General features: G+C 36.8%; 1 protein-coding gene across 3 annotated transcripts; it reads right to left on the bottom strand.

Annotated features, from left to right (window-relative positions):
• Positions 1–39,748: 39,748 nt before the first annotated feature.
• CHL1 (cell adhesion molecule L1 like) lies at positions 39,749–120,501 on the bottom strand. 3 transcript variants are annotated; one of them, XM_039217392.1, is made up of 26 exons: positions 120,411–120,501; positions 113,638–113,743; positions 109,398–109,585; positions 97,851–97,973; positions 96,588–96,758; positions 95,593–95,640; positions 93,074–93,194; positions 88,137–88,321; positions 82,641–82,772; positions 76,940–77,080; positions 76,497–76,608; positions 74,155–74,321; positions 71,278–71,443; positions 67,909–68,033; positions 63,278–63,379; positions 62,638–62,835; positions 60,864–60,934; positions 57,381–57,603; positions 56,035–56,150; positions 55,698–55,902; positions 55,366–55,488; positions 52,594–52,773; positions 49,741–49,902; positions 48,954–49,085; positions 47,220–47,292; positions 39,749–43,963 (listed from the first exon to the last, which is right to left on the bottom strand). In XM_039217392.1, the coding sequence occupies exons 1-26, from the start codon at positions 120,499–120,501 to the stop codon at positions 43,747–43,749; spliced, it is 3,678 nt and encodes a 1,225-aa protein (XP_039073323.1). In that variant the 3' UTR covers positions 39,749–43,746. The 3 variants fall into 3 exon arrangements, with proteins under 3 accessions (XP_039073323.1, XP_039073325.1, XP_039073324.1); XM_039217394.1 differs by lacking the exon at positions 49,741–49,902; XM_039217393.1 differs by lacking the exon at positions 95,593–95,640.
• Between the last annotated feature and the right edge of the window lie 23,678 nt (positions 120,502–144,179).

The following is a 144,179-nucleotide window of genomic DNA, read 5'->3' as shown; positions in this document are numbered from 1 at the left end:
GAATCCTGCCAAGAGGAGAAATAGCCCAGTTCTAGTGTCCCCTCTGAGCTTAGTCCTTGGATGGGAACCAACTGCCCAGAGAAAGCATGGCCTGGTGTGAACACTGGGACAAATTCCAAAGCTGTCAACCATCAATGCGCCCTGAAACTGGTTCTTTTGAAGGACAGTCTGAACAATGCACTTCCAGAACTGCCAAAAAGTAGAACAACGTTAACCTTGTAGGAATGATGTATTAAATACATAACATGTAAAAAGTCTGCCATATTGTCTGGAACATAAAAGACACTACATAATGATACTTTCATTCCAAGTGCTGAAAGCATACATGGCCTCACATTTCAGTCCTCTTACCTAAAAGTCAAGCTCAATGTTGAATGCAAACTAGGAGTTTAATATAATGTTACCCAACCCTCACCAGTCATAGTGAGCATGTATTATATTGATTATCAAGTACAACATCATGTTCAGATACAGTTCCCACTCTAGTTTCTGTGACTAAATTCCTCAAATTATGTCAGTACAACCAAAACAGCCAGGTTTATGTTCTACATCTCTACCATATTGAGTACAGTCTGTTGACTTGGAGTAGCTAACTAACCCAAGATAACCTCATGAAATGTCTTCCCTTAGAGTTGCAAGATGGAAAGAGTCAATCCAACTGCTCTCCAGGTAGTTGGACCAGTAACAAGAAAACTCAGGATATCATAGAAGCTACATTTCCAACATGTGGCCTGGGAAAGAGAGAATGCCAGTATGCTACCAGGAAGAAAAATTAGGTAGATTTAAGAAAAGGAGGAGGTACAAAAACAGAATGCATGTCCTTTCAGTACTTGAATCCTTTATTTCAGTTCATTTCTACATTTCCAATGCATTCCTGTCATTATATGTGTTTATGTGATCCATAAAATGAATACCAAATTTCCCTAATTTTCTTCACACTGGCTCAAGCAAGTTTTGTTATATATAGCTAAAAGTGTCCCCACCAATATACCAACATATGTATGTGTATAGTCTGGTTGGAACTAAGCATCAGATAGTTTCTTTGTTTAATATGTTATTTGGAAGTTACAGTGAAAATAACTAAGATATAATAAACATGGAAAGAGGCCATTTCTGTAGCAAACCTACTTTTGAACAAATGGAAAATTCCTAAACATGAGTCCTTGGTGGCATCAAATTTAGAATGATGATATTAAAAATACAAATTGAAAGCACAATGAAAACTATATTTAAACTATAAGAAAACAAATTGCTTGAAGAAGCTTACCAGCATGTGATTATGAAAGTGAATATAGAGATTTTAAATATTGGGGATTACTAAATACAGAAAAACAGTTCACTGGACTGTTTGTTAGAGCTAAGAATTCTTCAATATTAAAAGATATTCATGGGGTGCTAGTAAAAATTGTTTAAACGCAAGTATTTAAATACACGTTGACTGATGTTTCTCTTGTGGTTATATAAAATGGATCCTACTCTGTAGTGGAGAGTAAATTGGATTACCACTAAATCCATAAATTGTCTGATTCCAAAAGACTGCTAAAAACAATACAATATATGGGACATGAAAAAAAAACTGAACAGATTTCAATAAACGCATAAGATGTTCAGCCTCATTAGAATCACAGAAAAGAACACAAAAGCATTAATGAGAAGAATATTAAATAATCATATAGCATTAAATGTTGACAAGAATAGGAATAGAACTCTTGAAGAAGAGGATAAGGAACTCTTATTCTCTACTGGTGGAAGATAAGTCGTATCAATTTTCTTATGTTAAGAAATAAGGTTGTAAGAAAATTGATGATGTATATATACTCTGATCGGATCATTTCAATTCTAAGTTTATAAACTAAGAATTACTCCTGCACATAGGCACAACATGACATGTACACAGTGTGCACTGAAATACATTTTATAATAGCAAGAAGAAAGGCAACACTTTAACTGTCAGTAAGAGAAGAGATAAATAAGATGCAATACATTCTTAAGACTGAGCCATACAGATCAGTTTAAAGTAATGAACAAGATCTATATAAAAATGCTGGAGAGCAAAAACTAAATCATGTAAGCTAAGGCAGGACTCACATGGTAGGAAATCATCTCCATTAACCTTGGTTCTCTAAGAAGCAGTCAAAAGGGGAAACGGAACACTTAAGGAAGTATGCTGGGAAAGACTGGGATAGCCATCGGACTGTGAGTGAAGTCTGACAGTGAGTGAAGGGCAGAGAGAGAAATGTGGGTGAAAAACACCTACACTGCCTGGCTGTTTGGCAAAGGTTCAGAAAAGCCAATAAGGAGACCTTGAACCAAAATTAGCAGACATGTGCCTCAGACCAGATGAGCCTTATGTCGGCTCAGGACTCAGGCTTTGGTGGGGAGCAGCCTATGAAAGATGTGGCCTTGGCACAAACACTACAATAGACTTCAAAGCATAGCAGTTGGGATTCTCCTGGGAGAGGGAGGTCTGTGAGACACATTCTCACAACTGCTGCACAATGATCAAAACAATCAAATACCACCTATACCAAATACTGCTGATGGGGAAATATATGTGTATGAGACATTTTTTAGTGGAATGCTTTTTAAATGAAGAGGAAGGATACACACCAAAGTCAAAACAGTAGATTCCTTCCAAAAACAGGGAAAATGGGATTGGTAATGAGGCACAAAGAAGGATCCATCTATAACCACAGCATTTCATTATTTTTAGTTAAAAACAAAACAACAAAATAGAACAAACTTTTATCACTTGTCAGTTATGATCAGTACATATAATGATGTTTTATTATTTTCTATTTATAAAAAATTTAATATATTTTTAATATATTAATTTCATAGAAATTAATTTAAGTTAATATATTTCTCTTGTTGATTGAGAATAAATACCTATAAAACAATTAAGCCAATTCAAAACATCTACTATTTTACACTATTTCATAATGTGACTGGGATGATAGCATTAAACTAGAACCTGAAAGATTAGATTTCTCATCTTAGTGAAGCATGTATTTCCTTCTGACATAAAGGTAATACAAATACACTAGCCTAGATAGGTTTTGTCCCAGGAAACCCAAGCTATAGTATATAGTATGTAATGTATTTTTCCTTTATGGGAAAATTTATATTTCCCCATCTTATTGAGGCTCTACCTATAACCCTGCCTTTTCCATCCCGTAGAAATATTTACCATTCAAATGTATACATCTTTGTTTTGTGACCATGGATAGTGAAACTGCTGAAGAGAGTCTTCAAAAGTCAATAAATGATGGCAATTCTGGGGAATGAGAAAGTTGATTCCTTAACTATTTACTTAATAGGACAGTTCTTTTTTATGTTTGTTTATTTTTGAAGGAGAGAGAGACAGAGTACAAGAGGAGAAAGGGCAGGAAGAGAGGGAGACACAGAATCTGAAGCAGGCTCCATGCTCTGAGCGGCTAGGGCTGGCACAGAGCCCCACGTGGGGCTAGAACTCACTAACTGCAAAATTGTGAACGGAGCTGAAGTTGGATGCTTAACCAACTGAGCCACCCAGGCACCCCAAGAAGACAGTTTTTAAAGAATCCCGAAAGTCTTAAATAGGCTAATTTAACGCAACCAGTTTTTCTCATGTACCAATACGATCTTGAGAAACTAGTTTATCTCTTGCTATTAGGATCTTGAGGACTGGGGTCTACTGTAACCCAATTGCTTACATTTCCCTGATACTTCAAAAAGAAAAGGATATTGAAAAGCCTACAATCAAATCATTGCAAGAATGCTGAAGACTTATATCGCATTTCTCTTGGAAAGATCAGTATTGGTCCATGCAAACCCAGGTTGTGAAGATATATTATACAATAGTACATCAGACACTGTTATTTCCACCTTAAAAGTTCAATCTGCCCAGTATTTCCTCCCTGAAATGATTACATTCTTTTCTTTTTTTCTTTTTTTTTTTTTTTGCATTTTCACTCTCTTTCTGTATATCCCCTTTCTCCCTGTGAGTATGGCAATATCTTAAGGTCAAGGATCACTCCTGAATTGTTTAATTAATTTACAACAAAAATCCAGGAATATACAATGGAGAAAGAAGAGCCTCTTCAATAAATAGTGCTGGAAGAGCTGGATGGTCAGATGGAAAAGAAATAAACTAAACCACTATCTTATATTATACATAAAATTTAACTCAAAATGGATTCAAGACCTATATGTAAGACCTGAAACTATAAAATATTAGAGGAAAATATAGAGAGTAACCTCCTTGATATCAATTTTAGCAATAGTTTTGTGCATCTAATTCCAAAGGCAAGGGAAACAAAAGCAAAAATAAATAAATGGAACTACATCAAAATAAAAAGCTACTATACATTGTAAGAAGCCACCACCAAAAATGGCCACCTACTAAATGAGATAAGATTCTTACAAATCATATATCCACAAAGAATTAATATCCAACATAATAAAGAGCTCATAAAGCTCAACAACAACAACAACAAAACAGCCCAAATAAAAAACAGGCAGAGGTGTTGAAAAGACATATTTCCAAAGAAGACATACAGATGGCCAAGAGGCACATGAAAAAGATGTTTCACAATAGTAATTATTAAGAGAATGCAAACCCAAATGACAAATAAACATCATTTATACCAATTAAAATAGCTGTTATTAAAAAGACAAGAAATAACAAGTGTTGGAGAGGATGTAGAAGAAAGGGAACATTCCTATACTGTTAATGGGGTGTAGCCACTGTGGAAAACTGTACGGAGACTCTAAAAATTAAAAATAGAACTACCATAAAATCCAGGTATTTCACTTTGGGCTATTTATCCAAAGGAGATGAAAACACTGATTCAAAAAAATATATTGATCCCCATGTTCAGTGCAGCATTATTTATAATAGCCGAGACATGGAAACAACCTAAGTGTCCATAAATAAATGAATGGATAAAGAAGATGTGGTATATATGCAATGGAATATTACTCATCCATAAAGGAGAATGAAATGTCATTTGCAGCAATATGGATGGATCTTGAAGTTATTATGCTAAGTGAGTACTTCAGATGTAGAAAGACAAATACCATATGGTTTCACTCATACATCTAAATCTAAACAATAAGACAAACAAGACAAAACAGAAACAAGCTTTTATATACAAAGAACAGATTGGTGGTTACATGAAGGGAAGGGGCTACTTGCATGGTGATAGATAATAACTAGACTTAATGGTGATTATTTTGCAGTTCATACAGTTGACTACAACATAGTTCATTTGGATGTATAATGTTGTACACCTGAAACTTATATAATGTTAAACAACAAGTTTACTCCAGTAAAAAAGTAAATAGGGAGGCTTGAGTGGCTCAATTGGTTAAGCATCTGTTCAGGTTGTGATCTTGCGGTCCTGAGATGGAGTCCCATATAGGGCTCCACACTGAGTGGGAGGATGCTTGGGCTTCTCTGCCTCTCCCTCCCTCTGCCCCTTCCCTGCTTGAACGTGCGTACTCTCTCTCTTGCTCTCTCTCTCTCTCTCTCAAAATAAATAAATAAGCTTTTAAAAAAAATAAGGATGCCTGGGTGGCTCAGTAGGTTAAGCATCACACTTCAGCTCGTGTAATGATTTTACGTTTGTTGGGTTCAAGCCCAGTGTTGGGCTCTGTGCTGGGGGACATCTCAGAGCCTAGAACCTACTTCAGATTCTGTGTCTTTCTCTCTCTCTGCCCCTTCCCGGCTCATGCTCTCTCTCTCTCTCTCTCTCTCTCTCTCTCTCAAAAAATGAACATTAAAAAAGTAATAAATAAATAAATAAAATAAAAGGAGGGGGGTGGTTGCAAGAGAGGGACACAAATGCTGGGAAAGGTCAGTTGTGTTTTGCTCCAATGAAGAGTTGTTCGTGGCAGGAGTCTGTCAAGACAAATTAATCCAAACACTTGTTGATGTCTCTTGAGCAAAGTGGCTCTCCCACAAGCCACTTCCTCTGGGAACTACTGATGCATAAATCAACATCCCAATTCCAATTCCAGCATGTTCATCAATCTAACAGACCACATGCTCAGTGTTCCCCTGGCAAAGCGTTTGATTTTATGTTACTTTAATGCACAATGCAGCTCTGCTCTTGGGTAGAAATTACTATTCCTGGCCTTTCAGTGAAGAACATTTCTTCAGTGAAGTTTCCTTAAAAGGGGAGATACTGAATTTAAGTGATTTATTCTCTTCAGTGATATTAATTAGATGAACATAACTGAATAAAATTTGTCAAATTGAGTAGCCAGTCAATATAAGGACAAAATGATTTTTTAAAAAAATCCAATGCATAATCTTACATTAATCGTATTCACAGTGTATAATCGGTTTAGACATTAATATCTAATCTTTGCATTCATCAGAATTATTGTCTGACTCCCAACTAAATAGTGTCGACAACATTTAATTTTCTGATTTACATAGAAAAGGGTTTTCCTAAGTCCTAAAGGTCACTTTATACCAGCCTTTCCCAACACTCAAATAGTATCTGGGGTTGTTCTTTAATACAATTAAAATCAATTAAGACTGAAATCTCATATTTCTTAAAAATTGGGAGAAGACAAGACTAAAATGTATTGTGAAATGTATTTCACCATTAATATATAAGATATTTTAATTAAGTTAAAAGCAGACATTTTAAATGGCCTCCAAAACACTTATAACATAGTAGCAGTAAAATAGTTCAAACAATGCTTTCATTATGTTCTGCTTGAACTTATTTTCATTTTTGAACATTATTAAATATCGATAGGTTATTTCTATCTTAAAACTTTCAGTCCATTGTACCTGTACTTCATGAAAGATGCTGATATAAATTAGGATGTGCAGTGGGATATAAAAAGATTTGATTTCCAAGTTCCACTGATAAAATTGCCAGGCTAGTGAGGGTTCTAGTTCCCAGAACCCCAGGGAAGGCTGACCTGACAGACTCATAATTTAATAGTAACATGATTTGAGTAACTTCTTAAATCCAAGCAGCTCTGCAGTGATCATTATATTTGGAAAGTGATCGCTGGCTGATCTGTCTTCGTGTTTGCATTATTTTGCATATTTCTGTCTCAGCATAAGCTCATTTTGTGAACATTGGTGGGAATATGGATATTTACATAGGATTTGTATGCCATTCCTCACAAAAATTAGTTTATACCCTGATGGCAAGCCATTTGCCCTCTGATTTTTCTTCACACACTCATGAATGAGGTTATAACTAAACTAAGCCAAAAATAATTATCTAAAGATGTGGAAAATAATTTATTATATAGCTAGCATCTTGTGTGAGGACATGTATTTCCCTCATAATTTCTCTTTCAGTCAAACTAAGAGGAAATCTCCCAAGCTAACAATAAAACATTCTGATAATTTACCTTTATGATCTCCTCATTTATTTTTGGAGAAGTCATATAAGTCAGCTCTATATTTGAATAAGCACTGGAGTAGTAGATATAGATCTGTGCTGATCAATATGATAGCCATAAGCCACATTTATATTAATTTATATTTATATTATTTATAAATTTTATTAATTTAATTTAAATGAAAACTTCAGGTCTTCAGTTGTATTAGCCATATTTAAAATGTCCCCATAGTCCCATGCAATTAATGACTGCAAATTGGACCATATAGCCACAGACTACATACAGTATCATATAAATCAGTAAGAATCAAGTAACGCAACAGAAAAAAATGGCCTCTAAGTAACATTTCCATCATCACAGAATATCCTATTCAACATCCCTAATGTAGACAGATCACACCTTACATTTTTAAATATTTTCCAAAGAAATCTAGCCACATCTTCTTTGGTGTGTAGTGATGATGATTATTTTTTTTTATAAGAGGTTCATTTTATATTTCATTCCCACTACAAAATATTTCCATTCTTTTCTGTAAACCAGTGGACATGGGGATCATTGGCAAGGGGATATCCCAGGAACATAATGATGAAGAAAAAGTCCAAACAGTGTATCAAATGGTACCAACATTAATAGAAATAAAAGCACAAAGCAGCCATTGATAGGCCCTTTTGTTCCAACCTCCTGTGTTTAATGAACATTGCAGATAAGCCACCGCCTGACTACCCTTGAGCAAACTGGTACGCTCCTCTTCCCCCAGTTCAGTTATGTGCCTACTAAGGGTTGGCTGCATTTGTTTCCCAAACCATGTATTTTGGTTTCATGTTATGCATTAAGTTTTATTTAAATAGTTAGATACTGAAGTAACATGTATGTTCAATTAAATAAGTCAAAAAGGGATCTTGCTCAAAAATTATTGTAAAATTAGGTATAATATTTGAAATAATTAGTGAACGTAATCATGAAAACAAAGGACCTCCCTCTATAAGGAAACTACAGATGGAAGTCTTAGGTGATGCACCATGAGAGTGTTTTTAATGAATGAAAGGCCAGTGAGGAACTTATCAGTGGACCCATACTCAGTAAACACAAAGCCTTGACTGTGCACCAAATGATTGATAAATAAAAGAACACTGATATTTCTATACTACAAATATTCATGTGTGTATCTACTGTATGATCCCCCATGCTAGATGGTGAATCTAGCTATCTAAACTCTAGATCCCCCATGCTATCTTTATGAGTGATAGATATAAATGCCAATTATGTCAGATTGGGTTTCTACTCTCTACTTCACCAAGTAAATGCTAAGAACATTTTTAATACCAAAAAAGTACTTGTTGAATTATTCTTTTAAGTTTATTTATTTATTTCGAGAGAAAGAGAATGCATGTACAGGGAAGGGGCAGAGAAAGAAGAAGAAAGAGAATCCCAAGCAGGCTCCATGCTGTGCTGTCAGCATGGAGCCTGACATGAGGCTCGATCCCACAAATTATGAGACCATAACCATGAGCCTAAATCAAGAGTCAGACGCTCAACGACTGAATCACCCAGGTGCCCCAGTACTTATAATCTTTCACACCCAGCACAGAGCCCAATGCAGGACGTGAACTCACAACCCTGAGATCAAGATCTGAGCTGAGATTGAGAGCTGGACACTTAACTGACTGAGCCACCCAGGCACTATTCTTTATCAAGAAAGAAAACATTCAGACTGTTGTCATTGTCCCATGTAAAATGTTCAAACCCTGATTCTCGAATTTTCCTTCTGTGTCCCTGAACCTCAGCTTCCTCATTTGCAAGGTAGATGTAAGAGTACCAACTTCTGGAATGTGTTGAGAGAATTAAATGAGATGATGTTAAGAAGCATTAACCCTGGGTTTGGGACTTAAGAATATAATACATTTCATAAGATCTACTTCCACAGTACTTTTCAGAATTTAGCAACAAGACTCAAAATTTACAGTCCCCAGGTCACCACTGGGAACAGTAATGTTCAGCCCAGAAATTGGATGGGAAAAGGAGAACAGCTGGGCCAGTGGCCAGCCATCTGGTTTCAGGGTGCAGCCAGACCTGTTTTTTGTTTGTTTGTTTGTTTGTTTGTTTTTTGTTTTTTTGAGGCTGGCACAGCTCCCTGTCTGAGGTGCTCAGCTGCTATCATCATGATGCTTGGCCCCCCTGGCCCACATCCATAGGGCGCCTCAGCAGGGGACATGGACAGTGTGGCTACTGTCAAACTGTCTGGCACACCTGGGCATGGGAAGCACAGCCAGCCCACCTACTGCTGGCAACCCAGGCTAAGGGTTGGGGACAGGGGGGTGGGGGGAGTGACGCTGCACTGTCACCATTAAGTCCATGCACAGTATTATAAAATGCATATCTTTGTAATTCATTCTTCTCTTCCATGTGGAGTTTTGCTGTAACTCCTAAGCCAAGAATAGCTGCTCACAAAATGTTAGTTAAATATTTACTTTGATTGTTATGTGTCCTTTCTTGATCTAAAAGACTAGAACCCTATGGTGTAGTAAATGAATTCTATCCACAAAGATAGATGTCTGGCAGCAGGAGATACACTCAAAATTATATGCCCCAAAACAATGGAATTGGCAATGCTATAGTATAAATAATGGGAAAAATACATAAGTGAGAGCAAACATTCAGTGAGTGCTTATAATGTGCCAGGAAACTTTCATGCATTATTTCATTAGCCTTCACAATAACTTTGTGAATTAAATACTATGATTTCCATCTTATTGGGGAGTTTATGAGAAAACTAGCCTAAAATCATAGAACTTGGATTCAGTTTCACATCTATCTTATTTCAGACAATGGGCCTCCTTAACAGTTAAATGAATACCTTCTTAGAGACAGTAAGAATGGAGTAGAAGGTGGCCAGCTGAAAGATGAAAGAACACAGGTCATGCAGCTCTTTTAAACCATGGCTGCAAAAATGTTAATATTCCTCCCATGAGAAGTGGGGTCTGTGCCCCTCCCCTTGAACATAGGCAGTCTGTGACTGTTTTAAATGGGTATAATATGTCAGGACGGGCTCTATGTATCTTCCTTTTTTTGACAAAATTAGCATAGTTTATTTCTTTAAAAAGGCTTTTGATTATTACAAAATGCATGTTGTTAAAAATAGAAAGTCCTATAAAATGTAATCGAAAAATATCACTTGTAATCCCATCAATGTTGTAACATTTTGGTAGAGTCTTCAATGTTTCTTTTTGCTGATGACCATCTTTTAAGATTGTCTTGTACATACATCTATGTATCTTCCAATGCTGTCCTAAAAGGCTGGGCAGCCCTGTTCTGTTCACTGGAACACACTCCCTGAACCACCATGTAAGAATTCACACTAGCATGGGGCGGCTGGGTGGCTTAGTCCGTTAAGCGTCCGGCTTTCGCTTAGGTCATGATCTTGCAGTTCGTGGGTTGGAGCCCCGCGTCGGGCTCTGTGCTGACTGCCAGCTCAGAGCCTGGAGCCTATTTCAGAGTCTGTGTCTCCCTCTCTCTCTGACCCTCCCCTGCTCACGCTGTCTCTCTCTCTCTCTCTTTCTCTCCTAGAAATAAATAAAAATATTAAAAACAAAAAAAGAATTCACACTATCAGAGGCCATCAGTCTGAATAGGTGCTCTGGTGGACAGACCAGACACCCCTTGAGGGTTTCTACACAAGGCACCAGATACGTGTACAAAGCTATCTTAGACAGTTGAGATCGAGCCATCCACCTGCCAAATTCCACAACAGCCATGAAAATGCACAGCTCGGCTGTTCAAGGTAACTGCTATGAGGGGGTATATATGACTGACGGCCAATCCTCCTGAAGCCCACCACACTTGTTCCTAGGCCACCTGGACTCCTCCCATCCAATGACTGAGTACTGTGAGGCAGCTAGTAGGAGTCCATTCCTGTAGGGCATACAGTTCTTCTAACAGGTAATTGGTAGCCTGCCCGAACCTTTCTTAGACTAACACTGGAGTGTGAGAGTCTTCCCACCCAATCCTCACTCCTCCTCCCTCTCTTTTATACGTGTCAGACTATGGAGATTCCTACTCTCTCCATTTATCCTTCATAGACATTTTCTCCAGTAATCCCATGCATATCTAAACCCTATTTGACATCAGCTTGGAGGGTTCTTCTAAACCTTTTTGCATGTGCTTCTTAAAAGGCTTGAACTGACCCAAGTTGGAAGAGGATAATCACCCATGGGAGCCCTATCCAACTCATGACCCACACAAATTATGAGACAATATAAAATCTTTACAGTTTGAAGCTACAAAGTTTTGGGCTACTTTGTAATGGAGGAATAGACAACTGGATCAGCGATGCTTTAACACAAGCAGTATGAAAATTGAAAAGGTTGTATGTGAAAGGGTGATGTGTTTCTGAAGCAAATACTCTTTTTTTTTTTTTTTTTTTTCATTGTTAAGACTTTCTTTTGGTCTAACTTTATTTTATTTTATTTTTTTTTTTACAAATAGTTTATTGTCAAATTAGTTTCCACATAACACTCAGTGCTCATCCCCACAAGTGTCCTCCTCCATGCCCATCCCCCCCTCCCCCCACATCCATCAGTCCTCAGTTTTTCTCAGCATTCAAGAGTCTCTCATGGTTTGCCTCTCTCCCTTTCCCCCACCATTTCCGCCCTTCTTCTCCCCCTTGTTCCTCCGTCAAGTTCCTCCTAATCCTCCTATACGTGCAAACATATGGTATTTGTCCTTCTCTGCCTGACTTATTTCGCTCAGCATAACACCCTCAAGGTCCATCCATGTTGCTACACATGGCCAGATTTCATTGTTTCTCATTGCCATGTAGTATTCCATGGTATAGATAAACCACATCTTCTTGATCCATTCGTCCGCTGATGGACACTTAGGCTCTTTCCATGTTTTAGCTATTGTGGAGAGTGCTGCTATGAACATTGGGGTCCATGTGCTCCTATGCATCAGCATGTCTGTATCCCTTGGGTAAATTCCTAGCAGTGCTTGAAGCAAATACTCTTCTAACAACATGACTTTACAAGAAATGACCAGCTCGGAAAATGAAGCCTGAACTAGAGGGACCACTTCAACCAGGTTTTCCCAGGACTTTCTGATTTTAACACTTAAAGTTCAATGTCCCAGGAAATCCCTCACTCGAGTAAACAGTGGCAGTTGGTCACCCTACCTGGAGCTCTTCAAGTGTGCAAACGAAGCAGGACAAGTTTTCCCTCTGATTAGAAAAGGGTTTCTCATCCTCAGGGAACCCCATTATCTTAATCAAGAGACTTACCACTTAATGTAATTGCTTAGTTAAGAACTCAAGGTCATTCCTATTAAATTAGAATGTGAAGATGAGTTACTCTTACTACTGTCTCCTCTCAGTAAATTCCTCTGATACAAAGTCCCAAAAGCATTCAACCTAGCTTTTATAGGAAGCTTAGAAACTATACAGCACAGGCCAGCAACCACTTCAGTGCAGGCTAATGTTTCCCAGAGCAGGTTACTACTCTCATTTTTTGAGGCAAAAACAAAGAAAAAAATGTCTCATGGTTAGTTTGGGAAACATTGCATATTGCATTCCCTTCCAGAGAATCTCAATGTACATTACATGTTAAGTATCTGAGTAGACTTGCAGAAGTATAATCTTTCTGGATAATCACCAGGAGATCTATTTCATTCATCAGATTGGTAAAACCAAAAATGATTTGTAATATCCACTTTTGGCAAAAGAATTGAGAAACAGTTTCTAGAATAAACTGTGAATGAAAACATGAAATGGTAGAGATTTTTTTGGAAGGCAATTTAGCAGCTGTATTTAATAAATGCACATAGTCTTCTTTCCAGCAATCTTACCTCTTGGTATCCCTTTTACAACAAATACTCATCAGTGCATGAATCTGTGTATATAGGTGTTTCTCTTTCCACAGCTTTGTAACAGCAAAAACTTTAAATCAGCCTAAGTGGCCATCCTAATCTTTTCTTTTACAAATGTTTATTGAGTGTCTGTTACACTATTCTAGTCACAATAGAGAGACCAGTGAAAAATGGAGATAAGATACTGAGTGTCCATCATGAAGTTTTTACAGATGGAGTTTATGTAACAGGCAGGGAGGATAGAGAGCGCCCATAAGCAAAATAACAAATAACAAAATCTAGTAAATATATACCACTGAGATTTAGGTTTGGCTTGGTATAATAGAGACCCCAAATAACAGTGGCTTAAACAAGGGAGTTTGTTTCTTTCTTATGTCAAAGTCTAGATAGGTGGTGCAGGGCAGGTTTGCTGACTATAGTCACATGAGGCTCAGGGAATTCCAGCTGTCTGCTCTCCCATCCCCTGGAGTAACCTCATGCTTAGGGGCCAACATGGAACTGGTGCCATCACATCCACATTCAGGAAAGCAGCAAATGGTGGGAAGAAACATATGTGTTGGAATTTGTACATACAATGTTCACTTAATCTCACGAGCCAGAACCTAATCATACGGCCATGATCAGCTGCAAGGAAAGCTGGAAATTAGTGCTTTTCTTTTCTTCCTGCCATTCACATGACCAGAACTTCTAGTAATGAGGAAGCAAGAAAGAAGAAATACTTGGTGACAACTGGAAGTTTTGCCTTAAGATAGCAGTAAAATATAAAGAAAGCAAACTGAGTGATTTATTACTGAGGGTTGAGCAGTAATTTTAGATTGGGTTGTCTAGGACAGCATTTTTGATGATTTATAATTATGTTAATACCTATATGAGAAGAATAAACCAATTGTATTAGTTATCCATTCTGAGTAATAAATTATCCTCAAACTTAGTGGCTTAAAATAGCACATATTTATTATATCATAGTTTCTGTGGATCAAAAACTTATGCATGACCTAGGTCGGTCTTCTGCTTCTCCGTCTATGATAAAAGGCTAGAGTCAAGGTGTTGGACAGGGCTACAGTCTCATCTCAAAGGCTCAACTGGGGAAGGATCCACTTGCAAGCTCAAGGGATGTTAGCAGAATTCAGTTTATTACACGTTATTGGACCAAAAGCCTGACTTCCTCACTGGCAGTCAGCCGGAGGCTATGGTCAAGTATAGCTCCAACATGACAGCTAGCTTCATTAAAGCATAAAGGCCAGGAGGGGTGCCTGGGTGGCTCAGTCGGTTAAGTGTCTGACTTTGGCTCAGGTCATGATCTCATGGTTCATGGGTTTGAGCCCCACGTAGTGCTCTGTGCTGACAGCCAGCTCAGAGCCTGGAGCCTGTTTCAGATTCTGTGTCTCCCTCTCTCTCTGACCCTCCCCTGCTCATCCTGTTTCTCTCTAAGAAATAAATAAAAAAATATTAAAAAAAAAAAAAAGCATAAAGGCCAGGAAGGCAACAAAGAAAGTCTGCTATCAGAATGGAAGTCACAGGCATTTGCAACCTAATCTCAGAGTATCTTCCCATCACATTTCACTGTCTTCTATTTATTAGCAGCAAGTCACTAATTCCAACCTATATCCAATCTTTGCATATCTTTATGTCTCCATAAAGACATGCACAAAGCAGGAAGTGGAGCCTTCTTAAAGGCAGCATGCCACATCACCTATGAAAATATATGCAGTAAAATCATTTAAAGCAAAGAAATCAGCTAATTCAAAGACCCTAATTATCTTACAACCTCAGCATGCTCATGAAAAGAATAAAGGTATAGTTGTATATAGTTGGTGTATAGGGGAGAAAAGTCACATGAAACGGGGGCACAGCAGCAGTTAGAGGGCAATCATATAGGGTTCTTTTTGTTTTGTTTTCTTTTGTTTTGTTTTGCCAAATAAATTGTCTGGATGTTAATGTGCTATGGAATCTTAGAACTAATTTGAGCAGGAAAGTGGTATTGTCTAGTTAATGTTTTAAAAAGTTCACTTTGGGTCATTGTACAGGAGAAGCCAAGGACACTAACATGGCATGGCCAGTGGCATCCTTGAAGGCAAGAAAAGATAGTAATTTTCACGGTGGTGAATATTCCAGAGAAGCCAAGCAAGGGACAGAGAACAGACCAATGGATTTGGAAACATGGAAGGCATTAGTGATACTGGAAGTGATTTTGGAGCAGGGGTGGGTAATGGAGGATGACCAGACTGGGAAAATGATGAAGTAACAAAAAACGCAGACAGATATATTAAGAAGTATCACTGTGAGGGTGAGTGAGGTTGAAAACAGGACGGAAGCATGATTTGGTGCATGGTATCGGTTAAGTTTGGTATCATTTGTGACACTGAGGTGACAAACAACCCCGATACTCAGTAGTTAAGCACAACAAACATTTCTGTTTCTCCCATGCTACAAATCTGATTAAGGTTTTCAAGGGACTTTGCTTATCACTCTGACTCAGGGACCCAGGCTGATGGAGACTCCGTGGAACATTTGCTTTCAGGACCGCCTGGCATGAGGCGGAGAACAGAAGGAGTCTGTTCCTTTTAAAGCTTCCTCAGGAAGCGACTGACCAAAGCAAGTTCCGTGTCCAAGGCTAACTAACTTAGAAACACATGTGTTTGCAAGGAGAAGGAAACCCTTGAAAACATACGGAAGATTAAAACCATTTTTAAGAACTTCTAAAACTAGATATATTTCAAAAACACCACAAGGTGACTTCCACAAGCCAGGAGAAAGAGAAATTGATGATACAGAATAATGGAGAACTGTGAAGGTGAATGATTTTCCACATTCAGGTTGAGGAAATATTCTTAATTTAATATTTAATCTATTGTACCTATTGTAACAAAAGGGAATGCGGAAAGTTTTAAAAGATTGGTATAGCATTTGAAGAGAAGAATATTTAAATAATGCCAGAACTGTGAGTTGTTTACATAAACGAGCTATCAGCACACAGGTCTGTGCATGCACACACATGCTTTTCCTACATGGTACTATGCTGGTACAGGGAAAAGAAATCTGATGTTTACACATTAAGTTAGTAACAAACCTTATTACTTTGGGAGAGTAGAGTGGAGCTGGGATTGGAGACAGAGGAAGAGAAGTTTTGCTCGACTGTTATCTCTTGTTTTTATAACACAATACTCATGTATTATTTATATAATTATTTAAAACACAGAGGGGTGCCTGAATGTCTCGATAGGTAACTGTCTGACTCTTGACTTTGGCTCAGGTCATGATCTCATAGTTTGTGCGTTCAAGCCCCATGCTCTGCACTGACAGCACAAAGCTTTCCTGGGATTCTCTCTCTCTCTCTCTCTCTCTCTCTCAAAATAAATAAATAAACTTTAAAAATTAAAAATAAAACACTAAGTAACTTTGTTTAACCTGGCATTTCATAAATAAATATCCCCTTAAAAATATATATAGAACTTATTAAAATCCCAAGGAACAAACTGAGGAAGCATATCTGACTTTTCTGTAAGTGCTCACCAGGGCCTCGATGGGAAGATGAAGACAAACTAACTATCCACTTCCGTATCTCTCCCAAGATTTATCTTGTCTGTCCCTCTTCAGTAAAACTGGAAAACTGGACAATGTTTTTTTTCTTCTTCTTTTTCATTCACATCCTTATAAATAAATGTATCTTTTTTCTTTCTAAAATATATATCCATGGTCTTCAATTTTGTCTGTAAAGTGTCTGGTTAAATAAAATCACTTTCCTTTCCCTAAAAAATGTTAGAAACACATACACAAATCAGTGATGTAATTTCAGTTAAATTTTTTTTGTGAAAGTATGAGCAAGGACACCCAGGTGGAGCCACACAAAGGTGGCTCATTCCTAAGGAGAATTCCTGCACCCACAGAGCCAAGCTTCTAGGTACATGGATACTTGGGACAAGACTTATCATTAAGAAGGCCACTGACTTCACTTTGCAACGCTCTCTGATCCAGTTACCGAAGCATGTGACTTCCTTTAAAAACACAAAGCAGAAACAGACCTATATAAATACAGAGAACAGAATGATGGTTGCCAGAGGGGAGGACATTGGGAGATGGGCATATTAAGTGAAGGGGAATGGAAGATATAGGTTTCTAGTTATAGAATGAAGAAGTCACCAAAATGAAAGGTACAGCATAGGGAATATAATCAATGGTATTATAATAGCATGTATCATAAGAGATGGTGGCTACCCTTGTGGTGGCTACATACAGAGTTGTAGAATTACATATTGTACATCTAAAACAAATGTATCATGTGTCAACTATAGTTCAATTTAAAAGAAATAATAAATTAATTAATAATAAATTAATTAATAAACATAGAAATAAAATAATACTTTATGTGTTATTTTGAAGTGAGACTTAAAAGTCACTAGCATCCTGGGTGGCTCAGTTGGTTACGCGTCCCACCTTGTCTCGGGTCATGATCTCACAGTTTGTGAGTTCGAGCCCCCCATCAGGCTCTGTGCTGACAGCTCAGAGCCTGGAGCCTGCTTCGGAATCTGTGTCTCCTCCTTCTGCCCCTCCCCCACTCACATCTGTCTCTCTCAATAATAAATAAATGTAATTTTTTAAAAAAAATCACTGGTATCTTCATTACTACTATGTATTTCAGAAATACCAATCCAAACATTTATCATCAACTAATTGAATTTATTACAATTCGATGCAGAGATCTATGCATTGACAAAACAGATATTATTCTGTAAAAGAGATGATTATGTGCAAAAGGTATATTTTTGGCTAGAAAGAGAAAATTATTATGAAATTTAACCTAAAAAAATAGGGAGTTGTTTTCTCACATGACAGGAAAGTTACAAGACAGCATTTGCTGAGCTGGTTCAGCAGCTCCCAAAGTGACCATAACTGGCAAGTCTGTGAAGATTTCTTACTTTCTCTTGTTTATCACAAGATGGCTGCTGCATCTCTGAACATAACAGTTTCCATCTCACTTAAAGGCCTGAGGTGAGAGATGGTTCTGGGCAGAGCATTTCTCCTTAAGCTCCCCTCCTGAATAAGAGAAGGAATCCTCCTGCCATATTTCATCTGATTTCTATGCCCTTACATACCATTGTATAAAACTAGGCAACATTCTCAATACTAGAAAAGGAGTTTGCCTTACCCTTACTCAAAACCACCAACAATGTTCCCCCTGGCCGCTCCCCCCAATACAGAAAAGAGGCCCAGTGACTTTGGGAAAAATAATGACCAGAGTCTGCATCACTGACCTTCAGAGTAAGTCCTAGTAGTAATAATCACTTACATGTGGCCAGGCATCTTAGAGAGTCTTTTAGAAATACTAACCAAATTACTCCTTAAAATAGCCATATGAGATAGGTGCTATAATTGTTCCCACCTCACTGATGCGGGTATTGAGGAATGGATAAAGTAAAGAAGCACACAGTGAATAAGTGTTCTGAGCCAGGATTTGAACCCTGGTTGAGAGTTGAGCTCTTAACCATTATGCTAGCTACTCCATCGCAGGGTACGATGCCTAAGAATAACGCACATGGAAGGTTCTCCTACACTCTTGAATGGTCTGCTGTGTAAACCTGGGAGGGATATGTTGCACAGATCTTACAAACCTCACCCACAAAGGCATCACTCAGTATAAAGAAAAACTGAAATACAAGGGAATATAAATACAAAGAATTAAGCAAGGTTATGTGAATTCATAAAAACTTTAAAAATGATGCTCAAAATGGCAAAAGGGGTAAGTAAGTGGGCAAGAACTAACTTAAAAGAAAATCAAGAAACCAGCAAGTAAGAATGAACTGGTGTCATCTAGGGACCCAGTGACTCCAGGTTGGAGTAACTTTATTTTCCTCCTCATGGGACCATAGATAGAAAGGCAAGCTTGAGATAGAGACTCATCAGAGTGAAGGATCAGGGAGCCGGGAGAAAATGACTCACATTCTTTCTCCTTTAGTATCTGCCAAGGAAGGCATTGTGATTCTGTCCTTATGTGGAGAAATCAAATGTAATATCCCAATCAAATTCCCCCTCTGAGGACTCTGACCGGAGTTAACTAATAGAAGGGGCCATTAGACCATAAATGATGTCTTACCAGATATCTCATCATTTTAAAGACCACCTCCAACCTTCTGGCCCAGGTCACAAATAAGAAAAGCTGAATTTTATAAAAAGCAACATTAAACCAGATCTTCTAGCCTGAGTTAAGTAAAGAAAATTTAACACATTGACTGGATAATGTAGACTGAAAACTGGTTTTAAAAATTTCATTACCATACAAACTAACTTTTCACTTCTCAGAATCACTTTAAAATCATGATTTAAATTTAGATAATTGTTCAAGGTTATGGGCTAATTTTTATCCATTTACAGGAATAGACAAAAAAAAAAATGTTACTCCTTTCTCATCAACTCACAGCCAAATATGTGAGTGCTTAAAAAGCAGCAAATTCTTCATGCACGTTACATACTGCACACACAGTACTACTAGACAAAAATATTTGTTTTGGCTTTAAAAACCATAACCTTTTTGGTTACTTATCATTTTTTCCTGCAATAATGGTCTTTAATTTCCATCAATGTGCTGGTTGTTTTTATACTGTGACAATTTTTCTTTCACTGTAGACTAATTTTTATTTCCTCTTGGGGGTCATTCTGGCATTTCAGAACTACAAAAAGCTGATGGTATTTTATTGATGTTTGTAATATAGAACTGAGATCAGCAGACTTTTTCTGTAAAGGGTCAGACAGTAAATATTTGGGACTTTATGGGCCATGTCCTCTGTCATAACAACTCAACTTTGTGGTTGTAATGTGAAAATAATCAAAGGCAATGTGGAAATGGGTATAGCTGCGTTCCAGTAAAACTCTGCAAAATAGGAGGGGACTGAGTAGTCCCAGGAACAGAGGTTTGCTGACCTCTGATAGGGAACTCCAGATCTTAAATGACTGACAGATTTAAATATGCATCTTTGTCAATGCTATTCCATAGCAGGTTTAACTAGAGTAATAACATTTATAGTAATAAGTATGATGGAATGTCAGCTGATGTTCTGTAATGTGTATATTTTGTAACTTAATTTTTTTAATGTTTTTTTATTTTTGAGAGAGAGAGAGGAAAAAAAAAGAGAGAGAGAGAGAGAGAGAGAAACAGTGTGAGCTGGGGAGGGGCAGAAAGAGAGGGAGTCACTGAATCCAAATCCAGGCTTTGAGCTGTCAGCAGAGGGCCCAATGTAGGGCTCAAACTCATGAACTGTGAGATCATGACCCAAGCTGCAGTTGGAGGCTTAACAAACTGAGACACCCAGGCATCCCTATCTGTTGTCATTTTAAACTCGGTTATTAATTTGCCTTTTTTCGGCAAATTGTTGTTGACTAATGGGAAATATGGAGAAACTAATAACTGAATGTTTTAGCTAGGAAATTATGCTTTGATACATTGAAACAACAGTGGAAGTCAAAATCCTTATAGCATTGCAGTAAAAATTGTATGTTTTATACTACCTCCCCTTCTTACTCATTCCTTCATCAACTGTAACCAGCACCCTTACCTGAGCGGAATTGGCCATGCAATATTATAGAATAGATCTGACTGTCATGATTACAGATGCTTTGTGTGTGAGATTACAATGCCCATAAAAGTTGAATGACTTGCCCAAGATTCACAAACCTATGTAGTAGCAAAGCTGGAACTAGAACTCAAAAGCCCTGACTTTGTCCAGTGCCATTTCTGCCACATCACTCTGCCCTTTTGGTAGAAATAATTCCTCATAGGTTCTGCAGAGTGAGGCACCAGAATTTCCAGGAAAATATCCATATGTGGGACAGTGAGAGAGATGAGGCTTCAGATAGTCAGCTAATGCTGACCAGTGCTGAGTGGTATAAGGATTTCAGGTGGTGGCCTCAGTCCTCAGGAGAAGCATTCCATGTCTTGGTGGTTAACAGGTGGAATTTGATCTCCAAATATTTGTTAGGCATTTGCCCAGGATTTCAGCAAATAACCCAATATTTATACATTAGGTTAAGGTCTACTTAATACTCAAGTCAGGGATGCTCAATATGTGGTATGAGTCATGAATTAAAATGATGTATGTACATGGAACACCCATCCACACTGTGGTCAACACTGCTTACCAATCACAGAAGACTTAACATCAATGCAACCTATGAATCTTGAAGAGACCACCCTACACAGACTTCATTTGTCAATCTAAATTTTCACAACTGAAATCTATTTGTCTTCATAACCCTAAATAACCGTATTATTAGCTGTAGCTCAGATCTGAGACAGACACTGGTTTCAGTCTCCCACAGGGGTATAGGGATTTTTCGATAAGCACCACTTTGGGCCCAAGACTTAGTTGACTGGCAATGTTTTAGGTGGGAACAAGATCGTTAGTGCATTCAGGGACGTGACTTCTTATAGCGATAATTCTGGATCTCAGAAAGGTGCAGAAGTTTAGGAAGGTATTCATGTCTTGAGAATAAAATTGTAGAAAAATATAGAGAAAAATAAGAAAAGTGAAATGAAGAGAAAGGGAAAAGAAGATGCAACCATCATTCACGATTGCAAATCGAAGCTTCCGGAGAATGGTGGAAACAAAAGATTTTCTGCTATTCCTACTGAAGTTTGTTGGACTTATTTTTGGAATAAAAAACACTCTTCAATGTTGCACTGGTAAGTCAGTTGTCTTTCATTCTCTGAATAATCACTGGTGTTCAGTGAGTTTTGTACAATTCATTCTCCATCTTTCCCTTAAGCTTGTTTATATATCTATGACATGTAGTGGCTTCCTGCAACATTTTATATAACATAATTATAAAATTGTGTGTTTGTATTTTATACACATGTGATTTATCTACATTTCAAATAGTGTGGTATAAACCATAAAAACTCTTAATTTGTATACCTTTCTCACCCCAAAAATTATGTTCAAATTTAATTTGATTTCATGGGTACCTATGTAAATTGTAAACTATGTTCACTTTTGTTAATTGGCATCACCTTCTTTAGTTGATAAATATAAAACCCAGTTTATAAGGATCAGTATTGAATTACCCAAGTTTTGAATTCTATCAGGCCTTTAAGAATACCTTCTGGTGTAAAGTGGAGCCCCCCGAAAATCAGAGTGTATTAGATGGTGTTTCAGAATGAGAGTAACTAAAGATAGGGGAACTATCTCAGAAAGTATGAAAAACTATTAACTCTATAAAACTCCTAAGTCCAGAGGAACTCAGATAATTGTAACATAGGCTGCATAGCAATGAGCAACCTTGTCCCTTACCTAACTACCTGGGAAAACTAAAATATCACGGAAGGGAAGAAACTATGCTTTGTTGTTAATTGAACCAATAACCACATTTGTGTCTGTAGTTCTAGAACTGTGTACTCAGTTAAAATACACTTGACAGCTGATACAGCATAATCGTGGGCAATTACTAACAGCAAAGACTCAATAATTCTGGCAAAACTTAATCTGTATTTTCCATTTCGGAGAAATTTATCAAACAATTTTACTGGCTATTATCTTGATAATGAGAACAAAAGAAATCAGCGCAGTCTTGTCAAACTGTCCAGAATGTGCAAAGAGAGATTGTGGGTGGAGAAGAGATAGATATGATGAACATGAGTTACTCCTTTGTCTGATTAAGGATTTTACAGTCAACTCCAATTTATATTCTGTGATTATTTTATTCAGACTAACGCTAAATTTTGTCTCCCTCTCACCTGTTTATTTCACAGTGTTTGGATACTGCTTTGGCTTTGAATTCCCTTCTCTATCCTTATGAGTTTGGATTCCTTTGTCTATTCTTTCTAGTTTTGTTTTTTTAAGTTTATTTATTTACTTTTTGAGAGACAGCATGAGTGGGGGAGGGGCAAAGAGAATGTGGAAGAGAGAAGATTCAAAGTAGGCTCTGCTTTCTCAGCTCACAGCCTGACTCAGAGCTTGATTTCAGGAACCTGAGATCATGACCTGAGCCAAAATCAAGAGCTGGACGCTCCACCAACTAAGCTACCTAGGCACCCTCCCATTTCTTTCTTTCTTGAGGTGGGGACTTCCCTTTAGCCAAACACTGTACAACAAATGATTGTCTTGTTATTTTATTATTATTTTTTTAATGAGCTGTCTTCGTGTTTGGAATCTTGCTTCTTAGCTTGGAGACCTATGCCTCAGCAGGATCAATTAAATTATACAGAGACATAGAAATTTTTAAAGTAGAAAGCCAAAATGGGGACTCGTGGGTGGCTTAGTCGGTTGAGCAGCTCTTTTTCAGCTCAGGCCATGATGTTGGTGAGTTCAAACCCTGCATTGGGATGACTTTGTCAGTGCAGAGGCCACTTTGGATCCTCTGTCTCCCTCTCTCTCTCTCCCCCTCCCCTGCTCATGTTCTTTCTCTCTCAAAAACAAATACTAATAAAAACAAGAAAGCCAAAATGAGTGTTAGGTCATTATTCATTAGGTCAATATTCATCACTTTCTACAAATTTTCATCAAATATGAGTACAACTTTTTTATTTTCTAGGAAGGTATATAAAGTGAAAATATTGGTAAAAGGCACAGATATATGATGTTGAGATGGTGTGTTAGATTGTTGGCTTTGGGTGGGCTAACTTTGTGCGTGCTAGGATATGAAATGAGAAAGGATTGCATAATGCATGCTAGCGGGTAATGTTATTCAAAGACATTTTGTGGATGTAATGATTAAAATTTTGTATTGAGAGACAGAGTCTCTAAGAAGGAAAACAAGAAGTGAAGTCATAACAGCAGGGCCCTGATTCTATAACATTAGTGTTTTTAAAAAGAGAGACATCAAAGAGCTTGCTGTTTCTCTTTCTCCACCATGTGTGGACAGAGCTAGAAGGAAGCTATCTGTAAGCCAGGAAGGCACTTCTCACCAGGAGCCAAATCAGGTAGCGCCCTGACTATGGACTTCCCAACCTCCAGAACCATGAGAAACACAGATGTGTTGTTTAAGTCACTCGCTCTGCTGTATTTTTGTTGGAGCAGCCCACGCCAACTGAGACATACCCATTGTCAAAAACTTGACACAGTGCTATTTCCTAGGCCAGAGGATCCGAGGGACAAAGGCCTGACACTCTCCCTCAGGACTAGGGATCCTAGGGACTTAGCCCTGGGATACAAAACTGGCTGCAGGGCTCCTGGGGCGCTCTGTAGGTTAACCATCCAACTTTGCTCAGGTCAGGATCTCGTACTTCTCGGGCTTGAGCTCCTCATCAGGCTCTGTGCTGACAGCCCAGACCCTATAGTCTCCTTCAGATTCTGCATCTCCCTCTCTCTCTGTGCCCCTCCCCCACTCATGCTCCGCCTCCTGAAAATAAATAAAATGTTAAAAAATTTTTAATAAACCAAAATTGGTTTATTTAATAAATTTAATAAAACAAAATTGGCTGTGAGACCTTGGGCTTCTCCAAGTGTAATTTTCCGTATTGGAAAATAGTTCTTATAAAAGTAACCGAAACTTAGTGAGCCTGTGAAGACTAAAGAAGATAAACAGAGTTTCGCATGAAGAAATCAGTAAATGAAAACTATTATTAGTATTGTATCCATTAATACTCAGAAAGGATGAGTAAACCACTTAATATAGGTGAGGCCCCACGTTAGTACCGTTGAAAATGTAGCATTAAATAAAACCGATAACGCGATGGTTTTTGAAAATTATTCTTAGATGTTTTCTAAAGTAAAATAGTTCTTGATTCTGTAATGCAGGTGGGCGCTTAATGACACACAGACATTTAAGGGACGTGCTGGACTGTACCTGAGCCCTGTGTCAGGAAAGCAGCCAGGAATGAGACACCCTCTCACCCTTTTTATGTTCTGAGAAAAGGCTTAGAGCAAAGAAACTCCTCTCCCCATGCAACTGAAGTAAGACGCAGGCACCGCCTGGCCCACCTGTGCCAAGGCTGGACACCGCCCCCGCAGCCCATTCTTTACCTCCTTAATGCTTTGTCTCCACCAACCCTGTGAGGAAATATTTCTTGACCACACTCGTCAATCTCCCTTCCTTCCTGAGGCCACTGAATTGAGACCCGCCCCCGGATGGGGCCAGTACTCAGCGGGCCTCAATGAGGCGTCTCGTTAGTGCAAATCTTTCTCCTGGTTGCACCCTAGGTGCTCCCAGCCGGGTTCACTCCTCCTCCTCAAAGGAAAAAGAAAAACCACTTTTCCCTCAGCTTTGGAACTCTTGCTCGTCTACATCCAGAAAAATCTCTCCCTCTCGCAGTGGTCTAATTCACCACTTTTAATGATCTTTCAGAATAGTCTCTTTTCACCTAAGTCCAGGTTTATTTTTAATTTGACGAAGGAAATCTGAATGAACTAAACATTTGTCAAGATCGTCTGAGAGTCTTGGATTAATTGGCTCCTCAGACTGTTCTCGCCTCTTTCCTACGGATTGCCACTGTTGTGGTTTCTGCTACTGAAGTTGCAAATTGATGGATGGGTACGGTAATGTATGATCAAGCGAGGGAGTTTTGGCTTCCATTTAGAAAGATCGCCATCTGAGTTTTTACTATCTAACCCAATTCCAAGTATGTCAATAAAGCTTCCTGTTATTCAGCGTCGTGTATAGAGCTGAAAACTGAGCTATTTTACCAAATCGGTTTTGGGGTGATTCAATAAGATACATGAAACGATTTAAACCATGTTTACTCTAAAGAGCAGTGGATGCGATCAAATAGTCCCATTGTGCTCTGATGGAAGGTTTGCATATTAAAATGGTTGGGATTCTCTCTAGAGCAGTATGTTCTACTTGGAAATAAGCTGGGCTTGTGTTTGTCATGACCTGGGGAGAACTGTGGTTTACAGTCATGTTGGTTTGTCCCCCAATTTCAGTTTTGCTATTTCTTAGCCACTGAGTGTTTTAGGGACTTGTCTGTGTCAAAAGAGCATCACTTACCTCTCATGGTTTGGGGAGCATCGAGTGTGGACAAATCACTTAGCACAGAGCCTCAAACAGGCTTAATAAATAAATACTATTATTATTAACAAGTAACTTTATTCAGTTTTCTTCTGTCCTTTTACTCATTGGAAGAAGGTTTCTCCCTGTCTTTGGGGGAAAAGGCAAGCAGTTCTAGGACTTTTCTAGTCAATTTAAACAATTTCAAAGTGCTTTGTCAGTTTAAGTTACAAAACCCATCCTCGGTTTGGAAACTAGAATGTCTAGATTCAGATAATATTGATTTTAAAATAAGCAATGTAGGGGCCAAGGGCAGGCCGCCGAAAAATGTGCCACTTTGGCAAATTGATTATTTTGAATTAAAAGTTACTCAAGAAAGCAACCAGTGAAAAAAGAACACTCTGACCCCCCTCTTTTGTCTTCAGAAAGCAGGAAATTAATCTCTGACGTGAAAGGTATAGTCCCTGTACCAGGAATGAAAGAGACATTCTAATCATCAGATATAAGGGATTGTATGCTGGAAAGGCTGCATAAAATAACTTTGTTTTCATTAATATACTACTCCAGGTCAGATTCTGGTTAGAATTTCTTACTAATTGAACCTCCCAAACATAAGTTTGCTTTGTCCTGTCAACTTCTCACAGATACAGTTTCTTTGTGTGAAATGTGTAAAAGCAAGACACCTTGGTCATCTCTTTAGACCTTAGCTTCATTATGGGGTCTCCATGTGCACTTAATTTCATTTTTTCCCATGAATCTGTCTCAAGTCAGTTTAATTCTTATACCAGCTAGAATACTTTTGAAGGGTAGAGTAAGATTATTCCTCCCCGACACCAACATATGGGATCTGGATGGCGTGTGGGAGTGTGTGTGGAAAACCTTGATCATCCGTTTCTTCATCTCTAAGTCTGGCAGGTGTTGCGGATTCTTCCTCTCCTGGAGGGTTTTATCAGTTCTTGGGAGACCAGCTGCCTTTGATTGCTGAGCAACTCTCCCCACCAGCTGCATTGACTATAGCAAATAGATTTCACTTCTGATCACTTATTCCTGCGTAGTTCCTTTAGAACCCAGCAGTCCACTGCCGGCTTTTAACTGCTGGTGTTATTTCTCCTCCAGGAGAGTGTTCTTGGGCAAGGTTTGACCATTAGCGACCTTCCATCCCATGCTGCTTCTCCTCCCTCATGCATCTCATGAAGACCTCAGTGAACATTTGCCCATCTTGTGGCCTCAACAGAGTGGGAGAGGAACGAGATTCCAAAACAGATTGCTTTCAGCTTATCTGCCCTAAATTATTCATCTCTCACTTTTTAGATTTTTCAGATAGAAGCTAGGCTCTTGTGTTTTTCCAAACTAAAGTGACCTTTTCAAGGTCTCTTTAAGGTTCTGTTGAAGATATTGAAGTTATTTCCTCTAGAAGCAAATGGTGAAGCACTTCCAGCCCTTCCTCTTGAGGAAGAATAGTTGAGGTAGGACTCTGGGCATACAAGATGCTCCACAATTCTTACCCTCAGTGTTGGTGAACTGCTTCAGACACATCTAACTGGTTCTTTTTTTTTTTTTTATGTTTATTTTTGAGAGAGGTGGGGAGCAGAGATAGGGAGACACAGAATCTGAAGCAGGCTCCAGGCTCTGAGCTATCAGCACAAAGCCCAATGCAAGGCTGGAAGTCACAAACTGTGAGATCACGACCAGAGCCAAAGTCGGATGCTTAAGTGACTGAGCCACCCAGGCACCCCCAACCCTTAACTTTAGGTAGTTCCTGACCACCTAAAGCTTGCAAGTTCTATCACGAAGGCTCTTTTACAATACTTTTAAATGTTAGCATCAGATAACTGAGAGATTTGAGTTTATTTAATATTCTTTTCCATTATTATTGGTTTATTAAAGTTATTAAATAAAAAGCCCACTTTATAGTAATACATAGGTTTTTGCACAGTTAACATTAGCTCAGCATCAGGAAGGATTCTGTCAGGGAATGCAGGAAACTCCCAAAAGGACCAGAAGAGAAAGGAAATAAATGAAAAAGAAAGCATAAGGATGAGTTTTAATGCTCAGCATAAATTTCAGATGAACATCAGCAGCATGGCCATCAGTCAAGTGGGTGGTACAAGCATTACAGTGGACGTTTTTTTTTTTTACTTCTGATTTTAGAGAGAGAGCAAGAGAGACAGATCATGAGGAGAGAGAGAGAGAGAGAGAGACTGAGAGAGGGAGAGAGACATTGAGAGAGAGAAGCTTAAGCAGTCTCCATGCCTAACGAGGAGCCTGACACAGGGCTCAATCCCACCACACTGGAACCATGACCTGAGCCGAAATTAAGAGTCAGCCGCTCACCTTACTGAGCCACCCAGGTGCTCCTACAGTGGACATTTTAGCTTCCTTCTCAATGTATATCCTTCCTGATAGAATAAAAATAGTAGCAGCTATTAGAATACGATTTATTAGCAAGCATTGTGCTAAACACTTTTAAATTCATTACCTCATTTAATCCTGTGTTGTTCAGAATGCCAAAAAGAATTTAATAATCTGTCTAAGAATACATGATTAACAAACAGAAGTACTGAATTGATAAACGGTCTATCTGGATCTATAGCCTGAGCTCTTAAACACTGTGCTGGTTAATGTTATTCTGGACCCTTCCTTAGGTTTTGTAGTCAACTTGTTCAGGGTCTGGTGTCTTTTTCGCACCATCGATGTACTCAGAGTGTGAGGAGACAAACATGTCCTGAGACTTTATTCATATTTTTTTAGTTTGGCTGGAGAAGTATGAAGTCATTTACCAGTTTATGGATCAAAATTCTCTTTTAAGTTTTCCACATGGTCCACCAGGGATACAACCAAAATCAAAATCAGTGATTTGGTAACATATTCAAAAGGTATATGTTGTAAATATAAACAATAGAAAATAATTTTTTACTTCTTTGGAGAGAAGCAGATAACCTCCTGTTAACTAGAGTATTAGAGATTATGCAGTATATGGTTTATAAATGCCAAAATAATTAGATCTAAATTTATGGAGGGAAAGCAAGCAAGGAGTACACTGAAGAGCTGGAGAGGAAATGACTGATTTCTACAATGTCCTGCATGATATTAATAGAGAGTCTATGAAAAATAACTGTAAGAACAAAAAAGTCTGGGTCTCCTGGGTGGCTCAGTCAGTTAAGCATCTGACTCCTAAACTCTGTTCAGGCTATGATCTCATGGTGGTTTGTGGGTTCAAGCCCGGCATCAGGCTCTGCACTGATGGGATTCTCTCTCCCCCTCTCTCTTTGCCTCTATCTGCCTTTCTCTCCCTCTGTCTCTCACCCTCTCAAGATAAATAAATAAACTTAAAAAAAAATCAAGTCTGTGATACACTGGATTAAAGGACTTCCATGCTATTACTTCCTCATTCTTTAACATTCATTTTGATTCTCAAAGAAGGGATAAAGTTTATAGTGGATTCACGCTCCTTTGATCACAGGCTTTTGTTCTCCCCATCCATCCACCACTCAGAAGGAACACGTGTTACAGAGTGAGCTGCCAGTGCTCTAGGGAAGTGTCTTTGAAAAACAGTAATCTAGGTGGTCATGGGAAGGAAGCCACCGTGCTAGTAAATCAATGTGAAGGGTGATTTTTGGGAAAGGATTAGAATCAGACTTGCACAGGTCTTTTTGTCTAAAGAAAAGTCAAAACGGTTTTCTGGTGAGAAGGAAAGTGTCCAAGTCAGATGTTTCACCAGTAGGAACACTGCATAATGAGCTTTCACATTCAACCTAACCATCTGATGTGTGTGCCCTGAGACGGATGGCAAGACTCTGGCTTCTCTTTGAAATTTTAAGTGATAAATGCTTATTTTTGGCACCAAAAGTCACGGTCTTTTTTAGATACTGATTTCCCAGCTGAAATAACTCATCATAATGATATGCACAGACTGTACACTACAGATAAACTTCCTTCTGCCATCTGTAAATGGAGCATAAACAGTAGGAGGGCACCGTGGCTACAATATGCAGCTTCTTTCAGTAAAACCCAGAGAAGAGCAGATGTTAGCAAGGAGAATGTTACAGTGCTTTCTCATTTATTTATTATTTTGCATCCTGAAGTGTTAAAGGAGTGATATTAATCTCATTTTGCATTAAAGGAACAGAAGATAAGCTCTTCTGGTGGGAGGAAGCTACCCATGTTACTGCGGAAAATGGTGCAGTTATGATCCCTTTCACAGAAGCAGACTTTCCTGGATTCTCAGACTCACTTTACTCTTAGACACTCCTTCAACATGACTGAACCCAACAAAACTGTCACCCATCTAAGGCTCAGGCTGACAGCTCAGAGACCAAACAACCTTATGCTACGACCCTTATAAGCTAATTCTGAAGTCACTTGGCCATTCCAGCTCTTTGGTGATGACCCCACAATTGCCACGAACACTGCAACCATCAACTTTCAAATTTGTTCTTAATTCTACATGGAAATAGTTGCCGAGATCTCTTGAGAACATGAGTTGTTTCCCACTGAATCTAAGTGATTTCAAACCAAAGAATTAACTCCTGAAGAAGTTCCCTTTTAATAAGTAATAAAATAATCTTCAACAAATGTGGCAAGCGGTTAATATGAGTAATCTCAGATAGTGTATAAATGGGTGTGTAGTATTTGCACACTCTGAAATGTTTAATGACATCAGAACTCTTTACTTTTATATACATATAGTACTTTTTAAGTTACAAATTACCTTTGCTTACTTGGATGACAAGTAAATCTTAAGAGAAGTTGCCAGGGAAGGGAGGGTAGGTATTTGAAACCCAGCCACGTGAATAGCCCAAGAGCAGTGGCTGAATGAAATGACAGAGTCTGTGTTCCTCTTAAGGCCACATGTTTCAAAGGCCACCACGCCTTCCACTGTGCCACAACATCTCCTGCTAAGGTTACACTTTTAGGTATTTATTTTTGGATCTAATTGAAAGAGATGACTTTGGCAGGTAACGATGATAAGGGATTGCTAAGAATTCTTCATGTCTCCACTGACTAGTTAATTCTTCCATGTGTGATGAGCCCGAGTGACTATCCTTTCTTTATAATATTCTTGGTAGCAGTACTAACAGTACTCCCTCACTTTACTGAATATTCACCTGTGTGCCAGCGCCACTTTACAGGCATTCAATAATCATAGCCATAAAGACAGAGAATGAGAGAGAGAGAGTTTTCTCAATTACTGTTGATGAAACTGAGTGCTAGAGTTCTGAGAGATCAGAACTCCCTTAAGGTCATTTGGTTATTTAGCTAGTAAGTGGTGAGGCCAGGAATTGGATCCAGGAATCTCTGACTCTTAAAACCTATGGTTAGTAACCACAAACCTGGGAAAGGCACATATACTGCATACCTGCTGCCACTCCCTATTCCTATTTCCACAGCAGATGTTGCTAATCGTGGCACTGTTTGTTGGCCTACCTCAGTGTTCTTTCCCTTCCGGACAGCCATGACTATGTGATTGGAGATGGTGTGTTAAATGAGTTCCATTGTTTTACGAAGTATACAGATGTCACAGTTCACATTCTAAGCCATTAAGACATACTTTGAGGGAAAAAAAACCACAGCTAATGTTTTATCAGTGATTATTACCACCCTGTCACTATCAATATCATGTAATGCCATTTATATATATTTTTTAGTTGTTGACAAGTAGGAAATGAAGTGAATGATCCCTAATTTGGTACTGAAGCCCATGTGGCATGAGAGTGATGATCACATACTTTGTTTGCTATAGAGTCTGCATTTTTAATTATTTAGGCAAGTGTCGTCACTATAACTAGTTCCAAAGTATAAATAACATTTTAGGTACCATGTGTCTAACCATCTGCAGTATTCCAGCATAATATGTCTCCCAATGAACTTGACTGTACAGTAGGGAGTTGTACAAGCAATTAGTTGCATTCTATGTGTCCTCTGATCTCACCACAGCTGGCAAAGAAAGAAACGATTTTGTAGGGAAAAATATAAAGAAAAATCTATACCTTTAATGGGTGGGATCATAAATGTTGTGACGATGTGCCCACAGTCCCAAAGAAAGTATAAAGGTCTTGAAGTCCTTGAAGAAGTGGAGATCTCCTGTGTTTCATTAGTCTCTGAAAATCCTCACTTAAACTGTAAAGATGGAGAACTACTCACTCAAGGGGAAGCCCAGAAGTGGGCTACTAGAAGAAGCCCATCCTCTATCACTTCTTTCTGTTAAAATGACTTCCAGAGAGTTGTCTGAGAAAGGCTGCAGGTAATGATCATTTTTGACATAAAGATTTCAAATGGAGTACAATCCCCCGTGGTTTTGCTCTTCCAGGTTTGTTACTGTCAATCAACTGCGGGCCCGAAGCAGATGATCCTCCTCCCAAGGGATCATCCAAAGGTCAGGAGCAGCCTCATGCTTTGTCACAATGCCTACAGTCATTCACCTCGCTTCATCTCGCCATGTAGGTGTTTTATCAGATCACATTATTACAACAAGAAGAAAGGTAAGTACAGTATTAATAAGGTGTTGGGGGGGAGGGAGAGAGAGAGACCACATAACTCTCATTGCAGTATAATGTTCCAATTCTATTTTGTTATTAGTTATTGTTGTTAATCTCTTAGTGAGCCTAATTTATAAATTAAACTTTATCATAGGTGTATATAGAAAAAAAGCACAGTACAGTAGGGTTGGGTACTGTCTGTAGTTTCAAGCACCCACTTGATGGTGTGGGAACATACCCCCTGTGGATAAGGAGGGGCTGTACGGGGGAGGGCTATCAGAGAAGACTTAGCAGTGGAGTAGAAAGATGTGTGACTTCTGGTGGGGTTAAAGACAATAGTTCCCACCGAAAAACTGTTTTCCTGTGACTCATGGCACTTACAGTGGTTAAGATGTTAAGATGTTTTATAAATAACCATAACATAAACTATGAGGGATTTATATTTTTATAACTAGTTGTGGAAAGCTCCGTTTTAACTATCACAGTCATTATCTTAGGTGCTTTCACACATGACGATCATTATATTTTACAAGTGTTTATATTTGTTTTACAGTGTCCATGAACCGTTCGGTAAGAGACTGTTTTGTATCTTGTTATTTTAGTTCTGATTTTCTCATTCATCCCTTCCCACAAATCTGAAAGTTAGCTATTATTACAGATAAGAAAACTGCATTTTGAGAAGCTTGCTAGGTCAGACAACGAGAAAGTGGGGCAGCCAGCCTTTGAAACATGAAACATTCGATGCACACGTACCTAAAAAAGCAGAAGCTACCTTTTGGCTTTCATCACCACAGATAAGTAATCTGACCTTTGCTACATCCATTTTACTAGGCTCATTCTATAAAATAATATTAAGCTAGATATCCTATTTTTTTCTATGAAGGGATTTGAATTCAAACAGTGACAGCACAAACATAAAATGTGTTACAGAGGTTTTTAATATAGAGAGATATACAGATATATGGCTATCAAGATAAAATAGGGAACTCCAGTGTGCACCTTACCATGCAGTGTAACTAGAGCAGGGCCGTTGAGAAACTTGCTTTTTTAGGTATCAGTTTCCTCTTTTAGTAAATGTGGGATCAACTAGATCACCAAGCTAAGGATGGTGAATCAATGGGGCTTCACAGAATTTCCCAGACCCCTCTTTTAAATGCCAAACTGTGCATATGAGCAGCTTTGGGAATCTGATTAAAGTTCTTATGGATTTTCCCAGAAAATATACATATGCACATGGAGGTACCATTTCTATATTCACCAGGGTACTGACTCCCTGATTATGAACTCTGGAGGTTTCCATTATGACATTCTGTCACTATAAAATGCTATTTTTATAACAGGTTTTATTTCAAAATGACCGTTTTTCAAATTCGCATTATATTGATATTTTTCCCCTTAGAATTTAATATACATTGTAGGAAAATGCAGTATTCATAATTATATTCCTAGAATATATTTGGGGGCTTCCTATACATTTTAATACATATTGCCAAATTACTATATTTTATTTTTTTACCAGTTGGTGTTACCAGTTGGAAGTTTACCACTCCCTCTGCCAACCCTAAACATTCTGATCATTCTTGATCTGTGTCAAAATCGTGTTCTAATAGTGTTCTGTTTCTTTAAATTTTAGTTTTACTACTTTATGATTGTACTGGGTTGAGATGTTTCAAGTTTGAACTTGCCACAGCTACAAGTTAGGTTGTATGTTTTTCTAACATCACGGAAAACTCAGAGAATGGTGAATATTACCTCTCCAATAAGCTAGAATTTCAGGCAGAAATATGATGTAGATGCTTTCTCTCTGGAGAACATAGTTCTGTAGTGGTACCTCATTCTGCATAGTAATCTGCATGTTTCCTTTCTCTTACCATGCACTAGGTGTCTCCATTAACACAAAAACATCTTAAAGATTTGTGAGACAGAGAAGCTTGGAAAATCCTGGGAAGTAGGATAATTTAGAAGGAGTTTACATTAATCTCTTATAAGCATGCACTTTAAGAGCTGCTGGAAAGTAATAGATGGAGTGGGGTAGGAACTGAGTAGGGGTATTGCAGGATTTAAGAAAGTTCTAAGATGCTTATCTAAGTGCAGAAGGACTTTCTGCTCAGATTGGGAGAGAACCATGAGCAAATGTGAGATTGCTCTGCCACAGAACAAAAATGGATGCTGAAGCAATTTCCCAACCATTGTAAAACTTCTCATAGTCCATCAATATAAGTGGTTTTATTCACTTAATTAAAAAAAATCTAATACAATGGGAGTTAAACAATTTTTCCTAGACCATCATTTCTTGGGGTAAAAAAAATAAAACACCTATCAGATACTACAAAACATTGAATATAGATACTACTTGTGGATTTTAGCCCATAAATCATGAAGGGAATGTGCTATTACTTTTCATTCTGAAAGTCAGCTTGCTATGTCTATGAAAATATCCAGAAAGCTGATGGAACATGATTTCATTCTCTTTGAACTCTTCTCAAGTTTAGCAGATTCTTTTTTTGTTTGTTTGTTTAGTTTATTTTTCGGAGGGTGGGGGCAGAGAGAGAGGGAGAGAGAAATAATCCTAAGCAGGCTCAAAATGGTTAGTGCAGAGCCCAACATGGGGTTCAATCCCAAGGACCATGAGATCATGATTTGAGCCCAAAGCAATAGTCGGGCACTTAACAGAAGGAGCCACCCAGGCACCTGTACCTGACCGTTTTCAAATCTATGCATTGTTGTAGGTCAGTGGTTCTCAATGTGTTATCTGAACCAGCAAGGGTAATGGCTCATGGGAACTCTGGGCCCCACTTTGGGCCCCATCCCAAATCTACAGAACCACAAACTTTGGGGATGAACTAGAGCACTCAGGTTTTAACAAGCCCTTAGGGTGATGCCTCTTGAAGTTTGGGACTATTAATTTGAAAGATGCCAGTTATGTACGGTAACATACAGTTCTATAAAAGTATTTAATTATTACATCATAATGTGTAATTAGCACTTTTCACAGAGCTGAGTTACTTGCATATTTGAACTCATTTTTATCTTTACAACAGTCCCATGATATGGCTACTACTATTACTATTTAGCTACACATATAGTCATCAGAAATTACTTTATCATTCATTGTACTTGAGTTATTCATATATTAAAGAACTGTGAAACATGAAATTTGTTTTAAAAAATAATAGAAATTAGTGATCACTTTTATCTGTTTCTACCAGAAAGAAAAAGGTTAAACTAGGAAACTAATTTTTTAATGTCCTAAGTATTATAATTGATCACACTTCAAGATTTGAAAAATGCCAATCCCTCCAAAATTAGAAAAGACCTATGTAATTCACAAAACTTGAATTAATGAAGGCCAATAATAATTATAATGAGACCACAAGTTAGAAGTAAAAGATGGAGTGTAAAATCCCTAAGTAATCGACACATAATACATGCTTAATCTTGAAAACTGCCAAGATAAAAAACCACCTTGATGAAAGAGTGCTTTCTGTGTCTTATATTACTTTGAAACACTTCCACCTAGTGGTTGAGTCTTTTAATTACATATTTTATTAGAGCAGTGCAATTATTGTAAGATGTTTTCCACTGTTTAACTTCATCAAAAAACCACGTGTGGATTTTTAAAAATTCATTTTAAAACATAGCTAACTTTCGTACTCTACATAGGAATTTATGGCTCATAATATAATATTTTCTCTGCGGAATTACAAACATACATTATAGACATTTTAATTATCATAATTACTCTAATATTTATTGTACTGCAGTTAACTACTTTGTATGTACCTTATTGAAATTTACCCAAAAGGAAATTTGTACCGATTCTTATGAGTGGAAGTACTGAGTTAATTACTGAGTTACATAATTGTTTTTACAAAACATTAAAAACTTCTTTTCCTGAAAGCAGAAGAAAAAATTTTTTTCTTCTGTGATCAGACCTGCTGTGCACAATTTTGTGTTTTTGAACCTATCTCTATGTCTATCTGTATATCTATCTATATTAGATGTAATGGACATAATATTCTATTAGTTTCAGGTGTACAACATAATGAGTTGATATTTCTATATACTTCAAGATCATTAGTCTAATAACTCTAGTGTATTCTAAATATATGTTTTTAAAATGTAAAACTCAGGCCACTATGTTTTGGTAAGCAGATTAATTATTTTCTCTTCTTAATATTTGTTGCATTGTTTCCTGTTTGGTGCTTTAGCTCACTCAGTCACCGAACAAATATTTATTTAGGATCTATTACAGGCTGGGGCTGATTCCAGTTATCAGAGCACTGAACAAGACCAGAGAAGTTGCTGTTCTCATGGAGCTTACATCGTAGTGGGAACAGGAATGGGTGAAAAATCACATAAGAATATAAATTAATACAGTAATGATTGATATAAAGGAATAACATAAACAGCACCTGACTACTTTACAGCTGATAATCACAGACATCTTCCCTGAACAAGTGACATTTAAATAGAATGGAAACTGGTTTATCCGAAATTCAGGAAAACATTCCAGACAGAATAGCAACTGCAAATGTCATTAGGCACATAAAAGAATTTTAGTGGGCTCTAGAAACACAGAGATGGGCAGAATGACCAAAGCATAACTTTGGAGGAAACGCTGTATGAGATAAGGCTGGTAAGGTAGCAAGGTCATAGGGTTAGGAATTAGGGATTTTGGCTACATTTATTGAATAACCATTAGTACAATCTGGTTTATATGTTACAAAGCTCCCTGTGATTGTTTCATACATTGGAGAAGAGAGCAAAAAAGGAGAACATAAATACATTTAAATATATATTTTGGAGTTAGACCTAATAGGAGGTGATGTAGAACAGTAAGGGAAAGAATGTATCCAAAAATGATTCTAAGTGCTTTGGCTGGAGTAACTAAGTGGATAGTGGGTCATTTATTAAGATAAAGCCCTGGGTAAGAATTGCTTTGGGGTACAAATGGAGACCTCTTTCAGTATCTACACTCGAATTTTTCTCAAATGCATTCATTATTTGGAATTATTTGTGACTCTCATTCTTTAACAAATATTTAATAAATATTCAGTGGAAGCCAGACACTATGCTAGATGACTGGTTTTTCCAGTAAAAATGACCATGTATCTATTGTGCCTATAGAACTTTTTACACTAATAGAAGAAATAAAGGCAGAAATCAAAAAAGCCATACAAAAAAGTAAAATTGCAACTGTGTAGCACAAAAAATGAGAGGTACCTAAAATGATGCTACACTAAGATACAGTGATTGGACATAGTTACGGAAGACTTAGAATTTTCCCCTAAGGAAACCTTAAACTTGATAGTAAATCAGCGATTCTGTGAAGAAGAAGTAATAAACTTAAGGGACTCATCACAGGAAGGAATTTGCCAAGTGCCTGGAGCTGATAAAGAGTCAGCCTGGATTCCTTACCAAAAGAACCTGTAGCAATCAATATATGGGCTACTAATTTAGTAGGGAGTACAATCCTAATAGGTTAGGATTAGGCATGAAGAAAAGAGAGTAAAGCAAAGAAGAACCAAAAGAAGGTACATTATTGGATTGGCCACTGGTAAATTGCAAATAATTGCTCTAATCCATGGGACCATCCAGTATAAGAGAGTGGGGAGGGGCCATGAAAGAAGGTTGGAATTTACCCACGCTCCCTTATCTCACTGAATACACATTTGCTCCATAGGTTATGAATTCCTCCATGTTTCCACACTGAGTATGAATAGGCATCAGGCAGGGTCTCCTAGCCCCTCATGCCATAGTGTTCAAGGGACAAGCCTCCCAGCAAGAGGCACATCATGAGCATTTCTGTTAATCTCCTTCTGCAGTTAGTCTGTTGTAGTCCACACGGAGGGGCTCATGCTACAGTGGCTAGTACCATACAGATTAGGTCTGGGGAACCTGAGGTATTTGATACAATCATAATGTCAGGAATGAAGAGAGGAAGGATAGAATGGTGCATGGTGGGAGTGGGGTTTAGTAGGGGTCCGACCATGCAGATTGCTAAAGACTTACTAAAGATTTTTGTCATTATCTTAGGAACAATGGAAAGCCATAAGGAAACAGCATGAAGAGGCATGTACTTCAAACATTACGCTGTCTGTATTCTGGTCACAAGGTTGGAGTGGAAGCCAATGGACACAGACCAGTTAGCATGAAAGTGGCGCAGCCAAATGACCACAGTACAGAGCAGTGAGTAGATCCAGGAAATACCTAGGCCATAGTTATCAACAGAATTTTGTCATGGATTGAGAATGGTGAAAGGGAGAAAGCTTGGTAAGGATAGGTTTATGGCTTGAGAGTACTTGGATGGATACTATTGCTTAAAAGCACTTAATTGTAGGGGTGCCTGGGTGGCTTAGTCGGTTAAGCATCCGACTTTCGCTTAGGTCATGATCTCGCGGTTTGTGGGTTCGAGCCCCGTGTTGGGCTCTGTGCTGACTGCCAGCTCAGAGCCAGGAGCCTATTTCAGAGTCTGTATCTCCCTCTCTCTCTGACCCTCCCCTGCTCATGCTGTCTCTCTCTCTCTCTCCCCTAGAAATAAATAAAAATATTTTTAAAAAATCACTTAATTGTATGTACAGTTGAGAGATGTTGGATAGGTTTGGAAGGGGAAAGTTATTCATTCACTTTTGACATGCTGAGTTTGAAATATTCTACAACCATTAGGAAAAGAGATGTCAAGCAGGAAGTCATAAATAAAAAGCCTCAAATATATGGAGAATCCTAGGCTAAAAATACCCTGAAGTCATGTGTCTGCACATGACAATCAAAGCCTGAAGGGTAAGACATCTGTTAGGAAAATAACAGAAACCTAACGCTGAGTCTTCAAAGAACTCCAGAGTCCGACAAGTTTGGATGCCATATTTTCCTCTTGGAAGAGTTGTCAGGCAGCCAATATATCAATTTATTTCAATTACTGCTTTTTCGGTTTCAAACGTTCAATTGTATATATATATATATAAAATATTGTTTTCCCCATTGTACGTTTTGATCACAAATCTTAAACTGAGAAGTTTCTAAACATGATCACTAGGTTAACATTAAACTCAAACTTAGCTTTCTTTATCATTTCTAAGATAAAGTGATGGAGTGAGAGATAAAAGGATACATACTGGAATAATGATTCTGAGCCTGGGTTTTAGAGTCAAACCGCACTGGGTTTAATTTCCACCTCGAGCCCATGCTGGTTACATTTACCACATTTTTTAATCATGTTGTGCCTTAATTCTACAAACAGAATATTGTTTTAGAGGTTAAATGTGATAATGTATATAACATGCTTAGTACACGTAAAACACTTTTCAAAAATTATAATTTTTAGTAGATTGGGTGTCCCAATTACTCGCTAACCTTATTTGAAAGTATAGAATATTGAACATTTTCTTGAAAACTGACAGGTCTACATTGTTCTAAAAATAATCAAATGAATATATATATTCGTCTTAATTTTACATTTATCATTAAGTACAGAATTTATTGGCTTATTACATTTTGCAGATGTTGTTATTATATGGTCTATTTGTATGTATAGTCATTCGGATCAAAATACTTTTACTTATATGTCACTTGTGCTTTATTAATTTATACTTCATTTATTGACATTCCAGGATCAGAGGCACCTGAAGGTAAGGTGGATATAGAAATTCTGATTCTTCTTATCTAGACAGAAAAGAATACAAACATTTTTAGAGTACATGAAGTTGAACTTTTATTTGGAAAGTTGAATTTCTTGTATAATGAAAATATTTTTAAACCATACATATTCATAAGCATAATACAAACACCACCTACGATACAAACACATTTTAATAAAGTTCTACTATGAATATTAATCTAAGCCAAAAAAAGTAATCAGGTAAACCAGTTCTACATACCTTTCATCGCTTTTGAAGATGTAATCAAACAATTTAAGACACAAAACAAAGTAAGCTTTGGCTCAACCCTATTTATTTTACTATGGGAACACTAGGATATATACTACCACAAATTACAAACCCAACCCCGTTATAATCAATTTAAAATTGTTACAAGAATCATATCTTAATGGCATGTAAACATATTTAGGGCTTCGATTGGCAACTATGTTTTAAATGCTTAGAAAAACACACCAACATTTCTCATTATTGTTCTCTCTCTATCTCATCTCTTCCATGAATATAAAATAGGAAAAAATATTATTTGAGACTTCCAGCATAATTTCATTGTGCTTTACACCTTTATAAACATGGGTACATCTAAAATATCAGATGCCTTTACACCGATAGAATAATCCACCAAATTCACATTTTCTTATAAATACACATGCAAAATTAGTGAAAAACACTTTTGTATAGCAAAGACCCTGCTTACTTGTTTTCTGATTAATAATTTTTGATGGCATGTGCAAATCATACTGCTCACTGAACAGCAGATTTTATTTCCTGTAGATTTGTCTTTCTATAAAAATATATTTATGTGCTCACAGGAAAAAAGTTGAGTTGGTATGTGTGGGGTGACTTTTGATACATCGTTGGATTAACGGTTTATGAAGTTACAAGGCATCTTAGCTTTGATCATTTTCAGATTTTTCTTCATAAAAAAGAACACCCTGTGACAAAGATAAGGTAACTGAGATCATCATTAGCACTTCATAGTTGAGACAGTACGAAGCAAAGGGGTCAAGCAACGTGCCTAAGGTTTATGTACAAGATCAGCGCTGGAACCAGGAAGAGAACTTGGATTTTTCCAACCTTTGGACAGTTCTCTAGGAACTCATCCCCACCAACAATCCTTGAGATTATATACAATCTATTACATTAAAATAATATTGACAGTTAACAGAGAAAGTTAGTTCTGAACCAATTCTTCTGCACTGAAGATTCTTAGTAGAAGCCAAATGGTATTAAGAAAACGTATAGAGAATAACAGCAAGAGGCAGTCATAACATAACCTCATGCTTCATGTCTGTAAGTAAGTTTTGGTCTTTGAGAAAATAGGAAAAGGAACATCCCTGTTACTCAGACTGCTAAAGGGAAACACTGAGGTCTAGGAAAATCAAACACTGCAGTAGTCGTGTTAAGTTCTAATTTAAAGATTATTAAATTCAAAATAAATCTACTTCTAATGCTTTCTGGATAGTGTTTCCAACCTGCATGATTCTCTTAAAACCGTCTTGGCTGATGACAAAGAAAAGGAACTAGACTAATAGCAGAACTGTACTCGGAAGTGCCAGCCTTGGCCTCATCGGTGGCTGAGGGCCAGAAATTCTTCCCGGGTATGTCAAAACATGAGAATTCTTCCTCCAGAAAATGCTTTAGAAATCTGACGGGGATGAAACTCAAGGTGCACTGATGGAAGTGTGGCCCCTTGTACACAAGGAGGACCAAGATGCCCTTCCTTTTGGAAACTCTGATTTCTGGGAGTTTGGTCAAATCCTGAGCCCATGACGTATTGTTTTAAATAAGACATTCTTTTGCTGCCCATGCATTTTGGAGGACGCACTAGGTAAAAAATGACCATTAGATGCTCCATGTGGATTACTGCACTGACCATTACAAACATCCCTAATTTCGGTCCACAAGAAATACGGTGGGCTGCATAAATCAAAGTCAGGGTTTAACAATGTATAGCCATAGCTACAGTTCAAAAACTAAAGGAAAATCTGTGATTTCACTTTCACTTAAACATAATCAAGAATTTCATGGTAGGGTTAAAAAATCTTTCCATAAAGTGAGAAGTTGAACACTGGATTTTACTGGCATGCATGCACAGTCCTTCATAATATTTTTAAACCATTTTCATGTACAATTTTAGAAGGACTAGTAGCCCACATGCCAGAAAATGAATTCCCTGAATTTGTGCTGACTTTGACAAAAGAACAGAGATCCCACCGTGAAGATGTTTAAAATGTGAAAGGCAAACCCTTTATAGAAATGTCTACTGTAAACAGTTTTTCTTTTGGGGGCTGGGGTAGGAATATACTCACAATGAAACCTTATTTTGAAAAATATGAAAACATTTCCCTCAATATTTATATGATATTTTATTTTGAGACTGTTGGAAAAAGCAATATAAGAACAAAATCCAAACGCTTTATACAAAGTCTTCAGTTTTGGAACCTCGTGTTGTTGGCTGTAGCTCTGGAATGATGAAAAATGTTATCTTACTATATACTTTAGCTGTACAAACATGCCTGTTCATGTTCTTTTTCTCACTTCAAAATAAAACACATCTGTATTTTAAATTGTGTAAATATTAACATAATATGTACAATGCATTCATGAAATATATGCAAGCATACCATTATATAAACATAGAAAAAAAGGTAAAAGTGGTCAATTTAGAAATGAAGATATTAAATAGATGTAGCTAGGAGACTCCAGCATCCCGGATCCCTTGGCCTGTTCTTTCATCAGATAACTGCATCCTTTGCAGCTGAATTTAGTCCAATAAAAGAACAAAAACCAAAGATGGTTCTAGATGTCATAAGTGATATAACCAAAAGATTCATGTTAAAACTGAAAAAGTCAGAATTCTGTTTAAACATGACCATCTCTGGGCAAACAGTTAGGCGCTCAATAAATACGAGTTGATAGTTTACCTAGGACTCCTGCTACAAAAAAAATTAAATAATAGATTTAGACTGTATATATTCAATGAACTGTTTTAATAAGACATTCAAATTCCTCTTTACATTTTAAATAACCAGTTTGCCTCCCATCTTTTTACCTGTCGTGAAGCAAAGTCACTAAGACAGTTCTCAGAGACTGAATACAAATGTGCACACAGAGGAAAAACCACAAGGTAGCAACAACAATGCGAACACAGTGAACAGTAAAACCAGGCAAAAATGGAGTACACTGAAGGGATACTTTGGATTCAGTTGAGGTGAATCTAAATACAGGATCTGTTTTATGTTCTGAATTTTCAGCACCTGAAAAACAAAACAAAACAAAACAAACAATATAGGCCTGTAGTGCTTGGTATTTTATTTTTTCAAGGCAGTGCTATTCTCTCAACATAATTACAAGATGTTCAAATTCTGGATGAAATCTTATGCCAACACGTTTCTATTCCTATGTGAAAGTTCTTGCTCCCTCGAACAGATAAATATGGAAGGTTGGTGTGAAACCACTGATGTTTACATGTGATACATTTACGCTCGGAGTGGAAATGTTGCTGTAGAACTGCCATTGCTTTCAACAGATCCTTTCTCCTTAGATCCAGCGTACGCGCCGATAAAGGATCCATCTTCGCTGAACAGACCGTGGTCGCCTTCTCCGTACTGGACTAAGCTGTCAGCACTTTCTGTGGCCTGCATATCCCTGTTAAGGGATCGAAGGCTTCCTTTGAGAGGTTTCTCATCACTGTCACTACAAAATAAAGAACAATTCAACAAAATCTAATATGAGATATTCACATAAAGCAAAACTCATGCGTATGTTCTAATAGGTCTTAAGTTTTAAGACATTCACATCAGCATTGCAGACGCATAAACTATAAATTACTCCTTCGCAAATAAATGTTTACAAAATCATAACCTATTTGTGTCCTTCTGAGTAACTGAGAAACTATTTGCTATTATACACAACACTTCTGCTTCCCTTTAAAAATGGGAGTTTTGAGACAGGCAGACATTTAATCTGTTGATATATAGAGACGATGATGTTATTCCCTTTGATTTCATGAACTTTTCGAACTTCCAGTCATCAAATCTTGATCTCTTGTGTTTATCTTTTATCCTGTACATACCCCTACATCCTCCCAAAATTTGCTCTTTTGATTAGGTTAATCAATCAAAGTCTGTTTCTGGTAAACAAAGAACTTTCTTTAATACAGTTGATAAACTCAGGTTGGTAGATTTTTTTTTTTCACATGGCTGGCATTTTTAGAACATAAATATTTATAGTATCCTAAATTTATTATTTAGGTTTTATTCTTCAATAAAAATTACTGAGTTACTAAAGTGTCTATAAAATGATACGTATTCTAAGTTTCTGGATCAAGATCTTGTTTAAGTACTAACTACTATCACACTGTAAAGCTGTATGCTAAGTTAAATATTTTATAACATTTTAAAAAAGGAATTATATATTTGGAAAAATATATAATTGGAATATGATTAGCACTTTATAATTTTTGATAATCAGTGTTGTTCATCAAATAGGTCCATCTGTCAGCTGTATTGGAGCCAGGCAGGGTGATATTTCCCTGACGTTTCTGAGCTATACATTTCCAGGGGACTTGAGCTGGCCCAAGAAAAGTGAGCAAAGTTGGCCTGTGTCACTTCAGAGCCAGTGCTCAATTTGCTATGTTCTATTTCCACCGCTGTGGTGATCCTGGATTCTCATCTACCAGGCACCACTCCTAAGTGGTCAAGATGACCAGAGCCAACTGTATTGGACACATAACTTGAGAAAGAAGATTTTGGAGTTGCCTTTGACAGCAGCATTGCCCAAGCTATCCTGACTCAGGCAGTAACTGGCTGCAGAATCAAGATGCTTACAGTTAGAAAAACAAAAATACAAAAAACAAAAACAAAAATGTGGCATTAGCTTAGGGACCAGGTAACAAGTAGTGAAGAAACTATTACCAGAAACCGGAAGAATGACAACTCCTGTCATGAGCAAGAACAGCATCCAGTAAAACTGTCTCCTGGGGTAACTTGGAGACTAGGTAATTTTCCAGATGAACATGTAGTTTTGGGAAAAGATGATGGAAAACATTAAGAGATTAAATAGATTTAAATTAAAATATTAATAAATACTTTTGTTAATGGGATGCCAGGTTAAACAGTGGATGGCTTTATCAGGCAGCAGAGTAAGCAGGAATGAGTCTTTGAACAAGGCATTATCATAGCTTTTCTCTTCCCTATAAAACTAAATGAGTAATATCTGTATTTAAAATATCTGTGTTTAAAATTTTAAACAATAGGCCCCTAATGATTCCTGCCACATGGAATCTGAGCCACAATTTGTAAATCTGTAAAGTTTCAAGTTTCCCTTTCTCTCTCGGTCTCCCTCCTTCCCTCCATCCCTCTCTACTTTCCTCTCTTCCCTCTTTCCTTCCTTCTTCTCCCTTTAATGATCCTTATTCTGGAAAGAACTTAAAATGATTAATCAAGAAATGTAAAACTATAAAAAAGAGCTTTTAATAGGTGCAAAAAAGAAAAATTAGTATAGAGCAAAGTAGAGCCTATAATGAGGTTCAAATGTACATCGGTTAACCCAGGACAGCTAGTCAGAATGCTCCATTTCACCGAAATGGATCCAGGGATGGGCCAGTTAGAGTCAAGTCTAACTGGGCCAGTTCAAGTCTCTTTTCCATATGAATTCTGGCCTCCTGTGTAATAAAGACTGTATAAGCCTGGGCCCCCTTGGCTGCAATATACAGAGGACGTGATGGCAAACAATGCCATCTCAAACACAAATGGCGAAGAAACGGGGAGGGTGGTACAAAGAGGAAGATGGTGACCCACAATAGTAGAATGAGAAGTCTAACACATCCTCCATTAAGATACCCTACAATTCTCACGTTGGGGCACACTGGTTTTGGTTTTGTTTTTGTTTTTAGAGAGAGAGAGAGAGAGAGAGAACACAAGAAGGAGAGAGGGACAGAGGGAAAAAGAATCTTAAGCAGGCTCTATGTTCAGCAGGGAGTCAGGGGTAGGGTAGATCTGACAACCCTGGGATCGTGACCTGAGCTGAATCAGATGTTGAACTCAACCAACTGAGTTACAGAGGCGCCCCATATGCTTTTTTTCTCTTGTTTGGCCATGCTCTGACCAGTACTTAACAGTAGCAGAGCCCATTTCATCTTTCAAAACTATCTTCTCTCTTCTGGATGATAGTTTGCTTTATCAGCATCCCTCCAGGGCTGAAAGAGCTTGTTCTTTGTGCTCTCTTATTTTCTTTACTTAATTATAGTGATTTGCGTATAGGTAAGTCTTTTCCTCTGCAGACTGGGTTCATCATGAGGACAGGATTTGAAACTCACTCACCTTTGTAAGTATACAAAGGCATACAGAATACATGTTAATGGACACAAACTGAATAAAACCTGGGTTCATAATGGCCACGCTGGAGACTTCAAGATGTTTTAGAAAATCCAATCAGATATTCACTCTAAATGAAAACAGTATCCTTTGTATTGCACACAGAGCTTAAAAAAAAAAAAAAAAAAAAAAGTCTCCTAGCACACACATTTACCTGGATCTCAGTAACATCCACCCCTACACCCAGAAGGTTGGTTACTATCACTCAAGTAGATCCTATTTTTACAAACCATTCTTTATTTTTTTAAGTGTTTATTTATTTTGAGAGAGAGAGAACACGTGTATGCAGGGAAGTCAGAGAGAGAGAGAACCCCAAGCAGACTCCACACTGTCAGCACAGAGCCCAACACAGGGCTTGATTTCACAAACTGTGAAATAATGACTTGAGCGGAAATCAAGAGATGGATGCTTAACTAACTGAGCCACCTAGGTGCCCCTACAAACCACTCTTTAAAAAGGTATTACAATATAGTAGTATAAACTTTAAGAAGAAATACTTGTTTGTTTTTGTATTTTTAAGCTTATAACCTGATGAGTGTATGTTTTAACACATTTTGAGACAGAACACTGTTTACCTGTATTCACCAAAAGTTTCATCTTTTACTGACTGAACTTCTGGATCTGGATGCAGATCTTCTTTTTCTTTCACTAACAAACAAATAGAGGGGGAAGTAATACAAGTAATTTTTAAAGACATATTAATAGTGTGGCTAAAGATGGATAATCAGTAAGAAGCACAGCTCCAGTTCTTAGATACGAGTGAGTCAAGTGGCTTTTTGTGGTTGTATCTCTAACCTATCAGTTACCTCTTTGTTAAAGCCAAAAAAAAAAAAAAAAAAAAAAAGGAAAAGGAGCTCCTAGATTCTCCTGATTTGTCATCAGAATTAGAGCCTGTTGGAGATGCTCATGTGGCTAATCAATATCATGTGGGCAATGAGTCTTACTGGAAGAGTCAAGCTTAGTTATGGTTTCTCGCTGAAGACCAAATTACTGGATACTCATTTTACTATCCAAAACTTTTTGAAGACACCATAGGATCCTACCAGATCTATGTCACTAAAGTGAGTTAATAGTCAACCATTTGTTTGACTGTTCTGTTCTCATTCGTATTCATAATCGCCTCAATAACCAGAATATTCAGGTCTATAGTGACATTTTAAATTTGATTTATTCTAAGTAGTGGGACACAGGACAACTAGAAAAACACAAACAAAAATCCTTCATGGCATCTTTTACTATTACTTGCAGAGACCGAAGAGATTCTTTTACCTGTCCTACAATGTGAAATGTTCACCTTTTTTTTTCTTTTCCATCATTCTTTAAAATTTGGATAGGGCCACACTTCACAAGTGACTATTTGTTGGGGATACTCAGAAAAGAATGCTATATCTCTTTAAATTTTCCAATTAATTAACTAGAACAGTCATCCATTATTGAAAATCTACTTCATAATAATTCAGGGTTCACAGGGAAAAAATGAGATGTATAATTGCATAAATTTCCATGCATACATTTTATAAAAATTTAGAAATTATGCTTTTGTTTGTTTGAATGTTAAATATACATATAGATTCCCAATAAATATTTGCTAGATGAATCATAAGCCAATAAAAGAACTTCTCACTAATCTGAACACCACCAAACTAATCTTTCTCCTTATGTATAAGCATCTTGAACACTAATAATAGCAACAACACAATATGTATATCTGAAAAAGATCAAATAAATTTGGAAGTTGAACTAAAGCCAATCATTTTATTAATTATGATGGTTTTTAATTTATGTACATTAATTCAGGAGGCAGTGTATCCAGTATATGTCACAGTCATAAGAAATGCATTCCCAACAATGACTAACACTAACAATGCTGGCTAATGGAGCCACTGCTGTTAGAATAGGCTAGTGCCTACATTCTTTGCATCATAAATACGGGGCAAGGCATGCTATAAAATGGTCCCTTCTTCTGAAGACATTCAACTATATGTGTGTGGCTTAGTCATGAGTGTTGTCAACATCTCCGATACTTTATAGACAGAAAGTAGAAGTTTGGAAATATGATAAGCCTTCTTAGAGACTACTTAAGTACCAGAAAGTAAAAAACAAGTAACAATCTGAAATTAATATTCCAGACCATACCTTCTTTGGTTACTTAATTTAGGATTTTTTCCCCTCTTAGTGTACTGCGTGTCTAACGTGCTAACATAAATTTGACCTAAATGCGTAATTCAAAAAATAAAAGATGTCTCTGAAGAATGCCTCCTAGAAAATACTATTGCATACATTCAAAGTGTGTTAAGAAACAGCTTTACCTGAGTACTTTCCACCTCTGTTCCTCTTCACAAAGCAGACAGTTAATAGGATTAGTGTGAGAAGAGCAATCGCACACATCAATCCAATAAACCAGCCTTGAGTGGAGATGTCATCATACAAACCAGCATATTCTGTTGTACAAAGAGAAGTCACACATTGGATACTAGAAACAGTGTTTGGAATTAAGCCCTTTGTGGGAAAATGAAACGTATTTTTTTAAGCATACAAAATAGCATCCATTTTATTTTTCCCTTCAGTGACCCTCGAGGGAATGTGACTTAAAGGACATTTCATTGGAAGAATACTGATAAATCATTCAGCCTCTATTTAGAAGGAAACCTCTCAAGCTGCACTGGACTCTGAGGATGAAAACCGAAAAGAGATAGTGGAGGCAGAGGGAGTGAAATGCACAGCAGCACAAGCAAGCAAAAGCATAAGCTGGCTTGGTTATATGCAGATTGCCAGGGGGCTTCAGGGTGGGGCGGGGGTGGGGTTATTTGGCTTTGTTTTTCTTTTTAGTTTTTGTTATTAACATGTGTTAATTGGCAGGAGATATTTTTAGTCGACTACTCTGGTAAAAATGATAAGGAATATGTTGGAACTTTGTGGAACGTTTTTCATTTTGATAATTTAAAACTGGTATGCCAAAACAAACTGAAACTATTATCTTTACAGCTAATGCACCCCACATTTTTATCTTTAATACAGGAAGTATATAAAATTTAAAAATCTACACAACATAGATTCATTGTCTAAGATCACCCCAAATATAATCTCATGTCTCACCTCTCCCTCTTGTCTCAATTACATCTTCAAAAATGCTATTATTATCAACCCAATTCTTAGTCAATAGGCGAACTATATGTTCAGCTCCAGGCTCAAATACCTCTACTGGGTGAGTCTTTTGAGTAAGATTTACTCCTTCTGATATCTTCCCGATACTTTTACCTAAGAAATGCACACAGTTAAATCATATAAATTGTAATCTTTGAAAAACAGGACATGAAAAGAAAAAAAATACTGTTATTTGGGAGGAGAGCCATTTGTAGCACTTTTTTCTCAGATAGTTTTTGAATTATCAGGAGATCAAGAAAATCAACATTTCAAGATTTTCTTTCTAAAGGTACTGAAATTGAGTAAATGAAATGAACTTAATTCATGTCCTTTAAAGATGATGTACTTGTTGATGAAATGACACTATATGAATGGTTATAAACCAAACACAGATTTCAGAAAATTATATAATGTCATTTTGTGCAATATGGACTTACACAACCTAGCAGGAAACTGAACCGGCCATTTTGGCTTATTTTTGAAAACAAGCGTCATTATAATTCTAATTTTTTTAGGCCTTGGTCCTCTCTATAAATACTGATGCAAAAGCATCATAAGGTGGCCATATACTAAATACTTAAAATCTGTAGACACAGCAGTTTTATACGTACATAAAGCACAGGTTTACAGGTACATTTAAATGAAATGCAGTGATTTTTAAAATGCTGTAAGGCATTAATACTGACAAAAAAGAAACATGAGTATGTCATTATATTAATTGTAGAATCTTACAGCAGCAGATAAAATAGGAGTCAAGTGTAATTAAATATACATTTGATTTTTGATGTTGCAACAAAATATGTAAAATATTTTATATATGATCTGCAATTGTGCTAAGAATCAACTCAACATAATAAATGTAAACCAGAAACTGTTAATAATTTACACTGAAAATAAAATACTATATTCCATTTTGAGAATATTATAAGTTCTGGTATTCTGTTTCAAATGGGTATATGTCACACATTAAATTTGGTTATAGCTCTTAACCATAGAATAGAAATTGATGATATAGTTGTTGGTAACAAAAGGGCTTCATTAAAAAAGGTCACCATGGCAGAAGGAAGGCCAATTATATTAGTTGAGCAAAGCCTTTAAGATTGATCACCACTGAAATAGAACACAATTAATTTTGACTTTGAAAAACAGAAATATTAGTATAACATTAAGTAATGCAAGCTTTTGAAAAATAGAGCAAAGTAAGTGTTTTGTTCAAATTAATAATGACACAAATATTTCTGAATAGCTCCATCATCTTTCTCCTCTCAGACTATGGAATGGGGGCCACCTGAAAATCAGAGTGACAACCAGAAAGTAATCAGGGAAAAAGAGCATGTGTATCAAATCCATTCTCTGAGTAAATGCCAGATGACCTGAAAATGTGCTATCTAGGCAGAGCAAGAAGAAAGATACACAGAAATAGATTCCAATTTGCACAAAAGTTCTTTTTAGAGTGCTTCTGATATCAAGATTTATATCCTCCATGGAAATATATATGTATGTTTCCTTTTTCAAAGATCATGCTGAAATCCAGTGGCAAAAAGAGATGATAGTTTCTTTCCTGTAAATATGGCAAATTACGCCTATAGAAGAGAAATCAGTGTCAACTAGGGAAGGGGCAGTGGTTGAAAATGCAGAGTCCTGAAAAAGAACACAAACATACTAGTAAGGAACATTTTCAATTTACTGAGACATAGGGTAGTGAAGAAATATGCTATAAGATACTCAAGCATATTAGCTGCATCTTTAATTTACAAAGAAGATGCTACATCACTTATAAAATTATACAAACAGCATTTTCCATCAGCTTAACACATTTTCAAACATGAAAGTGACCAAACCCAAATTCTCTAAATATTTACATATATGCATATGGGAACTATAACTCCTAGAAGAGGATTTTGTAATTTTTTTCTTACCTACTGTAAATTAGCAATGATGGAATTAGCATTTCTCCTGCATATTACGGTCTTGGTTCTAACAAAATAGCAACCTTCTCCGTGTCTTAAACTCTGTTTTGAAAAATATGGAGGTTGCAAACTTAGATCACTACTATTCTAACTTCTTTTCTTTGTATGGAACATTTGATGCCAGTTTGAACTCCTGAGAAATAAGGTCATACCTATTAAAAATCATGGACATTTCCCCGCATATTATATTCTCATTGAATCTTTCACTTAAGCACTTTTAATCTTTTAGTGTAACAATTTGGACAATGATTTGTGTCTTCTATGGCTTCTGGTTTAATATGAGGCACCAAGTAAGTACTCATTATATTCAGACTCAATAAACTGGTTAATAAATTACATATTTTAAGATACCTACTATATACTAAGCACTCATATATACACTCATATATATGTGTATATATATATATGTGTATATATATGTATATATGAGTCAAGGCATGGAAGTTAAATGTATTAGATCATTGTTACAAAACATCTACCAGGGTGAGGGGCAAATATTTTTCAGTATGAAAACATTTCCAAAAGAAAATATCCCTGTACTAACCTTATGAATAACTTTATGACCTTACATACTCTTATTTTAATTAAGTAAAATTATAGTTCCTGACCTTATATACATTGAGGCTGTAGTTTCATTGCTGCTGTGTAGAAATCCATAAATTGAGTCAGTGTGAACTTTACACACAAGAAAGAGAAATAAATTCTGTATTTGTATCAGTGGAAAACAAAGGTCAGCCAGATTGAGATCACAATCATTTCTAATTCACAGGGCTAGCATGGTTCGTTCCCTTCAGAGCGGTTTAAAAAACCGCACAGAGAAGCCTCTTGCACTTACTGCCTTCTCCTAACGTGGAGCCTTCCTCTGTGATTGGTTTTCCACAGCCCTTTGAAGTACAAGCTCTCAAGTAGAATTTGTACTTGGTAGTTGAATTGAGGTTTGAGAGACGCCAGCTGGGCTTTGATGGAGTGGTAATGTTGATATCATTTAGTTCTCCAAGTTCATAGGTGTCATTTACTAAAGAAATAAACATAAACAGTAATGCCTTAGATTTCATATGCTTAACAATTCAATTTATGCTGTCCCTTATTTTTTATTCTGTATACGCTTGTGGTATGCAAGGCACTGTCTTAATTATTGATGACCAGCAACTTACTCAATTCTACGATGTGGACATAATTATTATTACAATATCATACATGGGAAAATTGAGGTCTAGTAAGAATAAAGATCTTGCCTAGATCCAGAGCTAGTAACTGGCAAACCAAGATTTGAATCCAAACCACAGTCTTTCCACTCCAGAGCACATGTTCTTAATCACTATGCCACACAGGAGCCAATCGCTCCGCCTTCATCATACCTATTAAAAATGATGGACTTTCCCCCCATATCATATTCTCATTGAATCTTTCACTTTTAAGTGCTTTTAATCTTTTAGTGTAACAATTTGGACAATGATTTGTGTCTTCTATGGCTTCTGGTTTAATATGAGGCACTAAGTAAGTACTCGTTATATTCAGAATCAATAAACTGGTTAATAAATTACATATTTTAAGATACCTACTATATGCTAAGCACTATGCCAAGTGCTAGTCAGAAAATGATGAAATAGATAGCATCTTTCAAAGAATTTGCAACCAGCAAGATCATGGGATTTGTGCAAGAGCACAAAGAATTTTAAGATTACTGTAAAAACAGTCCAAGAAATGAAACATCCCAAAATAGTGCAGCCATTAGCAGCAAGGGAAGGGCTAGAATAAATCCTCTTGATGCTCAGTTCAAGATATCACAAAGGTTAAACACACACACACACACACACACACTACATGCACACACAAACAACATAAAAATGCCTTCCTTGGTTTATATAATGCAATTAGATCAATGAACAAGAAAAACAGAGATCCAAATTTTGGAAATTAGAAAAAAATATCACTCTTTACAGAGTTGAGAGAATTCCTATAAAATACCACAAAGTCCACTGATAAACTACAATAACCAATCTACAAATTTAGAGAAGTGCATAGAGAGCTCGTATACACACAATCGACAACTATTTAGAACACATAAAGCAACAGAAAGAGAGAAGTTATCTAAAAATATTTCAATCACTTAACAGAAAGCAAAGTTAAGTGTACAATTACATCATTTGATTAAAAATCCATGTCTCAAGGAGTACGATAATCACTGCAGTTGTTAACATTCTAGCCTTTTCTCTATCTATTCTAAGAACTTGTTCTTAAAATAAATTTAGATCTTACAAACAAATCAACACAAAGGTTGAAACTTTATTAATGTTGAGTTTCTTTACTCTTAGGATAGAGTAAACAAACCTTGATAAACCTTTATCAAACAAATTAACATTTAAAAAGTCTTCAAATATTTCTTCAGTGCTGTCTACATATATGGAAAACAGTTCATAGAATACTGTAGGCTTAAGAGCTCAGCATGAAGAATCAGACAGATTTAGGTTTGAATCCTGCTTAATATTTATTTTACTACATGGCTCCAGTTAGGTGAACTCTTTATGCCTCCATTCTGACACCCACAGAATAGTGAAAATACATTCCTCATATATTTTCTACTTTAATGAAAAATACAGGGAAAGCACCTGGTACTGATCCTGCTACTTAGCAAACACTCAGAAAAATGCTAACATGCTACTTCTATTGGGATTATGCCTGTATCTATTTAATTATATGGCTCAACTCAGAACAGGCCATCGGGAGCTAAAACTCATATGTGACCTATATTGCTACAAGCTTTGAACTACGTGGAGGCAGAATAGCTCACCAAGTCCAACATCAATGCCTTTTGTAATTAGCACGGTTCTAGGGTTTTGGCTGTCAGGAATTCATGTCCTCAAAGTCTAAAATTTTCTATGATCTCAGTTCCCTAGTTTCCACTATGAGATGATGGTTTGATGTGAAGACTGTTAGACATAGAAGGCACTACGATTAAAAATGACCTGATTTCATCTAAGCATGTTTTCAACCAAATGTCACAGCAGCACAAGGACAGAGCCCATTCTGAGTAATAGGGCAAAACAACTCTTTAAACCTCTACGCATAGAGGTTTCTACAAACAGAAGTATGTTGAAGGTTGAGGCTGGAAGCATGTGTTGGAGACCAAAGAAGTGCAGGGTGGAAGTTACGTGTGCTTTGAATCTCCATTACATCACTTACTATGCTTTTTCTTCACATGTTTCTTAATTTTCAATGCCTCTTATATATAAATATTAAACACATGTCTTCTGGTACCTACTGATTTTTCTTCTGAATCAGGGATTGGGAAACCTTTCTGAAAAGGACTAGACTATAAATATTGCAGGCTTTGTGAGCCATGTAATCTCTGTCACAGGTACTCAACTTGGCCACTCTAATGAGAAAGCAGCTATACACAAATGTAAATGAGTGGACATGTATGGACTGTTTATGAAAACAGGCAGCAGGCTGGATTTGGTCTGCAGGCCAATTTACAAACCCTTTTGTTGTTAAGGTAGTTATGCCAGCTTACAAACCATGATCATTAGATTCTTAGCACACAAACCAAATACTCAACCAAATAATGAAATATTTCCAGGTGGACCCAATTCAAATTTCTGCTTACTTATCTGATACTGTAATAGGTAGCCAGTCAAGTTTCCATTCAATTTCTTAGGTAGACCCCAGGTTAGAGTGGCAGTGTCTTTATCAACTTTGATGATCTTCAAAAAATCTGGTTGTTCAGGTACTAGAAAACATAAGATCAAAAAGAGACATTTATAAACTGGAAAATTTCTTTTTTAAAAAAAATCTCCATTAGATTATAGTTTTTCATAGAGTTTGAGAAGCTAAGTCATATGAAGTACATATTAATTAACTACTAACAAGGAGGGATATGTTTAATTTGGTCACTGGATAATTCCCATTGTTGGCATTATTCTCCACTGTTATTCTTACCTCCTTCTGGTGTTTGAAATATATAAGGCTCACTCTCTGGACCAGCACCTTTGGAATTATAGGCTAAGACTGTTAAATGAAATTCACTAAAGGCATCTAGAGAAGGAACCATTCCATAGTTTCTTTGTCCTGAAAACCTCAGAATGTTAACTTCTTTGGCATGTGTTCTTCCATCCAACAGACTTTTTGTCTTCCACCAATTTACCTGTAATGGAAACAGGAACACTTTAGCATATTGGCCATGGTGGCAGATTTTCTTTGACCTTCTTCTGAGATCAGTTCTTATTTGCATTTAAGATATTTATTCAGCAACAGGAAGAAAATCTATGATAAAAACCTGATATCCTTTTAGATGTCCATGTACTCTGTCCTTTGGAATTGTCGACCACGTAACTTTAACTAATGTGCTGTTTATAATGTCCACCCCGTGGATCACTGGAGCTGTATCAGGATCTGTTAAGCACATAAGGATCATGAGTTTTCAATAACCTTCAACTGTAATTATATCCCCTTTTCAAAAGGGGATTTTTCATATTGCTTAATCTGAGCAAAGCACTCGTAGGAAATCAATTCCAAATGGAACCAAGAGAGTTTCTCATCTCAGAGAAGTTTCAGAGCTCTAATAGGTTTCTAGGAAAAGAGACAACCACACTGAGAAATGCAGCTCTCCAGGCAGGGCCAATGTTACTGGAAACAGTGACCAGTGAAATACTCTGTAGGTATCTGGCCTTTAGAGGCAAGTGAACTAAACAATAGAACTAAAATTACTTAACAATTTGATCAATCTATTGACAACAATAGCTAACTATGCTAAGTGTAGGCAATGTTCTAAAAAACTGGACAATGGATTGTCTCACATAATCTTTAGAACAATGTTATAAAGTGGTATTATTATCCACATTCTACAGAGAATTAAGTATGGAGGAATAAGCCAAATGCAGAGTAGTAAAGACTAATAATATCTTAGTTCACAGTGATATGTCTGGTGTATCTGGGTAGAATTTAGATAGCAAGCAAATAAGGAGTTAAGTCATTTCACATTCTCAACCTTCGTCCATTCTTGGATCAAAATATTACTCTGGACACTGGATAAACAATGAGAATAACTCCTTTAGTCATATGAAATACAGCATCTTCCCTTTGTTTTATAATCTGTTATTATGGTACAAATATGAGCATATGAGTAGTACCTCAAAACTGTGTGTGTGTGTGTGTGTGTGTGTGTGTGTGTATTTAGTTCTCTACTTAAATCTCAGTTTATAAGTCATCTGCATTAGGAAGGTTCCAGACGTACAAGTGAGTGAGGCCAGGGCATGGCAGCAAATGGCTGTTAGGATGTCTTTGACAGGTAAGGACAAATGTCACTGGGAACCTTATGACAGTTATACTGATTGACTAATTGCAGTGATTATTACTGTTATCTGATTTTAATATAGAAATAAGTTTACTCAGAAGCTCAATCAAATTAAAACTTTTAACATATTCCCAGCCACTCTATAGTGATCACCTATCCTGCAATCAGCCCTAAAGGAGGAACCAATTGTTATATTTCTTTCTATCTCCCACAGCTATTACATCCTCTTTGCGTGCAGCAGGTGCTCAAAAATCTCCATCAACAAAAATGCAATATACATGAAAGAAACTGCTCTTAAAGTGCTTGCTGGTTTCCAGTGTATCACTTACAGTCTTCCCCAGAGTAGAGAATCACTGACTGAGGCTCAGGGCCAGAGCCAAGGTGATTGATGGCTTGTACTTGGACATCATAAGGAGCATAGACAGTAGGTGTCATCACGCGCAGGGTGTGGTTTGTGACTGTTTCTTCTTCCCACTCCACGGGGGCTCCCTGTGGCTTCCACATCACTCTGTACTCTAGTCCTGGTCCATTCTGCTCCATGGATTTCAAAGGCTAAGATAAAAGGCAAGGTTCATCTAGTGTGATCAGGGATATCCTGAGTCAGAGACGGTGGCAAGCCACCCTAAACGGCAAAAGAAGCATTGCAACAGAAGGATCGTGTCTTGGAAAGTCTTCCATCTCCCTCTGGTTTAGAAACACTTATGAGGGGCGCCTGGGTGGCTTAGTCGGTTAAGCGTCCGACTTTCGCTTAGGTCATGATCTCGCGGTTCGTGGGTTCGAGCCCCGCGTCGGGCTCTGTGCTGGCTGCCAGCTCGGAGCCTGGAGCCTGTTTCAGTCTGTGACTCCCTCTCTCTCTGACCCTCCCCTGCTCACGCTGTCTCTCTCTCTCTCTCTCCTAGAAATAAATAAAACATTAAAAAAATATATTTTAAAAAATAAAAAAAAAAAAAAGAAACACTTATGAAAATTTTTGTCTTTCTGTAAGTTTAAGTTTGGAAGTTAGTCCTTCACCTACCTAACTTGTAAGAAGCCCACAATTTAGATGCCTTGATTATGCCCTTGTGATTAAGTCTCACTATTCATTTTTGAAAGGATTTACTAAGAAATTCCACAGAGGATTTTTGCCTCTGTCTAAACTTTCCTCTACTATTTCATTACCAAAGAAGTAGAAGATATAAAAAAAGGCATGATCATGAATTGCATGGCTGTGAAAGGGACTTCCCATGACTTTCCTGTCAGAACTCTTCCACCTGACTCCATCCATCCTTCTCCATCTGCCTTCCAAGAGAAGAGAGAGATTGAGTAAATTCTTATATCTGGATAATATGCATGTTTATACATTAGTGCCTAGAAGATATAGCTCCTCTCTATAATAATATTATTCTCCAGCTTCTTGACTATTTCTTTAAGACAAAGTGCCCCCCTCCCATCTTCAGCTTCCACTATATTTTGCTGTACAGGAAAATTTAGTGGAGGAATTTCTAGTATAGGAAATTGGTTATTTCCACTCTGGTTTTTAATCAAACAATACTTTAATTAAAAAAACATTAATGTGATTTAAATCATCTGTTTCATTTCAAAAATGGGAATATGCATCTAAATGAATCAGTTATATAGAATACATAAAAAATGTGACTTTAGTCCTAGAATGTAAGGTTCACTTAAATAAACGGTAATTTTGTGTGTATATACGAGTGATTCAATGATGTCATATATAGTGTTTTCCTACAGAATATACAATGGCTCTTGACTCAGTCCAATTTACTAAAAATAACCCTTTAGACTCATTGGTTGGAATTAGGTTGAAAGTACTGCTATATTGGCAAAGTAATTTCAAGTCTACGCTGCCTCCAAAGTGAATCCTTAACTTAGCTATGAGAAAAAAATCAAAACAAACTGAAACCCTTCTGAGATTTTAGTCATGGTTTATACTTCACATTCAACATTTTGCACCGAGGTAATTTTTACTACCATGTGGATATAAATTCACCAGGGGCTCTAGCATTGCCCAGATGAATCAGGCCACAAGCTTTCAGTTTCATACTGCAATACAGAATTACAATTCCTTTAGCCTCTACCAACAATACATGTGCACAAGTAAAAGTATTCAATTTACACATGTTTTGCTCCAAGGAAAATTGTTACGTTTGATAAAGCTCTATGGCAAATTTTAAAATAAACTGTCACCATCAGTAACACTTTTAAGAAAAATCTTATCTAAATCACCAGGCTCCTGGGTGCTTGGACTCTGGAAGAAGCAGTGGGAATATTTTGTATTTGGCTTTCAGACAACTGGCAACAAAATCACAGCAAATTCTTAAGTAGGCCTCCAACAAAGACAGCAGACCAGAAGGGCAAAATCATGGGTGCGGGTCAGGGCCCTCTCTTCATCACTGACTCAGCGCAGGGCATCTGGGCAAGGTCATTAAAATGAGAGTCCCAGCTTCTCTGTATGAAATGTACAGCTGATAGCACCAGGCTGCTGTGGCCTTCAGGAGTGGAGAGGATTAACGATCTGATTCTGGTGCAACAAAGTGTGCTTCTCTGAGGAACCGACCTGATAATTACATACTATTATTCTCATCTAACTGCTTATATCATCTGTCTGATAGAAATTTGCATGGAACTTAAGAGAGGAAAAGAGATTCTATGAGAATAATATATTAACATAATTTCAGATTACAATTTAAGAGATTATCAAGACAATGTAGTCGCAAATATGTATGACCACAAATTCAAGGAAAGAAATAATACTCTTGGATATATTTATACTCTGTGTATTACCATTTTTTTCAAATTTTAAATCTGCAGAGCTTAATTTCATTGAAATGGGAATAATAGGTTAGTGTCGATATAAGAATATTGACTAAAAAAATCCACCTAAAGTTCATGCATCCTAAAATTCTTTACAAAATCGCATCTGGAAAGATGTTTAGAAATAAATTAGTATGTTTCAGCATACATGCAAGAATGTCCTACATTTACATGAAATTCAATGAATTTAATGTTGGAAGTCTATCACTAAAATCAGAATGTTTGGCAATCTACTTTCAAGTAGGTTAAATTACTTGTTCATGAATTTGTCCAAATGGGGCAGGGCGGGAGGAAGTTACCCACTAAGAAAAAATTTAGAAATAACACTCCAAAAAATTAAAGTCATCTGAGCAGATGTGAAACTTCACACCAAATTCAAAGACGAGAATCTACTTCATAACCTTTAATAGAGAAATATAAAGGGGCAAAAAGTGCAGTTTGAAGTCCAAAGATACCTATGTTTATATTCTAGGTTTGTCGATGTCTAGTGAGAGATTGAGAGCAAGACTGCCAATCACCTTGACCTCAGTTTCCATATCTAGAAAAAGATATTAATGACAAGGCTGTTCTCAAAATTAAAAAACAGTATACAAAAAGCTTGATCGTGCTTAATAAGTTGTGGCTATTATTTGTTAGACTCTTGATATGCATATTTACTCAACCATGTACTAAAATATAATGAAAAAATTTTAGTAATTTTTTGAACGAGAGGATTGAGAATATTAGTTATAAAGATACTAGGAAATCTGAAACTTTTGATAATGGATTACAATTAAATCAACCTTTATAACCTTTATATTATTTAGCCCTGTTTAACATTCTAATAATATTCTAATCACAAAGATCTATAAAATATCCAAAGTGAATATATTTATAAAATATACTAATTGTATATCTTTGTTCTTAAAAACAATATTTTTCTAACCTTACATGTAGCATGCAGATCTAAGAGAAAAAAAGAACACAAAGAAGTGTATAACACATTAAGGAATACGCACCTCCCATCTTATAATCATTTCCTTGGGTTGAGAAGCTTGAACTCTTATGTTTTGTGGATTCTTGTCTGGAGCTGAAAATTTTTAAGTAATAAAATTACTCTTTCCAATTTTATGGCTCATAAGTAAACCAGCCTATCACCCCTCCTCCAGCTAAAAACAATTTTAAATAACTTTGATTATATTTGTTTATTTCTATCTGGCCCAGTTTGTAAAATTACTTAAGGCAGTTTTTTCCTCCAGCTTTCTTGAGATATAACTGACATATAACATTGTGTAAGTTTAAGGTGTACAATGTAATGATTTCATGTATGTGTATGTATATATGTATCAAACGCAGAGGTATGCAATTTATATTTTATGTATATATTGTGAGATTACCACCATAAGATTAGTTAACCTATCCTTGACCAAACACAAGGCAGCTTTTAAATATATATTTTATTTAAAGGAGTAAAATCATATTCTTGAAGTGATATAATTATTATTCAAGGAATGTAGGAAGTTCATCTTAGATATCTTCATTTTAAACCTGCTCTTTAAATTTTTAACTTGCTTTTAAAAATCCTAAACCTATTTTTTTTTAATTTTTATTTGAGAGAGAGAGAGAGAGAGAGAGAGAGAATATTAAGTTGGCTCCATGCTCAGCACAGAGCCTGACACGGCCTCAATACCACAACTGTCACATCATGACCTGGGCCAAAATCAAGAGTCAGATGCTCAACTGACTGAGCCACCCAGACATGCTCCAAATGCTAAATATACTTTTTAAATATACATTTTAATTTTAAATATGCTTCCTTTTTCTATTAGAATTATTGGTAGAAATGTGTGTTTCCATCTTAACAAGAAAACACTATGTCTTAATTTCAACAGCCAAGTATTAGAGACAAAAAATAGGAAAGAACAGGAAATCTGCCCATGAAATACATTCAGATGGTTCACTTAATAAGTAAGGGACAAGGGCAGTTTTAGTGCCAAATGCAACTTGTACTTAAATCACACAAGTATGTTATTCAGTTACTATCTCTTCTCGCTTTTCCTCAATCTAAAAAGGAAGTTATACCCTAATGTATTTATTTTGCCTGGGGGAAAATAATAATACCAATGCTCTGACCACTCAAACACTCCTAGATATTTTAAAGTGTTGGGGCGCCTGGGTGGCTTAGTCGGTTAAGCGTCTGAATTTGGCTCAGGTCAAGATCTCATGGTTTGCGGGTTTGAGCCCCGCATCGGGTTCTGTGCTGGCAGCTCAGATCCCGGTTCGGATCCTTTGTTCCCCTCTCTCCCTCTGCTCTTCACCCACTTGTGCTTGTGCTCACTCTTTCACAAAAATAAACATTAAAAATAGTGTTAACAAGGGAACTACAATGAGTCGACTCTTTTATTTCTGAAAATTAAAAGGAAAAATAAACGGAGACAGTTCTGTATATTGAACTTCAGTTTTATAACATACTTGATATCTGATTGTGACATGATACTTACCTATTATAGATAATTTTTGCTCATATATGTCCGTGTAATTCCCTGTTCTCTATCAAACATTTATATACTAATTTTGAATCTGACGTACATTGAATATTTGTGTGCTGTTAGTTCACAGAAACTTTTCAAGTTCTGTATTGGGAGAAATCTAAAACCCTACACCATAGAATCCATTTGTTTTTTTAGATGTTGAGAGATGGGTCAAAACTTAAATATTTTGAAATTGATGATATTTTGTAATATTCAAAATATCTTCAAAATATTGTGAAACCTAGTGTGAGAACCCACATACCTGCTGGAGGTGTTTCATGGTGGTCTGATGGCTGGCTAGGTTGGCTTCTCCCTACTTCATTCACTGCGATGACCCTGAACTGATACCTCACATATGGAGCCAAAGATAATATGACTGTTGTTTCTTTTCCTTGGACTCTAGCCAGTTCCTCCCATCTTCCAGGTTCCTCCTTGTTTCCTTCAAATTCAACAATGTACTCTGGCAGTAGAAGCACAAGAAAAAATAAAATGTGAGAATGGAGTTAGTATGTTCAAGTTATACTAACACTTACATATAATATAAAAAGTCTGAAAGGATGGGGAGCCTGAGTGGCTCAGTCTCTTGAGCACCTGACACTTGATTTGGGCTCAGGTCATGATTTCACGGTTCATGGGTTAGAGTCCTGGGTGGAGCCCTACACTGACAGTGACAACCCTGTTTAGGATGCTCTCTCTTCCTCTCTCTCCCTCTGCCCCTCCTCAGCTTGTGCACATGTGTGTGAACTCCCTCTCTCTCAAAATAAATAAGTAAATAAACATAAAAAATGTTTGAAAGGATATTTTAAGAAGGATAATCTAGAACTGTGGGAGAAAAAAAATGGCCTTAATATGAATTGTGGCTCAGGAGCGTCAGGCACATAGTTATCCCAAGAGCTCCCTACCACTAATATGGCTATTGTGATCGTTTCCGGCGTCCCACGTCAGCCGAACACTCCGGTTCTGTCTTTCAGACAAGTGTAGGTTTTCTGGTGGATCCGGAACATCTAATTAACAACAAAAAAATAAAGGTAAGGAGAATGCAGACGGTGGCTCTGTCTACCCAGTTCCCTCCCTGAGGCATACTGCCAGCCACGTGTGTTTCTCTCCGGGCCCAGGTCTCCACACCCAATTGTCCACATCTCAGCAGCTCTTCTGGTTCCGCTTCAAACGCAGCTTCCTGCACGTGTATTCCCTAGTGTAAGTGCTCTCTCCCTTCCCTCTGATGCCACTTCTCAAAGGGCATCTTTGACCATGGGCATCAACATTCTTTCAGGAGTAGTTATTAACAATGAGGATTTATTTCTAGGCCGTCCCTCTGGCTTACTGACGGAGCTGGGCCCAGGAATCTGCATTTCTAAACAGTTGCCCTGGGTTACAGTTATGCACAATTTTGAGAAACATAATCTTTCTCAAGTGGATCAGTATCTTCCCGCTCATACACTTTTTAGGTGTCTGATTGATTTCCTTCTTATGACAGATCTTCAAGAGTAGTAGGGACTGTATTTTATTAATATTTGCATCACCCACAGTGCTTTGCACATAAATGCTTTGTGACTAAAGGAATAAGTGAAAGTATATTATCACTTCAATCATGCATGTAATTACCATATTAGAGCAATAAAATTAGGTCCTATGACGAGAGGAAAATAAGATAAAAAAACATGAACTCAGGCTTTCTTTTCTGCATGCTCTGGATTTTTACTGTAATTTCTAACAATGAATTATCAGTACATAACAACAAGTTTTATAGTCTTTTGGCCTAAAGTTCTGAAAAAGAGTAGGAAGACTGTTTTTATTGGAAGAGAAAAATTTGGCAGCGATAAATGTGTCAGAAACTAGAAAATTGAGTAGGTGATGACTTTTTTTTAACTTTTAAAATTCATTTAAATTCCAGTTAGTTAACATACAGTGTAAAAGTAGCTACAGGTGTATTATTTAGTGACCCCGCACTGCCACACATCACCCAGTGCTCATCACAAAATGCACTCCTTAGTTCCTCACCTATTCCACCCCTCTTCCTCCCCACCTCCCTTCTAGTAACCATCAGTTTGCCCTCTATAGTTAAACGTCTGTTTCTTGGTTTGCCTCTCTCGCTTTTTTCCCTCTTTGCTCATTTGTTTTGTTTCTTAAATTCCATATGCGAGTGAAATCATATGATACTTGTCTTTCTCTGACTGATTTTGCTCAGCTTAATACTCTCTGGCTCCACCTATGTCATTCCAAAAGGCAAGATTTCATTCCTTTTTATTGCTGGTAATATTCCATTGTGTACACACACACACACACACACACACATCCCACATCTACTTTATCCATTCATCAATCAATGGATACTTGGACTTTTTCTGTAATTTGACTATTACAGATAATGCTGCTATAAATATTGGAGTGCATGTATCCCTTTGGATGGGATTGTATTTTGTATTTTGGTGGTAAATAGGTAGTAGTGTAACTGCTGGATTATAGGGTAGTTCTACTTTTAGCTTTGTGAAGGATCTCCATACTGTTTTCCACAGTGGCTGTACCAGTTTGCATTCCCACCAACAGTGTAAGAGAGTTCCCCTTTTTCCACATCTTCACCAGTACCTGTCATGTCCTGTGTTATTAATTTTAGCCATTCCAACAGGTGTGAGGTGACATCTCATTGTAGTTTTGATTTGCATTTCTCGAATGATAAGAGATGTTGAGCATCATTTCATATGTCTATTGGCCACCTGGATGTCTTCTTTAGAAAAATGTCTATTTGTGTCTTCTGCCCATTTTTCATTAGAGTATTCATTTTTTGGTTGTTGAGTTTTATAAGTTCTTTAGAGATTTTGGTACCAAGAGTAGGCGATGACTTTGAGTCTAAGTCATTTCCATGACTTAGAGGCCATGGAAATGTTTATCAAAATAAGAAAACAGTAAAACAAAACAAAAAACTGAACTTATCCCTAATAGTTTTTACTTTCAAAATTTGGTTTAATTCTCTCTTGTACCCAGGGACATTTGGTTTTTCTCAGAGGAGATGATTAAGTAATATCTCATAGGACCTTCCCATGGGCTCCTTATTCCCCAATTGGGAAGCAACAATCTGTTGCCACTGCTGAGTATTCACCAACTGCTGGAAATTTACACTGGCAAAGAAAAACATTGGCTTTGATTCAAAAGATACTTTTATTTTAAAAACATGGTTGGTGACTCTGCACAAACTTCAAGGACTTAAATAAGAAATGATTTCCTCAACAGGCTTCTGATCTGTGAGCTCAGAGAATTTACATTTATCTTCAGCACTTATTAAAAGCTCACTCATTTTTCAGTTACCTAAAGCAACCAATACAGATTGTAGAATCTGACATTAAAATCTGCTCTTTCCAAGAATTATATGGAACTAGAAATGATGGAGTGCAGTTGATACTTAAAAAGACTGATACACTTAAAGGACAGTGATGCCAAGAACAGTTACTTTTAATTGAAACAGGTCAAGCATATGTTTTCAAAAATTATTTTCTGGGGAAAAGAGGTTTCTTTAAATTACACAGGGATCTCTTCCTTACTATCAGGTAGTGAGATATGCTTCTTTAGACCAGGGACTGGCTTCAAAAATTAGAAGGTGAATTCCAAGAAGTGGTTAAGAAAATGTAATGTGTGTCAGAGAATATTTTTAAATTATTTTTATTCTTGGAAAATTGGTAAAAACTTCCTATGTAAGTATTACATGTGATCACAGCAACTCAAAAGATCAAAATCTAATGGTTTGGGAACACAGTAGCCTAGTCACATGACTTATATTTTACAAGGAACTTTGGACAGTGTGCAGTGTGGACGGCATCCCAACCCCTTAGCTGGCTCCATTGCTGAAGACACGTAGGGACAAAGTCCAGGGATTCTAAGACTTTCTCCTACACTTGTGGTGCCTGGGATAAACTCCACTTTACCTGATACTCAACTATTTTATCTGATGACTCACTAGTGGAGTAGTTACGAGAGGGTTGAACCTTTCTGTTTCTAATCCCCTGAAGTAGCTAAATTCCTATGACCAAACATCTCACCTAAAGGTACATTCTACTGAACCAAGTCCATACCCTCTACCACCTAGAAACTCCTGTGGGTGTGGGTGTGTGTGTGTGTGTGTGTGTGCGCGCGCGTGTATAGAACCCAGTTCAGTGACCATTTGCTTCGTTTGAACGTGGTTGTCATTAATTTCCCTTGAAATATAGTGGCCGTTTGCTTGACTTTAAAAGATCCAGCCTATTTAGTCATTTTTCACATCCTACCTCCAAAGAAACAGACTTATTTCCTCTCACTCTGTACCCTCTGTTAGCAATCTACCTGTGGATCCCAATAACACAGAGCTAAAGATACAAATGTCTGTTACTAATAATGATTAATCTACACATCTAATAAAGGAGTTTAGGCAAAATCAAACACTTTAAAGGAATAACAGCAAACTGAAAGAAAGACTAAATGGAGCCCAGAGAGGGAAAAAATTATTAGAGAAAACTATTTAAAAAAAGGGGGGGGGCGGTCTCTATCAGTCAGGGTCCCAGCAGAAATTCAATAGTTTACACAGTTTGGATAGTGCCAAGAGTTTTTAGAAAAAAAACTCTTTCAAAAGATACAGGCAGAATATCTGGGGTGGGCAGTGGAGGAAGCAGTTAATAGAATCTTATCAGAGAGGATTTTGTGGAGAGAGCCTCCCTGGGAGGAATCAATGACGCTAGACACAGCCTGCAGGGAGGGAATACGGAGACTAAACACACCCACCCTCGGCTATTGTCAGGGCTTCCCATTGACTGAAAAAAAATGGAAGTTTGGGGGTAAATGGCTTGCTGATGTTATCCATATAAGTTAGGTTTCCATATCCGATAGATTGTGGGGAGTGAATCTGGCAAGGAAACTGGAAGAGAAAAGGTCTAAAAGATGGTTCAAGAGCTAATGGTGGTTTAAGAAATGCACTTGAATGTTCTAAGAGCTTTAACAACTGGTGATTGCCGAGTAATTGTGGTGATTACACTAGTGAAGTATGTACATTCTTTTCCAATTAGTATTATCATAAAAAAAAATAATCAAAAGCATTCCTTTACGGAACTCTTCAAGTTCCCCAACAGGCTTCCTCGAACCCTGAGAGCTTAGTCAATGCCCTTGGTTTAGGGCATGACCACGGAGCCACCACCAGGGGACCCCCAGCATGATCCCTCCACAAAACCCATCCGTTCCTCAGCTGTATTTCTCTGCATGCTATGAAAGGGCAGCTCAAATGCCCTGACAACTCAAGCATGCTTCAGTTTTCTTTCTGCTGATAGCATCGCCGACCTCCCACTGCTATCGGCAACATTACCCATGCAGGGAAAAGAAATTAAGCATTAATTAACTTCTTCAAAGCCACAAGAAAGCCATTTGAAAGTGGAGGTACTATTTAAATGAAAACTTCAAACTAACAGTATATGTACAGAGGTTCCAGTAATTGTGGATTTAATGGTCTAAGAACAATGGAATTTGAAGTGTAATAGGAAAGAAATGAACAGACATTTCTCATTAGTAGTGCACTTACCGAGGATGGTTACTTGAGTTACATCAGCAACACTATCCAGTGCAGTTTGAGCTGAACAGGAGTAAATACCTTGGTCCTCTGAGGTGACATTAGATACGGTCAAATTAGCTCCATCGATAATTATCCTACCAGGAAAAAAAAAAAAATGAATATATGACGAGGATGAGAACAACAGAAACAGCAGAAATATATATTCAAAAATATATAGGAAAAAAATCCAAGGAGGAATTAAAACACACACACACACACACACACACACACACACCCCTTCACATAATGCAGGTTTTATTAGAGAGTACCACAGTTGAAGAGTTGAAGAGCATGCACAACTGTCTACACAGCCATGAAAGGGATCAGTTATTTTTCTTTTGCTTTAGTTACCAACTCGAACCATCTGTGATGCATAGGTCAGCAACAGAATTGTGTTGCCTGGTGTTTCTGAAGAGGGTAGTATTCATTATAATAGTTAAGATACATCTGAATAATTCTTAAGGTTTGTTAAGGGAATCACCTCCACAGGATCAACTGGAGTGCTTCTTCCAAAGGGACATTCCTGAATCACACCCCAGATCTACGGAGTCAGACCCTCTGACACAGAGTCTGACCAAGTTGCCTTCTCTCCACCCCTCCACTTCACTGGCAAGATGCACATCTGATAGATCAGAAAACAAGTAAAGTAGGTAATCTATTTGAACAGTAGAGGGCAGACGAGCGCTTCTTTTTGCATGTCGTTTGCAGCTAGCTTTTTATCATTCGCCCTGTTTTGCCAATTTGTAATCCCGTTTACTACACTGAAATTTCCTTACTATAAATTACACCATTTACCCTATACCTATGTACTGTCAACTGTTTAAGCACTTTTAGAAAAATCGAGTTCCACTAAGTCTGGAATATATTTAAAGCAGTTTGCTACTTAGTTGAGATAAATGATGTGTTGGCACAGAAGGAGAGAAACTCTTATATAATTGACATTTCTTTTTTCTTTTTGAGAAAAGGGGGCACAAGTGAGGGAGGAGCAGAAAGAGAGGGAGAGAGAAGTGGGGCTCATCAGAAGCGGAGTTTGTGTTCACCCAAAGCAGGGCTAATTAAACGTTTCTGATATAAAACTCATTTAACCTCTTTCTAGATAAAAGCCTCTGGCCCCCAGCCTACCAGTAAGGAGAAGGTAGCCCAGCAGAAGGTGAGAGACAGAAGCTTACTAATGGTTCTCTAGAAATTTGGCAGAGACCTGTGATCTCTGCTCCCTGCTAGATGTCCATGTGTGCCCCTGGCCCCAGTCACCCCCAACAGCAAGAGTTATTCCCAGCCTTCTCCACTCCAGGGATCTCTTCTAAGAAATCCTAGCTGAGGTTACTGTTGCTCACCCCTCCCCTAGGGAAAACTAGTAGAACCTCTGTGTCACTGGGTTAGTTTACTAAGACGGCCAGAGGGTCATTTGAGTGTCAGCCCCAGCATCCCGCAGAACCAAGTAAATTGGGCTGCACAGAGGATGGCTGGAGATTCTGGGATCAGGGCCTAAATATGCAGGGCCCATCACCCACAAGACACGAGTCTCTGACTCCCTTCATTGTTGTAGCCCGGTGGGCATATGGAAGATCCCAGGAAACTAGGCAGAGGTGACGAAAGAAGGAACATATGGGGAGATCTGAGCAGTTGATAGATCGACTAAGACTGAACCTAAGGGTGAAGATCTCTGTCTCAATGTGTAGTCTCCTAGGTCAATAATTAATCTCCTCAGGTTACAGTGACAACAGTTGCAATACATATGCTCCTTTCTATGAACTCTTATGTTTATGGGAAGGATGAGACAGAATTAATTACGTACCTAGCTGAGACCAATGTCCCCGCATGCAGGTAGTTGTAAGCACATACATAAGCGTGCACGCGTGCACGTGCACACACACACACACACACACACACACACACACACCCCAATAGGGGCCAAGCAGGTCAGAGAAATGAGATAAGCTAAATGTCTGGAGAAATTAGTACAAATCATGATCGCTAAATTGGACTGAGTATTTACTAAGTGCTTGGAATGTTAACTCCTAATAACCCCATGGAGGTAACTTAGAATATAAAGTTAAGGCACGGTGAAGTTAGAGAGCTTGTCTAAAGTCACAGACACAATAAGGGACCGAGAGGGGATTTAAATCCAGGCTGCTGGACTCCAGAGTCCACGCTTTTAATCACCACACTGCCGCAGTCTCGCCAAAGGAATGCATGTCCTGTCTTCAGATTTACTTTTTCAGAATGACAAATAACAACATAAAACTGCAGGGGAGGTTTGGCTAAAAGTGGTCTATTTTAAACCCCTAATTAGTCACAATGCAAAAGTTGGACAGTTAACCTCTATATGCTTTCGAAAGCTAGTGTAGGCGTTCAGTAGATACTGATTCTCTTCTCTGATGTACTCAATATTGTCGGATGCTGTTCAGCATCTATTCACATCTCTTTCTAGAGTCTCTCTTCTATATATTTTTTTCTGTATTGTCTACACAGAGATTAAAATGTTTAGAAGTGCCACTGTCGATACTTTATAACTAGAAGGATTGTAGGCAAGATTTAGGTTCTGTCAATGAGGTAGACACATCTGAGTTTGGGATGGAAAGGGGTTGATGGGTAGTGCCTCCTCTGGGCCCCTGTGAACATCCAGGGACTCTGGCCGAGCCGGAAGCTGGCAGTGGTTGATGTCACTGCCAGCACCAGTGGGGTGGGATGAGGCAGCTGGGAGGAGCAGCAGTTTTCAGACATCTGGCTTACAGCCGCACTTCTATGTGACGAAGAACCCGAGTTTAGTAAGCAGTTCCTGTTAGGCCCATCTCCTCCAGTCTTCCCAGTGGTCTGGTAAGCACCCATACTCATGTGGTACATCTGTCTCACAAATCTGGCATGGGGTCTATCTCATGCACTAACAGCAAGGTACACATTCTATTAAAAGTCAGTAGCAAAAAGAAGATAACTATGTGAGAGAAAAATCAAACAGTGCACCATATCCCCTTTTAAATACTGCCTTGATGCAAAGACTTTGGGGACCCTGGGTGGTGCAGTCAACTAAGTGTCCAGCTTCAGCTCATGTCATGATCTCACGTGCATGAGTTCGAGCCAGCATGGCTTCTGCTGTCAGCACACAGCCTGCTTCGGGGCCTTTGTCTCCCTCTCTCTCTGCCCCTCCTCCACCCACATGAGCGCATGCTCTCTCTCTCAAAAAAAAACATTAAAAATAAATAAATAAATAAATAAATAAATAAATAAATAAATAAATACTGCCTTGAAGACTGAAATGTATTGATCAGTTTTTGTATTTTAATTTGGTGTAAATAATTTTTCAACTATTGTTTTTCAAGTGCTATAAAAGTATGTACCTACCTGCCGTCCTCTGTGGCATTAATTTCAAAGGCTTCTCCATTTTTACTCCAGGACAACTTCAAACTGTGCTTTAAATGCGGGTCACACTTGCTCTCACAATGTAATTCAAGTGTATGCAGTTTGGGGACACGAGGGTTCTTAGGAGAAACTTGAAGTTTTGTAGCATCTGTTTTTACCGAACAAAGACACTAGTTAGAACCATAAATCACAGCTTACTTCGTAATCAAGTGCCTGCAATTTAATCAACCAAAATTGTCAATGTAATAGTCACATCTTCGTGCAATGATTCCTCACACTATAATTTCTTAACATCATATTTCATTACTATTTTCTTTCCATCAGGCCTGGACATCTGAGAAATTACAGTGGAAGTACTAATTAATATCTTATAAATTCCCCTTATGACTTCTTGGGCAAAAGGAGTAAGAAGAATGTGAGCAAATAAATGTCTCTAGATGTTGAAAAAATATGATTTCTCTTTCTAGTGCTTTTGGACATGTGATCAAACCACTGTAAGGGGAAAAAAAGGAAATTAGTTGATTTTCTATTAATGTGTTTATGAATAATTCAGAAACCAGAGGTTAAATGGTAAAGCCCATACATGGGTGATGTATCAGCATGAAGGTGAGAAATTAGAACAGAGCCTTGTGAAGAAGGGGGTGTGTCTGTTTTGTTACAAGAAATATCCCCACAGCCCAGAAGCAATGCTGTACACAGCAGGCACTCAACATATATTTGTTGAATTTTTTGTTGAGTGATTTTAAAGTATTAATGGTATCAGCAATATGAAGCTCAAAAATGTAGCTTCAAAATCAAATATATCAACTAAATTAAATTCAAATTGAAATCAAATAAATTAAAAATAATCCTATTTGGATGTCTTGAAAACATTTGCTCATTATGACTGTTTCAAAGCATGTGATCCCAGAGGCATCTGGGTGGTTTAGTTGGTTATATGTCTGACTCTTGATTTTGGCTCAGGTCATGATCTCACCGTGGTGAGGTCAAACCCCATTTGGGCTTAGCACTGGGCGTGGAGCCTGCTTAGGATTCTCCCTCTCCCTCTGCCCCTAATTGCACTCTCTCTTTCTGTTAAAAAGAAAAAACAAACATAAATAAATAAAAGCCCACTCAATTAAAAAAATATATATACATATATGATCCTTACTCTTAGAGGCCATACTAAAGGTTCTTTATGCTGCTGTGGCATTTGGTGACCCTCTCAGAGGCCAAATCTCATGAGCTGATCCCCAATTCCACAATTATGTTTTAACATTTGCTATCTACATGATACTCCAGGAGCTGATTAAAAACTGAAAGTGATAAAACAATTTGATTATTTGGTATCTGACAGGAAACTTGAAGAGATTATTCAATGGAATTTAATTAAAAATTAATTATTAAACACCTACTCCTATTTTTAAATTAAAAGTCAGAAATCCAGTGAATAATAACAGATACTACCTTATAAGCACTTATTCTGTTTACCGGAACTCTGCAATAAAGTTCACACAACACTTTATAATTATAATAATTGTAAAGGTATCAATATTTTCACCTTACAGGGAACATAAGGCTAAAATGAAATTAAGCAGCAACAAAGTTTACTAACTCGTAAGGGCTTTGAGCTGGAATTTGAACCTCTATTGGGCAGAGACCAAAGCTCTTGTTTCAATCAGTATGTTAGACGGCCTCTTACTCAATTCTACTCTCAACATTTCTTTTTTATATGCAAAATTGTGTTCTTATATACCACTGACAAGATTCCTATATATTCCTTACATATAGAGTGGATGTTCAGAGCAGACAAAAAGTTCATGACCTCATCCATCCTTTTGTCAATGAGCAGTTCTGAGGTCCACTTTGCGCCAAGTGCTATGTTGGGCAAGAGGAATGTGAAGGTTCATTTGGATTTCAGGCTTCCCTCTCCTTGACTTTGAATTTGGCTGAGTTGTTAAATTCTGATACAGGCTGGTTTTATGAAGTCTAAAAAACTCATCTTCACTGACTTCACAAGGGCATTTTGAGAATTGTATATGATACTTAAATATGTGGGAAGACTCAGAGTGAAGCAGACATAGTAGAACAATATTTACATGCTTTAAAAATACAATCCACGGGGTTGGAATGTTGGATAACTTAGGGTGCAAAAAGAAACAGATACTGTGAGAGAATATAAGACAGAAGAAAAACAACGAAGGAAGGGTATGTGGGAGCAGAGAGAGAGAACTATAAAGAGATCATTAAAAACAGATGATTGAACAACTACACCCTGTCATCCAAGCAGCAGTAATGGTAGGTTTTGATGGTGCGCCACAAGAAACAGATCCGCCCTACAATTACTGTAGGATCTTCCTATTATGTTTTCCTGAAAAGAATTTTCTGAGCAATTTTAAAATCAAAATATTAGTGAAACCCTGGATGTTGTTTTGAAGAGACAATAAACACAAAGGTATTTATGATGCAAAAAGAAGATTTTGTCAAACCCTTCCCATTCTATCATGCTCCAGTCTTTATGACGCTGAACTTTTAGGAGTGCATGAAAGTTTTAGCTCAAGGTGTTGATTGCTGATGCTGTTGAGTTGGTTATTGAAATAAAATGGTTCTAGAAATATCCCCAAGTAGGGCATTTAAAAATCTTGCCATCATCCCCCAAACACTTAAGTCCCTCTTAAAATTAAAAAAAGATACGGACATGTTATCAGCATTTCCTATGATTTTAGTGGTGGTCTTTTAGATGAAACACATCCTGGGAGTTTCGAAATACAGTCTAAAAACATTAATAGGCACTCAAACTTATATTGTCTCATTTGGGAAAATGAAGACAAACTGAACCCATTTGAGAACACATGCAAAGCAAAAACAAAATAAAAGTACTTCTGATATCCAAAGTGGCTGTCACTGCAGTTTTTCCTTTAGCATTTTCCACCCAACAAGAGTATGAGCCAGCATCATCTTCTGTGGTTTTGTTAATCTGCAATGTACCATTTTCATGGATATGGTACCGTCTACCTTCAAGAGGTTTTGCTTCTTCCACCTTCTGCCTAAGAACAGAGAAACATAAATCATTTGAGATGTGACAGTACTGTAAACTCTTTTTCGCATAAATGATTTGAGATGTGACAGTACTGTAAACCCTTTTTTGAAATGAGTTGCTGATGTTATTTAAGCTTAGCCCTTCCAGGAGCTCAGCAGACCTTATGTTCCATTGGGATTTATATTTTCCCCAAAATGGGTCCTATCCTGGGTGTATATCATACCTGTCCAAACAGCCAAATAGTCTAGAGGAAATCCTGGTCCAGGTTCTAGGCTTCTGCTATATTTCTCAAAGCTGTAAGGACTGTTTTGCATCTGTCTTCACAGCTTAATAAAGATTTTCTGGCTTATTGATGGCGAACTCTTTAGTTAATGATTGCTTTAGGGTACAAAATGGGAAAGCTAGTAATTGAAGGAGATAATGAACCTTCTGAACCTCCTGCCATGGGGGGGGGGGGGCATTGGTCATTCAGAAATATTATAGGCCACGAAGTAGTTCCTATCCTGTGGACATGGATTACATTTACCCTTATCATCCCAGAGCCATTTTCTCCTTCGTTCATCCATTTTCTAAGCATTTGCTGCCAAAACTTGATTTATCCAGTACATTTCACTATCAGAGGCTGCTGAAGCAAAAACATTCAAAGGGTAAACTCTGCCTGCTGTTCACAAAAGACTGTTCAGAGCTAAGAATAGGGGAAAGCCAGTGAGGGACAGAGGCAAAATGTAAGGGTTTCCAAAAACTCAGCACTCAAGATAAATCATGTTTTAATGGATTATTTTTAAAAATAAAAATAATGCAAAAAATACAATGTTTAATTATTTTAAGTTTATTTATTTGTTTCGTGAGGGGGGATGGGGGAAGGGCAGAGAGTAGAGGGAAAGAGAGAGAGAATCCCAAGCACACTGATAGTGTGGAGTCCGATGCAGGGCTCGATCTCACAAACCACAAAATCATGACCTGACCCAAAATCAAGAGTCAGATGCTTAATTGACTAAGTCACCCAGGTGCCCCAAAATACTCAATTTTTAAAGAAGGATCTGACCCTGCAATTGCATGACCCTGCCTCCCCATCTTCACTTTAGTCTTGGCCTTGCAGAGCAATGACAGACTTATTTGAGAACAGTTAATACAAGTTTTTTTTCTGGTGAAGTAATAAATATGGCAGATTCACACAGATGTTTGGACTTATTCTTTTTTTTTTTTTTTTTTTGAGAGAGAGAGAGAGAGACAGCGTGAGCAGAGGAGGGTCAGAGAGAGAGAGGGAGTTACAGAATCTGAAGACAAGCTTCCAGGCTCTGAGCTAGCTGTCAGCACAGAGCCCCACACAGGGCTTGAACCCATGAACCGTGAAATCATGACCTGAGCCAAAGTCAGAGGCTTAACCGAATGAGCCACCCAGGTGCCCCTGAAATTGAATTTAAAATACATGTTGGAAGAGTTTTTAGGGTATGTGTTTGGAATCAAATGTAGGCTTAGATAATTATTTAGAAAATACCCAAATATGACACAAAAGCACAGACAACTCCAGACAACATGGGTTTGAACTGTGTGTGTCTACTTATATATAGATTTTTTTTCAGTAACTCTATTGGACAAATTTTTGGAAATATGCAACAATTAAAAAAATCTCACAAACTGTGTACCCCAGAAATATGGAAAAAACATTTAAGAAAATGTTAGCTATTAGTGTAAGTATGTAGTATGTAATACATATAATGTACAAAATGTGTGTTAATCAACTGTTTATGTTATGCATGAGGCTTCCAGTCAACAGCAGGATATTAATAGCTGAGTTTTGGGGGAGACAAAAGTTATATACAGATTTTCAAATGCATGGGGATTGGCCCCTAACCTCCACAATGTCCAAGAGTCAGCTATAATACATGACTTCTGAGATACCCAAAATGAAAAACCAAGTCTATCTCTATAAAATTATCTCAGTAATCATTCAGTTCTTCACTTTCCTTTGTAAGCAGAAATGGCTCTCCCTAATCTCCCCACCTGACAAAATCCTACACATCTAGTCAATGATTCCAGGAGAGGTAGGTAATTAAGTTTACTATCTTATTTCTCAGCGGCACTGGATACACGGAACAAGAGCATGTCAAGTGATGGATGAAGACACAATGCATGAAATCTGCCACGGACAGTCTCTTAAGAAAACCTTGTACCAGCTTACCAGGACACTATGGCCTCAGGTGAAGCAAAGTACTCGCAGTGTAAGAAAGCACTGTACCCAACCACTGTGGCATAGTTTTCTTCATCTTCAGTTTGTATCAGGGGACGGACATCTATTTGAAAATAACATAAATACAGTTGTAAATGCTCGTGTAAGAAATAATACACACAAATTAAAAAGTTCTATATCCTAGTCACATTAATAAAAATTGGAAACTGAATAATATGGTATATGGTCTTGAATAAGAAAAATATCCAAATTCAATATGTTTTGAAAGTATTATTTTAGTAGGAAGGCTAATGTTCATATGTTAGATGAAAGGTACTTTGATGTTTCCCCCCATGTTTTGTGTGTTGGGAATTCAGTCCACTTGTGTGTATGATCTTGAGCATCTTCCTTTAGGAAATAGCAGGTAAACGGTATGCTCCCAGACTGTTACATACCTACAACATCAATATTGGCATTGGCAAGGATCGTTCCATGGGCATTCGAGGCTTCACACTGGTACACAGCAGTATGATTTGGTTGTAGGTTGGTAAAACTGATTTCCCCAGGGGAGACAACATCACCAGCAAATGGATTTTCTACAAGAGATTAAAGAATGTCAGTTTGATAAAAAATGGGCCATAAAATATTTATACACCATTTATTAAATGTGTCACACAGTATTTATATTTTAAGACCAGTTTAGGGTGAATAATAGTTCACTGAAGCCAAGTTTCAGAATTTCTTAGCAACAACCATGGATCTTTTCTTTCCTGTCCCTTCTCCAATTTCAATCTTCCACCAAATTAATATTTATTGCTAAAATATATGTTGATCTCAAGCTCAGTACCTCTCCATATCCATACCCATAAATAAAATTTCCATTTGGCATTCAAGTCCCACTATAACTAAACCTTATTCATACTTGTAAATTTAGGTCCTAATACTGCCCAGCACATATCACATGATCAACATAGAGTGATCTCCCCAAGCCACCAACATTGGCTCCTGTGTTCCCCCTTTGACACTTTTATTCCTCTATTTGACTTCTCTGCCCCTGTACAATTTTCTTATGTGCACTGTTCATTTCAATTGTCTTGCTTTGCTATTCAGCCACTTTGTATACACAGCTTATATATTTCCTTTTCACAGTAAGACTAAACCCCTCTTGGGATCAGGGGCTAGATTTTCTACTTTTTGGCAATAAATCCTACCTCACTCCTGATCCATGTCTAATTCTGGAAATATCTTTGGGAAATAAGAATATCTAACATTTCTAGTAGATTTCTGAAGGGCCAAAGAACTCTGCTAGAAGTGGCATATGCATTGTCTCATTAACTCTGCTCGGACCCTATGGGATCAGCACTAGTATCATCATTGTGGAAGGAGGTACTGGATTTTGGAGAAGTGAATCCCACCTCCCACAATATTTGGCCACATGCCAAATCTCACAGTCTCACTGTGACAGTACAAACAAGCAATGTAAAGGAAACATATTACCTAGGAATGTTGAGTGAGGGGCACAGATGTTAAGGTTTTTTTAGCTTAAATGACACGACAAGATTACCAGTAAACCTAAATTTTTTCTTATTGTGTCTCTATTTTATAAAATAGTTTTGGTTTGTCGAAAATGTTGAGTATTTGTTTATTAAAATAGAAGACTTTCCATATACATTTTTCCCTCTGACAGTCAGAAATAAATATTTTTTTACACTGGACTATGACTGTCTGTAGGCAGGACCTTGACTGCATTATGCACTGTGTCTCCAGTGCCTGAACAGTAGCTATCACAGAGGAGGCAGTCAGTAAATATTTCCTGAAAGGACTCAAAACCATTTATGTTGGGTGGCATTTCATTCTTAGAAGGTCCCTGTGGTAGGCAGAATAATAGTCCCCGAGAGATCCCCACATTCTAATCTCCATCACTAAAAAAATATTTAACCTTATATAGCAAAAGGGACTTTTCAGAGGTAATTAAGGTTAAGGACCTTGAGATGGAGGGATTACCCTGGATTATCCAAGTGGGCCCAATGTAATTACAAGGCTCTTTAAAATCAGAGAACCTTCCCTGGCTGTGGCCAGACAAAAGGAGATGCCTATCAAAGAGTGGTCAGATATGCAATGATGCTGACTTTGAAAATAGAGAGTATTTGCCAAGGAATGTGGGCTCTCTCTAGGAGCTGGAAAAGATGAGGAAAGGGATTCTCTCCTAGTTCTTCCAGAAAGGAACACAGCATGGCTGACACCTTGATTTCAGCCTCGTGAGGCTTTGTTGGACTTCTAACCTACAGAATTGTAAAACAATACAAATACACTATTTTAAGCCCCTAAATTAGTGATTATTTGTAGAGCAACAGTAGAAAATTGATAGTCCTGCAGGGCCGTTTCTCCCTTGAGGGCTGACATGGAGAAGAGCTCTCCGAAGTTCTTTAAGGCTGCAAAGGCCTGAGTCTCTGAACTGATTCTGCATCCCTATACCTGATACCCAGCTCTACATCTTTCAGAGCTAACCCCATCACTCTCTTTAGATTCCTTGTACCATCTGTCCATGGTTAAGCCCTGAAGCAAACATAGCTTTACAAAAAGAAGAAATGAAACTGTAGCCTCAGGTTTGAGATGACTAACAGCTGAGCTTGGCTTTACACCACCCTCTGGGATGGGTACAGAAGCTGCAGGGTGTTGCTGCATACAAGCCAAGGCTAACAGGAGCTCCCAGGATTCAAGAAAGTCAGGTCTCTATCAGTGTCAACACTAAGTGGGCCGTAAGTTGTCTTTGGTCAGCTCAGTGGGTGATAATGCAATACACTGGGAGCAACCTCAGCCTTGAGACTTTAATCATTTCTGGGTTCCACGTTTAGCTCTAAATTTACTAGGGTTGGGGCACCTGGGTGGCTCAGTTAGTTAAGTGTCCAACTTCTGCTCATGTCATGATCTCATAGTTTACAAGTTTGGGCCCCACATCGGGCTCTGTGCTGATAGCTCAGAGCCTGGAGCCTGCCTCAGATTCTATGTCTCCCTCTCTATGCCCCTCCCCCATTCATGCTCCTTTTCTCTCTCTCAAAAATAAATAAAAACATTAAAAAATTTTTTAAAACCTATAAATTTACTGCGGTTGTGTCCTTAATTAAGTAATGTGACCTCCCTGAGCCCCAGTTGCCACATGTGCAAACGGGAGAATTAAAAAAAAATCTCTTCTGCAGGGCTTATTAGGAGGCTCACAAATATTGGAGGCAAAGCATCTGAAAAAGGTTAAGCCTGTTTTCAATAAAAGTAATCACTTTTTTAAAAGATAATTTATTTAGTTTGAGAGAGACAGAGACAGCATGAGTGGGGGAAGGACAGAGTGAGAGGGAGGGACACAGAATCCCAAGCAGGCTCCAGGCTGCCAGGGCAGAGCCTGACACGGGGCTTGAGCTCATGAAACTGTGATATCATAACCTGAACCAAAACCAAGAGTTGGACACTTATCTGATTGAGCCACTCAGGTGCCCTAAGGGTAATTGTTTTCATGTAATTTTGAAACACTACATATAAAGGATATGGAATTGCTAGAATTATAAGCTCAGAGAGATTTAAGTTCATTCAGTTAGCCCACTGTCATCGAGCATCCCAACCTATAAATGGCTATAACTCATTTGCAGGGGAGCAAGGAGAGTGGTGGTTGACAGCTGTGGAAGGAACACTGAGCTTGGACTCAAGGACGAGGCTTTGGTTTCTACACCTGCCATTATTCAGCTGTTTATTTTCAGCCTTGACCTCCTCAACCATGAACAAACCTACTGGCTCTCCTTTGGAAATACATCCAGAACCTAATCATTACCACTACCAACCTAGCCCTAGGTCCCAGGGTCTTCCAGGCAGCTTCTAACTGGTGTAGTCATACCACTGATTCTCCATTCAGAGGTCAGAAAAGCCCTTTGTCAATAGATTAGATCATGTCATTCTTCTGCTCAAAATCCTCCAAGAGTTGCCCATCTTATTTACAATAGAATCCAAGTCCCCAGATGGGCTTTCAAGTTTAGGTATGATGTGGCCTGGCCCCTGCATCTGCCAATTGATCCTGGTCTGAGCACAGACCACTCACTCAGCTTCAGCTACACTGGACTCCTTGCTTTACATCTACACTCCAAACATATCTGAGGGTCTTTGCACTCACTGACCTCTACTCTGGAAGCTCTTCTACACATGGATGGATGCCCCCTCAACTCTGTCAGATCTTCTATTTAAGGTAAATTACCATGGGAAGCTTCCTAGTATTACCTTAAAATAAAAGGGCCACTCTTGGTCCTGAACTTATATTACACCCATCCCTTACTCAGCTATTTTTTATTTACCACACTTACAGCACAGATTTATGCGCTTATTTGTCTATTGATTGACTCCCCCCACTAGAATGTCAGGTCCACAGGAACAGGGTCAGTTCATTTTATTCACTGCTACCTTCCCAGCATAAGGCCAGTCAGCCCTGGCACAAAGAAGGCATTCAATAAAAATTACTGAATGAAAGAATTGATCTGTTAAATATGAATTATCATACATCCACTAAAAGTATTCATTTGAGGATTCAAAGCAATATATGAATGTCCTTCAGAAACAGCCAAGTGCCATTCAGATATATAGTTTTATGATTTATGTTCCAGATAATCCCTATTTCTTATTTTAGCATCCTTACCATTCTTTAAAAACAATTGTTTTTCTTTCCCTCTGATCTACCTGAAGCCTTATCATTCATTTGTTAGTCTGTTCTCTAAAGAGATGAGGAAATAAAAATCTCAAATTTGAAGATTTCAATAATGAAGGCTAAGGTTTCCCGAGTTCTTGCTATGTGACAACAATATTAGTAAAGTAAATAGTAAAATACTTTAGGAGTGTCCCTGTCCTGAGCATTCTTTGCATGGTGTTTCCTTTAATCCACGTAACAACCCATGAGTTGGTACAATTTTTATGCCCATTTTACTGATGAGGAAGCAGATTTTAAGAGTGTAACAGGCCCAATTACACAACTAGTAAATGATAGAGTGTAGATGCAAACACAGGCATTCTGGCCCCAGAGTTTATAGACTCTCATAATGTTGTTCAGATAAACCAGTGTCCTGGGTGCTTGAACACAATAACTTCATTCCATCACAACCAACCACGATTAGCTCTGTTGTGCTGTGAAAACAAAACAAAACAAAACAAAACAAAAAACTAAAGCTTTGTGAGGGTCAGTAGACAACTCAAGATCATATTCACGGGAAGGTGCACAGCCTAGATGCGACCCCAGGTCTATGAACCACCAGATGTCTACGCTTGATATGATGGGTCCAGGACCAAAAAAAAAAAAAAAAAAAAGAAGCAACATATATATATATCTCAGTGATATAAATGCTCAAAATTAAGCCAATCAGTTGACAAATAAGATTTATTCTATTTGAACAAAGACATTCAAAATGGCAAGAGCTGTAGGTGCAAATTGCAGATTTTTGGACTTCTCAGAGTTCTATGCTGGAACATGGATGGGAGAATAGGGAGAACCAGCCTGTAGCCTTTGTGCATCCCTGCCTTTCCATGCCCAGCTCATTTGGGATGGCTGAGAGTTGACTAGGCAGGGATTTTTCTGGTCTTTTGTACTCCTGGAGCTCAGTCAAGAACATGAAGGGAGCCAGGGATGGAGGCATGTGTACAGGTCTCTTTGGCCCATGAATTTCTCAATGTCTTTGGCAGACATGACCAAAGAATGGCCAGAGCAGGTCCTTATGAAGAACAGAACCCAGGGCCGGGGGTCACTGTTGCTTGGGTCTAAGGGAAGTCCTGACTTTATTACCAGGTTCTCAACCACTAGGTCGCTGCGTTAACTTCTCAGGGAGAAGGAGAGCAATGGGATTTTCTCCTTGAATTCTCATTCTCCTTCAGTCACTTTACTTTTTTAACCTTATTTTTATATATAGTTAATAAAATGACCCAACGAGTACAAATGTTATTTATTGCCTTTCCATAAATGTAAGCATAAATCAAAATGCTGGGAAAGATTCAACTTTGGATTTCCTGCCTAGATCTGTCTTGATGGTCCAGCCACTTTCCAACTCCCATCTTACACATAATCAGGGTGTGGGCCTATCAGCCGTCAGAGCACACCATGGCCTCCAGCACTGCATCACAATTGGTATTTTCACTTACTGTCAATCGGGGAGCCATTGACCCTCCACTTGATTGTGGGCTCAGGCTCTCCTTCTGCCTCACACAACAAGATACCGCTGCTCCCAGTGCTATACACACCACTCTGAGGTTTCTTTGTCCAGCGAGGAGGCTCTGGAAGTAAAGTGAAGAGATCATAAGTGATTTTAACCATGCCAGAAGGTCTGAAAACGTTAAGTCCTGTGTTTCTATGATGCGCCAGCAGATGGCAGACACAATAAAGTGTTTCACACTAGCTCTTTTTTGTAAATGTTCTGTCAGGCAAGGTGGACACAGTTTTCTGTGTTAGAGGGTGTGTGCATGTGTGATGTGTGTGCATAATCTAATATGGACTCTTAGCATGTATAATAAAATTAACATGTATACCATCACTTTGTTCAGCATCACAAGTACCTACCTCATTAACAGAAAGTGAAGGAGGGATAAGCAGATGGTTAAGTTTATTTAGTGCTGGCGACGGCTTATTTTCAAGCTGCAGCAAGGCATCTAAAAAGGCTGATATTTGATACATGTATCTGGAGAATTTTTAAATGAACTTGAAATGTTCAGCATTTATTTTATATATTTCTTAATGACTTTGTAGCATTTATATACCCATACCGATATCAACTATCTATCTTAGAAATGTGAGAAACATTATTTTCCTAGAGATTATTTTTTTGTAACACAGGGAGAAGAAAGCCTAAAAGCAACATTTAGCTTTTTGTCCTGAAAACAATGGAGGAAAAATGTATTTAAATTACTTGCATCTTGGCATGTCCTATTGCTCCAAAATTGTAATTCTAAGTGGTGTTTCAGTGCAGAATGAGACATTTGTCTTTAGTGGAAATATTACTGCCATGTCTTGTCACCTTAAGTATATTAGTATGTCAGGAGTGAATAAAAGATTTAGATTAAAGTGTGGATGGTTTGGATAATTTGATTCCAGAGAAAATTGCACAACACCTGCAGGTAGTCATTTCCATCAAGTGTTGCTTGGTTATTTCCCCCAAGACATTTTTGGATTTCCATTTTTAGTCAAAACAGAACCTCTCTTAAAGATATATATATGCGAAATGAAAAAAAAAAGTTACGTAAACTTCCTTTTTTAAGGGGAAAGAAAAGGATTATGTCAAAAGGAAAAGCCTATAAAGTCATGAAGAAAAACAAAAATATACAAATAACCCTGCAAATTCAAATCCAAGAAAGGGGTGTACCCTATTAATTATATTTAATTATTTAAATATTTAGTATTTAAATTTAATATTAAGTATTTAATTATTTAAAGTAAATATGTGTATTCATAATCTACAATCTGTAAATATTAGTCATTTAAGTCAAAATGCAATAGTCCAAATTATAAACTGTATAAACTGTATATGATTCACAGTTTATAATTTGGACTATTGCATTTTGACTTAAACGACTAATATTTACAGATTGTAGATTATGAATATGATTCTCTAAGGTGTGTGTATACATACGTTTTTTATGTTATTGTTATTTTTTTGTCTTTTCACACAACCACAATAAAATTAGACATTCGGGAAAAAAAATCCAAGAACATGAAAATTTCCATGTTAAAACAGCAAACTAATATTATTGCTTTCAGAGCAAAACTTAAATGTAAAAACATAAATCATAGGGATGTAATAAATATATAGCATGCTGTAGTCAATAATACTGTTTGCACATTTGAAAGCTGCTAAAAGAATAGATCTTAAAAGTTCTCATCACAAGAAAGGGATGTTATTGCTAGTTAATTACTATTTTATTAATTTAGACCACTGATAGGAACCAAGGCCACATTGCTTTACCAACTTTCACTCTGTACTTCCAAGTCCAAGCTCCTCCAACATCTATCCACTGGAGGGTGATACCAAGAGGTTTTATACATTCAATCATCGCTAAACTTTACTTTAACCCTTTTGAACAAACTTTCTTTATAAATGCTCAGGCATTTGTTTGATCCTTCTCAGATAAATACAGAGCCACGGTGGAATCTCACCCTTCCTGTGTCTGCTCTGCTGGCACGAAGAGAACAGACACACGTGGAATAATTACGAGGTGAATTGAAATGATTGATCCCCAAAGACTCCAGTGAAAAAGGCATAGGGGGGAATGAAGGAACATTGGATAGGAGGGAATCACTGACTTCTAGTAATTCAGGGTCTCATCAGGGTCATCATCAACCAGGGTCTTGGTTGAACATATTTAGCTAGTTGCTACTTTGTTCACAAAAGAATGCAGAGTGAGCCTGAGGACACTGGCTATGGATCAGGGTATTTTTGGTGAATGAAGTTAGGCTAGGGACACCCAAGGAGAGAGAACAAACAGATGTTTTCCAAAGCTTAGAACATGTAACTCTATTCCTGAATGGTAAGATTTAGTTGAAAGGCAAAAAAAAAAAAAAAAAACCTCAAGAGAAAGGAAAAACAACCCCACTTAAAATGGAAAACATCACTGAATCCCATTCTTTTATCGATTATCTTAAGATACGTGGTAACTGATGAAAACAACTCATGTTGCAACTTTACTCATTTTGTCATAATTATATATAAAAAAGATGATAATTTACCTATGTTGATAAAAAGTGAGATGCAAATGACTGAAAATTTAGAATATAATAAGCAAGTTAATGAGAAACATTTATCACTGGAAGGAAAATGCAGTAAAATTGGAACTTTGATTCCTATTAAACAACACAGAGCTATTTTCTTAGTAACAGATTCCTACTAAATACCTATATTTTATTAAACCAAAATTGTGAGGTTTGTTAACCTTGGATTTAATTGTAACTTCTCAGAAAAAATAGTTCATTTGAAAACAAGGCTTTCTTAAGTATATCAACGACTGAATTGCATTCCAGTTCATGGTATCTTTTTTAAAATGCAAGACAATTATGGGTATATAATTATATATAAATATTTTCCTATTACACTAAAATTAAAAGTTTTAAATAGTTCAAAAGTTTACAACATGAGAGTGGTGGAAGTTGGTGGGGGTTTATTTTTAAATAATCAGTTGAAATGTGATTATGGTCATATTCTGATTTCTGGATTTAGAATGTTTAGATGTCATTTTAATATATCTCTTTTTATTGAATGCATACTATTTATAGCATAGATATCTAGAAAGGATAACAGTGCCTTATCAAGACATCCTGGTTGTTTTTATTTACTTGTATTAGAGAATTTGAAAATGCACAGTCTTTATATTTAGGATGTTTTAACTTAAATTACAGAATTTGACTGTGGATAGTAATAAAGAAGACATACCACATATACAGAGACTATAATACATGCTTTTACTTAAGCACAAATGGGTGCTTTCAGAATGGACTTGATTTTCAAAATTCACAGTTGCATTGCTTCATGATCATATGGTAATCCTTGTTGCTTAATTTGAGTTTCTAAACAAGAGACCAAAAAAAAAAAAAAACGGAAAGAAGATACAGGAAGGTAGAAGACAACTGAATTAAAGTAAGCTCATCCGTGCGTATGATTAATGAAGGTTGTATTTCTTGGTTTCACACTTAAAAAAGAAAAGAAAAAAATGACTTCTTGAGCCCAGTTTGCTTTTCACTTGGCATGTGTGAAAAGAAACTCCTAAAACATACAACAGAGGGCACATTTAGTAGCTTCTCATTAAGGAGAAAAGATTAAATGTTCCTAATAAAAACATAATTTACATCTCAATAGTGCTAATAGCTGTTTTATGAATAGTGAGGACAATTCGTTCAGGAAACCTATATTCCTTTGGAGTCCTATAGTCAACATTTTGAATTGCATAATTAAGTTTACATCCTTGATTTTTTTTTTCTTTGCAACCCTTGCAATTCTTTTGAAAGCTTCAGTCTTATAGTCAAGAAAACCATGGCCAGATTGTTAAAATATTCAGCTACTGTAGCAATGTTCCAGCCATCTGGAAGGATTTCTAATAGTCAGCAATTTGGAGTAGGAGCATTTAACAACTAGACATGTCTGGTTTGTAGATATGTTTGCACCGGGGCAGGGGTAGGGGGTTACAGAAAAACATCCCTGTTGCGTGCTGTAGCCGATTTATGTAGAAGCATCAAATGAAGAAAAAAGAAAAGCAGCAGCAGCAAATGATGACTAAAAAATATATACATATAAACATCTCAAACTCTTCCTTTCTGAATTTCTTTGTGAATAATTTCAAATCAGAGGAATATATCACTGATGGCAGATGTTGATATTTATGTATTATATTGAGATTTCACTTATATAGGTTTTGCTTCTGTTGATTCAAAGAAAATGATATTCTCATCTTTGGTTTTCCATGCTTCATAACTTCACTAGCCATATACATTGTGGGTGAGGTCTTGGAAACATGGCGTTATTCCAAACAGTAGCTAGACTAAAACAATTATCTTAACGTTTACTTGTAAATGGAATCTGTGTCTAAATCTTCATTTTTTTCTCATTAATTAAAACAGGTAGCTTTTTACTTAGATGTTCCTTGTGCAAATTTAAGGTTTAAGAGGTAAACATTATTGGAATATAAATGGAAATGCTAGAGCATCAGTTCACTAAATGGGACCCTGAAAGAGACAATTCCTTTTACTAGTTAAGCCTTCACAGCACTAAATGAGTACAAATTCAGTAATCAATCCATTAATTTGATCAATTCAGTCAACCAAACCATAGATAAGAGACTTCAGTGTAATTAGACCCATAGAAAACAGGGTGCATCAATTAGCTTCATAAGATGCCCAAATAAACCTTACTTGCAGGGCAGGTACAGCCCCAATATCCACATTGTGTGGCTTCCCCCCTTTTTAAATGATGACATCATGGCCTACTTATTTCTATGAATACAAGAAATAATAGTGAAACCTCTATTGAACAAAAGGCTTGGGTTTACAAAGATGACTTGAATATAATGTGTATTTTGCAACTTTTGATAAAAAATTAATATTCACAGCACCCAGTCTACTCTTTCCCCATAAGTAACATATTGAACATCATGTGAACTCAAGATATGGACCCAAAAAAATGTATTTAGGAAAGAACTAAGATAATTTGTCTAACACCCTCTTTTCTTTGAGGAAGAAAGTGAGGACAGAAAGGCAAAGTAAACTGATCAAGGACACAGCAAGTTAAGCACAGCACTGGGAAACAAACTCCAAGCTTTTTCTCAAGCTCATCGTAATAATTTCTGTCTTTGTACTGCTTACTTCTATGATTTAATATCATGCAGTGTCATATGTATAATAAAAGTTGTGTTGAAGTCGTGTGTTTAATCCCTAACATGAGATCTTTTCTTGCTGTTTGTCCCTTTTACAAGGTTTTGCAGAGTAAATGTCAAATCTGGTTAACTGAAGTATAATATAGTCCAAAACCCACTTTAAAAATAAAAGTTTAAACAGCTTACCTGTTTTAACATATATGCTTTGGAAATACAGGTCCACTACATATAGGAATTCATCTTTTTTTTTTTTAATAGAAGAAAAATAAATCAACATGGGGAATGTACCTTCTACTATAACATGAAAATCATGAGTGGTTGATCCTAAGAAATTGTTGGCTGTGCAGCGATAATTCCCTCTGTTCCAGTAGGAAACATTCTCTATCTTCAAAGTGTTGGTATGATTTTCTTTTGTTTCACTTCCTTTGGGTAAATCACCACCTATTTTGTTCCAGCTGACCTTTGGAGTTGGCCTGCAAAACAGTAAATAAATGATAAACTTTTTTTAAACTGCAAAATTAAGTTCAGAGAGACTCATAGGATACATCACTTAACATATGGCTTTTCTACATGCTCTCAGAGTTCCAGTAAGTGACAATCAGCCTTCCCAGTACACGGACCTGCACACCACCATCAATGCTGAACATCAGATCGGATCAGGTCTCTTTTACTGCAAGCTCCTTTCCTGGTCTACTTCCATGGAAATCATGTTTCTTTTATTAAGAGGGCTAACTATCTATAATAGCTGAACCAGTAAGTAGAAATAAAGGGTGGGTAATTGGATCCACAGAAATATTAAAAGATTTTTTAAAGTTTTTAATATTTGCAAGATATATTGCAGGTGTGAAACCTCCTTGTAGGTGATTTGAAGTGGCTAGAAATAATAGCCCTCCTCCCTGTATGAGTTTGAAAAAACAAGATAAAGTAGGACCCAACAGTAAACAGAGGAAAATGATACCCTCTAAGTCCAAATGAAACTGATGGTGGAGAACATAGCTCAGATGTGATAGCCATAGGTGATGGCTGGACCAAGAATCAGCCTGGTTTAGGGCAAGGTGGGCTTTGCACAGACATGCCTACCCCCAGGTGGCTTTCTTCCTTTACTGGAGAATAGAGAAAAGTGTGTATGAGGAGGATGGGGCGAATGAATCACATCTCCCTTGCATAGAAAGATGAGATGACCCAAGCAAAACAAAACAAAACAAAAAACTCAAAAATCAAACTAAACTAAAACCAAACTGATAATGTGTCATAGATTAAGAGGATAACTCTCTCCACCTTACGGAAGAAAACAGTAGTGGGAATCAAGGCAGCTGGGTTTAAGAAAAATCCCAGTTCAGGAAAACCAGAGAAGCAGAGGATCGGTGCCCTTTATGACTTTTGTGATTTAAAAATTATGTGGAAAACACCAATGGCTGGAGCGCTTTGGTGGTTCAGCCTGATGTTAAGCATCCGATTTCGGCTCAGGTCATGATCTCACGGTTTATGAGTTTGAGCCCTACATCGGGCTCAGTGCTGACAGCTCAGAGCCTGGGGCCTGCTTCAGATTCTGTGTCTCCCTCTCTCTCTGCCCCTCCCCTGCTCACATTCTCTCGGTCTCTCTCTCTCAAAAATAAACAAACATTAAAAAAATTAAAAAAACAGAAGAAAACACTGATGGCTGATATTAACTGATTTTTTAAAATTTCTCCTCTCTGGTTGGGTTATATGACTGGAATAAACTTAATTTTGCTATGTTTATTGATGCTGGTTTTCCTTGCTCTATTTATTTTTATTATGAATAGCTACAAGTTACTGACAGGTTCTAAAGATGGGCATTGTTATCGTCACTTTATCTGTGAAAATTCTATGTATTTATTTATTTGTTTTTTTTGTTTATTTATTTTTATCAGTGAAGATTCTAAAGCTCCAAGAAGTTAATTAATTTACTTCATGTCACTGGGGTAATAAATGACATGTTAGAACTTAAGTTTGTCTAACAATAAACTTGCTCTTTTCATCTCTGTGTTTTATTATATTTATGATTTTTGTATCCCTTTTCGCTTACTAACTGTCTATTCTTGGGATATATGCTTTTAGCTGAACTAAATAGTAGTTAATAACTGAACAATGACCTCATAGTGTTTCTGTCATTTATTTCATTAAAAGAATTCCATTGTTATGCAAAAAATATATAGAAGGTAAAGAGGTAAGTCTCTTAATTTACACACATTTAGTCTCTTCCCCTCCTCCATTCAAGGCTCAAGCCTTTAACCTGCCTTACAGATCTGGAACCACACTTTATATTTGACCAGTCTGAGTACAGGGCACACTTCTGTGGGAAACAGTAATGATGTGCAGACAGGCGGCTGGGAGAGGATATTAGCTGGCGGCTTCCTGAGCACACCACCTAACAGGATGCAGAAACTCAAGTCTCCTAACTGCTTACTCTCCATGCCATCTGTCAAAATGGCAATTCGCCAAATTATAGGCTGCTACGGACCTCAGTTCCTTCAAACCATTTTTTCCATGAGTTCATGCTTTAATAGTGCAAGCATCTCACTTTCTGCAAGATTCTACAGGATCCTCCCTCCTTCCCTCCCTCTCTCCCTCCCTTCTTCCTTCCTTCCTTCCTTCCTTCCTTCCTTCCTTCCTTCCTTCCTTCCTTCCTTCCTTCCTTTCTTCCTTGCCAGTCCTTGAAAACCAGTCTAATCCTTTATACCAATCCCTTGAAAGAACAGAATAAAAATGATTATCTACAAGTAGCAGGTACACGTGAGACCTAATTTATCTGTACAGACATAGCTCTCCTATTCGAAGAATGTCCAGCTATATTCTTGTCAAATTTTTCCTTTCCTTTAAAATTTAAGGAACATTTACTAACAGCATTTCAGCAATAAAATTTTGAGGGAAAATATACTGCTTAATCACCTTTTTAAAAAGGTTTATGTATTTATTTTGAGAGAGAAAGAGAAACACGAGGGGCAGAAAGAGGCAGGGAGAGAGAATCCCACACAGGCTCTGCACTGGCAGCTCAGAGCCCAATGAGGCGCTCCATCTCACCAACCATGAGATCATGACCTGAGCTAAAACCAAGTGTCAGATGCTCAACCGACTGAGATACCCAAGCACCCCTTAATCCCTTTTTATATACAAACATACACTATCTCATACTCTCAAATTTTGTTCCGGTCCTTGTCCAGCAAATTTTTGTTAGTATACTTCCTTGTTCTTCCTACATTTTTATAGTGTAGCACCTTGCAACAGAATCACACCTACCTTAAACTCAAGAATTTGCATGATAGAGAGGGAAGAAAGTGAAGAAACAGTTTGAGACCAATAATCAACAGAGGGAAGCGACAATACCCCCCTCTAATCCTAATGAAGCTTCCACAGGGTGTGAGCGAGATTAACTGGCACCTCCATGTGCACTTTCCACTCAGTGCCTACACTTTTGAATGAGATTCAGTGTCATTTTAACTATTCACAATTCCTGCCTTATTCACAGGATCTATAGGTTCTAACCCCCCTCACACACACACACACAGACACACACACACACACACACACACACACACACATCAGTTTCTTTATGAAAGTTTTCCTGTTTTAATGAATAGTATCAACATTTTCATTATCACTAACCATTTACTGAAATATAGACTACAGGACAGTTCAGCTCATCAGCTTCAGAAACAATGCCATACTTTGTTTCCTCCTTCCTCCACCTCCAACCCAAATTGAACAGAACCGTTCATTTGGTTGAACTGAAATACATTAAATCTAGAGGTAGTTTAGGAGACAACAGGATGGAATTCCAGCTCCTCTTTACACTGAGCTTGAAGAAGTTCATTCAAGCCTCTAGGCTTCATTTACCTAACCTGCAAATGGGAATAATGACTGCCTTGAAATGTGCTGAGCATGAAAGGCGCTAACACATGTCAAGTGCAAACTCCCGGGCCTGCCACATAATGAACAATGTCCTAGTTCTAGTACTTCTGTTACTACAGAACATTATGATTTAAAAACTTCTTTCTTCCACAAAACCCTTGAGTAGCATTTCCATTATTTTGAAAATCCATGCATTTCCCAGTCAAGTCCAGAGGTAAATTATGGCATTTATGGGAAATAAGGAAAAAATAATCACTGAAGTGCTCACGCTGTCCAAAGGTCAACCACGAACACCCTTGAACCCTGAAAGAACTGAACTGCTGCCACTGGAAACACACACGAAGAAGAACAACAGAGCAGGTGGTTACCGTCGTGATCCAATCTAAACCTGGGCTGCCATCTTCGCACATGATACGGAGACCAAACTTCCCGAACAGAGGTCATGCCACAAGGCACCTCTACCTCATTCACCTCAACTACGCGTTGGCAATTTCAAACACATATGCCACCTATATATCTTTGCTAGATGGAAAGACACATGTACAAAGCTGAGGGGCTGCAAAGCTATTAAAATTGTTTTTTTCTTCATAAACCAATTTAAAATCACCCATTCAGGATATACGCTGAATTATGAATGAATCCAATTTTTAAAATTTCGAATCCTAGTTCGCCAACCAGGTGCCCCGCTATAAGAGGCCTTTGACTAAGTATTAAATAAGATGGTCCTTATTTACAGAGACTTAGGATATTTACTCAATAAGTGTAACATTTTCAAGAGATGACCGAGTGAAATTTCCTTAGCTGTTTTTTGGAGGATTTGGAAACATGCGCTGATTTTTCCAATGAGAAGAAACTGAGTTAATTATATTTTTAGGTGCATTCTCTAAAATTACATGATCTGGACCTCCCTGTATGCAAAGGGCAGCAGGGTGAAATAAAAGATAAATAAAGCTCCTTGCAACCTGGAAAGCAATAAGAACCCATAACATACAAGGAGTGGGGCAAAATATGACAGCAGACACAAAAACCTGGCACCCTCAGTAAGAGACTGGCAACTAACAACTTCAAGCTCTGAGGATGGTATCCCCGTACTGACTTAGGTAAGGAGAATGTTGTCATTGTCACCTCCATTCACACTATCACAAACTGACAGAGCAATCTAATTAGAAATCAATCTCAGTCACAGCCTGAAGTCTGTAGAGTGAAGTGCAAATTACTTCCTCCAGAAAAGTAGTAACAGAATTTTTTTAAAGAAATCATTTAAAAATGTGTATGTAGGATTAACTGCTTAACAAAAGCATTATTCTGTGTAGAAATGGATGGACAAAGTCATGAACAGAGGTCAAGTTACTCACAGGCCTTCAGCAAAACACTCAAGCAGCAAGGTGTCCCCTTTGAGGATGGTAATAGAGGACTCACTGCCACTTTCAGGAGGTGGCAACAGCAGTCTGGGTTTTCTTTGCTTGATCGAATTTGCTATAATACAGAAAAGAAAAATCATATATTTATTTTCCAAATGAAGATGGTTAAAATCCTGTGGCACTAAATCTTTCTTAAAACATACTTAAAATATATGTACCTATATGCTCCTATGTATATATACATAGATATATATTTAATATATTGCCATTTAAATAGACTCCATTCTTAGCATGAAGCATGGACTGTCCCTCAGATGCATTAACTTAGTGTAGCACCAAGTTTTAAGGTCATGACTTAACACATACCTTCAAATTTCGCAAGTTCAAGTATGGTTCAAGATAATTAGATTTTTTTTAAAGTTTATTTAGAGAGAGAGAAAGGGAGAGAGCACAAGTGGGGAAGTAGCAAAGACACACACACACACACACACACACAGAATCTGAAGCAGGCTCCAGGCTCTGAGCTGATAGCAGAGAGCCCGATGTGGGGCTTGAACTCACAAATGGTGAGCTGCTTCACAAACGACCTGAGCTGAAGTCCACCACTTAACCCACTGAGCCACCCAGGCACCCTAAAGATAGTTTCTTGATGAATGTCCTTAGAAGTTAACTGAGAGCCTATGAATTTTATATTCTACAGTTTAACCATACCTTACCATGTCTAATGGCTGTGTATGTATTTGAATTTAATGTAGTATGCCAAAGTATTTTATAAGATTCTTGTTATAATATAGCTTCCTTAGCCTTGCTCCCAGAAATTCTGATACAGGAAGTCTATGGAGGACACCATGGATCTATGAAGTTAGCAGGTTCTTTAAGGTGATTCTATTTACAATCTCAGTCCCTCAAAGAACACACTGTTTTAGGGAATGATAAGCAAGCAGTTTCACTAACTATGTATTGAAATGTTCCACTTGTTATATCCTCAAGAATGCTTTTCAAATACAACGGCAAATGAGGACTTTCATTTTCAATGTCATTTTTAACATCATTCCCAAATGTTCTCACAAATTGTTTTTTGTCCATCCAATGTCAATGTGACTTGACATGATGTGAAAAGTGTAAACAGCTGACATTCAGAGCAGAGAAATGAAAAGCCCTGATAGCAGTGTACACGTATTATAGCTTCCTTACAAGTGTCAGTTTATCAAAAAATAATTGTTGAACACACACTATATGCAATTATTTTTACTGAGGGATGTAAAGATACAATGTACATGTCTGGGTTATTGACCTCAATGATAATGAAGTTGGGGGGTGTATATTTAATCAGTCCACCTTCAAACTGAGAAGGCACTGAGCCCTCTTTCCGCTCTTCTGATGTTGACAGTGTATAAGATATCCAGATGATGCCACTGGCCCTGATGACAGGAAGAACATTTGTAAATGATTCTTATTGTGGAAAACTAAGTACATAATTCAGGTTCACTCAGTCATCTTCCATACAACACTAGTTCTAGTACCTGTTCTGTGGGGGGAAAAGTGTAATATTTCACAGACAAATGAGTTTGTAAAATGCTGCAAACTATATACTTAGATTTATAGCCCGATATTAAATATTCTGAGAAGTCTTATGAGAAAAATGACAATTTAACTTTCTTAAACTGAGTGTTAACTCTACTTCTGTTGAAAGTCAACTATTTCTTTTTTCTATCTACATGTAACAACTATCAACCAAAGTGTCACTCAACAATGACAGAAATCTTGGGAAACCCAAATGTAAATATTTGGGGGCACCTGGGTGGCTCAGTCAGTTAAGCCCCCCCTTCAGCTCAGGTCATTATCTCACAGTTCATGAGTTTGAGCCCCACATTGGGCTCACTGCTGACAGTATGGAGCCTGCTTTGGATCCTCTGTCTCCCTTTCTCTCTGCCCTCCCACTGATCATGTTTTCTCTCTCAAAAATTATAAATAAACATTTAAAGTATGTATATGTATATGTATATGTATATGTATATGTATATGTATATGTATATGTATATATACATACTGGGGCGCCTGGGTGGCTCAGTTGATTGAGTGTCCGACTCTTGATTTTGGCTTAGGTTATCATCCCAGGGTTGTAGAATTGAGCCCTGTGTTGAGATTCTCTTTCTTCCTCTCTCAGCCCCTCCACTACATTCTCATTCTCTCTCTCTCTCTCTCCCTCTCTCCCTGTCTCTCAAAAATATGTATATGTGTGTGATGGTATGTGTATTTGTCTATGTGAATTATATTATATATAAATATAGATACATTTGCATAGTGATGAATTTATAAATATCACCCCTTTGCTTATATTTTTGGAAGGAGGGACTATTAGAAACCTCTATGCCAAGAGGTTTTCTTTTATAGAAATATTAGTGTTTTAATATATTCATGAACAAAGTAACAGAAAATATTTAAGTTTTGAGATGACAATGAGCTACAAAAGGTAAAAATAAATGCCCACACTCTTCACGTGATCAACTTACCCTTGGAACCAATTTCTGTGGATGAACTTGAGTCATTAGCATGCCTTACTGAAATAAAAAAAAAAATGAAAGAAAAAACTCACAAACACAATGGTAGATGCGGATATCAATAATGAATGAAAAGCCACAGTTTTGTCTAAGAAAAATTACAAAGTGAGATATAACCATGCTTCACTATAACATCATCTTTGGGGATATATTTGCAAAAAATTATGAGCTTAATCTTGAACTACCACAGAGGAGTCCAAGGTCGAGAGGACACAATTACAGCTCTATTACAGAGAACTGCGGCTGCCAAAAGCGACGCTGTAGTGAAGACCTGGCAAAGTGTATCTACACATGACAATGAAAAAAAAACCATGAACCAAATTAGACAATGGAATGGTAATGCCAACTTCCGACTCTCCCAGAGCCAATTATGCAGTTAGTGAACTGTCAGGGATTATCTCTGTCCTTTGAATCTTATGGTTCTTTCTCCCACTAATGACTTTTTCCCATTTGGGAACCCAGAATGGCATCTGCAGAATCAAGCAGGGAAGAGAAGCAATTCAAATAACTTCGCCAATTTGGGAAGAACAACAAAGCCCGATGTGATAAAAATTATAATATTCATTCCTCTTATTTTTAACTCTCCTTTTTTTCCTACAATTTCAGCCTGCTAGTTACTCAAGATCACGATGCCTCAAAGCCTGAGACTTGCATCAGAGACCTTAGAATGTCATTGTGTATTTCACCCACTGCAAATGACCAGATCCTGCAGACCTCAAATGAAATATACTTGTACTGTGAATTGAGACTTGATTTTCTGGCTCTGAGAGATGAGCTGCTGTAGATCTGCAGCTGCAGATGTGTCTTTCATCTGGATGGAGTCTCTGGAGTTGAACTAAACAATGGCGAAAATATCAACTCAGCTTTCACCGGTTTCAGCCAGAATGAAATTACAGGCACATTTGTATTCAGCATTCACGATGGAACGATAAATTATTTGGACTTACAACTGTTCACTGTTAGTTTCATTGGCATTTTCTGCACAATAGTCCTCAATCTTGGGAATGCGGCAAAGCAACAGTAATCATTTCGACTGTCTTTTTCTTCCACATTTGCAAAGTACAGATCTCCCTTTTGACTCATGTATACTCTTTCATCCTGTTTGATGTGTTCTAATTCTGGAAAGAAACATCTTGTTGTTAACAGGGGCAACTGTCCTTTATTGTGCTTCACTCCCCTTCTTTATTTTCCTTTCCTTCATATCATTTCATTTCATTTCGTTGCTCATGCTTGCTCTTCCTATTCCTTACAAGTCTGGTCTTAAAGCAAGAGCAATGAGTGAGAAGTAAAAAGTAAGTGAAAACAAAAACAAAAAATGACAACATATTCCCCGGGAGCATGCTTTCCACCATCAACCGAAGAAACTCACTGGTGGACGACCATTCTGGACAGTCTACCACTCCTTACCGTCTAGGCTGCTACTTCTCTACTGGCTTATCTGCAAACTGGTCCAATTGGTCCAATCAAACAGATCTCCCCAAAACTTGTGTGTAAGGTATGAATCTGTCTTTCCTGGATGCAGCCTGGAAACTTCTAGAGTGATGGGAGTCTGAAATGTTTGGCTGCAGCCAAAAATAGTTTGTTTCGCTTTCTTCCAAGTACTGTACAAATATCATTTTTCTCTATGCACCACAGTGTGAAAACATTTAGGGCACAATGTGAAGGCACACGCCAAAGAACTTTGAAAGAAGCTGGAGTTTCAACATGAGAGTTAATACAATATTTTTGGCGGATTAAACACAAAGGTTCATACTAATTTCTCTGTGGGTCACTCTATGTAGCAGGTAGAACATTATTACATAGAAATATAAGGCTAGCAACACAGATCCAAGCCATTCTCAACTTTGACATGGATTACATCCCAAAGATAAGTAATTTGTTTGGAATGTAGACAGCATTTTCTTCATAGACATACATTACCATATCAATAGCCTCTACTCTTTCAGATATGATAAAATCAAGACATACAGCTAAGAGTTTTCTAGTGTTTTTATGTATATCCTTAATAGAATATTTAAAACTTGGAACACACTCTACAGATGGATATAATTTTCTTAAAAACGATTTCATTCCACATTGATAATGTGCTTTTTTTTCTTTTTTCCACATTGATGATCTTATATTATTTTAAAATATTTCTTCTACTATCATATCTGACATGATGCATGAAATTAACAGGTCTCCTAAGGATGGAACAGAATGGTACTTACCAATATTCATCCAATAAATGTGTAAAGGTGGAAGGCCTTTGGGAGGGTTGCACGGGAGGACAATTGGATCTCCCTCCTCCACTTCAATAGGGTCAATTTTTTCTTTTGGGAATTTTGGAACATCTAGTTTAAAAAACATTTAAGACAGTATTTTAAAATTAACTTTGAATGTTACATGCAATAATATATTAACAGCTTCTTTTTAAAAAATAGAGCATGTTCAACAAATTCAGTGTCCCAGATCTTGGTTCTCATATCTCCCCTGAAGAAGAAAGTATTGTTAACAATCTTACAGAACTTTAAAATTGCTTCTACATTTTGCAAGTGAAGACAACAAATAATTTTTTTGCTATGTGACATCAACTGGCAACAATATACTTGTGCTTATTTCTCTGCACTGAGGTACAAGTTCTGCATCATAGGATTCACTGAGTTAAGATCTGACAGATAAGGTATTTTTTTTTTTTTTATTTAAACAGTGTGATTTATTTTCTAGGCAGATACATATTTTCTCTCTCTGGCTTTATTGTGAAGCCCTTGAATGTAATGGGCAAATATTCCATTCAAAGCATAAACAAACTAAGTTAAAAATTTGAAACCCATGTGGGGCAAATGATATGAATACAAAAAGCCAAACATGACCATTTTAAGTGGCTAAGAGAATCTTCCACATTGGAATCACTCCCAGAAAATAAAAAATTTAAATGGAATTTAAATGGAATTGGAAATGGAATTGATGTAGGAAAGGAGACTTTGAAATATTATAACATTTTGGTTTTTTCCCCCCATGCAGGAGGCAGTTTCCTGCGAGGGCAATACAATTATAATGGGAATAGAAGTCACAACTATGCAGAATTTGAAATGTTTGATTATTTTTATGAAATTATTTATAAAATAGTTTTCAGAACATTTAAAATGTATTCTGCCTGAACACTATGTTGATACCTTAAGATTTTATTAGGGGGCTTTGAATGATAGAACTAATCAAGCTTTTATGGAAGGAAAGGACTTTACGAAGGATTTATAATATTGCTGGCTTGATGGAATTTGTTAGGGGTTGTTTCATCTCTATATTTCATTCTTAAATGGGGGCTCACAAAAGATAATCATTATTCTTGGAAGTCTAGAGATATACTCATTTACTGTAACATTTCTTCTTGAGAAGCTTTGTGCATTTTCTGTGTATTTATTCCCTTGACCCTCAACCCCGACCCCAACTCCTTAGTGGCTGAAGGAATTTGCTGACATTTCTCTTATTGGTGCACCAGCTGGTTACACTGAATTGCTTTTTGTCTAAATTCAAGGACCCTTCATGGCTCAGCACTGCAGGGCAGTAGATTATATACAGTGTCTGTGCCAGCTTGGAAGCCGGCTTGGGTCATGTGACTGTCCTCAGTCAATTCCTCTTGGTCAACCATTGTGGCGGATTTCTCCCAGCAAGGCTGGAAACGTATCTGAAATGGCAACTATCCTGGCATCGTGCTTTGGAACTAGCTAGCATGAATTTTCCACCAAAAGAGAGGAAAGCATGTTTAGGACATTCACTATGGTACAATCTTATAGATAAAATATCAATGCCATCTATTTGGTAATGCTTTAGCTTTGACTGAGAACTAACGCTAGACAAGTCATTTTGTAGAAAGTATACACCTTATGCAAATAATATGTAGCCACTTACAAAACTATTAGGTGCTCAAAGCTCCAAATTCAAATCACTTATTTAGTGTCACTTGCAATAACTGAAGCCCCATGTTCATTGGTACTGAAGTTAACAGTGCCTTTAGATATCTACTGAATCTGTTTATACTCAGATAGAAGGGGCAATAGAGGAAGGGGAACACAGATTAGCAAATGGAAAGTGCCTGCAATCCTGTTTTATAACAAGCAAACTTTACAACGCCTTACAGGAATACACAGTTTTCTGGGTAATAGCCATTGTAAAGCAGCTAATTAATAAGATATATAAAGCCCTAATTAGGGAGCTGCCCCCTCAGAGTATTCAGAAAAATCTAATGATTCAAACAGATAGTACTGCCAGTGAAGCACTATCAGCCATGCATTAATTAAATCTAGATTATAAAATTCTAATTCCAAAGATGTACATATGTAATTCAACTGGCTTCCAAGGCATCAATAATAAAAATAAAGTAATATTTTAAGTCTATCAAAACCTTTAGCACATACCATAAATCTTTGGAAGAGCTTTTGACCAAAGATGAAATTAATATCAGGAAAAAGTGAAGAACATTTATATATTTAATAATTTAAGGTCTGAGAATAGATTTTATAAAGACATTAATTTGTCAGTATTTTTTTTATGGTCCTCTTCTTTGACTTTGAAACTATTTAGTAAGTTTGATTCCATGCTAGAAAGTGAACATTTTAATGGCCACACATAAATGTGGAATTTAATTACTATAACTCAACAGCAGGCATGAAGCTTATCTTAATTCAAATAAAGAAATGACTTGACTCCATTTAAAAATAACTTCAACCAATGACTTTTGCTAATTGTGTTTCTCTGGTGATAAACATGAGCATTGTTGAGTTTGGACAGATGCAATACTTTTTAAAGTGAATTGTAAACAATTATTTTTCTTTTGTGTAAGGCAACTTCATTGCTTTAGCTTGCCAACATATTTTAAATGACTGTTCCATCAACAGCAAAAACACAGCCACTTAATTATGTTGCAATAACACTGGACTTAACCATGGAATGGCCTCTCTGCAAAGGAAGCAGAATCTACTTGTATATTAGTGTCTATTTAAGCAGAAGTTTAAGAATGTTTGGAAATCCCATAATAACCCAAGTCTACATGAAGCCAATTTCCTTTATATATAATGTCCCTACCAGTCTATCTGCATTAGGAAATCAAGCATTTGACAGCGCCCATCTATTTTACTACTCTCCAATAAGCTTGCAGTTACAATTCAGTGTTCCGGACAAATTGCTAGTAACAACTCCAATGGTACAGTTTCCCGAAAACCCAGTCAGAATCTAGCAGGAAAACGCTTTTCTAGAAACTAGTTAGCTGGACAGCAAGCAGTCTTCTTACTGAAACTATCAATATAAAGCAAACTAGCAAATACAAAATTTCTAAAACCTCTGCAAGCTGAGATGCTGACCATCAGTTTTGAAACTCACCATTTCAATTCATTCAACCTGTGATACTGAAAAAATAACATCTTTGCACTTGAAATGCAGATGACTTCTAAAAAATATTTTGTATTTAGAGAAAAGTGTAAACTGGTTTCTGGCCCAAGCACTATAACAAACTGGCTATGTAGCTTCAGACCAGTAATTTTACCCTTTTGTGCCCCCTTTTACTTTTCTCTGGGATCCTAGAGTCCTTTGAATTCATTTCTCTAGGCTCCTTGAAAGACACACGGGGTTAGAAGTTTCTTAAGGGCAAGGCTATTATAAAATCTAAGCTGTATAGTCTCACCATGCCAATATGCTTAATGATAAAGAGTAGTAATGAAATAGCCCAAGGATAGTTTAAATTATTACAAACCATACTAACTAAACCACTTAAATGAAAGTGATTAAGGTGACTTTACCACTATCAAATTATGTAACTGCAGACAATCTCTGGCACACAAGTAATCACATCAAGTCTTCTTACACTATCTCTCTGAGTCTCATACTCTGCTGCCAAGGTATTTCCAACAAAAAAGTACAACACTTTTCAGCTCATCTACAAGATGTGTCACCTGAATGATCAAAGCATAGGCAACACTGTATAGGATTGGGGTTACACACATGAACTCTGGGGCCAGCTGCCTGGGGCTGAATCCCAGCTTCATTGCTTACTTTGTGATCGGAACCTGTTACTTCAGTTTCCTCATTCAAACTGTAAAGACACCCAATTCACTGATTTGTGCCAAAGTTTAAATAAACCATTTCATATAAATCAATTAAATAGCATGGGGCACTTAAAAATTATTCAACACATGTTGGCTATTATTCAAGTAATTTTACTTTGCATGGTTCACCCAGCTCCTTTGTAGAGAGATGAGATGGGCAAAGGGACATACAGCTTTCTTCTGCTGTGTCTTCTGATTTTCTCTGTAGCCTACATTTTAACAACTTCTGTAATTCTATGCAAATATTTGGAATTAGTTTTTACAGAGGAGGCAGAGAGGGAACCAGTATGTATTTCATGTAGAACCTATGATTTAGTGATACTCCTCCCTGTAACTGGGCAACCCTTCCTATGCCATAAAATTTTGTCTATTTTTAAAAAATGTTTATTTGTTATTTTTGAGAGAGACAGTGCACAAGCAGGGGAGGGGCAGAGAGAGAGACACACACAGAATCCCAAGCAGGCTCCAGGCTCTGAGCTGTCAGCACCCAGAGCCCAACATGGGGCTCAAACTCATGAACCATGAGATTATGACCTGAGCTGAAGTCAGATGCTTAACTGCCTGAGCCACCCAGGCACCCCAAAATTGTCTGTTTTTAACCTTTCTTTCTTTCTCTCTCTCTCTCTCTCTCTCTCTCTCTCTTTCTTTAGAGAGACACAGAGAGACCGAGAGAGAGGTATGGGTGGAGAAGAGATGGAGGGAGAGAATCCCAAGCACGCTCTGTGCTGTCACCACCGTGAGATCATGACCTGAGCTGAAATCAAGAGTCAGATGCTTAACCAACTGAGCCACCCAGATGCCCCATAGAACTTTATCTATTTTGACTTATCTCTTTGTTTACAGGACTGGACTGGTGAGTTTTTGAGTGCCTTACATTTCTATTCAATGGGTTTGCCAAATTGGTACAGTCTGACATCATTATGAAGAATTCATCACACTGGGCTCGCATGCTATATCATCCCTAAGTCTAGTTTCCATTTGCAAAGAAATTTAATTGATTCCTATTTCCTGTTGAGTACCCCATTAATCCATTTAGAGCTACGGAGAATTCACATTGCCTTTCAGTCTATGAGCTCATAATGAATTCATGCTAAGGAAGAACACCCAATCCAGCCCATGTCATTCCAGTCATTTGCACGACATGACAGATGAGAGGAAAATCCTCGGTCTTAATTAAGCCTGTAAAACTCAAAGTTGCACTCTCAACAAATTGATCTTCTTTAGTTGGTTTGCATATACCAGGAAAAGAAATTAGCATATGCTACCAGATCCTGCTTTTGCTACTCTACCCCTCCCACATCTGAGCAACAAATAGCCAAAGGATGCCACAAGGGAAATGTCCTGAGGAATCTGAGGAAGCTACACAAATGTAGAAGGCAGCAGGCCAGAAATTCTAATTGGTTTCCATTAAAATAGTATATAAAGAATTGCATCCCTAAGCTGGCCATTTCCAATATTGTTTTAATAGTGTGTGGAAATTGCTTTCGTGCTTTTATTCATTCTTTTATTCTTCAGCCTATGAATTGATAAATAAGTCACTGATAATATGCATTCAAGCAGCATCTGGAGGCATACAACAAAAGAAGAATAGCATAGCGTGACATCTTTCCCATTTTTAAGCATCTCAATTAGTATACACACAACTAAAAGACTCTTCCAAACAGTATATAACTAAATGTTTTAAAAACTCCAGAGAAATCCAGTGGATTTCCTTAAAAGAATTATCTGTAATAACCAAAAGTTGGAAACAATCCAAAGGGACATCAAGTGGTGGATGGATAAACTGTGGTACATCCATACAATGTAAATACTATTCAGCCATAAGAAGGAGTAAACTACTGATAAATGCTACAAGGTGAGTAAACTGTAAAAAGACACTAGGTGGAAGGAACTAGATGAGAAAATCATATATAGTATGATTCTGTTTATATGAAATGTTCAGGAAAGAAATGTACTGAGGCAGAAAGCAGATTAGTGACTGACTGCCTAGGGCTGGGGGTGGGAAGAGAGAGTACCTACAAATGAGTATATGGAATCTCTGGGGGATGATAAAAATGTCCTAATACTAGATTATGATGATGATTGTACTAAAAATGTATTTTAAAAACTAAACAATTTTGCACTTAAAACCAATAAAATTTACGATATATAAATGACACCTCAAAAAGTTGTTTTAAAAAATCAGAAAGAAAAATTGCTATAGGCTGAGACAGAGTAGGAATGGTCAGTGGAGAAAGCTGATCTGTTCTGTGAAGGATGGCCAGTACTGAATAGCCCAAACAGAATCACTTATATCATCATATCAACCACTGGTGGTTGTCAAATTAAGGCTAGAAAGACCCTTACCTTCTTCTCAGAACTACTCACCACATACACAGGATAGAAGTTTCTTGAGGACAGTCTTTGTTTTGTTCACTGCTATCTCTCAAATTACTAAAAAAGTGGCTGGCACATGAGGGGAGCTTAATAAAGACATGTTGAATAATTCACGGACTAACTCTCCATGCCATATTGTGGAAAATCCATTTAGTTAAGTGATTTTTCCCATGTTTGAAAACAGTATATTGTGTTTGTTTGGTTGGTTTTACTCTTTCGTTCCCTAGCAAACTCAACTGCAGTATTATTGAAAGCATAATAAAGCTGAACAGCCTGTACAAAGGTTTCTGTTTGTAAAAAATTATAATGGGATTTTCAGTTTCTGTCCTTGTGTAAAACTTAGGGGGCTAAAAAGCCCTTAAGGTTAGTCTAATGAAAACCTTAAGAAATCAGAGATGAAACCCTAAAATTCAAATCACAAAGCTTCTATCTATAAAAAAAAAAAAAAAAAAGAATTGATTCTCTACAGCTTAAGAAAAGAATCAATTGATAAATGTTGTAGGAAACTTGAAATGGTCTCTGAATTTTAAACCCCAAAGGATTGGGATGGCGATCCCCCTCAACATAGAAATGATTGCAGAAAGCGGTTAGACGATGAAGTAATTTCAGGAGAGGCTGGAAATGATGCATAAGAAACCTAATTTATTTTGCTTTTTTCTACAGCAGCAGAAAAACAGAGCAATTACCCATTGCATAGCTCACATCCAAATCTCATCTCTTCACTGCAATGCTAGCCGATTCTGGCCAGAATTATCCTCACAATGCTCATGACTTCACCTGGTCTGCTTCGATAATGAGAGAAAATATTTTTTAAAACCCTTTAATTGCAGAATCTTATACTAACATGTGCCATTTCGTTCTCTGCAATAGGTCTAGACTTTTCCTTTGTGTCTCCATGGCAACCATCAGAGTTCAGGTTGGGGATCGTGCTAATGCCTTGCTGTCTACAACAGATTTTAATATCCTTCTTTCTTACATACCTTATTTAACTTATTTCAGTTAATTAGATAGGTTACATGGTTGTAGTTAGACTACAATATATGGTTTTATAATATAAACTATAACACGACTATAGCTACATACTTACAGATCATTTTATCTGTCTAGTTTTATGATCACAACCACAAATTTCATGGTAAGACCTTCTGATTTAGAATTCATGAACATCTACTAGTGAATGTCATTTCAAACCTAAATTCCTGTGGTCAGTTTCCAAGTTTACATGTCACTATTTTTTCCATTACTATACTATAATACCTTACTTAATAACCCAGTGCATCTAATTTAGACAAGTAAATATGGTACTTATAAATATTGCATATATTAAAAAAGCCATTTGCAAAGAATAAAAGGAAACAAAGAAATACAGCTAACACTCTTATCTACCACCCACTGTACAAAAATCATAGTATCACATTACCTTTCTGTTTGGTGCTGAATCCATCCACTCCCCATTCTATTAGAGGTAACTACTATCCTAAATTGTGTTTTCTTTCTTCTTTTTTTTCCTTGCAATTCTTTTTTTTAAGTTTGCTTATTATTTGTTTTTGAAGAGAGAGAAAGAGTGCAGGAATGAGGGAGGGGTCAGAGAGAGAGAGAGGGAGAGAGAGAATCCTAAGCAGGCTCTGCTCTGTCAGCATGGAGCCTGATGCAGGGGCTCAAACTCACGAATACTGAAATCATGGCCTGAGCTGAAGTCAGATGCTTAACCAACTGAGCCACCCAGGGGGTCCCAAAATTGTGTTTTCAACATTATTTTGTTTCTCAGTATACTTTTACCACATACAGTTATCCTCCTAAATAATAATTTATGTGCCCATATTTTTCACTTCTATTAATAATAAAATCATATTGTATGTATCATTCCAAGATTTGCTCTGATTATTCAACAAATTCCTAAGATTCATCAACTTTCACTGCTGAGTAGTATTTTTTGTATGACTATACCATAGCAAGTTTATTCATCCAATCATGGGTACATTCATGTTTTTTTTCCAGTATATTTTTAATACAAGCAATGGTACCACAAATATGCCCAATAGTCACGGATGAGTGGCACACAGATGAGGAAGGAAATGGAATAGCCAGGTCACAGGTGAGAGCATCTTCCATTTGGGGGGGCAGGGGGCTGACAAATACTTTCCACAGAGCAGGAAAGTCCACCTGCAACAGTAGCGTGTATGAATTATGGGAGCCGCACATTCCCACCTAAAATTGTTACTCTCAGACTTTGTAATATTTCCCAACTTTGTGGGAGCAAATGCTTTTACTATGTGAGTTACAGTAAATCTATTTCTGATTACTAAAGGTGATGAGCACATTCTCATATTTTGATTGGCCATTCCAGTCGGAGGTACAAATCTATGTCTTTTATCACTTCACTTTTTTTCCCCCTATAGGTTTATTAAATTATTTATAAATACATAATATTATTTTCAGTTATATTCATTGACACTGATTTTTTTTCCTGGTTGTGGCTTCTTTTCACTTTCTTCCTGTGGTCTTTTGATAAAAAGGGGTTCTGAAAATCAAATGTAGTCAAATTGCCCTTAGTGATTTATTTAATGGAGCTTTAGTATGTCTTGTATAAGAAAACATACCTACCCTGCAATCATAAATACATTGTTTGAGTCATTTTCTAATTTTAAAAAATATTTTTTCTATTCAAAGTTTAGGTTTTAATCTACCTGGGATGGATTTTTTACATAATTTGAGATAAGACTCTAAATAAATGTATCTCTACATGGACAATCAGTTGGAAGGAAAGAAGGAAAGAAGAAAGGAAAGAAGGAAAGAAGGAAGGAAGGAAGGAAGGGGAAAAGAGAAGAAAAAAAGGAAGAAAATACATGCTAGTGTTTTCATAGTGCTTTCACATGTACAAGGGTTTGTTTCTGGGTTCTCTGTGCTGCTCCATTTATATAATCCTATGCAAAGCCATATTGGTTTAGTCACTGAAGTTTTACATTGAACCTTGTTATCTGATAAGGCCAAGTCCTCTTGACTTGTTCTTATTCTTCAAGATTTTCTACAAAATTTTTCCTTTTGCTTTTCAAATTTATTTTTGAAAATACATTGAATGAGCTGGTCACATTGCATAAACATGTAAAAAACAAACTAGTGACCGGATTTGAATCACTCATTTACTGAGTCATGGAGAGTTGACATTTTAGTTTTACTAAGTCTCCAAGTCTATGAAAAAGGTATATTTTTTCTATTTGTCTAGATCTTTTAAAAATATTTTTCAACTATAAAGGTTTCACACCTCCTTCTTGGATTTATTTTCTGCTTCTACATTATTTTATCCGAACAATTATTTTAGAGTATATTCTGTTGCCTTAAGTTAGCTCACGCATTTTCATCTTAAAACTATGTTACCTAAAAACCTTAAATCACTGGGGCACCTGGGGGGCTCAGTAGGTTAAGCATCTGATTTTGGCTCAGGTCATGATCCTGGAGCCTGCTTCAGATTCTGTGTCTCCCTCCCTTTCTCTGCCCCTCCCCCAATTGTTCTCTCTCTCTCTCTGTCTCAAAAATAAATAAACATTAAAAAATAAAAATAAAAAAGCTTCAGTCACTAATTTTCACCCCTTCTTTTCTAACGTGTGTTTCTAAGATGAAAAATATCTGTTTAAATAATGCTTTGGCTGCCTCAAGCATGTTTTGTTATGTAGAATTTCTACTATCGTCCCTTCAAAGTATGTTTCATCTTCTTTTGCCATTTCTTATTTGACCTATGAATTTCTTAGACATTTGTTTATTACTTTTCAGAGATATAAACTTCTCTAATTTTGTTGCTATTATTGATTTATAACTCAAGTGCATTTGGGTCATATTTATTTCACAGCTAATATGTCATCAAATATTCAAAAAAAAATGGATTCTGCAGTTCTAGGTGCAACGTTCTATACGTGTTCATTAGTTGGAACTTATAACTGGGTTCTTTAAATCTTCTACGTACTTGCTGATGTTTTCTCTGCTTGAACTACCAAAAAATAAAACAGAGATTTTGATATCTTTCATTATTATGATGGATTTATCTATTTCAACACTTACAGTTCTATTTTTGCTTCAAATATTTTAATATTACATATGCCTAGGGAATTAATCTTCGGGAAGCCTTTTAGAAATAAATTCTAGGGGCACCTGGGTGACTTAGTTAAGTGTCCAACTTCAGCTCAGGCTATGATCATGGTTCATGAGTTCAAGCCCTGCGCCAGGTTCTGTGCTGACAGCTCTGAGCCTAAAGCCTACTTCAGATTCTGTGTCTCTCTCTTTCTCTGCCCCTACTCTGCTCATGCTCTGTCTCTCTCTCTCTCTCTCTCAAAAATAAACATAAAAAACACACATTAATTCAGATATTCCCACTTTGTTTTGAATAACATTTTTATCTAGAACATTATTTCCATCTTTTAGTTTTAACAACTCTGTACCCTATGGTTTAGATGTGTTATGAGGTAAACAACCCACACCTTTCTTTAAAAAGAAAAAAAAAAAAAACTTTAAGCATTTAGTGTATTAAGTTTCATCTTCAATAATTCATATATTTGGATTTTTTGCACAGTTTTTTCTTTTTCTCACATTTCTTACCTTCTCCTTCAAACAGCAGAGCCTGCTAAACATTCATATTTTACTCAATACTTTTAATGTAATTACTTTATAAATCTTAAGATGCATACTTAACTTGTAAGACTCTAAATTCTCCTCTAGAATAATATAAGGACTTTAGAATAATTGAAATCCAGTTCCCTGTCTAATTTTTTAGGATGAGTCTTTTCATTATTTATTTTTCTGAGGTTTGTACATTCTCACTTCCTCCAGCATAAAGTGTCCATATCCTGGAAAGGCGATGACTTATCACATAAGGCTCACATGGTACACTTCCAGGATGATACTATTTCCATCTGCTGGGACCTCCGAGAGGTTGCATGGAGAACAACTAGCCTGAAGAGCTGCCAGGCCCACAGCCAACCACATAATCAGGAAATAAACGCAGGGGCTTGGAGAATACTTGTTACGGCAACAGAATTAAGCCACATCTAACCCATGCATTTAGCTTAATTCTCTCATCTTCTGAGGCAAAGCAGACTCTATTTTTTCCCATGTTGGATATAAGAATATTGTAACACAGCAAAATTATGCTGCTTTTCAAAGACCATACTTTAAAGTATCAAGACCTAGAAGACAATTTCCGTTATAATGAAATATAAGGCATACATAAGCTGGTAATAAGTTACAGATGTGTTGCTATTCTACTCATATCCTCACTACACATTTGTAATAAGGAATCTCCATTGTAATACTTACTTGGAACTATAAATTCTATTTCTTCTGACATAGCAACTCCCAGTTTATTAGAAGCAAAGCAGCGGTATTTCCCTTGAAAATGAGATATGTGCCCCTCATTCGGGATCTTAAATGTTCCTGAGTTGTTAGACACAATGATCCGGGAGTCAGAGAGATCAAAAAGCTTGTCATCCTTAGTCCACATAAATCTATAAGATAAAACAAAAGCAAATAATCCTGAAAAGTCAAAATGTATTTCTTAATTTTAAAGTAGTCATAAACAAATGCACAATAATGACAAAACCAAGACATTTTATGGTTTAAGAAAAAAAGATTTTTATTTGACTATATAATAGAATACCAAAACAAGTCTGAGAAGAGTCTGAGAAATCTCACAAGTTGCAGTAGACTGAATGCTTATGTCTCCCCCAAATTCATATACTCAAGCCCAATCCCTTAATGTAAGAGTATTTGGAGGTAGGGGATCTGGGAGATAATGAGGTCATGAGGGTGTAGTTCTCATGAATGGGATTAGCATCCTTATAAAGGAGACTCCAGAGAGCACTTTTGCTCTCTTATGCCATGCGAGTTTACAGCAAGAAAACTGCTGTTTATGAACTAGAAAGTGGGTCCTCATCAGACACCAAATCAGCCAAGGCCTTAATATTGGTCTGCCGAGCCTCCAGGACTGTGTGACAAATGTGTGCTTGTTGTTTAAGCTACCCAGTCTATAGCAAATTTGTTATAGCAGGGTGAACCAAGACCAAGCCATAAAAAAGTTGTGACAGCCGAGAGAGCAGAAATTGAAGACAGGTTTTATTCTATTCTTTTTGAAGTTATTTTAACTTTTCCAATTGGAAAGGTATTTTACTAGTATCTCAAAGACTACTCAGTATAAACATATATTGTGTCATTGTGTGTGTATGTGAAAAGCTAACCCAAAATTTTAAAAAGAAGTACTATTAAATGTGATATTTCCTAACAATACTTTTAGACATATTAGTAACATATTTGACACTACAATGAATATATAACTTTGAAAAATGAGTGCTTCTAATTAGTACAATGCTACTAAAGACAGTTCTAGGACTACATTATCTTCTGTCATATGATTACTGTTTACGTTACTCAATCATTTGCATTTTATCCCTTTTATAAACTAATTGTGCTAAACAACCTTAACATACTTAGTTTTTGGTACTGATCTAATAATTCATTAGGACAATCTCTTAAAAGCAAGATTGATAGACAAATAACATAAGAAAATTTTAATAGTTGTTGATAAATGTTGCAGAATTGTATTCCAGAAAAAAACCTACTCAGTTAAATTCTCACCAGAGTATGTGACCACCATATCATTTGTATGGATGAGGCTCTAAAAAGAAAGTCTTTTTTAAAAACAACCTTATCAATCTAATAATGACTTCCCAACTTGATCTTAGTTAGCATTTCATATATAAATTACCCAAGCAAACTGGGTAATGTTTCAGGACACCATATTCTTACACTAACTTATCTGATTATTCTCTCGACACAAATAACAAACCTTCAAGAGACACATATTTTTGTCAGGAGTATGCCTGTCTCCCATTCCACTCCTTTTACTTCTTTCTCTCTGTGATTTATATTTTAGGGGCTTTACTTACAAAGAACACAAAGAATCTATTCTTGTTAATACTACATGGCAGTGAGAAAGTATGAAATCTGGCCATGTGTAGCAACATGGATGGACCTTGAGGGTGTTATGCTGAGGGAAATAAGTCAGGCAGAGAAGGACAAATATCATATGTTTGCACGTATAGGAGGATTAGGAGGAACTTAACGGACAACCATGGGTGAGAAGAAGGGGAAAAATAGTGGGGGAGAGGGAGGGAGGCAAACCATGAGTGACTTTTGAATGCTGAGAACAAACTGAGGAGTGATGAGGGTGGGGGGGAGGTAAAGGGGGGTGATGGGCAGGGAAGAGGGCACTTGTGCGGATGAGCACTGGGTGTTATATGGAAACCAACTTGACAACAAACTATTAAAAAAAAAAGAATCTATTCTTGTTAAATTCTAGTATGTTGACTGGGATCACTTTACATATACAGAATTAAACACTTCCACTTGGCAATATGTTACATCTTTTCATTTCTTCAAATCTTTGTTTCTGATCCTAGGTAGAGTTTTGTAGTCACCATACCCAACAAAGCCTGCATAGGTCTTGTAATATACTATTTTATATTGTTTTAGTTGATGTCGCTACCACTAATGGTAAGATTGCTAGATTTTTTAATTGCTAGTGTGATGGGATATTTTTCCCTTCTTGTTTCTCATTTATTTTCTAACTGCCTTGCATGGACATCTAATTGAGGTTTTTAAAAAAGTATTATTTATAATTGGCCACTTATTGTAACCCTTTATATTTATAAAAGCTTGTTTTTGTCCAGGGAATGAATATTCTTGGGGTTTTAGGTACAATAACAAGTTAAATAATAATAATAATATATGTTAATATTCATATTTTCTCATATGTATACATTTTATTTTATTTTATTACATAATTATATTGGACTTGGCTAGAGGAAAATAAGAAATAATGTTACGAACAGACATTCTAATCTTTTTTCTGATTTTATTGTAAATTCTAGTTTTATTTTTTATTTATATTTTTTTTTTTTATTTTTTTATTATTTTTTATTTATTTTTTTTAATTATTTTGTTTTTTTTTTTGATATAATTTTTTATTTTTTTTATATTTTTTTTTATTTTTTTTTTTGTTTTATTTTTTTTATTTTATTTTTTTTATTTATTTTTTTTTCTTTTTTTATATTTCTTTTTTTTTTTTTATTTTTTAATTTAATTTTTTTTTTTTGTTATTTTTTAGTAATTATTTTTATTTTAATTTTTTTATTTTTTTTTATGTTTTTTTTTTTTTTTTTTAAATTTTTTTTTTATATTTATTTGTTTTATTTTTTTATTTTTATTAATTATTTTTTTTTTTATTTTTATTTTTTTATTTTATTTTTTTTTTTTATTCATTTTATTATTTTTTTATTTTTTTTTTTTTTTTTATTATTTCTTATTTTATTATTTATATTTTTTTTTATTTTTTTTTTCTTTTTTTTTTCAATTTTAATATATTTTTTTTTTTTTTTTAAATTTTTTTTGTTTTTTTTTTAATGTTTTTTTATTTTTTTTTTTTTTTTTTTTTATTATTATTTATCTATTTATTTTTTTTTTTATATTTTTTTTTTTTTTTATTATTTTTTCATTTTTTATTACTTAATTTTTTTATATTTTTAATTTTATTTATTTTTTTTTTTATTTTATTTTTTTTTTTTTTTATTTATTACTAGTATTTACAATAAATTCAGAAATATGATTAGAATGTCTGTTCGTAACATTATTTTCCTCTAGCCAAGTCCAATATAATTATGTAATAAAATAAAATAAAATGTATACATATGAGAAAATATGATTATTAACATATATTATTATTATTATTTAACTTGTTATTGTACCTAAAACCCCAAGAATATTCATTCCCTGGACAAAAACAAGCTTTTATAAATATAAAGGGTTACAATAAGTGGCCAATTATAAATAATACTTTTTTAAAAATCTCAATTAGATGTCCATGCAAGGCAGTTAGAAAATAAATGAGAAACAAGAAGGGAAAAATATCCCATCACACTAGCAAAGGAAAAAATCTAGCAATCTTATCATTAGTGGTAGCGACGTCAACTAAAACAATATAAAATAGTATATTACAAGACCTATGCAGGCTTTGTTGGGTATGGTGACTACAAAACTCTACCTAGGATCGGAAACAAAGATTTGAAGAAATGAAAAGATGTAACATATTGCCAAGTGGAAGTGTTTACTTCTGTATATGTAAAGTGATCCCAGAATTTAAGACTTAACATGTAAGACTTAACAAATGCTATCTTTCACTAAGTAGAATAAAGGATCTTCTCGGTTTTAGCTACCTTTTTCACTTGTAACGTAAGGAATGATCAAATATTTCCATGGTGCCAAAGTCCATGTTAAGTATTTAACATAAGGTAATTTATTTAACAGTAAAACTAATTTCAACTTGCAGAAGAACATATATAAAATAGCCAAACTTTATCTTCATAGACATAGCTATCATTCTTTTGTCAACCCTTACATTAGTCATATGTAGATTTACAGTCCAACAAGCTTATAGTGGTCAGAATACAAAAAAGCAAAAATACTGTATGCATTTAAACAATGATTTGTTTGAAGGAATACTCACGTTGGTTCTGGATTTCCTTTAGCTTCACATTCAATTTGAAAATATTCATCAAAGGGAAAGGCAACTTGCACTTTTGACTGTTTTATGATTGTTGGAACCTGCTGAACTAAATATCAAAATATGTATGTAAAGAACATGGTCTGCAAAACTGGGTGAGGTTAATTTAGCTATAACGGAAACAACTGAAATACTTTGTAAGGGAGGCTGGCTGGTTCAGTCAGTAGAGCATATGACTCTTGATCTCAGGGTTGAGAGTTCATTCCCTATATTGGGTATAGAGATTACTTAAAAATAAATTTTTTAAAAGAAAACATGCTTTTTATATTGATAGGTAAAAGAACCATAAGAGTGAAAATTACAGAACAAAATTGACTTTCTCTTTGAAAAATGTATTTAATTAATTTTTCTGAGGTGTGTACTCTTGGGTCATTTCTTACAAATTCCAGTATAGTTAACACATGACGTTATATTAATTCAGGTGTACAATACAGCAAATCAACACTTCTATGCATTACTCAGCGTTCATCGTGATGAGTGTATCCTCATCACCTATTATACCCATCCCTTCTCTTATCTCCCTTCTGATAACCATCAGTTTGTTCTCTATAGTTAAGAGCCTGTTTATCTCCTTTTTCCCTTTATTCATTTGTTTTTTTTTCTTAAATTCCACATATTACTGAAATCATATGGTATGTGTCCTTCTCTGATTGTCTTTATTTTTTAATGTTTATTTTTGAAAGAGAGAGTGCATGTGTGCATGCACGAGTGGGGGAAGGGGCAGAGAGAGAGGGGGACAAAGGATTGGAAGAGGGCTCAGCAAGCTCCATATGGGCCTGGAACTCACAAACCATGACATCATGGCCTGAGCCAAAGTTGGATGCTCAACGAACTGAGCCACCCAGATGCTCTGACTGACTTCTTTCACTTAGCTCTATACCCTCTAGATCTATCCATGTTATTGCAAATGGCAAGATTTCGTTCATTTTTATGGTTGAGTAATATTCCATTACGTATATACATATATATATATATACACATACCACTTCATCTATATCATTTCTTCTATCTATATCAATGGATACTTGGGGTGCTTCCATAATTTGACTACTGTAAATAATGTTGCAATAAACACAGGGATGTATATATCTTTTCAAATTCATGTCTCTGTATTCTTTGGGTAAATATCAAGTAGTGGAATATCTGGATTATGTGGTAATTCTATTTTAACTTTTTTGAGGAACCTTCACACTATTTTCCATGGTGGCTGCACAAGTTTGCTCTCCCACCTACAGTGTATGAAGGTTCCTTTTTCTCCACATCTTCGCCCACATCTGTTGTTTCTTGTGTTTTCGATTTTAGCCATTCTGACAGGTGTGAGGTAATGTCTCACTGTGGTCTAATTTACATTTCCCTGATGATTAGTGATATTGAGCATCTTTTCATGTGTCTATTGGCCATATGTATCTCTTCTTTGGAAAAATGTCTTTGTCTTCTACCTATTTTTAATTAGATTATGCAAAATGTCTTTAATTTTAAAGAATATATACACTTTACTGCTACCATTTCATTTCATGTTGCCATACATGTTCATTTTATTTAAACCCAGAATAAAGAAACAATTTGTAAAGCAGAAGAAAGACAGTCATATCATTACAACTTTAAAGTCTCTATTTTTAAATTATTGGCATTTAGTCTATTTGATGTGTATATATATTTTTTAATTTAGTTCAATCATTTTGACAATTGCTTTTTTATTTATAGTGTTCTAAGACATTATAATTAATTTACTACTTTTACATTCTTTATTTCCATTATTTTATCATCACTTATTTGATAATTTTCTTATTTTTGGACATTTTTTTCATTTTTCTGTTTCCAGGTAACATATACTTCCATAAATATCTTCAAGCATATAAATTTTTCTGTTACTGAATTAGTGACTTATGATAAACTTCCAGGCATGGACACAAATAGTATTTACTCTGGATAAATGATGACATCATTTCACAAGAGGACATTTATTATAGACAAAATATGAATACAGCAGTTTCCAACATCCTTGTCCCAAATGAACACCAGCATTTAAAAATGATAAAATTTTTTGCTAATTTTACAAAGGTAATTATAACCTGCTCTATTTTTATTTCTACTTATTGCTTTTGTTAGTAAGTATTTTTCCCTGGGTTTGTTTATTATTTGTCATTTCCCATTTATAAGTTTTCCTTTCATTATTACTGGGATCCTGAGGTTACTTTTTTCTCCCTTTATCTAATTCAACACTAATAATCATCCATAAAAATACATTGTGGTATTTTTAAATAGATTCTACATATTCAAGTACTCCTGGTCTTGTGAAAAACTTGGTTAGTGTGTGACAAGTTAGATAACCTTCAAGACACTTAAGGGGCGCTTGGGTGGGTCAGTTGGTTAAGCATCAGATTTTGGCTCAGGTCATGATCTTATGGTTCATGGATTTGAACCCCAAGTCCACCTCTGTGCCAATACCTCGGAGCCCGGAGTTGGCTTGGATTCTGTTCTCTCTCTGCCCTCCCCTGCTTGTGCTCTGTCTTTCTCTCTCAAAAATAAACATTTTAAAAAGTTGAAAAAAAAGGAAAAACTTAAAAATTGGGCGGATGACTTTCTCTCTCATCAAGTGAAGTAGCCAGATGGCATTTCAGAGAACTGTGTTTACAAAATAAATATATTCATGCTAAAGATACGAACATGAATAAAGTTTTGAAGGGGGACACGGATGTATGTAAAGCTCTACTATCAGTGAGCAGTCGACAATTTGCAAAGTGATACATTACCATTTGATACAGTTCCTACAATCTCTAGAAAGGAAGGTGACAGCAATAAATTATTAAGGAAATGTAAATGATTCAGCTTCAGGAAACCGACTTAGGCAAGTATGTTTTAAAGAAAGCAATCTGCAGAAAGGCACTGAGCCTGACTTTTCTAAGTAATATTCCACATTGGAGTTACAAATAGGACCCTAAACCCTGTGACATTTAGCCAGGCCCTGAGCCACTCTGTTTTCTCATTTGTAAAATTAGGGATTCAAGCTAGATAAACTGCTATTAAGAATTTCTGGTCTTGGGATCCCTTTACATTCTTAAAAATTATAGGAGACTTTAAGATGCGTTTGTTCACGTGGATTATATCTAAGAATATTTTCCATATTAGAAATCAAAACTGAGAAATATTTAAAATAATTCTTTATTAATCCATTTTAAATAATTGTATGTATTAAAATAAACATCTATTTTATCAACAAAACTGAATATAATGAGGATGGTGGCATTGTTCTTACATTATAGGAAATCTCTTTAATATCTTCATAGAAGGCAGCTGGATTCTCAAATCTACTTCTACATTCAGTCTGTCACAAAAGTTGTTTTGCTTAAATATATGAAGAAAATCTAGCCTTACACCGATAACGTACTTGGTAAAGTGTGAGATATTTTATCTTCCTTTCTGATGATTGTTGACATTTTTCTTAAATATACACCAGAACTCAACAAGTAGTAGTTTCTTAAACATTTACTCCAACATGAAATCTGAAGTCATAGCAATGAACTTTTCATATTCTTGTTATATTAAAATATTTTATGCATGGGTTCCTTTTTTTTAAGATTTTATTTTTTAAGCAATTTCTATACCAAACACGGGGTTCATACTCATAACCCTGAAATCAAGAGTCGAATACTCCACCAACTGAGCCAGCTAGGCACAACATCCATGGGTTCTTTTGAATCCATGTATAATTTTGTAACAATATACGATAATCATTTGGGAAAAATAAATACTGGTTCATTGACCCTGAGAGGGCCATGGTTCACATTTTAAACAGTGATGGCCAGCCTACAATAAATAACTCAATGCTATTATTTCTAAATCTAAAAACATAATTTTGGCTTAAGGAATCTGATAATTCAGTTTTACTAGTCTAGGGACATTAGTCCAAGTTTAGTTTTTATCCATAGGACATTAATGAATATTTTAACAACATGCAAAAAACATTTATACCTTCAGTGACATTTACCTCATTTCTGATTGCTACTATTTCTAAGTAGGACAAGTCTTGAGCTTATTGCAAATTCTCTTTATTTAAATTTTATTACAGTTACAAAGGATGAGGGATGACGTGCAAGAGTCCCTAAGATATCAGCTAACAACTTGTGAGCAACTTGTTTATTAGAACATTATTCTTTCTTAAATTTGCTAAGGTTGTAAAGTCTCAGCAATAGCTAATTACTCGGGGAATGGAACTAATCACCTTTGGGTGTTTATAAGAATATATATTCTACATTATAAATCCTTTCCTCCATAATTATGCCAATTACAGAGATACCAGACTCATTGACATTCAAACTGGATACCTGCCTTAGTTGCATTTGCTAGTGAGTGCTCTAGAGTACCGAAATAAATGGATAAGATTCAGTTGTTCTGAAAACATGTCATTAATATTTTATAACAATTGTTGTCCAAGGACATTTGAGCATGAAAATGCATAAGCAATTGAGACAACCAGAATAAAAATGTGTGCTATGGATTAATACAAACTTTCAAATTCTTTTCTTTTAATTAAAAAAAATTAATGTTTATTATTGAGAGACAGAGAGATACAGAACATGAGCAGGGAAGGGACAGAGAGAGAGGGAGACACAGAATCTGAAGCAGGCTCCAGGCTCTGAGCTGTGAGCACAGAGCCCAACATGGGGCTCTAACATCACGAATCACAAGATCATGATCTGAACTGAAGTCAGATGCTCAACTGACTAAGCCGCCCAGATGCCCCAGTAAACTTTGAAATTCTTTACCACTGATGAACTAAATGAGAAAAGAGGGAATATACATTTGAAAATGTATATTTTAAGAGAATATGGTCAGGAATCTGAATCTGGAATCTCTGCATCTTTGTTTCTACTGGGGGTGTGGGGGTGGGGGGAAATGTAAGATATTAACCCCTTTCTCACAAGGATCACCAAGCACTTTGCTCTAAATTTGGTATCACACTCAAATCAAAAGAATCTGCTGAAGATGACTTATTTCCAGCTCTTGATCAGAATGTTCACAACTAGGCTGGTGTACATTGTGTGTAGGCTCAGAGTACATCTACAGAACAGATAAGTGGAATTGCTTAATAAGTAAGAATATCCGGAGAGACTTGACAATCTGTCTAAGACACTGGATAAGGGATTCTCACTTAGGGCTGAATTAATAGGGCAGGGCTGCCCAAAGTGTGTGATGTGAAAGTGCTGTGGGAAGTAATTTAAAGCGGCCCTCAGAAAAATGGTTTAAAAACACATTATATTATACAGTCAGAGACTTACTTCCTTTTCTATTCACATTCAGATTAAGTAATTCAGAAGAAAAGTTTCATTTCAGAGTTAGTACTTCTCTTAATCTTTATTCAGCTTGCTGAACTCCTCTAATTGTCTGGAACTTAGAGGATGTGAGAAGATCATTTCCAATGCTAAGATTCAATTAAACAAGCAATGCCTCTTGTATTACAAATCTCCAAATCACATATGGAAAAGACAGCAGGGATAATACAGGAAACGTATGGATAAAAATATCTAAATAACCTCTCAAGGGTGTTTTGTATCCTATGTCCTTACAACACAAGACAAATTCCCCAAATCTCTATGTTATGTAGCTGATACAGTACTAAATGAACTGTGTATGTTATGATATGTATTTCCATAAAACCACTGACCTCTTGATATGAATTCACACTACTGAATGCTCTACATTTTCAGAGTTGAAATCATCTTATATTTTTAGTTGTATAAAAATGGCTTTTTAATATTTTCTTAATTCACTGTTTTCATTCTTTTTTTTTTTTAATGTTTTTTATTTATTTCTGGGAGAGAGAGAGACAGTGTGAGAAGGGGAGGGTCAGAGAGAGACAGAGAAACAGAATCTGAAGCAGGCTCCAGGCTCTGAGCTAGCTGTCAGCACAGAGCCCGACGTGGGGCTCGAACCCACTAACTGTGAGATCATGAGCTGAGCCGAAGTCGGACGCTTAACCGACTGAGTCACCCAAGCGCCCCTTTCATTCTTTTTTTAATGTTTTTTTTTTTTTTTGAGAGACAGATGGAGAAAGACAGAGAGAGAGAGAGAGAGAGAGAGAGGAGGAGGAAGAGGAGAAGGGGAAAGATTGAGTTGGGGAGGAAGAGAGACAGAGGGAGGCAAAGAATCCCAAGAAGGCTCTGCACTGTCAGCAGAGAGCCCAATCCCATGAACCACGAGACCTTGACTTGAGCCAAAATCAAGAGTGGGACGCTTAACAAAATGAGCTACCCAGGTGCCCCCACTATTTTCATTCATAAATATATAATCATTTTGAAAAAAATATATACAAAGTTTATTCAGTTTCTTTTTCTCATAGTTGGTTTATTAGCATTAATCTCTGAATCATGATTCTCCCTAAAATAAACTAAGGAAACATAGAAAAGTAACAGCTGTTGATAATAGTGAGGAATATCTTTTACAGCAAAACACCTGATCTACAGGTTATGTTTCTTGTTATGTGTCAATTTTGCATAAGAGGCAAAAAGCCTGAGCTGGAAAATAATTGTAACAAGCATCCAAATACAAGCCATCCAAATTTTTAAAAAGACAGTGACAAAATCTGATAACAGATTGCTGGAAATAAATAGAAATATGATAGAAAAATCACATCCTCAAGCTACAGGTATTCTACTTAAAAATGAAAATGCAAATATGAAATTCCATAAAGTAGGTATTGAACGCTGTCACTTTACCTGAAAGTGGTATTTCAGTGGCTGTGCAGAATTTGAACAGGAAACAAATTAGAGACACGATTAATCCTCTTCCACCTAACAGGACCTCCATTGCTCCTCAGGAAGGAGGCAACTTAGGAAGAATGAAAATGGTAGTGTCTCCTTTTACTTTTGGTTTAAAGCCAAGCAAAACGCAGTTCACCTGGAAACTCAAAAAGAAACAGAAAGACATATACTTTAAGCTCATGTACTCTGAAATGACAGTATAATATAAATAAATATTTCTGCTGCAATAATTTTCCTCTTGATGAAACTGTTTTCTAGTAAATAATTAGTTTTGCTACTTGTTTTTTTTTTTTTTTTAACAGTTGATATAAGCTATATTGTAAACCACAAGCCATTCCAACGAATTATGTTTTTCAGCCAGAGGACTTTTTGCTTCAAAGCACTCAAGGCCACTAGAATGGGGGTGGGTGTCAGTGACTATGAGAATAACTTCAAAATGTTGCTCTTTTTCAATCAATTCTTTATAAGAGGCATTTGAATCATTTATGAAACATCACAAATTTGCTCTTTGATTTTTCTGGCAAAACAACTTTTCACATGCAAGGTTATAACACTAATAAAAGGTGAACAGCAAGATCTAGGAATGCAAAAATGAATGACCCATGGATAAAGATCCCAGCACTTTAACTGGAATTCACAAATTTGGGGGTTGTACAAGTAGAAAATAATGTCTTCATTTACTTTACATTTAAGCAGAATGTTCATACATTCCATATTGTATAGAAATAAAAACTAAAATGTCAAGTTTCCATTATGTTCTCATACCATTTCCTTTTTTTTCTGAAACAATGTGATAATAGATATCTAAAAACTGCTTATAATGCTTTTTTACAAGTAAATTTGCTCAAAATGTGATTGTTTTTCAGATGTATCATTTTCTTTCTCCATAAAAACAAACTATTACTCTAGTTATTCACCTATAACTGGTACAAAGAAATTAATGAATATAGAGTCAGGCAAACTATCAAATTATATTTAATTCCAAGTATATAGGCTTTTTAAAATGTCACCTCAACTTTTATCTGGAGAGATCATGCACTGGTATCTTTCATATATGGATAGAATAAAATACTACACATTTAAAATAGTAACTAATGCTGCTATTCTATTTTTTTTCATAATTTTAAGAATGTGAAGAAACAAAATCCCATTTATATTTTAATTTGAGAGAAGTTATACTGATTATAAAGGAAAATGCTCCCATCCCACCCACTTGTACCACAAAATGTTGAATTAGAGTAATGGCTTTTCTCTGCCTTTTCTTTCTAATTTTTTTTTTAAATTAATGTTTATTTTTGAGAAAGAGAGTGGGGAAAGGGACAGAGAGAGGAGGAGACACCAAATCCAAAGAAGGCTCCAGGCTCTGAGCTGTCAGCACAGAGCCCAATGTGGGATTTGAACTCAAGAAACACTAGGGGTGCCTGGGTGGCTCAGTCGGTTAAGTGTCCAACTTCATTTCTTGTTAGGATCTCAGGGTCTGTGAGTTCGAGCCCTGAGTTGAGCTCTGTGCTAGAAGCTGGGAGCCTGGAGCCTTCTTCAAATTCTGTGTCTCTTTCTCTGTCTGCTCTTCCCCCACTCATGCTGTCTCTCTCTTTCTCAAAAATAAAAATAAACATTAGAACAAAACAAACAAACAAACCATGAGATCATGACCTGAGACAAAGTTGGGTACTCAAATGACTGAGCCACCCAGGTGCCCCTACTTTGCATTTTCTGATCTCAAATGGTCCATCCGTAAAAATGGGAATTGAGAAAAAAATATTTTTGTGTGTTTCTGAAAATTTCCCTAAGTGAAAAGTAACTTATATTGGCAATATAAAATATTCTCAAAGGTATCACTGCATTGGCACCTACTTTCTACTTTCTTGATAAAATGAATTACTCTCATCAACAAAATAAAATGTGGAAAAATTACTTTATTTATAAAAATCAGAATGTTGCCTAACTACAAAAACTGAGAATTGAATATTTGTAGAAAGTTGGGAGATACTGAACCATATAGCTATTTCTAAGATGAAAAAACAAGAAAATATTAATAGCTTGTCCTGTGAATTTTCCTTTCCTTCTGTGTTCTTGAAGTACTTCAATAATAGTCATCTCAATTCATTATTTATGGTTACATGTCACTCTTTATCTATAACCTATTACTTAATATTTTGTCCCATTAATATTCAATGATGATTTCTTTAAGGGCATTTCATGTATTTGTTGAATGATCTTGTCCTCTATTAGGAAGGAGAAAGACTTTCAAAACCATGATGCTTTTAGGGGACCATATTTCGAGATTCATACATCAAGCTATACAGAAACAGAAAACAGAAATACTGAATGGCCAAATAAGTGACTATAAGCTCAATTTCCATTAATTCCTCATTTAGACTAGTGAGCTCACTGGTCTCTAATTGCCACAGTAAAATAACTTGCAGACACTAATTGTTCAATAGTGATGATGTAGCCTGGGAATTTTAAGCGTTTTAACTCCACGGTCTTGATGACAGAAATTCTCTCCCATAAAAGGATGCCGCATTGAACCCTTGACTTAAAACAAGGCTATAAATTAAGAGACATAACACTGATGATACCAGAAGTTTCCAGAATATGGAATGGTTAATTCTGTATCTGACCTATTCTCCTGCAGGAATTAGCTTCAATTTACCGAAGACTTAGATGTTAAGCGGTCGTTAGATAAAAGTCATTGGAAGTCAAAATGTAATGCCATTAGATGATGATGATAGCCTCCAAATAGCCATCATATTAAGAAGGGAATGCCAGTCATAATTTCGTTGTCAGAATGCAAAAGGGCATACTATTTAGTAATTCTGTTTTGCAACAGTAAGGTAGCAGTAACATTATATTCCCATTTATTTTTCTTCAAAGAATCTTCATTCAGTGCCTCACACCAGACCTCAAAGATAAAAGCAATTATTGAAACTTAGGGTGGAAAAGACAGTGAGACAAGAACAAAATAACCTTAAAATATTTTGAGGCCCAGTCACATAAAGCTGATGTCTGATTGCTTATGTTAATGACATTAACTCAGATCCAAAAAAGAATCAATGAATTTTCATGGGTTTAATTTTCCTTCTATCTTAGCTCATCTTTGGAAAGAGAAAACCATCTCTGACATTTAACTCAAAAGAAAACAGATGTTTCAGTGTCATATACACTTTGATAGGGAAAATCTGTTATAAGATGGTCGGCAGGACTGATAAGGAAATACCTGTCCCTGATCAAGGGATCCCACTTCTAGGTTCTCCTTCCCACCCTGCTTGTCATATGCATTAATGAGGAATGCGGAAGTAACAGGCTAAAAATTACTCCCTTTACTGATGCTCTGGGCTCAGACCTCTGGAGAATGATCTCCTCTGAGCCCATCAGTGTAAAATAAACCTCCTCCCTTCCAAGATCTCCGAGTGCCACTTGGTTCTTCTGCCAGTGATCCAGACCAGATTTCTGCAACAACTTGACCCTTCCTAACTGCCTTAGCTTTTCCAGCAAGATAGGAGGATTAAGATTAAGAACACACTGGTTCTGAGATAGAACTGAAATACAGACAGGCCTGCATCCTGCATGGGCCTAGTTCTAATTCAACAGTAAGGGAATAAAGCTCTGTTTCCCTCCACATAATAGCCTCTAATATACATACATCATTAACATTACAAACTGACCTCAAAGATCCCTCTGATGTTTTAAAAATAGCTCCATTGTGGTAAATTTAGGAACAATTTACTCCCTTAACTTTAGTTCATCATCTGCTTTAAGGAATGGAAAAGAAAGTTGGCTTATCCTTTGTCCATTCTACCTCACCTTCCAAGTACACCTAAAGATAGTGGGGCCCACAGGTCAGCTAACAGGAGACAATAATGTGTAGTGAGAGCATAAAATCATGAAAAACGGAGTCAGAATATCGTAGGTTCAAAAGCCATCAGTTACTATTGATGAGGGAGCATTTGGTGGGCTGAGGACAAAGTACAAGCTAGTACACCTATGAGTATGGGATGTGTATGATATTCTTCAGGCATTCCTGGCTGCTCAATGACAAAGGAAAGAAAAGAAAACAAATGGCCAACAGATAGATCTCATAGTCACACAGGACATGGGTCTCCATCAAATTTCCAAATATCTTAGTAAATTATAAGAAAAAGGCAACCTTATCAATAGCCTAATCTACAGAAACCTACAGACTCAGTTTTCTGGAGCCCCAACATCACCCCTCCATAATGATATGGGGAACAAAAGCAAGAAGGAAACAGGTAAAATTAAATTTCCTCATAAGCCGCAGCCCATTGACAAATACTTGATACAAATACAGAGTATAACATTTCCCCAGGAATTGCCTACTATCCTAATGTTAATGCATTACTAGAGGGAAAACAACTTTAGCTTGACAATAGCAAGGCCTCAGGTATTTTAGGAGTCCTCTTTTGCATATCAAAGTCCCTCTGGAGACCTCCCTTTTGACTTGAACTCCCGAATCCATAGTATAAAACCAGCCATTCTTCACAACCCCACCTCAGCTCTCACTGTCCCCATGCTTTAATAAAATCATCTTTTTGCACCAAAGACGTCTTCAAGAATTCTTTCTTGGTTGTTGGCTCCAGACGCACCCCGCCCCCCCGCCCCCCCCAGCATCCCCCTAAATCCTTATCACAACCATGTGGCCTTGGGAAGTTTATCCATTGTCTCTTGTTCATCTCTACAAATGAAGAGTTTTAGCTCTTAGGAGGGTTAAGTGAGATAATGTTAACAGAATCAAAAATGACATTTACTACTAGTGGTAACAATTGATAATTTTGCTGTTACTGATAATTAGGGTGTAATATCCAGTTGTAATATTCTGATCCAAAGAGTTAATTTGTGTGACTTGTATTATAGTTGTAACATCTAACTACTTAAGTCTATTCACTGAAGCTTTTAGTGGTGAAATGATACAGATTTAAAATTCTCTATAAAATTTTTTTCAAGCGTGGGGATGCGGTAGATTGATGACCAAAAGTCTTCAGTTCTTCTCCCCTCCTCATCTCCACATGCTTTGCATATAACTTTCCAACTTTTCCCACTGAGAAGCTCTTTCCTCACTTCTTGAATCTGGCTGGCCTTTGACTGACAGAACGAGCTCTGAGCTTAGGCCTCAAGAAGAATGGCACATCCTTTCTCTCTGCCTCTCTCTAGCTGTTCAACTAGCCTGCTGGATGCTGAGAGACATTACTCCATCACTCTGTGTAATTCCTGGCCAATAGGCAGGCAGGCACTAAGTGTGAAGGGCAGCCTTCTTAGATGAGCCAGCCCCAGATGACCCACCAGCTGCACATAACTACAAATGCCAGCCTGGCCAGTATCAGTCCACACCGGTTAAGATCAGCAGTATCTTCTGACAAATCTCAGGATACACCACCCCCAAAGACAGCACCCTTGGAACACTGAATATTTTAAGCTGAAGAAATTTTAGAAAGGGCAGGCACTAAGAAGGACTGTGACCCTCCCCTGAAGTAGGTCTAAACCCCACCTGTGAGACGTGCGCCCACTATACCTGGAGGGAAAGTGAGTATTCTTCTCTTTCAAGACAGAGAGACATGGAGATGAAGCTGAATGAGCAGGCCTTGCTAAGTTTCCACAGCTGAAAACTCTCAGCCCAGGCTCCTTTTGTTACATTTTCCACAACTTTCTGCTCTTCATAAAACCTAGTATTAACATGTTTCTTCATGTCCTCATTTCCTTCTGAAGGCTTCTATGTCACATAAAACTTACATAAAATAAATGTGTATGCTTTTCTCATTTTTCTGTTGTTTGTTATAGAGACCCACCACGAATCTAAAAGAATGGGGAAAAATGTTTTTCCTCCTCTACACACACAAAGACACAGTAGACTTAAGAACAGCAATAAATTGGTGTGCCCAGGTGGCTCAGTGGGTTAGGCATCTGACTCTTGGCTTCAGCTTGGGTCATGATTTAATGGTTCCTGAGTTGAGCCACACATTGGGCTCTGTACTGGCAGCATGGAGCCTGCTTGGGATCTCTCCCCCAGCCCCCACCCCCTGTCTCTCTGCCCTTTCCCACTAACTCCTGTGTGTGTGTGTTTGTGTGTGTATGTGTGTGCACGCACGCGTGTGCACACATGCGTGTTCTCTCAATAAACTTTAAAAAGACAGCAATAAATAAACTTTAAAAAAAGAACAGCAAATATTTAATACAAATGTTTATTGTATTAAATCAATCTGCTTTTGCATGGCTTGCAGTGCAGAAGTAGCTAACTGATGTAGAGAAAAAAGTATTCTTACAATATGGAGATTACAGAAGCTATGTAATACATGCATAGTAGGATTCTTTATACTATTCTGTCTATTTTGGGGTATGTTTTCATATTTCTATAATAAGGACATTTATAATGTGGCTATTCAGTCTGTTGAAATGAGAAATAAGCTTAAAATACTCCAATACAGTAAGGAGATTTCCTTAGCAAAAGGTAGACAACATCTACTGACATACTTTTAACACAAAAATGGTAAATAGCCAGCAAGTCTCCCTTAAGGCTTCCATGCAATCAGACCTACTCTGTTTGAACTACATTACAGAATCTGAGGTCCGGGGGCACTTGCGTGGCTAATTGGTTAAGCTTCTGACTTGATTTCAGTTCAGATCATGATCTCACTGGTTTTTGGGATCAAGCTCCATGTCAGGCTCGGTGCTGGCAGCATGGAGCCTGCCTGGGATTCTCTCTCTCCTTCTCTCTGCTCCTCCCCTGCTTTCTCTCTCTCTCTCTCTCTCTCTCTCCAAATAAATAAATAGGTAAATAAATAAATAAATAAATAAGCATATAAAAAGAATTCTGGGGGTACCTGGCTGGCTCAGTCAGTTAAGTGTCCCACTCAGGCTCAAGACATGGTCCATGACCTTACGGTTTGTGAGTTTCGGCCGCACATCGGGCTCTGTGCTGACAGCTCAGAGCCTGGAGCCTGCTTCCGATTCTGAGTCCTCCTGTTCTCTCTGCTTCTCCCCCACTCATGTGCTGTCTCTCTCTGCCTCTCAAAAATAAACGTTAAAAATGTTTTTAATTAAAAAGAAATAAAAATAATTTTGAGGTCCCTTTGAATGTTAGTGTATATGTTCTGTATATCCAGCACAACAAGTTTATAATAAAACACAGTATGTGTTCCTATTGCTTTGTGTGTTTTTAATGTCATGGCCCAACAAAAGGAAATACAAGCCCAATTTATAGTAATTATTTATATCTGGGTAGCTATTAGTATAACCTTTAGGGCTTTTGATATTTTTTAATGCTTTGATTCTTAATTCGCTGATTTTATATAACATTTCCATTGGAATCTGTTAAATTGCATTAATAAAGTACAGAAAGGCAAAGAGTATGAATAAAATGTGGTAAGAGTTCATAGTCTCTTTGGACTATTACTTACATTTATATATATATGTCGTTGCTCTAAACTGAACAGAAACACAAATGATTTTAAAGTAAGCATAAAAAGGTCTTCAGCTATTGTTAATATGTTCTGAATAATAATCATTCCTAATAACCACTTGTTTTTTATACTTGACAGTAATGGTGTCATGTTTACTCAAAATCTTTGACACTCTGGTTTTCTAGCGGTCCCATTGTTCATAAATCATTTTTTTCCTTTAAGCAAATGATATACCACAAATTTATATTCCTGAATTCCAAAGTAAAGAGATTCCTACCTTACTGGAAAAAGAATGAAATCCAGGGGTGTCGTGAATGGACCAAAAGCAGCTTAAAAAGGCAGCTAGTTTGGGATAGTAAATTTTACCCCAGTGGTATTTTTCACCTCCCAGGCATTTTCTGTCACTAATTATTCACAAACATGTTCAGGTGAATTTTCTCAGGAGAAAATACAACAAAGCAAGTCTGGAGAAGAAAAAACAACTCTTAGGATCACTAGGATCACTATTTTTCAAACTCTCCTTTCTGTGGCAGCAGCTTACACAAAGCAGCCAGCAACAGCCTGGATGTCATTTCTTACGAAGGCACGGAATGTAAACAGCCCCCCAAAAGTGCTGTGTCGACATTCGTGTTCACTAAGAAACAGCATTAAGTTGTTTTAGACACTATGAATTTTAGATATCAGAATTAACTTCATGCATGCTAAATCATTAAACAACATTTTTCTACTCGGGAAGCTTGAAATAGACCAGCAACTTTTATGATAGTCAGCAGGAAGGGATATATTATGACACTGACATCCAAATTGTACTTTTAAAAATAACTCAATGGATTTGTGTAATAGTCTGGGACAGTGCTGTAACTTGGAATTGTTTAAATTTTATTTTCTTTTCACACTAAAAGGGCTTAAGAATCACTGAGCTGCTACAAGCTGTCTTATATAAGGCCATTTGACATTTTCATGATGGGATGGATGTCACCTTCACTTCCCTCTGACCTCAAGTGTCCCTTTATAAAACTCCTTTTCCTGTGACCGCCAGGCTAGAGTAAACGATTCCCCTGATTCAGGAATTAGGTTTCACTGGGAGGAAGGCCAGCACATTTCCATAAACTTGAAGGGTGATCAGAATCACTCTAACACCTGCAAACTGGGAAAGGATAAACACAAAGAAATTCAAAGGCTTTTGTTCAATCCCCTCACTTGGCTAATGCCACAAATCAATTTACAAGTGTCATAAACACAGTAATCCTGAAATAACTGTTAATGGCTTTTCACTCTGAAAACAAAGGAAATCTTGTACATTATGGCCATATCCATTCAAATTCTGTTTCATGTCACCAAAATGACAAGACAAAAGAATTGCTTAGAGTGTTAATTCATCTTCCCTGCCGAAGATCAAAGAAATGTAGATTTTTATTATAAGCAAATTGAATTTATTGGAAAATGTCAGCTTTAATTAATAATTATGTTGGATAAATTAATAGCATTAATAATAATCATTTATTTAACTAAATAGCACGATACGGTGGTTGAGCCCTGACAGGAATATAACTGAATATGTTTGTTTATTTGTTTGTTTTGCCTTTTATTTACCTGTGCATCTTAAATTCTTACCAACTGACATACTGCAATGACATCTAATTCAAATTCTTTCATAATGGAAAGAAAGGAAAAAAAAAAAAACACCAAAATTTAGATCACTTGACTGCAAGGATGGAGAAAATGATCTTACAACGTAACAAAGAAGTCAAATTCTAAATCATCCCTCACAATACACATTATATACTAGTGATGGTCATCTAGGGATTTTTTTAAAAATTGAGAAATAACACAGATGTACTACAGCACGCAAAACTTAACGTGTAGAGCTCAGTTTATTTTTACATATATATAAATCTGTTTAACCACTTCTCAAACTGTTTATGGAGTAGTCGTCATCAAAAGCATTCCACCATCCTCATTCTTGGAGGACTCCAGATGGCCAGTTCCCCAGAAAGCAAGACATGTTTGGGTTCCCCTAAACTACTGGATCCCAACCAGCATTACAAGTGGTATTTCTCCCCAAGGCTGCTGTTTGGATTGTGTGGAGCAAGTCTGGTTTTTATGAGTGTCTGGCAAGTGCTATTGGCTTTTCGTTTGCACGAAGGCAGGCACCACAGACCCTAAGTGACTGGGACCTTTTTCCTACCCGAAAAGTCTCCACTTGTCCACTGTGAGCTATAGTGGTGTTTATACTGAAAAGTTATGTGGTCAATAAACCAGGGATAAGTTATACACACGACTATATACAGCTTTGAAAAATTTTCAATGCACACGAGCACATAAAAACAGAGAAATTTATTTTGCCTAATTCAGGGTTTCATAAACTTATTTGACAAAGAAAATGTGTGTGTGTGTGTGTGTGTGTGTGTGTGTGTGTGTGTGTGTGTGATTTTTACCAAATGTCACACATGGGAGAAAATGCTTTATGAGTCATCATCAACAAATAATAATTGAAATATCAATAATAATAGCTATCAGTCTTTAACCTTTATTGAACAATTTGTATGTGCCACAACTACTTTTCCATATGAACAACTTGTTTAATTATCACATCTTCTTGATGTAGATATAACAATGTCACAACAACTGCATCTATTTAAATTATTTAAATACAGGGAAACTGAAACACAGAGTGCACAAAGTCTTACACATAAAATGTTGAGCTGAACTTAAATGGAATGGAACTCAATCAAGAAGCAATGGAATCTGTTTCTGGAACCAGTATTCTTTTTTTTTTTTTTTTTTTTTAAATTTTTTTTAATGTTTTATTTATTTCTAGGAGAGAGAGAGAGACAGCATGAGCAGTGGAGGGCCAGAGAGAGAGGGAGTCACAAGACTGAAACAGGCTCCAGGCTCTGAGCTGGCAATCAGCACAGAGCCCGACGCGGGGCTCAAACCCACGAACCGCGAGATCATGACCTAAGCGAAAGTCGGACGCCCAACCGACTAAGCCACCCAGGCGCCCCTGGAACCAGTATTCTTAATTATTATAACTACAACCATTTGGAAAAAAATAATCTTCAAGATTTAAAAATATTTATTGATTATCAGAATAAAACTATAAAAAATCAAATTAATTATAATTTGCTTCATGAAGTATGGAAAATTTCCTACTGATTAATTCCATCAGATCTTACCTAGTATTTCCTGGGAGAATTGGCTAAAATACACTAATGGAACAGCATCTTTAGGAGAAAAAATATCTGCAGCTAGATGATCTAAAATTTTATCATTCAAAATGGTCTCAACCAAAAAAGTCCCATCACTTCCAATTGGAATGAAAGCATTCATGAATTATATTCTCATCTAAAATTATCAAATAACAAACTTTCTAAAGTTTAAGAACAGCAATACATGGAAAAAGAGATTCTGAGACACTTATAAGCTATAACCAAAGATCAACTTCAGGAAGTGAGTTCTTAAATTCAAGAAAGCTTCCTCTTAGAGCTTTATTCTTTTTCCAGCTCCCAGCCCTACTTCACAATACCTATAATTACAGAAGACTGTTAACAGCTTTTAACAAACAAGCTATTGATAGCCAGCTGGCAATTAGATCAAAGCTCAATTTGTAGAATTTTTCTTACTCTCTACTTTTCTCCTATAATTAAGTACTACTCCTTCTGTTTACTTCCTCTTTATTTATTCCTTATATATTTCAACTGTGCTCAGTGTCAAGAAGCTTTTTTTTCAAAAAGGAAATGAGGTACTTCCAGATAAATTAAAAGCTCTTTTCTTTATTCCTTATTAATAGACCAGTGACACAAAGGCATGTGGAAATAGGTTTTATTGAGCCTGGAAATCAAGGATAAAAATCAACCATAAGCAAGAAATGTGGAGAGATTTTTTAAGCATAATAAATTATAAATAACACTTGACTACAACTAACAATTACCCTTTTTTAAAAATAGAAAACTAATTTTTAAAATATACAAGTTTTGGATGATTTTAATGGGGTTATCCACTTTATTACCAAGTGTTTTTAATGAGTATACACTAATTATAAAATGAAAACAAGGGCTCAAGATTTGGCTTTGAACCTGCCTTATACACATACAGGTACACTTCCTGAGGCAGGATCCAGATCTCATTTACCCTTATGGTGTCTGCCTACAATATAGGAAACGCTTGATAAATCTCGTGGAATAAATGAATGATTGAATTTCACACATATGTCCACAAAAGAACATACTCTGCATAAATGTAGAATGCCAATGAAACTTTAAATTCCAGTTTTTCCCTCATTCACCCAAAGACAACTCAGGAATTACATTTTCTGAATTACCTTTTAAAGTAAATGTATGTCTGAATATGTACTACATCAAGCTGGATATTGCAAGGCTTGCTGCAATCACAAAGGCTAACAGAAATAGAACTTTCAATAAATCTCATTAATTTTATCAGTGTCTGCTTGAAGCCAACTATATTCATAAGTTTTAGTGGTTCTGACAAGCACCTATAGAAGCAAAGTATTACATTTTCTAAAATTTACTTTAGAATACTTACAGAATAAACTGTGTGAGTTGTATAGATGTTAAAAATGAATTTTATTGCATCCTATAATATGGTTAGGTAATATTTGGAAGGCCTTAATCAAAACTTTACTAAACTTCTATTCAAATGTAGCAGAACTGGCTGCATCAAGTACTTTGACTATCTTTAGTTTCCAAAATATCAGGTGGCTTGTGAATGTTTGAAGAATGCTTCATAGTAAAACTAGACATATTCAGGATATAGGTGGATTCATCAAAGCTGTCTGTCCAGACACAAATAGGCTTTCATGAATAGGGTATAGAAATCAAGCAAGCCCTACAGCTTAGAAACACTTTGCATCCTAGGCTTAGGATTCCACTCATTTGCGCAGGGAGAGTTCTTCCTGACTCCAGTTGGAAGGAGAGCTGAATTCGGGAGCTGGAACATCCTGTCTGCTGCTAGGGAAGCTGTCATGCAGAGTTGTATCACAACTCCTCTGGGACTCCATGGAGATCAAAGAATAGAGGGCATAACTGTGTGTGTAATGTCTGCATGCGTTGTACCCACATGTATATGAGCACATGTGTATCTGATGGCAACTAAATTTTTGTTCATCTAGAGACCTTCAGCCTAAGACTGCCCTTGTCACAAGGTAACTCACAGCCAGGTTATGAGAGAACTAAAATAGTCATCTCCCTCTGAGTCTTAGAAACTGCCAGTATCTACAAAAAGAACCTAATGATGGAGAGATGAACAAATTAGATTAGGTCAGGACGCAAACCTCAAGAGATCATTATATCCTATAAACCACCTGTATGGAGGCATTGTCTCTGAAGAGATACTTTATAAATCTGAAAAAGTTACACACCATTAACCTTAACGTAAGGTCATTTTGCAGGCTTTAAAGAATGAGTCAACAATTGGTACTTGAGTTTGGTTTTCTTTTTCTTTAATCATCTAAGGCACTTAAGGATCTTATCGTGACTAGGAGGGTCACCATCATTAACAACTTCTAATGAATATTAAGCACATGAACCAGAGACACTAATATATTCGTCCAGGGAGGACAAGGCTGTATTATTAAGATGCCCTGTTCATACTTTGGGGTATTTCATTGTTTATTTTCTGTCCTCATAGTATTTTACAACATCTTTACTATTATTTTTTATCTCTTCTGTTTTGTCCTCACATTTTCTTCTGTGTTCTCTAAGGCACAACCTAAAGCAATTTAGCAGTTAAAAATCCTAATGGCCATATACTTCAGACTTTTTTCTCCCTGAAATTTGTAGTTCATAAAAATATTCCTCTTGTCAATTCATAACTCTCAGGGGGAACATAACAAAGAAAATTAACTGTAATCACTGAGATCTGAGGCATATTAAAGAAATAACACATGCATAATTACTGTCTAGATGTTGTTGAAGAGGTATGTGTTTACTTAAATTCACAAAAAAGGTATAAGCAGTTTTGTTGCAAATATTCTAATAGATGTATGAATCCCTAGGTATGTTAGAAATTTTAAGTTTGCCACTACACAGCTCTTGAAAAGAAATCCTATTCTTTTAATGTCATAAAATCCAAAGTAATATTTCTAGGTACTTAAGAGAAATTTATAAATAGCTTATAATTTCCTCTAGCTCATCATCACTCTGATGATGGCATTAGAGGCTGACAAAGTTGATTGATCATCCTTTGTACTTTTATGAGATGAATTAATGCGGAATCCTGGGCCAGTGACCTAGATCCCTAAACCGCTCATATTTTGTACTTGTTTTCCATGAATAGCAAATCAGAACAAGAAAGCAGTTTCAGCCTTATATGTCATTTTGAACTGACTGACTTCTTTTATTTGTATGATAACAAGCACATTATCATACAAATTTTCTAGGGGAAAAGTCATACAGCTTACCTAAATACATATGTTAACAACATAAAATAATCTTATGACTTTTGATTGTAATGCTAACATATTTTTAAATGTACCAAGTTTTTATTGCCTACCATTCTAAATGTTTTTATTTATTTTACAATAAAAATGCATCCCTATAAAAGTCCAAAAAATAAACATTAATATATAGAACATTAAATATAATTAGCTTGTTAATTAGTGACACTAATTAGATTAAAGATTACACACATCTCCTCATGTTCCCCACTGCTGGATAACATTTAAATTTTTTTAGGGGCGCCTGGGTGGCTTAGTCGGTTAAGCGTCCGACTTTGCTTAGGTCATGATCTCGCGGTTCGTGGGTTCGAGCCCCGCGTCGGGGTCTTGCTGACTGCCAGCTCAGAGCCTGGAGCCTATTTCGGAGTCTGTGTCTCCCTCTCTCTCTGACCCTCCCCTGCTCACGCTCTCTCTCTCTCTCTCTCCTAGAAATAAATAAAAATATTTTTAAAAAAATTTTTTAATAGTTTATTTTTGAGACAGAGAGAGACAGAACATGAGTGGGGGAGGGGCAGAGAGAGAGGGAGACGCAGAATCCGAAACAGGGTCCAGGCTCTGAGCTGCCAGCGCAGAGCCCGATGTGGGGCTCCAACCCACAAACTGCGAGATCATGACCTGAGCTGAAGTCGGACACTCAACTGACTGAACCACCCAGGCACCCCATGGATAACATTTAAAGTATGAACACTTCCAGGGGTGCCTGGGTGGCTCAGTCAGTTAAGCATCTGACTTCTGCTCAGGGCTTTGTATTCAGCAGCAGTGAGGAAATCGGCCTGATAGACCTATTGTATCCCACATGGGGTAATCCACTCTTTCCTTGTTTTTGCCCTCTTCCACCTGGAAGCCTCCCATTCTGTAAAGCATTTCAGAGCTCCTTTCTATTTGCTAGGTGGGATGCTGCCCAATTCATGAATCATTAAAAAAAGCCAAGTTGATCTTTTAAGTTACTCAACAGAATTTTTTTTTTGAACAATTAGATGTCCTTGAATACAAAGAACATTCACTCAACTCTAGAACAATTTCTTTTATGTTGTATTTTGCAATTCCAAAGACACTACTATATTCACTGAAATATCCAGAGTCACTAGCAAGTGCTAGTGACAAAGATGTTGTGTAAATGTTTGGATCAAACGTTATGTGAACTAAAAGTGACTTTTTAGCCTCTTGGTACTTCTTCTTTGTTATAGAGCTCTTTCCCTGGAATGAAAGAACTCAAACTATCCTTCTCTGCTACTAACATACCATTAATAAATTTAGCTGTAGAAATACTTTTTTCATAAACATTGTAGCTCGTCATGCAATCTGAATTCAACATCGCTAACAGAGTCCAAAAGGAAGTAAAATTTATTCATGATCAGGTAGAACTACAATATCATTTATTATAGAATAATTGATAAATAAAAGCTGCCACCAGTCACCCAAAGAAGTGACTTCTTTTTGGATGAAGAGCCCCAGGCAGGAAGGCAATTTCTATAAAGCCAAAGCACCACAGTGGCAACTATTATATGGCACTGAAGCATCTCTTTAGAAGAAGTGATTTTCACAGCGAGAATTCTCTGTTTTGCTCCTTACACTTTTGCCTAGACAATGCTGAGTCTCAGCAAAGAGTGATATAATTGCAGAAGAATCCTCTCCCTGAGCAACCAAAAATCACCTCCATTCAGTGAAGGATAATGGTACTCCCAAATAAAACTGCTGACTCTACAAGTCACTTTTGGTTGTTTTATTGGGTTAGAATTGCAAGTAGGAGTTTGGCTATGCATTCTCTTGAGCAGGAAAAATAGTGTTCTTTTACATTCTCATGAATTTTTACAGCAGGCTTCTAGTAATTTCCTCTAAGCCTACATTCTCTAAATTTCCATTTTCCTTCAGACGTTTGACCAATATATCTTTCTGAAACTCAGTAATAATCTCTTCATTTCCCTACTGAAACCTTCAAGGTGGAGGTGGTCAAACACTTTGTGTTAAAGAGAGGCCAGGAGTTGCAACCTTGACAGAAAGGACAAGGGAGTGGTAGTGAACTTGTTTTGATACCATATTTTCCAGCAAGCTCACTACTGCAGAAGCATACAGTCTATGGATAGGGACTAACTGTTGCTGATGTGGTTTATTACTTGCCTATTAGATTAAGTCAGTGTGCAAACCCCAAACCTATGGGAGCTCGAATCATGGAGGTTGATCAAAGAGACAGAATGGGCTTTCAGTAATTCAGTTTTGCATGCAAATCCCAACACCATATCTAATTAGCTGTTGGACTAGATTATAATTTATAAAATCCAAATATTAATATTGTCTTCCTAAAATGCTATAAGCACCCAGGACACATCATTTGTACCTAATTCTGTACCTGGAACATACTTCTCAAAACTTAGTAGCAATGTTTGTCATTGTTATTATAATTCCTTCTTGCTGGCATCATTTATCATCTGACTCCAATCTACTTTTCTTTCATCATCATCCAAGGAGAACCTATTTAAGTATTCACAGATTCCCATGCCCTTATGCTTTGCCCACATCACTCCTTCCCCCTGAAAGGCCTTTAGCTTCTTTCTTTACTCAGTCAGTGATTACTCATCCCTCAAGATTTAACTTGCACATTGATTCTGCATTTCTGGAGGCCAAATTTGTTGCTCTGCTAAAGCTAATCAATAGATTTTTTAAAGCACCCTTGTCATAATGTATGCTTTTAACACCTCCATCATCCCACATAATTACATTTGTGAGCGTGTGTGTGCGCGCGTGCAACTTTCAAGTATAATATAGTGTTCTGAACTACAGTTACTGTACTGTAACTTAGATCCCCAGAGCTTATTTGCCTTATAACTGTAAGTTTGTACACTCTGACCAACATACCCCGAAACCCTGGTAACCACCATGCTCCTCTGTCTCTGAGTTGAAGCTTTTTCAGGTTCCACACATAAGTGAGAATATACACCCATAAATTGGAACAGTATTTGTCTTCCTCTGTCACACCTATTTCACATAACATATTGTCATAGTATATTATTTGTTTACCTGGCTGTGTCTACTCTAAGACTGAAAGCTCACAGGAACTGGGATTGCTGTCTTATTTATCCTCATATAGTATCTGGCACTTGAAAAATTGGTAAATGTCAGCAGAATGTGTAAACTTGAAACCTGTACCAATTGTATTATCCACTAAGACTTCACCTTTCTCATAATATTAAACCATGTTATAGCTTCACTACTGCCTTGTTAATACTATTTTTTAAAATATTGCCATCTATTGAGAGATCTATTATATGTCATGTACCATGTTTAGGGTTTCAGATTTATTATCTTTGGTATTGGTTTTGTGTTCCTCTCCATAGACTGTAACAATATTTGAGGGCAAGGATTGTTTTACTCATCTCTATATCCACATCACCTAGAAAGTATGTAGAAAAAATATGGTTCTGCAGCAGGTCTGCCATTCAGTCTTTCCTTTTACCAAGGGATCACTCCTCCTGGAAAGTAAAGTAATGGCAGTGACTGATGGAAGAGTCCTTATATATGAAATGGTAACTGTCTAGCTTTGCCTCTGGTAAACAAACCTGGAAGCTATGGTTTATGGGACATGGTGTTTGGAAAAAGTCATACAATTATGTGAGTATAAAATGGAGATTTTTATAATCTATCCTCTGTGCAAGTAATGAAAATGTCACATCTCTTTCAGATCTCCCCTATAAAAGTGGGTCAGTTGCGTACTCTGACACAGCAAGAAAGAATGTGGAAGCTTCAAGGACTTCTCACTTAGGTAATCATAAGGCACAGGAAAAACAGAAAGAAGTCCTTGACCTCCAGTGACTGAAGTTCCCAGGTCTGTCCTTTCTGCATCAGACCGTGCACTGGAACCCGTTTTAAAGAGTGCTTCCTGTGCCTTATGATTAAAATTTCAGTAAAGCTGGATACTTGGTCAGATCCATAATTCAAAGGAGTCTGTAATAATTTTACCCATTGTTATTATCTCAGCCTCCAATATATATTTACTAAAGAACATATTTTTATGTCTATTTAACATAATGGACTGAAATTCTGAGTGAGGGCTCACTGGATATATCCGAAGAACATTCATATTTTGTCCCTTTCCAGGATTAAATATTGATAGTGATATTATTGATATAATGTCCCTTTCCAGAATTATAAGCACCAAAAACAACGAAGAAGACTGGTTGCATATACTGAGGTGGAAGTAACAAGTCCACTAAGGAGGTGTATTAACATAATCGCAGATGACTGTCAAGAAGGCCACCTAATACACTCTACCTTGGGACCTAATAGCTATACTAGATCTACAGAGTTGATTTGTATTTTGAACTCTAATCCAGCCCTATAATCACTAAACCACAGAGATGGCCTAGATAACATTGCCTGCATCAGAGTAAAGATTACACAATATTAAAATCAATTTGGTTCCTGTTGTTAACCAAGAGTCTGTTTCTTCAACCCTGCAGAGATGAGGCAAGAATGGAGCTCTCTTTGAAGCTAACAGAAGCTTAAGGTCAGATCATCTCCATGGGATACAAAGCAAACGAGGGAGAAGTGACAGCCAAATGGTATTTGAAGTGTTCTATCAGAAAAGTACTTCTATAATACCGATCATTCATGCATTACTGGCGACAGCTTTGTTCTCTCTCCACAATGTTTGAAGTATTGTATGATTTTAAAATATATAATGTTCTACCTTCCACTGACTAAAGATAGCTATTCCTTGAGAATTGTTATTGTATTTGTTCATACCATATTGAAAGACATTTAGAAATCTAAAATAAATTTTACTCACAATTCTCAAATTACAATATGCTTCCTTACAAAGCCAAAATCTTCTATTGGCAAAAATGAGGAAACCAAAGACAATATTATTATTAATGATAATAATGTCAGTTTAGTTTTATCAACACATACTACACTTTCTGATCCTATCTCTTCCCTTATTCTTGTACCCATGTCACTCTTTGATCTTTTTCTCTCATCATCTCTGTCTCTCGACCTCATGTCTATCTTGTCATCTTCTAATGAAGTCTCTGTTGTAGTCCTTTCACTTTGATAGCTCTCCAATCTATGGCCTCTTCACATATTGATTTTCATATATCCAACATTTCTTTCAATTCTTCTGTAATGCACAATCTCTCCTCTGTATACTTCCTATTCACTACCAACCTTACTCTTATAATTATATGTATATATATTTTAAGAAATCTAAAGAAAAATATTATGTACATTAGTTTAACTGCTCTTCTCTAATTTAACTTTATATTCCCCCCTTATAGTATTTTGTTCATGATAGGATGAACAACTATTATATGTCTGCTTCCCACCTCTCTCTCTCTCTCTCTCTCTCTCTCTCTTTAAAAGAGAGATTGCAAGCAAGGTATTGGGGTAGAGAGAGAAGGAGAGAGGGAATCTCAGGAAGGCTCCACATCCAATGTAGAGATTGATGGGAGGCTCTGTCTCACGATTATGGGATCATCACCTGAGCTGAAATCAAGAGTTGGATGCTCAGCTGAGTGGGCCATCCAGGTGCCCCTCCTCTCATTTTTAAAATAACTTCCCACAAATTTTATTTCAGGTGTGGGCTCATGGTCGAAGAAGGGGCACTCACAACCTCTAACCTCTCCAGCTTACTGTGATAGGTCCAAGAGATGAACCTGTGACCCAAGTGTGAGCAATAAAAATGATCTCCTAAGAATTTCTAAACTCTATTTTCCTTTGAGGTCATAAATCTATAATGGCATGAGTCAGAAATTGCCAATGACCATGGTTCTAAACTCATGGAGAAGTGAATGAGAAAAGAAAAGAGAAAGAGAAAAAAATGTTCACAAATGAACAAAGACTTCAACTACCTCAATTTCAACCTCTGTCTGTACATTTGAAATTCGTCTTTCCAGCTTATCGTCAACTAGGGCGAAAGATCCAGCAGGCAAAGCATCCCATGATGGGAACCCAAACTACCTCTCAAACAATAATGACTCCGCATGATGGGCCCCAAGAAAATGATCAACACAACCTTTTCATCTCCCACATTTTCCTTATATAAACCTAGAAGTACTTTCAGCACTTTGGACACAGTCTTTGCGATATCAGTTCAGGGTCTTCCTGGTGTTGGCCTCACTAAAATAATCCTTTTCTTGTTTCACTGCCACTCAACTCTCTGCTTTGGATTTTGTCCGTGGCGAGTGGCTGAACTTGGTCTGGTAGGAACCCCCTGGAGCCAGGGGTTCTTGCCACCTTGGGCCCTGGTCAAAGGAAGAGAAGCAGAGATGGGGATGAGAGGAAAAAGCATTTGAGTCTTAGTACCAGGTCTCTAAGGCCAGGACCACATATATTTTCACATAGTTTTCATATATGAAGAAATTAGTTCTGTATTTAGTATTAGGTAGCTTGAATGAAGTATTTTTGTCCCTTGTAACATCTATAAAAGATTTAAAAATCTATATATTTGAGTAGAGATCTTAACTCAGTCACAGGCTGGTAATAATTTTCAATATGGAGAAAAACCAAGTAAGTATTTATCAATTAAGTAATTAAGTGCATAAAGGGATGATAAAATAAGAAATTCATCTGAGGTAACAAGAAACTCAAGAAATACATTCCAAATAATATGCTACATAAATCACAGCACCCTCCAAGAAGGGACCTAAACTCCTTACCACATCAAAGATTAAACAAAAAAGATGAAAAGTTGAATGGAAATAAAAGGAGTATCTCCTTGGGGAGGGTTATGCTGGGATTCTGATTCCCACTCTCCCCCAAGAAGGAGATGTGCTATGGCTCTATCTTCTAAACTCAAACCCAATGATGATTTTATAAACCCACTTACAATCATTTCTTAAAACATAAGCTTGTGATCAGTAGAACAGAGCACACTTCTTCACTAGATAAGTGGCCTGTCATTTGCTAAGTAGCAAATAGTTAATACTAAGGGAAGTAAAAAAGAAAAGCCAAAGTCATTTCTGTGCTTTATCAGTCTTTTTCATTTGCTTAGCAAATTAAGCTTCATTGCCATTATAATACTTTCATTTCAAACTGCATACCCAAAGGCAGATAATTTATTTTTCATTGTTTTAGAATGGGGCTAACATTTCCCTTTACATTTTTCTGGTAGAATCTAGGATGACTCAGAACAGGAAAAAAAGAGTTTCTTGTGAAGAGGAGTAGAATATGCCAGCTAAAATATGCCTCTGTGGCATGAGGATTATTTTAGGCTTATTATCTTTAAGAAACAGCAGGCACAAGAGAAACTCAGAGTTACTTTTTTGTAAGAGGCGTTTACATTTATGAGAGAATTCTCCATTTGTCAGTGTCTTCCTGGCCATACCAAGAAGAGGAGGGATGTCAAAATCTCTAGAAGCTCTCAACGGTAAGAAAGGCAACAACCTGAATCTGCGTAACAACTTGACCTTTATCTACTATGGTTTTCCTGGTAACCCTCCCTAAGAGTCCTTCCCTTTCCTCCAACATCTTGGCTTTAGCTAAAGAACATATTTAAGGTGATGGCTTGCACCATTTTGGAGAATTACCCAGTTTTCCTGAGTATCTCTCATGTACACAGGAGGTATACATGTGATTAAACTTATGTTTGTTTTTTCTCCTGTTATTAGCACCACACTCTAACCAACTGAGCTAACTGGCCAGCTGATTGTTTTTTCTCCTGTTAATTTGTCTTTTAGTATGAGGATTCTCAGTGAAGAACCTAGAAGAGTAGAGGGAAAATTATTTTTCCACCCCCACACTTTTGAAGAACAAAACAATGGATAATTCTGCATCCATGGCCTCTTTCTTATTATAACTTGAAGGTACTTTTTAAAGAGTTTTTTTCAGTGGTGGTGGTAGTATTACACATGTAAGTCCCATGCAGTGCTTTTGCCCACTAGTCAAAGGGCAAGTAATGTTTAAGCAGCTGTTCCTTCTGTGCTTTTGGAGCACTGGAAACTCTCACAAATAAAATGTTGTTTGCTCTTTGACTTCTTCCCTAACCTTTTGGCATGGTCATTGTTTATGTAAGGGGAGTAACTCTGCATGGACCTTTAAGCTCCTTATTATTCTAATAGACCCTCCCCCAGATGAATGAAGTCCAGCTTCGTTGCTATACTTTTAGATGTGGGATAGTGACTGGAAGGCAACTTGTGTTTATAAGCAGAAATGAATTGGTGGAATAATATTTATGGCAGACATGAAAGAAAGAAGGAAAGAAAGAAAAAGAGAGAAAGGAAAAGAAGGAAAGAAAGAGAAAAGAAAAGGAAAAGAAAAGAAAAGAAAAGAAAAGAAAAGAAAAGAAAAGAAAAGAAAAGAAAAGAAAAGAAGGGAAGGAGGGTGAAAGAGAGGAAGGGAGAGACAGGAGAATTAAGGAAAGGAAGAAAGAGGGAAGGAAAGAAAGAGCGAGGGAGGGGGAAGGACCAGAAGGAAGGTAAGAGAAAAAAAGCCCAAGTTCTGTCTGTCTATAAATTATCATTTCAGTAAGTATCATTACAATAATAAGTAATCTAAAATATCTTACAATGGCATTACAGTGTCTGGCACACAGCAAGCATCCTATAAATGTTTATTAAATCAATAAAATGGAATAAATTAACGACTTGTAACTTTATGCCATTTAGGCAGTCTGAAAGCTGAATTGCAGTTAACTTCACGTCTGAAAGTCAAAGTACATTCCATCCTGGGATGTGGTAAATCCAACTTATTAACTACGTTGACTACATTAGTTTTTGCTGTGGTGTACTTTTGCTAATTTAATAATTTCATATTAAAAGAGAAGAATATATGCACTCTCTTGTTCACTGCAGCATTATTTACAATAACCAAGACATAAAAATAATCCGTGTATACCAATGGATGAATGGAAAAAGAAATTGTAATACACACACACACACACACACACACACATTATTCAGCCATAAAAATAATGAAAAATGTGCCATTTTCAACAACAAATTTTCTTCTGTATATGGTCATTGTTTTTTTTTTTTTCTTTTTTACTTCTGAGAGAGAGAGAGAAAGAGAGAGAGAGCAGGGGAGGGCCAGAGAGAGAGGGAGACACAGAATCTGAAACAGGCTCCAGGCTCTGAGCTGGCTGTCAGCACAGAGCCCGACATGGGCTCGAGCCCATGAACTGCAAGATCATGACCTGAGCGGAAGTCAGACACTTAACTGACTGAGCCACCCAGGCGCCCCTGGTCTTTGGTTTTTAAATATCACTTAAATGTAATCCTAGTTTGTTTTTTTTAAGCACATGCAACCGAACAATATTACATGACTAATATGAGTTCTGATTATTTTTCTAGTTAAGTCAGGGAGTCAAAATGAGCCTGCTTGATTCTAAACTTTATTGTTAAAAATCTTCTATAGCCTTTCCCCATAATAGCATTAGGAAGCACAATGTAAGACACAAAAATGTGTTCATGACATCTTCAGGCTCATAGTCACAGTGGCTCAGATTCATTATTTGGGATATTTGATAGGAGCACAGAGGTGAAAGAGTAAGCAGATTCAACAGTATCTCAACAAATACTGGAACATATCCTGCTTGACCTTTGATTTCTAAATAAATACTGTGGAGTTTTTTTTTTTTTTTTTGGTTTGTTTCACATTTGCTTTTTTTTTTCTTCAGAAAAACAGGGAAAGATCTAGCTGGTTGAGAATCCAATGTATTTCTTTCCCATCTAAGCAAGTTTTCTTTTATAGGTTCTACCTTAGCATTTCTCAACTTTAATAACTGCATAGTAGTTCATTACTTAAAGGAAATACAATGTTTATTTTATAAACTAACCTAAAGCACTGTGCTGTATCTAGATATTTATATGCAAACAAAATTAATAAACATTTGGTCTTACCATAAGTCTATAAATCAGATTG

This window comes from Hyaena hyaena, unplaced genomic scaffold (assembly GCF_003009895.1).
Source record: "Hyaena hyaena isolate Hyena2069 unplaced genomic scaffold, ASM300989v1 scaffold_688, whole genome shotgun sequence".
NCBI lineage: Eukaryota > Metazoa > Chordata > Mammalia > Carnivora > Hyaenidae > Hyaena > Hyaena hyaena.
Note: the sequence above shows the minus strand (reverse complement) of the source record. Positions and strands in the feature narration are given on the sequence as shown.

Bases quoted from the DNA above. Each gene is read 5' to 3' on its own strand.
- CHL1 (XM_039217392.1), bottom strand. From the start codon at position 120,501: ATGGAGGTCCTGTTAGGTGGAAGAGGATTAATCGTGTCTCTAATTTGT. The intron at 77,081-82,640 runs GTAAGTGAAAAT...AATCTCTTGTAG, and splicing joins CAATGGCTCCCCGATTGACA to AAAATCCATTTGCTGGTGAT. The intron at 74,322-76,496 runs GTAAGCTGGTAC...CTCTGTTCTTAG, and splicing joins CCTGAGGCCATAGTGTCCTG to GCAGAAGGTGGAAGAAGCAA.